Source organism: Rhamphochromis longiceps, linkage group LG19, assembly GCF_057381845.1.
Source record: "Rhamphochromis longiceps isolate RC_006_pf linkage group LG19, R_longiceps_female_GT1.1, whole genome shotgun sequence".
Taxonomy (NCBI): domain Eukaryota; kingdom Metazoa; phylum Chordata; class Actinopteri; order Cichliformes; family Cichlidae; genus Rhamphochromis; species Rhamphochromis longiceps.
The window spans coordinates 9,095,803-9,217,070 of record NC_140575.1 but is presented as its reverse complement, the minus strand read 5'-3'; the positions used below and the strand labels follow the sequence as shown (position 1 = coordinate 9,217,070).

General features: G+C 39.6%; 3 protein-coding genes and 1 long non-coding RNA gene across 6 annotated transcripts; 1 reads left to right on the top strand and 3 right to left on the bottom strand.

Annotated features, from left to right (window-relative positions):
* Nucleotides 1–2,297: 2,297 nt before the first annotated feature.
* eif2ak3 (eukaryotic translation initiation factor 2-alpha kinase 3) lies at nt 2,298–29,945 on the bottom strand. Its single transcript, XM_085390573.1, has 18 exons — nt 29,402–29,945; nt 21,097–21,226; nt 14,467–14,661; nt 14,207–14,337; nt 13,745–14,012; nt 13,443–13,608; nt 13,220–13,345; nt 12,841–12,963; nt 12,508–12,737; nt 11,022–11,134; nt 9,569–9,691; nt 8,741–8,890; nt 7,706–8,255; nt 7,411–7,584; nt 7,018–7,191; nt 6,810–6,911; nt 6,052–6,114; nt 2,298–4,959 (listed from the first exon to the last, which is right to left on the bottom strand). Exons 1-18 carry the CDS (start codon nt 29,701–29,703, stop codon nt 4,777–4,779), a joined length of 3,303 nt encoding a protein of 1,100 aa, XP_085246699.1. The 5' UTR covers nt 29,704–29,945; the 3' UTR covers nt 2,298–4,776.
* Nucleotides 29,946–31,657: 1,712 nt separating this feature from the next.
* rpia (ribose 5-phosphate isomerase A (ribose 5-phosphate epimerase)) lies at nt 31,658–39,877 on the bottom strand. Of its 2 annotated transcripts, XM_085390576.1 has the most exons (10): nt 39,780–39,877; nt 39,611–39,683; nt 38,660–38,720; nt 38,392–38,447; nt 38,215–38,274; nt 37,914–37,978; nt 37,765–37,833; nt 34,968–35,109; nt 33,589–33,688; nt 31,658–33,494 (listed from the first exon to the last, which is right to left on the bottom strand). In XM_085390576.1, the coding sequence occupies exons 1-10, from the start codon at nt 39,791–39,793 to the stop codon at nt 33,397–33,399; spliced, it is 738 nt and encodes a 245-aa protein (XP_085246702.1). In that variant the 5' UTR covers nt 39,794–39,877; the 3' UTR covers nt 31,658–33,396. The 2 variants fall into 2 exon arrangements, with proteins under 2 accessions (XP_085246702.1, XP_085246701.1); XM_085390575.1 differs by having other exon boundaries at nt 39,611–39,868.
* On the top strand, nt 38,748–41,185 carry LOC146646161 (uncharacterized). The gene is made up of 3 exons (XR_014908707.1): nt 38,748–39,277; nt 40,332–40,540; nt 40,771–41,185. It is a non-coding gene; the product is annotated as an uncharacterized LOC146646161 (long non-coding RNA).
* Nucleotides 41,186–43,297: 2,112 nt separating this feature from the next.
* Nucleotides 43,298–116,271, bottom strand: slc4a11 (solute carrier family 4 member 11). 2 transcript variants are annotated; one of them, XM_085391930.1, is made up of 20 exons: nt 116,113–116,271; nt 93,516–93,566; nt 90,631–90,747; nt 83,092–83,135; nt 78,500–78,728; nt 70,857–70,938; nt 69,246–69,369; nt 67,008–67,217; nt 64,034–64,118; nt 62,946–63,071; nt 61,151–61,264; nt 59,952–60,084; nt 58,423–58,496; nt 55,407–55,626; nt 54,874–54,980; nt 51,947–52,112; nt 50,083–50,256; nt 48,402–48,597; nt 47,105–47,274; nt 43,298–46,076 (listed from the first exon to the last, which is right to left on the bottom strand). In XM_085391930.1, exons 1-20 carry the CDS (start codon nt 116,147–116,149, stop codon nt 46,010–46,012), a joined length of 2,526 nt encoding a protein of 841 aa, XP_085248056.1. In that variant the 5' UTR covers nt 116,150–116,271; the 3' UTR covers nt 43,298–46,009. The 2 variants fall into 2 exon arrangements, with proteins under 2 accessions (XP_085248056.1, XP_085248057.1); XM_085391931.1 differs by having other exon boundaries at nt 90,631–90,742.
* Nucleotides 116,272–121,268: the final 4,997 nt, after the last annotated feature.

Genomic DNA, 121,268 nt, shown 5'->3' with positions numbered 1-121,268 from the left:
ATTCATATCGTGGGTTTATTTATTCATTTCATTTTAACCCTCTCAGGCTCAAATTAAACTTTGTGTTGCTAATGCACAACTAAGTCCTGCAGTGGTACTTCTGAGTTAAAAAAAAAAAACCTCATAAAATATGTATGTGGGGTAATCAGGTTGTTAGTTTTTAACTGTTGCAAATAGGCAAAGCCTGCCTTGAGAGGGTTAAATCAGATAATTGATAAGCCTATACAATATTGCCTCTTAAATGTTATGATTTTATAGCCATATTCTAAGCTTAAGTTAAGTTAACCTATTTGGCTATTTAGCTTAAACTTTATAATCATGCGTCACTGAATATGAGGAAAAGTGTATACCACTTTGATTGTTATAGTACTATAACTAGACTTTCCATGATGCTTTGCGCACACAACAGGACACCGTTTTTAGTTATAGCTTGTGAAACTAAGACTATTAACCTTGAATTCTAATCCGAGATGCAGAATCTCACAAATCATCTTACATGTTGTGGTAGAGAGACAAGACACTGAAGGCAGAATCCTAAACCATAAGTGAGCCTTTGTATATCTGATAAATGGTCCCAAACAAAATGCAAAAGTTTCACTTGGATTTATAATCCAAAGAAAAAGAAGTCCAAAAGAAATGTAAAGACCAGATGGGCAGAATGCCTCCTGCAAGCTCTGCTTTATGATGTAGACACACCATAATACTTCCACTTAAGCTTCTCCATTCTTTCTCTGTGTCCAAACAGCTGTACTTTTCATCTCTCATAATCTTTCTCTCGGCTGTCCTTCATGTTCTTCTGTCTATAACCTCATAGTCAATTACTGTGCAGAGTTCTAGCGATTGTGTTCTTTGAGACTACAATTCCCATCATTCACTCATGTCGTGGCAGATGTTCTGGGGTTATTTGCCATTTTTCTCTGGCTAGTATTCTTTCCAGAGTCTTTGAAATGTTCTTCTCCCTACCTCTGCCATGCTCATTCTGTACAGTGTGGCTCTCTTTGAGTTTCTTGGTGATACTTCTCTCTCCAGTTCTTGACACTTGGAAACCTTGTGATAACTTTGTATGTCCATCCCCTGCTTTCTGATCATCAACAATTCTCTTTCTGAGACTAACCTGATTTGTTTTTGGCACGGTACTTCCTCAGTGACAGCTAAAAAGCCTTGCTGAAGTTTTTATTGGAAGATAACCTCCAGTTTTAACTTGATTTTACAAGCGTTGAGGATTACAAAGCTAAAGCGCATAGTTATCCCTATCTGTAAGTGGCTGAATACATCAAGTTACGCCAAAAAGAGGCCTTCCCTTTATACACAATTTGATATAAGGGTTATCTTCAAGGTGTTCGTCCTGTATCAACACTGTATTATATGGAATGACCTGGTAAATTTTGTTTGTTTTTTTAAATCCTGTCTTGTCTGGCAGCTTTTGCAAATGTACTCGATAATGAGGTTGGGAAACCACAATAACGCCCTCCAGGGGTCAGAGGCAGACTGAACTGGATCCAGGAGGCCATCCGCAGCCCCCAAGTTTACTGAAGAGCAGATACCACACATCTTGGTGATGTTTAAATTTTGAGAACATGTGTAGCGTCACCTTATGCCATACAGAACGTTACGTCACTGGGATGGTTGGTTGGTTGTGGCTCATAGACTTACATTTGTTTATTTTAGCTAACTAGTGAGAGAATCATTAACTGAGGGGATCACTCTTGTGCTGCCCGTCTGTAACAATGAGTTTTACACTAAGAAACAGAGGATATACTGTCCACTTTCACCGTCTCTTTAGCTGTAATTGTCTCTTTGGTCAGCTGCACTGAAACGGGAAATTCCAGCTGTTCACTGTAATGTTCAGGTTTGTAAAGCACTTTATAAAAAACAAATAAAGTGTGAAGGAGCATCATGAAATATTTCAGATGTCATACAGTTTTGTCTGTCTCAGCTTTTAAGGCTATACTGAATTCATCTTTATTGCTGGCGCTTACTTTGATATAATACTCTCATCACTCTTACTCACTCTCACTTTGTAAAATGTATGAAAGCACATTATTAGATGAGCTCTGTCACGTTGTAATCTTCTATTTCAGTGCATCATATACATGTGAGAAAATATGTCAAGTAAGAGACAGCAAAATGATTTATAGGCCTGCTGCCTCAAGAAATATTCATGTTTGTGTCTGAATTTCTTAGCAGTCATCCCGACTGATGAACAGGTGATTGTTATTTAAAAACAAAAACAAAACAACAACAACCCCCCAACACACTGACCCAGAGACTCCAGACGAAGGACACAAAACTTTACAAACGGTATAGAACAGTTTATTAAATTTAGACTTTTAAGAAGTCATCATATTCCAATGCACTCCATCGAATGAAGCGCATTCGTAATAACACCAACCCCAAAAGGATTGATCACGGCATCAAAAACATAAATAAAGCAAATGAACATATTTACAATTTAACATGGGAGTTGTGCACAAGAACACGCAACTACATGTCTAGGAGGAGAGATCAGACGCCGAGGAGAAGGGTCTGACTTTTCAACGAAACCATCCGGACGCCTGGAGTGGAAGGAGGAGAAACACGATTTAACAAAGCGCGAGAGAAGACCTACACTGTAATCACATTTTCTTGGATTGACAGAAAAGAGGGAAAAGCGCAGAACCTCTGACAATACTCTATAATGCTGTTTTCAGTATTAATGGTATAAAGATGACAAGCCATCTCCTGCTGTAGGTGATTACAGTCCCCATCCTTGTCCATGAATAATCACAGTTCACTCTGGAATTAAAACAGGGGAGGAAACGTTTTCTCCGCTAGAAGAATTTGCCCTGAATCAAATGTCTGAATCAAATATGAAACATTTAGTCTACAAAAGGTGTGACGAAAGAACACCTTCTTTATACAGTCCTTAAAGCAATTTCCACCTCTGTCGTGGTAGGTTTACAGTTCGTTTTAATCATCGTCGAGAGAATTGGATTTGGACATGAATGGCTTGTCTTCAGTGAGCCGAGTGGATGGATGAGCAAACATCACTATGACTTCCTGTAACAGTCAGGATTTTACAGTAATCAAAAACCCTGAAGATAATCAAAAAACTGTGCTTTAAAAAGAAAAAGACAAGAGCCTTAAAAAAGTACAATCATTGAAAGCATGTTACAATTAGTGAGTGTGTGTAGTTACAAATGGGTCATGTGATTCAGCACTTCTAATGCACATAAAAAAAAATGTGGATCACATAACCAACATCAGGTCCAGGTCCCCCAGTACACAGTGTAGAGGGGTATCGACAGTATCGACTTATTAGCTAAATGCTATTTTTCTGCATCACAGGAGGGCTGCAGACCTCAGTATTTGTGTTTTTGTGCTTCACTGGGAACACCAGCTGGATGGGGTCGGAGCACAGTAGCACAATTCCAAAAACGTGAGGCGAGTTATCCGTCGAAGAAAAGTACACTTAACTGACTTTCAAATGGCACTCTGGTTCATGCAGATTCTCCTCCGGCAAACCCCTTCCACTTGGGTTCCCTAACGTGTGAAAACAAACACTGAGAATAATTTCAAAGAGGCAACCACCATCATCTCGTCTCTGGAGGTCACGCAGTAACATTCAGCTATCAGAGATCGTCTCCTCTTTGTTTCCTCTCTCACAGTATATCACACTATCTTACAGTAGCTTAATGAAAAAGCCATTTACAAGCAACAATATGTACAAGATTGGTCTTAGGAATTACAGAGAAAAGCATATAAACAGGGTTTTCTCTTCAGTTCTGTACAGAGAGCAAAGAGGAGGTGTTAGAAAATGATTGAGCACCTCAGAGTCATTGTGTAGAATTTACACACAAAAAAAAACTTTGTCCAATTACTGGCTTTAAGATAAACTCACATTCACCCCTTCATTTTCCTAACAGGTACATACAAAAGGACAAGAGCCACAGGCTCAGCATTCATTCAGAAGGGGCCAAAGGCCCTTTCTAAAGGCAAGTCATATCTGATGGAAAGGACTCATAAACTCTTTCTATGCAACACATCACCTTCTCGCATTAAAAAAACAAAACAAAAACAGGGGAAAAAAAAGTGGTCTCTTTTTTTTGGTCTCCCGTATCAGGCATGTTGGGTGTCAGAACACCAATTAGTGCTCGTACTAGTGACCAGTACAAATCACTAGTAGATAGGATGATCAAGCATCAAAGGCCCCTTTGGAGTGTCCTCTTGGTTTTGATACCTGAGGTGTAGTGTGAGTGAGTAAACACTGGCTGAACGTTGGGAGGAAGCAGCATGTTCTTAGCACGTGTGCCATGTCAGAGTCAGGAGAACGGCAACGCTTTAGGATAATCACAGGTAAACACTGCGAAATAAATCACAAGCCGAGTCTACTCCGAGCTGTCTGGATACAGTAAACGCTGCCCGTCAGGTAATCAGGGCTGTTTTAAAATAGCCACTGATAATTATTCGCAAGTACTAAGTACCACTCGAGCCAAGCCTGGCAGTGAACGTTACGGAACGGCTGTCGCTTTTAAAATATCCCTTCATTTGTAAGCAAGATTAAAATTGGAAGCCTAGGCAACAAAATGTAATGGCATGTGTATTTACTAAGAAACGTAGCTGTGCAGGATGTGTGCCTCACTACCGTAAAGAGAGCGCGACGCCATCCAGCACATCTGCTGTTCTTAGTGTTCAATGTGATTGTGTCCGAAGCGCAATGGGATGGCAGGGCACCGAGGGGTTTCAGTAGGGTGGCAGACCACAAGGTGGGGGTGGGGGTCACATGTTGTAAGGTTTTCAGTTAGTTGATGTCTGGCGTGAGGGGCGGCCCATCGAAGAGGCGCTGTAAGTGCGGGAGCGCTGCCTCACGGCCAATCGGCAAGGCAGCTCGAGCTCCTGGAAGAGGGGCATCCCTGTGATATCAGCCGCCTCGGGACGCTTGTTGGGGTTCGGTGACAGCATGCTGTGGACCATGGCCAGCTAAACAGGGAGGAAACAGACGGTAAAAATCTGTCAGATAACATTATCATCCATTTCTTCAACTGCTTTGCTTATAAAAACATTAGAATAATACAATACTAAATTAAATAATAAAAAAACAACAACAACTTAAATACTACGGCTCAGAACTACTACTAGCACAGTGAGATACTCAGGTAAGAAGTAATTTCCAGTGTCAGAGAATCACAGCTTATGCTCTGGGATTATGTTAATCCAATTACAAAGAAAACAGGTAAACAAGATCATAGGACCACACAAACAACAAATTACAGCCTCAGTTTGTAGTTCGGTGGTCAGTCCCATGCTTAATACAGAGCAGTAATTTAAAAAAAAATGCTCATCTGTGTATTTGATTAAATAAGTCATTCTAATTGTAATTCGAGTATTAATATAAATCAGCAAATGAGTCATGCTGCTTTTAACTTTTCAGTGTGCAAACGGATTTTCATTTATTTTATAGTCTATTTAAATCTGTGACTGACTTCATTATAAGCGCTAGCGGCAACAGAAGCTATAATCCTGCATGGATTGTGCATACAGAAGACTTTCACTTAAACACTTGTAACAACATTCCCTTGGATTCTTTCGTTGATTAATTTTGACAGCTTCCTCTGTTATGATGCAAATGTATTGCAAGCTGGATTGTTTCGAATTAATTTGCCAACATTTCTGGCACTTAATAGACACTCTGGCTGTGTTGGATTTTGCTGATGTCATCCTTTGGGGGTTGCGTCAGGAAAGGGCATCCAGCGTGAAAATCTCCCAAATCAAACATGGGGAGCGACCCGCTGTTGCGACCCCTTGTGAATAAGGAATTAGACAAAAGTAACTTTTATGTGTTTGGAAGCAAATAAGCTCAGACAACAGAATCTTTTTTAGGCTTTTGAAAATGAAGCACTGCTAAAGTTAGAGTTAGGGCTCCTAATATTATTATAGAGAGCTCAAATTATGAATTGGAGTCCTGCTGGCACCACTGATGAGAAGAAACCTCCCAATCCTGTATATCTTACATTTCTGGCTCAGATGCAGTGCATATTTACAGCCACTAGGTGGCAGCAGATAGCAACTCACCTCCTGAACATTGTTTTTGGAGAAAACCTCTGGGAAGCGCAGGACTCTCACTTCTGTCAGTGTCTGGAAGAAAGGATGTAAACACCTGTGAGCCGAGCTGTGCTAATGGCTTACCAGGTCCTTTGTTGCTGAGACAAAGACTTCATGGCTACTAAGAAACTGCCTGTGCATGCCTCACGTGAGCACTCGTGGGTAAAGCCAACACATAAACTAACGGCAACGACGAGAGAAATAACAATAATCAGCAATCGTGAATTCTTGATTTCTCAACACATAATGACATTGTAGGAGGCAGGAAGATAAACGGCCTCACAAGCTTACACACAATTGGCCAGCTGGGCTTCTTACTGAAGCCAAAATGAGATCATTTCATTTCAATCCGAATCATCCGGTCATTGAATCATTTCTTACGTTTTTCAAAAGTTCCACAACACATTTTATTCAAACCTTCATAGGCGCTGCAGCTCAGTAAGAACAAGTAAATAAGATGAACAGTAAATGTTTTTCATTATTTTTTAAGCTCAAAATTGTTTTTGGATGTTGAGATGTTTAACAGGATCCAGACAGCAAATATGCACAATTTGCAAAGGAACTCAAACCAGTTTTAGATCATGTTAAATACAAATTAATCCTACAATAATATTAATCTCTTGGTTGTTAAGGAAACCTAATTACAATGTAATTCACAACCCTTTTACAGATCCTAAAATAAAGTAATAATAAGCCAGGTTTATAAGGATATGTGTTTTCTGACTCACCCTCACTCTCTCCATCTGAGTCCTGAAAGGATACAGCAACTCAAACAGGATCAGACCCAGAGAGTATATATCCACTTTATGAGAGTAGGAGTTTCCAGAGAGCTGCAAGGACAAAAAGGAAAGCACATAATTAGTCTTGACTGCAGAAGCAGGAAACCAAGAACTAAATGTTGTTGTTTTTTTTCTTTAATGAACGGCGCTTCCTCACCTGCTCTGGGCTCATGTAGAGTTTGGTGCCGACCTGGCCCGTGTGGCGGGTGAGGAGTGGGGCAGGCGTGAGGGCGCTCGGTTCATCTTCATCTTCCTCCTGGTCCATTGCCGTCACCAGGCCGAAGTCTCCCACTTTCACTACGTCGTCCATGGTGAAGAAGATGTTGGAGGGCTGCAGGATCAGCAGTTACAGGTTACATCACGCGCACCACACAAAGAACGACGACAGCAGAGTGGTTTACAAAGCTCTACTTCACATGCTGCCCATAAAACAAACACAGTAACACACAACACTCTAATCCAGTCAAGTCTGAAGGAAAGTTTTTCTTCCTTAACTGAAGCTGCAGAATTTAGATGGTCACACACGCACAGACAATGTGTACATGTTCACCTTGAGGTCCCTGTGCATAAGCCCCTTGCTGTGCAGGAAGTCGACAGCTTCTGCAATCTGCAAGAAGATGTCCAGACACTGGTTGTGCTCCCTTTGCTCCAGCAGGCAGCGCTGAGCCATCCAGTCCTTCAGGTTCTCCTTCCGACAGAGCTGCATCTGGATGTACAGGTAGACCTGGAGACGGGGCGAGAGGATTCACCACATTACAATTTCACACTGCACTCTTAAAAACAGTGGATATATTGTTAAAAAAAAAACAAAAAAAAAAAACAAGAACCCAAAACTATTCACAAACCTTAGGTGAAGGTTGAACCCGCGGATTTGGAGGTGTTGTGGGGAGAGCCAGGGCGAGCGAGGTTGGCCGAGGAGGAGAGGAAGAGACGGGGGGGACAGATTCCTGTCGTCTGGTGTGTGACGAGGACGAACTGTTCTTCTCCGTCACCGTGCCAGGACTGGCTGGGCCAGAGGCAGAGTCCGTGTCTGCGTCGGCATCTCGATCGCAGCCCGAATCCTCGAACACAATATCAAAGGAAGAGGAAGTGCAGTCACTGGGACCGCGGGGAGGGCAGAGCTCGAACGAGTGGGGGGTGTCTGACGCGTCAGGGTCGGCCTGGCTGTCCCTCTCAGACATTAGGCTGTCGTGGCCCAGCAGCGGGGGGAAGGACAGGTTGGTGCCAAAGCCCACAATGCTGCCTGTGCTGCTGGAAAACAGCACATGATCTTTGGCTGATGCTTCATGAGCATCTCCTTGAGGGTTGAGGACAGGGGACACTGAGCTGGACACGGGTACTTTGACTGACAGAGCCTCCATGTGATCGAGGAAGCTCATTGGCCAGTCAGTGGTACTGAAAGAGAAAAAGGATTGTTGTTTCTCCCAATATTGATGCAAGACAAACAGAAGATGTGTGCCAATCATTTCAGCAGTTAAATAAGGACTCATGAACAACAGGCAGAAGGTGCTTTCAATGTAGTTCTTTCAGATTTTTGTCATGTGAGCTGTAAAAACAGCACAGTAGTAATATTACATGTGTAGTGCACGGGGACATGGTTCTAATCAATACATATCCACCAAAGCAATTAAAAGCAGCACACAGCAGACATCAAATTAAATTTTAAATACTCAATTTTAATGCGCACAAGATTTTTTTATCCCGTGGCATTTTAACATCTGTGAATCAAATTAGCCAAGTGGGATAAAGATGTGTGGTGCACCATTTGTCACAAATGTCACTAATTAATGATTCCAGAGGGGACAGCTAGATTTTCATTGGATGTCTGCACGCTGGTTCGGCCAGCTGAGCTACAAAAGGTTTAAAAACATCTGGCTCACCTTGCATCTTTCAGCAACCTCTGGTCCATTTCCTCCTGCCAGCCCTCAGGAGGGCTCTCTTGCCAGGCGTTGAAGTAGCGAATGATCCCCGGGTGCTCCAGCTTTGCTAAAGCCTTCACCTCTCGCATCACCTTCTCCCGGGCCAGCTCCCTGAACGACAGAAAAACGAAAAAATGAAAAAAAAAAAAAACCCACTGAGGTTGTAATAAGCCACAAGTCTCCACCAAAGGTTGAATAAACACAGCAGGCCTGAAAATAATTAGCCCCTTTCACACGAGGATCAAACTATAATGCCACTTTTGCTTATTTATGTAGAACCAGGCAAAGATTGTGTAAAGCAAACCCAGTGTGCATGTTCAGATAGTGTTTCAGCAATCGGGGCGGGGGGGGGGGGAAGGAGCCATGGCATGTAACACACTGTGGCAACCACGGTGCCTCTGCTGATGACTAAAAAGGTACAACAACAATGGCTCCCCATTCTTTTTAAAGTGAACAGGCAATGCAGGTGGAACAGTCCCGGCTGGAACAGACTGTGTGAGAGACTAACATCTGAGCTTTGTTGCATCAGTGAACAACAGGACTAAAAGAAAAACACACAGAGCTACTGCAGCTAAACATTTATTACCCATGCTTGTCAGCATAAATTATAGCGCACAGATAATATTTGTTCTGAAATGTCAGCTTCCTCTGCATGGGTTTCTGTGTTTAGACCAGTGGGCTGCTGCTTACATAACTCAGTTTAACAGCTTTAGAGAAAACAGAGATAAAGGAAGAGCTAATAGCCTCCAGCTAAGGAAGTCTGGCGCAGCCTAGCGAGAGATGCGCTACCTATTGGGCAAGCGGATTCTTTTGATGGCGTAGTTGCAGTCGTCCACTTTGTTGCGGGCTTCAAACACGACGCCAAACCCCCCGCGGCCGAGGCACTGCACTGGCTCAAAGTCTGTCAGGTACCTGAGGAGAGACACTTTGGTTAGCAGTGTGGAAAGACGACTCGCGGCCCTCCAAGTGCTTTAAAATTATCATCTGGATCTCTGATAATTTAAAAAAGACCAAGAAGGAGGCCTTTTAAATTATAAATCCCAATTATCAGAGAGGGAATTACAACCAGTGTGTAAGATAAGTGCTTTGTTTTTTCACTGCCTTGGCCACACTCCACTTTAAGGTCAGCAAAAATACATTTCTACAAACCAAAGAGAAACTTTAAACTTTATGACTTTCTGGCAGGTTTACTTCCCACTTAATCTCTTAAAGAGAAGACATTATTTGCAGTTGCAGAAGTTTTCAAAAGCAAGCATAGCTTGCCTTTAAACTAAAGCAACAGCTGTCACAGTGTTGCATATTACATGTATCTCACGGTTTGGCACGTCAAACAGTTCCAGCAAGGATCATTATAAAGTTCTTTTTATGCAAAATCATTGTGTTTACTGCTGCGTAAGACACAGGCGCACACCGACTCCATCCCCTCCACCCTGTCAAAACATCCCTGCTCGGTTTGCTCAGGGGGATTAAAAGGCTCTTATTAGGATGTGTGTGGGCAGCATGCGATTCAAGGTTCCTGATCCCAATCTGCCTCCTAATGATCCTGACTCATGCCCGCCGCAGCTGCTGCAACAGCCGCCGGTTTTATTTAAGGAAAGTTGTTCGGCAAAAGTGATTTGCATGGACTGCAGAAGCAGCAGCAGCTTTGAAGGAAGGGGAGGGGGTGGGGTGGGGTGTTTGTCATTTTCGGGTGGATCAAAAAGAAGAGAATGTGCAAGTGGTGACACCAAGAGGACAGAAATTTGCAGATTAAAATCAGTTTTCACTTCTGTTCCAGGAGGGTGAGGCTCACAGATGTAAACACGCAAAAACCCTCATCGATCACACTGCGGGAGGGCAGCAGCAGCCCATAAATTACAGCTCCTGATCATATTTAGAAATTCTGACAATGTCCTGACAGTGATGTAAAACGACACTCTGACCCTGAGGCAGATGCTGCTGTTGTAGGGTGCGGTCTGAGGGGACCGAGGCCATTTTCATTTGATGCCAAACAGCTGAGTTACCCAATCATGAACTACTACGATTCATATCGCCCATCTCTGCCTTGTCCTATCAAGGCAGGTTGGAAGACCACTGGTCACCATGGTAACAGAGCCGAATCTGTAGCTACACCTTGAAAAAGTGATGCTGGCATCTGACTGAACTGTACAGAGCACTCCCGGCACATTGCTAAGTGAAGTTCTCCCGAATCATTGCAAATATTTTTGACACGGGACACGTTTTGTTTAACGGTGCGCCTTACCTGGATACATATTCGCTGGAACGGGTCTCCATGGCAACCGGCTCTTTGGATTCCACAACTTCAAGGTCAAACTTGCTGTCTGTCTGGCACTGTGTCTCCGACTCTTTCCGTTGCTTTTAGGGACAGGAGGATGACAAAAACGACACGTTACAAACACGACAAACAACAAACAAACAACAAGTTTACCTTGTTTGTGGCGTATTGGGCAAGAAACACTTAAAGATTTAACAGTCGCAAGAAAAAGAAGGTGGAAATGTATACAGCTAACCCCTATAAACATGAAAACAAAAAGAAGTATCCCACATAGACACTAGACCCTGTTTCTTGCTTTCGGATGGCATGGATGGGGATCGTGAGTGAACAGCTGGGTTCAGGTGTTAAAAGTTCGACTGGGATCAAATCAGGCCTGGCAGAGAAACATTCATAGAGTAATCAATGATGTTGACTGCAAGTTTAGGAGCACTGTTCTGTTTAAAGGCGAGTTTCAAGTCAGGTACGAGGCCCCACTAAAGCAAAACTAGTTTTCTTTCTTGAAAGTATCGCTGCCCTTTGCACAGTTTAGCTTTAGTTTTCCTGTCATTTCTGCAGAAAAACAGCCGTGAAGCACATTGCTGCCACCACTGGGTTTACCTGCTGTGCTACTGTTGATGAACTGGTTCAGATTGACAGAATTGAGGTCAGTCACATTTTCAATCTTGTGTCTTTCCACCATGACAAAATCCCTGCCACTCACTGCAGCACTCCAACAATCATTAAAAAAATCCTGATTGGTGGAGTGCTGCAGTGATGATTGTCCTTCTGATTTTTCTCACATTTTCACATAGGATCACTGGAGTTCAGACAAAGTGACCTTCAATTTCTCCATGAACTCTTTTACCAAGGCTCTTCTCCCCCACTGCTTATTTTTTTATCCTTTTAAATATTCCTCTTGGGATCTTTAATCCAGCTGAAACTGCATTGCAGCATTTCCCAGATCTGTGTGATGACACAAAGCTGTCCATCAGCTCAGCAGGCTTTTCTTTCAAACTAATGACTGGCTTTTTGCATTTGTGAGCCTATTAGACAGCAAGGTATCTGACATCCAACGAAATGAATTTCCACAAGTCTACCTCAATAAACATACAGTGATTCAGAGAAATTAAAAGGGAAGATAATCTTTTTTAGATTTCATAAGGAAGTCTGAACACTTTCTGATCACACAGTAAAACTAACAGTATCCAGTTTTTGTTTGAAACTAACTTTTTAAGCAATCAAGCTATCCATCCTCCAGCCCCTGGGAACCCTGAACTAGATAAGTGGAAGAACATGGATGTTTCCTGATGAAGAAATCATTTTGTCATCCATACCAGCTCATTATTGCAACAGTAATTGTGAAAAAAATTGAGACAAAAGATCTAAAATGTTACAAACATTACACGGCAAACATAATGACCAGTAGGCACCGTCGGTGCGACATTAATGTTGCGGACTGTGTCTTGGCTCTTACCCTCACGTAGGCCACAGGAGCAGGAGGGTGGAAAAACTTGCGTACAATGTAAGTGGTGGTGGCAATGCAAAAGATGATGGTGCCCAGAATCTCCTTCCACCAGGGTAATAGCAGCACGGGATCCTTTCTTCTTCGATTCTCACCTCCTGCCCCGTTTCCATTTATGAGACTTATGGCGGTGTCACGCTTCTCTCGGTAACGCTTGCTGTAGGGGAAGTAGTAGCCATTGTCTGGAGCAAGAAGAAGCAAAAATCCTTCAGTCCACTTCAAATCATTTCAACTTTAACAGCTAGAATGTGCGTACGGAGTAACATTGCACAATTAAACTCTTACCGTATGGATACTGGAGGATGGACAAGGCTCCATTGCTGTATTCGTCGTGGGAGAACTTGTCGTTATTTAGACACTTGTCGAATTCATCAGAGCCGACCAGAGCTGGTGTCCGAGATGGAGAATCTGCATCAAGGACAAGATGAATAACTTCTTGTATCTCACAAGAAAGACTGATCAATATGGAATAAAAGGTTTTGGACGATGAAGAATGAAGGGCAAAGCTTTGGGCTACAGGGAGCATGGTGATAGATTGTGTCCACGTGACATCAAATACTTCTTGGAACATGGTGTAACTTTGTTCTTAAAGATGGGCTTTGGCCATTCTGCCCTGACTCTGCATGTAATCATGAATTTAGTCCCTTTGGTGCTGCAAACTTACGTATTAGAGGCTTCCATTTGACAGTGGGTAGTGGAATTATGTCCTTCTCTGAACCGATGGCTTTGGAGGGAAATTTTTCCGTGATTTTTACCGATGACTGAAGGTAGAGCTGCCCCTGAAACATCCCTAAAAAAAACCAACAGTCAACACGGTTATCCACAATCACTGGTTCCTAACCCTTACAGGAATAGTGAAGCGTCTGTATACATGTGTAAGAAGTTACCTAGGTAAACACTGGACTCTGCAGATTCCCGCGCTTTCTCTGGATCTTCGTCTTCCTCGTCTTCCTCTGTTTTGGACTGGCTGCTGTAGGTGGTGTCGTCGAACAGGCTGATTGGCGTAACTTTACCACCCCCCACCAGCCAAGCTGAGGCGATGGGAGTGCAGAACTACACGACACACGTGAGAATGAGTAGAAATACTTTAATGAGCTCCACAGTCAAAGTCATGAAGCACTGAACTCCATTAAAGCACTAAAACTCGCTAATAAATAAGTGACCAGAGGATTTATTTTAAGCATCTAACCTGATGTTCCCAGACCAGCTGTGCATCAGGCCCGGTGCTGAAAGCCATGACCTTCCAATCAGGAACAGACACTTTGATAACTAGGTCCAAATGCTGGTTTTGATTCTGGTGGTTCTCGGCCTGCCGTTTCTCTGTTGGCTCATCAGCGATGACCCACTGACTCTCCTTCCAGCTGTCACCATTTGCTAGTTCGCCCTCCAGGAAGTTAATTCCAGGCTGCATCTCCGGAACGAGTTTCAGCTCAAAGTTTCCGACACTAAAGTTCCACCTTGCACAAACAGCGAAGATGCATGATTTAAATAAAAATCCCTGCCTTATACGTTTCTGGTCTTTCATGTTACCCTGTGGTTTCCTTCTACTTACTACTGCTTGTTGTTCACTACTGTTAGTGACTAAATAGCCAACTTTGTTAATAAAAACAACGTCAGTAGCTGCTCTGTGAATTAGCTTTGATTGACTCACTTCTCCATCCCCGATCGAGGCCTGATGGCTCGCACAGTCTTCTGAGTCCTCTGCAGCAGGAGCACATCTTCGGTCTCCACCTCGTCCTCTTCCCAGCGACTGCAGCCCCCCGCAGAGCAGATGTACCGAAGCTGAGGAAAGCAACAGGGGGGAAATTACAAAAGTCGGTTATCCTACTGCGCCGGACTGGTTAGTATGCTAATAGATTTGACACGTGTTAACCTGTCCTATCAGGTTGTTCTTGAAATTGTTTCACAGACCTTGCCACTGTAGGCCCCCAGGCCATAGGTGGTGAGGGATTTCCCCCCGACCAGGACTGTGTCCTCTCCAATGCGATATGACGACTCCAGCAGGGACTCGACGCTGAAAGGCACTGCCTCCATGCTCTCTCTGTCCCGGTTCCACTGAAACAAGGCACCATCCAGGGAAGGTATTACCATCTTATTGCCAAACACCTGCAACAACAAAAAACAAACAAACAAAAAAACAAAACGCAGAGTCAGGTTAGTTTTGGTTTCTAGAAGAAGACCGCTCTAAATAAAATAAAAGGAACTTCTGAAAACAGAAAAGATGTGGCAATGACTTATATTGATATTTTTTAAAATAAGCATCTTAAATTCAGTCTCTAAATTGCCAGGTCAGCGTTGCTAATCAAAATTGGGACAATGTTTATATTTGTTATGAGTTTGGCAACAAAATAACTGCCTGTGAGCCCCCACAAGTGGCAGCTGTATAAAACCACAATGAGCGACAATTTATCAAAACGCCACTACCAATAAAACAAACTAAAAAAAAAAAATTCATTGGGGTTATATGTATAAATTTTGTTTGTTTGTTTTTTACAAATACTATAAAAGCTCTAGAGCTGCTGCATAAGTTACCAGCACTCCTCTAACATTGTGTTTCAATGCCACACAGACAAATCACTAAAAACAAAATGATTCATTAGGAATGTTGTTTTTTTGGCCCACGCAGTTTTCCTTTCGTACACACGGCTGTTTTAAACTAGCAGTTTTTATGTATTTCTTTATTTCTTTTTTCCCAGCTTAAAAAGACAATCCTTAAAAAACACAAAAACACTTTGCCACACAGACAGTGCTGGCCGACACACATCCACCCACACAGCAGCAGCTCCGGCCTCCACACGCTTGGACTCAATCCACAGACGTGGAACCATTATACAACTCAAAGCCGGAGTAATTAACTCAAATCTTTATAAAAGTGTGCTACCCTCAACTCTGTGTGTGTGTGTGTGTGTGTGTGTGTGTGTGTGTGTGTGTGTGTGTGTGTGTGTGTGTGTGCGCGCGCGCGCTCTATTAGGTGCTGGTTCAACAAGGATGACATCATTGCCAAAACCCTGAGCCTAATCCTGATTTAACCTCTGCAGATTTAGCTGTCAAAAGAGAGTCTTTTTCATTCGACGTCCAACTTGTGACTCACTTCTATCAACAAACTCACGAGTGACATAACAGCAGTTTTGGGTCCAATTCTTGGCCTTGTTGATGCTAAACAGGTGCTATTGAGGTTAAAACTGCAACCAATCAGTCAGTAGCCTTGCTTCGGAAATCCTATCAGACTCGAAAAAAGTCAGAGCTTTGTGGCGGATTAAGAAAAATGCCAGCGGGGAGCAACGTGTGGCAGTTTGATTTATTAGAGAGCACAGGCAGGAGAAGCGGTGATGTCATCTTTTCTTTCAGAGGGAGGGGCTGGTTTAGACACAAGATGGGGATAAATTTAGCAAGTGAAAGGAGGAAGGGTTAGCAATCTGACCATCACATCACACCACACTGGTACTACTGAGGAGCTTTACAGCCGGGGGTGGGGGGTATTCTTATAGCCGTGGATGAGTCATCCTGCTCCCGATGGTTTAATCCATCTCTCTGATCCAGCCCAGTTAGCTTCATCTCAGCTGTTCATCTTGTCAATGTCCTCTAAGTCAGAAACACGGTCCCCATATGTACTCTGAGTGACTGTCCTACAAACCACGAGCTCAGCAAATTACTGAAAGTCAATCACATTATCATTATCTCAGACTTATTGTAAAACTTTCTCCAGTGGCTTTTACTTGTAAATAACTTTTTTAAAAAGTGCTTAAGCATATTTTTTTCTGCATTATCACAGTAAATTTAGCTTTAAGGACCCAGCTGAGATGCCTAATTATTGTTTAGAAATGTAATTATTTATTTAACTAATATTTAACAGGGCTTAAAAATCATTAGATCTCAAGTGGTATAGCTTTAGAGCTCCTTCGGGGTTCCTTTATCAGGTATCACTGAGTGTGCACCTTGTGTTTCACTCACTTTATGCACCATGCTACATTTAATCATTTGTTATTATTAATCTCTGGCTGCCAGAGGTTCCTTCCTGCTAAAAGGGAGTTTTTCTTTCCCACTGTCGCCAAAGGGTTTGCTCATAGGGGCCATCTGATTGTTGGGGTTTTCAGTGTTTTCTCAGTATTAGGTGTAAGGTGTTATAGGGTCTTGGTCTAATAACCTAAAGTGCATTGAGGCAACGGTTGTTGTGATTTGGCACTATATAAATAAAATTAAACTGAACTGAATCAGGAGTTTTGTGGTGTGATTTACTTTGACAACTCTCTAATGATGAACGGCACTTAAAGCTGGCAGTTAAACGATTAAGACGAGTTGAGCTGAGTTCTTAAGGTATTTACAGCTAAGTGACTTTGCTAACAGCTCTCTTTTTATTACTGGGGTATGCTGCCTACAATGATCTGAAACTGTACATTTTAATGTATTTGTAATTTTTTTTTTTTTTTTTAAATACGCTTTCATTATTTAATTTGGAAATATTCAGATTTAGATGAACACACGATGTTGATAAGGGAAGCTTCCTACAAACCAGCTGGCAGTGTCACAAATTTTGATGTTTTTGGCAACAGACCCGCATAACATTATCAGAGATTCATGGTATTACTCACCACTCAGTCGACCTTGATATATATTTGTTAGGAAAATTTGCCAATTAAAATCTGAGCCATAAGGATTACAGAGATCTCGCTATAACTCACAATATGTTTGATTGAAATAACAGTCTGTCGCTCTACAGTTGGAATTAGATTATTCGAAAAGTAAAAAAAGCTTTAAGGATGGGAAAGTAATTTTATAATCTGTGCCAACCCGTATTTGATTATATGATCACCAAAGTATAAAGATATCAAGTGATGCTTATGAACATCCCACCTCCACAATCTGTTTTGTTCCCATGTCTTTGTCTGCTGTGTTTGCCCTGGTCTATTTTTGTGAGAGAGCTTCAGTATCTTTTATAGTCAAACTATTGGTTATTAAAATAACAAGGTCTTAGATTAAATGCATTTAATTTGTAGGATGTGATAAAATATTCAAGAGTTAACTTAAAAAAAACCCCAAAAAACTGACTTCTCAGCACAAACGTTTTCCTTCTCTTTGTGCCTCATTTACTATGAATTTTAGGAGCTTATTAATCTTTAAAGAGCTATAAGACAGACTCATTCAGGAAAAATATGCACCATTACTGAGAGACCAGAGCCATTCACTTATTTAAGATACTCATCTACTGGCTAAAAGAAACATCCAGCCTCCAGCGTGCACGCTCAAATTATAGTTATCATTTTTCTTTATATAACCACTTCTTCATGAAGGCATTCATCCAAATGTGCTTGATGATTATTTGATGTCACTGATCATACCATCATATTCCACCCCCGGGGCGTGGGGGGCAGATTAAGGGTGGGGGGGGGGAGTGTGGGGAGCCGTAATGTGCGCAATTGTTTGTGTGTGTAAGCTGCTGCCTACGCTCCGGTGAGCCTGTCAAACAGTGTCCCCTCTTACCCACCGCTAATATGCCATGTTTGGTCCACGAGGCTACTGCTCTACTTCAAGGTGGCAGACCGACCGCGCGAGAGAAACGCTAACACCGCGGGTTCAGATAAAACACACGAAGCAAAACAATCAAAACTAAATCAGAGCAGCTGGAAGGCGGCTCTGGGAGATTTATTGCGAGTATTTGTCCCCGTGTTGTAATCAATCAAATTCTCCCAATTCATTCATTCGCACTGCATGCCAGCAGAGAGAGTGTGTGTGTGTGTGTGTGTTGGAGGGAGCATGTGTCTATTATGTGATGACATCATCTCTGCTCTGAGGCATTACCTCACCTCCCTAATCACCCAACCTCTTCTTTCTTCATTCCTTTAGCCCCACCCCCACCCCCCTGTGTGAGTCACTCCACATTGGCACCGACTCTACTGTCTAATGTGCGCACACCCACACACACACACACACACACACACACACACACTTGAACCCCCCTCTAAGCTCAGGGGTAACTTTGCTTTTTGAAGTGATGGCTGCTTTTTCTGCAGACAATGCTGTTTGTGGGTCTGTCCCTCATTTTATTACTTAAAGAAAAAAAAGACACACTCTACAAGATGCAGCAGGCGACTGGTTGTTTCCGGCCCGGTGTGTGGAGGCCAGCCAATAGTATAGCATGAGACCCAACCCCCCAGCCTCTGATCACTGAGCAGAGTGGTGTCTCAGGGACCCGGCAAGCACCACCGAAATTCTTGCTTACTGCTCAGCAGGCAGGCAGGTGGGGGGGGGGGGGGGGGGAATAGAGGTTGCAGGAGCAACTGGCAATGCTTCCCACCTGCCTTTGCCCCCACCCACACCCCCTCACCCCAGGGTAAGAGAGAGAGGAATCACAGGTAAACAAGGACAGAGAGGGTAAGGCTGGATTAAAACTTAGAAAGTATATTAGAAAAAACAAACAACACCAACACACACACACACACACACACACACACACACACACACACACACACACACACACACACACACACACACAAAAACAAAACAAAAACACAAACAGCCCACACTCGACAGATCACAACAAGTGACGTCACATCGCAGCAAGTCACCGAGTTCAGAGCTGACAGGCATCTCTCCTCGTTCCGCTCCGTCAGCCAAATGAAAGCCAACAGGTGAAAAAAGAAAGCACACAAACACACACCATACTCCATCACAACAGAAGCACACTGGAAGATGACAGGAGGATGTTACATGTGTGCATGCCCATGAATTTCATGACACTTCTTATGAAGTGTCAGCATACTGTTATAGTGAGTATAACTGCTTTTAATTCTTTATATTTAGAAAAGTTTGCATTCATTTATGAGAGAACTAAAAGCCTTTGTAACTGCGCAACTCATTTAATGTTGTAAACAATACACGTTAAACCAAATTAACATCATACATCGTCAACCCAGCTGGAAAACATTCTTTACATAGTTTGCCAGTTTCTGAGTTTTATAAGTGAATAATAAACAATTTCGATTTAAAATTTAAATTTAAAAATTGATTCTCCTCAGCGTGCAGAGAACCATGCAGGACATCGAGTCATTTAAATTTAAAAGGGTTGATTCCGATGACGCTGGTGGAGAAGCTATCTTATGCATACTGTACATACTGTATGTGCATCACAGAATCTCTAGAGGTTCTCCACACTTGCAAGAATCCCAGATTTTGAAAGAAAATGGTAATGAAGCTCGATTCATTTTCCAAATCTCACAGACGGCACGTTTCAACCACATGCCCACGAGATGCTCGAGTCTAAAGGCTGCCTTTGAAATGCAACCCAGCATTATAGCAGCTGATTTCAGTGATTAGTTCCCTTCTTCTAATTGTAGCTTTACTAATCAATGAAGTCAGCAGCTGTAGTTTTAAAAGCTGGAACCAAAAAGAAAATTAAGCATGTGTCATTCAGACTTTTCAGGCTGAATGACACATGCTTGAGTATCACTTCACCCTTCATTATGAAAGGTCCTTAAATATTTGAATGAAAGTCTCCCACAGTGAGTAACTCTGAATTGCTATTTTGGGACTGCAGCTGCTTATTTTACACTTTCATTTTATACACACTGTTACACCAGTTGTATTTCCTTTATCATTTGGTGAATAAATACATATATATATCTGTGCTATACACCACATAATCAAAGAAATTTCTAGGAAACATTTACAGCAAACTGCAACGCGACCCCTAGAAAAACAGGATATCAGAAATGTTTTAAACTTAATGAACTACGTCTGGATCGCTCTGTTATTGTTACCTCAGTAATGAAGCAGTCAGAGGTCCTTACATTCAGACATGCTCTACCAGCACCAGCAGACTAACATTAAACTGATCTCAGCAGCCACCCAGACCCTTGTTAGTATCAGAGGCTTTTTCCCTGAGGCAAAACTCTCGCAGAGAGCGAGTCCACATCAAAGTGAACCATGGGCATGTTTCTAGCATGCAACACTCTGGTCTCGCTCTGGGCTCCACTTCACTTTCAGCACGTCTGTGTGGGCGGTTTAAGCTTCAGTATACATGTAGAGGCGAGGGTCTTGCTGTGCTTGTATGTGTAAACTACTACAGTCAACAAAGAGGCTAATCCTCCAGGCGAATCAGCTACTCTCAGATTTACGCGGGGGTGTGAAGCATGTCTGGTGTCTATTGCGCTGTGTGTGTGTGTGTGTACATATGAAATGTATGTAAGCAACAACAACCCTTGCTTGACTGTTTAAAGTGCAGAGAGTTCAATTACTAGTCTTGGAGTCTGCAGAGAGAGAGCCAGGAGGGACAGTGTTTGTTTTGAGGAAGAGACAGAGATGAGACTGCATCCTTAACCTCCCCCTGACATGTAGATTTTGGAAATCATCTTTTAGTAGATATTAATAACACAAACAAAGGTGTTTTAACCTGTGTAAGTGGCTTAAGTTGACCTTTGCTTATTCCTTAAGGCTGGTATTTAAATTTTAATTCCTGCAGTGGCATTTAGTCAGACTAAAGCTAAGTTTTCCTCCTATTTTCCACTGAAATGAAAAGAAAGTAGGGAAACAAAGACATGGATTTACCTCAGGTTTGCTGAGGCTGGAGGACACTAAGGAACCTGAACCGACATCTAGGTCCCACTGCTTCCTGCCCTGGTTGTGAGGATCTAAAGCAGAGATCCGTCCATCCAGGGTACTGATGATTACCAGAGACCTGTGGATAGAACATACACATACTTTGAAATACTTTCCAAATGAGGGTTCATAGAGCTATCACCGCACATCAACACAAGGGCGCCGGTATACCGCTGTTGAAAAGACTGCTTAAGGCTCGTCTGTGCACTCATGAGCACTCTGCGAGCTGATTTTAAATTTCAAAAGACATTAAAGCCGACGTTGCCCTTTAATGCAGTCCTATAAGTGTGTGTGTGTGTGTGTGTGGGGGGGGGGGGGTATTCTAACCCCTTCACAGATAAGACACTAAAGGGCAAACTGTGAAGGGGTGTCTTCTCTTTTCTAGTCTGCACTTGTTTAGGAATCAAGGTGACCTTCAACAGCAGCTAACAGCACATCTGTGCCATGACAAACCCCTTTGTTTTAGTTTTTGGGGGGTGGGGGGCATACTAACTACAGAGGATGATCACCATATGTACCACACACACTGTGACTGTGTGAAACCATGAATTTTCAGTTATGGTTTATCATATCTATCAAGTATGTCAAAGGGGCTAAAGTCTTTCACCAATAGGAGAGAAGATTTTATAAATTATTGTTATGATAGTATTGTAATCATCCCCCAGCTCTATAGCTATACCAAATTACTTTATCTAAGGTAAGAAAAATAATAATAAAAGTACTTTTATTCCCCATTGATGTGCAAACGCAGCAATATTTAATAACAACTCTGTTTTCTTTTTCCTCTCATTTTCCTAGTAACAGCCTGACTGAAACATTATTGAGACATCCCGCCCCACCCCTCCACTCGGTTCTTAGGTCTTCTGCCGCATTGCTTGTCAATCATGTCCAGAGCTCCGGTGGGGGCAACATCCCAGCTATTGATCTGTATCCGTCTCGAGGAGCTGCTGTCAACAGGGCATTTAGCTTTATTTAACTGGTGAGGGTCTGCCGTGTACACATGCAGTTTCTGAGAACCCACTGCTCTCACATCCACACAGCTGGGACCCAGGCAGCTTCCCTCTGTTGGCCACCAGAGCACACTGGGATTTCAACCATCTCCCTCAAGGGCAACTAGACAGAAGTTGCTGAGGGAAACTAGTGAATACAATATTACAATATTATGTGTTCACTTTCCCGTGTTGCGCTGTCACATCCAGTTTGGTTCATTTACATGCACAGTGACATCTATCAACTAGCTTGAGTACATTTAATAATAGCATCATCCACTGCATCTATCACTTAGACTGCTAATGATTGGCCATAATGCCTTATTGATTTCTGCTATCGAACAGTCTTCAGTCATGAAGGGGAAGGAGCATGTTGGAGGATGTTAAAGCTTTTGGACAACTTACAAATTGATTGTTTCTGAGAGTGCAAATCAATTTTAGGAAGGTTTCTCTTCTGTTACGCCGCAGTCGCTGACACATTCACGGGGAGCTGCACGCGCCGCTGTGGAGCAGCAAGACTGCAAGTCTGCATAAAAATGCAAATAAGATCACTTAACAGTAATGGGCCATGTGTCTTTCAGGCCTATCGAAGCCAAGATTATCTCCCCCAAATCTGCTCCGAGCATTATCAGCTTCGCCACTTGCGCTCAAGAGTAGCGTACTGAGAAAAACATTGTTTTTTTTCCTTTTCTTTCTTTTCTTTTCTTTTTTTAAATCCTCCAAGCCACCAATAAAAACAGAGCGCTAAAGCCCGCTCTCACTCTCTCAATTGGCTGCGAGACCCTGCCAAAAATATTTGGCTGATTGGTTGTTGCTAAGCAGTCGAGTCTCTGAGAAGGCGGAAGCTTTCGGCGGCCTTCGCTCGGCCAGACCCGCCCCCACCACCACGGAGTCATGCTGTGAATGTAGAAAGTGATGAAGAAGTCGCTCAAGTTCAACTTCAGAGATGGAAGAAGAGTAATCAGGAGATATAAGAATTTCACTCGGCGAGGGAGATCAAAGGCTTTTGTGGACTCTTTGTACTCCAGATAAAGGATAAGAATGAGTAGATTTGAGGGTGCGGGCTGGGGGAGGCACTTAATTTTACAACTTAGGTACCAGGATAGAGATGGAGAAAACGAGCTGTGGGGGAGGGAGCAGCTACGAAAATAGCAGTTAACCAAAAACTGTGACACAAAACAAATAGCCCTACTGTATCATTTAGAGCTGGAGGCAATTTATTTTCCACGTCTGAGCCCTGAGACGCTGCAGCACTGCTCATCACCAAAGGGATAACATGTAGCCTGTGGGGCTGCTGCTGCCAGCTGTGACAGACGCAGGCGGTGGAGACACTGAAGAGTATGTTTGAATGGAGACTGAGCAAAATAAAATTTAAAAAAAAAAAAGGAGAAAAAAGGGAAAGAGAGTGTTGTGAGGCTGCCAACACACTGGGGGTTGTTAGTGTCCTCGCCTGTAATGTTGTCAAAAGTGTCATAATAGTCCTGACTGCTTCTTCAATCACAGAGCGTATGGCGGAGCAGGGAGCCAATTAGCCTCACTCTCGCAAGACTCTACTCCTCAGAGACGCTCGGCCTCAGTCTGCTCACACCGGCAAAGCTGAGCTGCTGGTAAACACACTCCCATTGAAGGAAACAACCAGGATGTTTACACAGGCTGAGTCTCCAAGGATGCGAGGAACCGCCGAACCGGGCCAATCCCAGCAAGCCTGCCGTGTCCCGGCAGCCAATGGAAGCTCTGTTTTTCCCTGCTCGTTTAGCCAATGGGTGGCGAGCTCTGCGGACTTCGAGCCAATGGCGGAGCACGGATGCTTGTAACCATGCAACAGCAAAGCAGCCCGGGCTGTGGAGTTCTGCTGCCGCGCTGCTGCCGCTCAGCCGAACTCACAGCCACTGAGAGGCAGAGAAAAAAAAATATGAGAGCATGGGGAGCACGTGGTGAGAAAGTTATGGATGCAGCTCTGAGCCGGCCGCACCCAATACCAACACAGCTGCACCAGCAGGAGGAAAGGAAAAAAAATGGGTCATGTGCAATCCTTTAAACAGTGCACTGTCTGACGGGCAACGCCACAGAAAATATGACATTGTCGATTACCACGGCAATGCAAGCAGAGCTGGCCGCTTCAAAAGAGACAGCAAAGGGTGTCGCAAATGTGCTTGACATGACATCAAAATGCCACTTACCCTAAGGTGACATCTTTCATGAAAGGTCACATAACACCAGAGCTTAATCACAGATTAATGTGATCTGAAGGTTTACATAACTGTCCCTGGACCTGCTAAATAAACAAGTGATCGTGTTTGTAGGTCTTTGTCCCAGCAGGAGAAAGCCTTCAGTGGCCTCAAGTGGAAAAGCTGTGGCGAATAGTTGGCCATACATGCATGGCGAGTGCAGCACAGAGAGCACAGGGTGTGGTTTTTTAACAGAAAAAAAACAACTTCTAGTACAAGCATAAAAACACACACACACACCATTTAAAAGTGTCACTATCTCTCTCCTCCTCTTTTCTCTCCTGCAGAAGTGCGCTCTTCTCTCCAGCCTCACACGTGGTAAAATATAAACTCTATGGCGCCACGCTCCTGCCGCCCGATTGGCTGGGGCGCAGCTCCGATCCGCGGATGTGATTCGTTGTTGCTAAGCAGTGAGGAGCTGTTGAGAGTGAAAACAAGACAGCGTGGTCCTGCTAACTACCAGCCAACTCTGGAGTTTTCATCCTCCCCTCCCTCCTTTTCTCGCTCCCGTTCTCTCAGAGTATCGCACCTTTTTTTTTTTTTGCCTCTGCCCCACCCATACTGCAGTGCTGCTAGACGGGGGTCCTGCCGACTTACCGAAATAGCCACTGACCTAATAAATTCACTCATTCTGATAATCGGATTCGAACAACACTGCTGTCAAGCAGTCACACGTTCAAAAGACTGTTTACAGTTTCTACCTCTGTACATGCGAGCATCTTCTATGATCTCGGACTGTGTTCATCAAGTGCAGAGAAATTCAGGAGGTCAGACACAAAGACTCTAAAGGTCAGCATTAAAAAGCACCAGGCAGCACTTAAAAAACAAAACATGGTTACATAAGGAACGGACAATGAGGATAAAACAGGTAAAAAGATCTTATATAAGCTCGTTTAAAGCCACTGTGAGCTTGGTAAGTGGAGTTATATATTCAGACCTCTGCAGGAAAACAAGTGCCGGGTTTAAAGAAGCCAGTTTTGAGCGATCAATTACGAGCTTCTCCAGTGATGGAGTTCAATCAGCTTCATCGCGACCTGTTATTTTTGGGGACAGTAGTGTCTATTATTAAAACGCACTCAGCAGCTCCCTGGTTACACAGAGCAGACTAAAGATACAATGTGAGGAAAATGAAAAAAAATAAAAACTCTTCACTTCATCCTTTACCTAACTATAGCCAGACCCGTGCAGTCAACTCAAATTCTGAGCACCAGCCCGTCTACGACGCAATTGGCCGCCAAGTCGCCCAGCTTGGCCGATTGGCTGTTGCTAAGCAGTAGGCTGGTGGGAGCCAGCCTGCGAGCACGGCGGCCCAGAAGAGCTGTTGCAGCTACGGGGCCCTGAGGGTGGGTGGGGCGGGGAGGGGGCAGTCGGGGGAGCACGTTCAAACAGAGCTGCTGTCCTCTCACCTCCAAGTGCTCCCGAAGGTGCTGAAGGGCCCCGTGGAGCACTTGCTGGCAGAGGCTTTAAACTTGGCAGGGCAAACACACACACGGTTCGCACATATACACACACTAAAGGGTTAAATCCTATATGTACACATATACGTGCGCCGAGACAGACGTAAACACCACGTCTCCAGGGCGACGTTTACGGCACGAGGATGAAAGCGTTAAAGGTGAAGCGACAGCCGACACAACAGCAGGCTCGTCGCACGCTGAATGCCGGATCAAAGCAAACATCTACAATATTTATAGATTACAGGATAGAGAAGTGGAAGGAGGGGCTTTTATAAATGACAGAAATTGAAAAACGCTGACATCTGAGCGCTGACTGGTTTTCAAGAGTTTGCCTTTGAAGTGCTCGACTCCCAAATCTCAATCAGAAGTAGAAGAAAACAACAACAACAAAAAGAAAAGCAGGTCTTTACTCGAGATCTATTATACTTTATATAAAATGGGATCCAGATGTGAGAGTTATGATGTTCTTAACAAAGCACTAAAGTTACTGGGATGCTTGAAAAGTAGAAAGAGTAGTTAAATCCAGAGCAGTACAGGGTGCCACTTACTGCCACAGGGTCTGTTTGACTTGGAAAGTCAAGCAGGTAAAAGTCCCAAAAGGTTGCAGAATGTTTTCAAAAAGCTGACCTAATTAACGGTGGGAGATGTTCAACTTCACCGTTTCACATTCATTTTAACCAAATAAAAGTTCACTGTCGCTATTATAAATATAAGCAACACATTTCAAACAACTTCCTTTAAAAACAGGCAATTTCCACGCTTCCTGAAAATGTGTTTTCTGACATTTAAGGCGCCTCTTATTTGTTTATTTTTTTAGTTAAATTAGCCCCTTTACAAGAGAAACCTACCTAAAAATCACTCTTTTTTGTTTCTTGTGACATTTCTAAAGTTCAGCAACAACTCTGTAGGTGGACAGATGGAAATGGAGCACTCGGCAGTGTATACTCAAGGGATGACATTAAAAAGCAGCGTGTGTGTGTGAGGATAAGGGGTGTCAGAGAAGAAGCAGGGGGAGACTTAAATTCAAGGGCGAGAGACAAAGAGAATAAATGCAAAGGAGAGACTGGTGTGGTCGGGCTTGCTGCGCTGTAACCCTGGAAAAACAAAACCTTACAAACAACAACTACTAAAGTCGAGAGACCATTAGTCCACAACTTCTAAACATACTGCTCAAAAGACTTATTTATATAAGGTGACAAAAAAACAGAAAAGAAAAAAGCCGGTAGTTTGTGGCGAAAAAGCCTGGAAATATGTAAGAGAGCGAACAGAAAGCAAGTAGAGAGTGTGACACGGCAGGGAGAAAGCGAGCAGTGGAAGGGTGTGACCAGCACCAGGGTGAACGCTCAGGAGTTTTCCTGCAGCAGCTGAGGTGGCTGGCAGGGGAATATTCTGCTTCTACCTGTTAATTACGTTCATCTTGATATTGTACGGCAGATGCCAGGCAGGAGCTTTTGTGTTGCCCTCATGCCACGAGTTTACCCTGGTAAAACTGTGGCTTTGTGCAGGGTGTAAAAAAAAAAAAAAAGAGTGCGGCAGTACTCTGAAAGATTTTGGGAAATCTTTCATTTTTCCCAACCAAGTAACTACACCTCTTGACTTGAGTATGGCGGGACAGACTACACAGCATGCCGAGTTGCCCCCTGCTGTGAAAGAGCATTGTTTATATAGCACCTCGAACACCCAGGGCTAGCACGCGGTGCTTCGGGTCTTGTCAGAAAACTTTAAAGTGAGCCTGGGGTGTAAAAAAGGTTGGCAGAAAATTGGCGGCACGCTGCGTTTCAGCCGTCAAGTAGATACAATGGCAGCAAGCTCGAACATTAAGGTGATGAAACGACACCGCGCATCTTCAAAAGGTTCGACTCTAACAAGGTTTTCGATGTTATGACTCCCTCAGGAAAACAGACAGCGTATTCAGAATAATACATAGGGAATAATTTATTACAGGACCTCAGGACCTTGGATACCTAAAGCAAGAAAGCGTGCTGATATAATCCTGATTCAAGGAGCTATATTACACTCAAAAAGTGGGTGTAATGGACTTGTAAAGGTAAAAATAAGATGAAAGAACAGAAAAGGAACACACTGCGCCAAACATCTAAGGTGGGCGTCAAACCTACTGTTTACCAAGGAAGACAAAATCAATGCCCTCCCCACTGTGAGATGCAGCGAGAACTGCATCTCACTTTGGGCAGCAGCAGCAGCAGTAATCTAACAGGACTGGGTAAACATGTGGTCTGTGTCAGACTGTAAACTTTTCACTGGCGGCATCCAGGGGACTTTCTCAGCAGTGCCGCATGCCTTTTCAAGGTGTTATGTGAAAATGTAACTGCGCTAAACACGTTAGAGTTGTATTTTATGTCTGAGGTTAAAGCACTGACATGCAGCATGGTCTCAGGTGCGTCTGAGACACCGCCCCCCTCCCTCCCACAGCAGCAGCAGCAGCAGCAAGGTGTAGCAAACCTGAGCTCCTTCTGTCAAACAAACAACAGCTTGTCATTTTGCATACTTTTACATGTATCTTCTCCGGGGCCACTTTGCTACAGCTTTAAACCGCTAAGATCAACACAAACGCTTTATGCAAAGTGTCCAACTCAACGGTTAAGAGCATAATAAACAGACTGGTGCATGTAAATGTGATGCAGATTATCTGCAGACAGGAGGGGGACGTCACCAGTTACCGCTGTTATCCTGCTCTATCGTTTTATAATAAACGAATCTTGCATTTTAAATCTGCAAAGAAAGCAGCAGCTGCATCTTCACTTGGAACATAAATTCCATTCAATGTAACTTGGGGCTGCTTTCAGATCGCTTTTCGGATTAACTCAACCGGGTTTAGGACGGCAGAGCGAATGTGCTCATAGTTGCCTGTATTTCTCCGCAGAGAGAATCAAAAGTTCCAGCAACCATGGCATTTCAGCTCATAACGTGTTCCCCTTTCGCGGTTGGAAAATAACAACAGACTATAGAAAAGCCACTTTCTCCATAAACTGCAAGAAGAAGCTATTCGTCGTACACCAAACTTTCCTGTCAGTTATCTGGGGCGCGTTTTGCCCTGACATGTAACCCACATGTTAGCAACTTACCTAAAACTGCCGACACCAGATAAATACATTAAAACAGCTAGCTCTAGTTAGCGGGGCATTAGCGCATCTGCTACGGTGTGCGTCCATTATCGGACACGAAGCCAAACTCGCTCACAAACGCTTCATTTTCCTGTTCTGCGCTGTGACACTCCACTTAACCTTTCTGTCGCATTATTTTCTTGGCACCGTTTGTAAGGCTGCATATTATAACACGCAGTAAAACGAGGTTTATGAGCAAAGTGGACACAAACAACTAGTTCCCCAGCAACTTCGGAATGCGCCGCTTCGGCGGAGGAATACTAAACAAGAAGTGTCGCTTGACAAAAAAAGTAATAAGTTTAAAATGACTTTACAAATACATTGGGGGAGGGAGGCGTTACTAGTTTGTGTGTTTGTTATTTTAGGGGTCGTCTTTATTTTGTAGGCGCTAGAGTGGTGTTGCGATATAATTAATGTGTAGTTACTTACTATCAGTTGGCAGCTGTTTCTATAATTACCTCGTCTTTCTGACGCTTCCGTTACTTTCTCCATGTGATTCGTCTGCCTCTGACCCATTGTCGTCGTCCTCCACGGTAACGTCTGCTCCAATGACCGAGGTGCCTACGTTCTCCAAGCCACGCTTCATGACTCCTGCACCATCTTGCCCCGCGGTCGAACCTGAATCCCCGGTTGTGGACAGCGGCACCCTCCCGATGGTGGAGCCCTGAGCTTGCGAAGTCCCAAATCCGATAAGCGCTTTCAGCAACAAGAGGAGCACCAGGGAAATGCTCACGTTTCCAAAGTGAAACCCCCTTTCCATTTGTGAGACTGGCACATTAGTGATTAGATTTACATGCCACTGGCCTTGTAAATCTTAACATAAAAAAACTTAAGGTCCAAAAAAAACTGTAGTTAAAACAGAAATCAAAGCTGTGTCTTCTAAAACGCCCTTTTCGGAGATGTTCTTTAAGTAAACATAAACAGCCACTGGGAAACCATGTTATTGCCTTTATACTGGACTCGACTTGCCTTGGTAACGCTGAATCCCGCCTTGTTTCTACACTAGGATTGGTTAGTGGAATCGCCGAGTTTGTTAAAAATTCATGTATCCGCCTCTCGTTGGATAATTTGCTGTCAATCATCTAGACTCGCACACTAAGCAGAATACTATTGCACTACCCATCTGTCACTCAAAGAGGTGGGCTCAGGAAGTCCCAGCCTCCCAAACAGTGTACTGCATTGGCTAATCCGCTGTCTGTCACAGCCACGCAGGCGCATTGACGGCTGCCCGACGACCAGAGCAAAAGGTGACGCAAAAATGTCCTCGATGGCGAATTCCGTAGCGGAGCTGTGATTGGTCCGAGTTGACGTCCTCTAACCAAGAACACAGGTTGGTCTGACAGGCAGGGACGTTATTGGTCAGTTTGCGTCCTGGGTGACTGAATGGAACAACTAGATTCGACATTTAGGCTGTCATTCATGAATTGTTGTCAAGACAGCCAACATGAAAGCATCAACGTGGCTATAGAAGATCGGTGCAGTTCCTGGTCCTGGTCACGAGTTATCGTTCTCAGTTTCATTTACACAGAGATAACAATGACATAATGTCTATAACTCAAGTCACAGGCGAAAAGCTCAAAGCTCTCCATGACATTACAGAACATTTTTTTGTGTTATAAATATATATTACACAAGTTATTATAAACATGTCAAAGCATTTAATATACAAAAGACGAATTTAGCTATGTATTCTACATAAGGGTATTAGCGCATAATCTGTATATAGAACATTTTGTTGTGCTGGCATTAAACTACCTTAAGTACACCAAGCAGATTGAATATCTAGCGCCTCCCTGTGGTCAAAAAGGAGGGTGGTACTTTCCTGCATTCTGCACAAACTCGAGCACAGCTTGTTATATTCATTCCCGTGTGCCTAGTGACTAAACTGCTCCACCGAGGACACCATCTCCTCTTCTCTTTACTGAAGCCTGCACACCAGGAAAACACCACTCTGAGCACTTTGCTGTTCACGCTGATGACTGACACATGACCACCAACCACACTATGAAGTTTGCGGGCAATGCAACAGCAGTGGGCCTCATCAGGGATGACCACCTGGCTTACAGAGAGGTGGTGTAACAGTTGGTGTGGAGTCAACAACCTGATCCTGAACGTCGGACTTTGAACATGGTGTCACTGGTCAAGAGGGCACAACATTAGGCTGCACTTCCTGCGCAGGATGACGAGAGCCCCCCTAGTCCCACCCATCCTCACTACATTCTAGAGCGGTACCATAGAGGGCATTTTGACCAGCTGCATCTATGTGTGGAGTGGCTGCTGCAGTACCTCTGATTGGAAGACTGAAGAGAGGCGAGGATGGTGGAAGAAAACCACTGAGGCTCGCCTTCCCTCCATTTAAGACACTGCATCCAAGCGCTGCTTGTTTCGAGGCACAGACATCATCACTGCATCCTCATCCCTCTTTCATGCTCTGTTGTCCCAACCCTCGCATGTTACAGGATTTCTGCTGCTATACAATTTTATATTTCACAATATTTCACCAACTGTAATGAAATTTTGTTCCTTGTATACCTGTTGTACAGTGACTGACAAGGTCAAAGTCAAATAATGTTCAGAAATCACACATTGGTACGGATATCATCTTAATATTTTAACTATTATTCAATTTGCTATTTTGTTAATAGCTTTAAATAAAGGGAAATAAGTGTCAACAAGTATGCTCACACTAAATCACAAAAAAATAAAACAAGACATTGAGTTATAATTTTGGTCCTGTATTGACAAAGAAATTAGAACCTTTGCAGCAAAAATAATAATAATCACAGTCAACTGGTAAAGAAAAGAATGGAGAAAAATACCATGCTGGTGCAAAAATATTCCAAACACATTCCCAGATCGCTTAACCTTTCATCTCCAGGCCACTTGAATTTGATTTATGAGACTGGAATAACATTAGAACAGGATCCGAGTGTGTGCACTTCACAGTGTTTTTTTTTTTTTTTTAAACATATTTGCCAACTGACTGCATTTGCATGACTTGATCTTGAATTTCGCAGCTCTGCCCATGTCCAGAGTCTCTCAGAGTTTTACATTGAAACAAACACATTCACAAAAATAAAACCACAGTGTAAGGCATAGTAAAGTCGAAGGAACGGCTGAATTTGAAAACCATAAGAACAACATGTGATGGCTGATGCAGGCAGAGACAGTAACTTGGCCACAAAATAACATAAGGGATCATTTCTTCAAGGGACAGACTCCATGCTATAAACTGAACTACGAAGATGCAGTTTCACCAACACTGACAACGCTTTTGTCTTAAACTAAAATATTTTAAAGGCATTCAACTATGAAAATGTATTAACTTTTGCTACTTGAATCATAAAGAACATTCTATTACTTTGGTATTACAAGACACAAAATGTACTCATGGTTCTAGTGAAACTTACATAATCTACAGCACGCCAAAGTTAAATAGCATGGCTGTCTACCATCATTACCTACTTCAAGTTATGTTAGTGGGAGGCGTTCAGTGTCCAGATGACTCGTGTAAAGGATAACTAACGGTCATGCAGGTGACATACAGGCACAAAAAGAACAGAGACAGAGGAAGGAGATGTGTACGTGCATTAGTTTTGCTTTTTTCCTGGACAAACAGCGAGGCTGAGGACTTTAACCTTCAATGATTAGTCTAACTTTACAGGAGCAGTTGTGAAACCTCAGAGGAAACCACATATATTTCCCCAATCTGTCCTCATTCAGGACTGTTTTGTCATGTTAGGCTTCTTCAACAAGGAAACTTGCATTACACTCCACCTTTATATTGTGCATCTTTGTAACACATTACCAGAGGCTTCATAGCTGCACTAGATCATTTTATGCCTCTTGCTGCTTAAATTGGGATATTCATTAGTAGTTCTTGCCATCCCTCCAAAAGCAGGGAGACTAGTGCTGACTGCTTACAGGGTTTTTTTTGGTTTTGTCGGCCTAGCAGATGTTTTGACATATAATTATGATATTTATTTTATTATTATTTTATTTTTTTAAATGTGCCTTTAAAAAGGTCTTCTTTTTTTAAATCTCAAGGCACTCCTTAATCTGGCTGTGCAGCACTGCAGTGGTTCACCTTAATACTTGAGAACCACAACTCTGCAGAGACTCTGTCAAACCTGCTAACTGCAGAAGAGCCAAAATTCCCAGTGTGACCGGGAAGACAAACTGGGGACATTACAGGCTAAGAAAGAAGATGCGACGCACTTGATTTTACTCATCAGGCACTTTAAAACTCTGAAGCACCACCAGCAGGATGAGAAAACCAAGTGATCTTCAGTGAGATCCTAGTGAGATGTGTGAAAACTGCCTTGCTTTGCAGGAGGTGCAGCTCAACCCAAACAGTAGGGCACCTGGAGGAAATCAAGACTATGGCACTTGTGGGAGCGGTGAGGTCATTCGGAAAGATGAGCAGAGAGAGATTGTGTTGATGGTGGAAAACTCAGTTGACCGCAGGATCTCGAACCTGCACGCTTCCGTCCTCCATGCCAAAGTAGGCCCTTTCGGCCATCCCTACGAAGAGCCCGGTCTCTACCACACCTGTAAGCACACAGAGACAGGCTGAGCACTCTGAACACTGATGGATGGACCAATATACTTACAACAACAATGAGACACGCCCCAAGCTCCTCACCCGGGATCATCTTGATTGCAGTGTTCACTTCCTTCCAGTTCTGAGCATGCTCAAACTTCCAGTCCAGGATGAAGTTGCTATTATCAGTGACCACGGGACCCTGAAAGCCACAAATACATAACCCAGTCACTCCAGCAAAGTACGGGAACACACGCAAAGCTTGTTATCTCAGGCGCTGGAAATATAATTGTTCTCCTTAGCAGTTTACAAAACGCGAGTGTGGTCTGCCACATGTAATTACTAAGTGATCGTGCGCGATTATAAAGGAAGTTTTAATTAAATAACAGCATGTCTGATCGTCAAGGATCTGTGAGTAAACAAACTGTCCCACTCATTAGCACTCAAAACAGTTTCCAGGCTCAACAGCATAAAAAAGGAAAAACAAAAAAAGAGAAAAAAAAAGAGCAATGAAAACATTAAGAGCTGGAATAATAAACAGAGGCTCCCGTCTCTCGCTGGATGTTGTTCATTTGAAAGAACAGAGTAGGAGGCAAATCATTAAAGTCTGCAGAGTGTTAATGAGGCAGTTACGGCGCCTGTGTAGGCGGCTTTGCCCTCCGCTTTCAGTGTAAACTTTCCTCAGTTTCACACAGTTGTCACAAGCCTCTAACGAAGCCGACTCACGAGGCCACGCAGTTAGTTAATTGCACTGGATTGACACTACAGGCACTGCAGCCAATGAGCTGGTCCACAGCAGCACTAAGTCTTCCTCAAAGTTACTCAAAAACCGTTTAACTATGTGCTCCTCGCTTCACCAAGTTCAGTAAACGACTTATAGAAAAATGTAAAGTCCCGGTTATTGTTTGTGGGTTCAACTCCTTCATGTGAAGCCCAGTGTAATGCTTCACTGTCACTGATGAGGCAGTATCACCATCCATCATCACATCCTTCAATTTGGACACACTTAAAGATAAAAATACTAGTAGGTAGGATAAGTGAAATGAGATGATCAGAGGGTAAAATCACCTTTTACACTGAGGCCAGCTACACAGGCAACATCAGGCTGATATACACGGCAGCATTTTTGATTCTGTTTTATGGGAAGGGTTAAAATGTTGCTAATAAAAGTAGAAAATGGGGCTCAGTGACTGCGGTGTAGCACCTATGGAAGTCTGGTCGGGACAAACAACAGGCACAAGTCCCCAGAAGCAAACAAAGGCTATTAACCAATATGCTGCCACTGAAATGTCTCTTTTATGCACAGCCTATGGCTAAATTTAAACTTAAATTCTTTTTTAACTGTTGATTAACGCTAAAAGTTCAATGGTAAGTTTGAGAACCACTGAATGAAAATCCAGGAGGAAAACCAAAGCAAAGCTGTGAGCAATGAAACAGAGGTGCAGCTGAGATGTCACAGATGTTAGAGTCAGTCCACTTACTGCTTTGCTGACAGCCATTCTTAGGTTAGCCTCGCCTCCAAAACGCTTGGCTATTGTTCTGGAGACGGGAACATGCGCCATGGGGATAACCTCAACGGGAACTCCTTTCTTCCACTGTTGGCCCAGAGCTTTGGAGTCCTTCCTGGAGTTGTGGAGAAAGGGAACGAATCAAATCTGGACGAATGATCCTCACATAGATACAGATCAGTCTAAAACCTGTTTTTATTTTAGTAAAAGAAAATGAATACAAATATTTAATACTTAAAGTGTCTTATTTTGTACCCGATGTGGCTGTGATAGCTGATGTGGCAGCAGCGAGTGTCAGTTTACTTAGAATGAAAGGACACATTTCCATCACTGGTTCAAAGCTGTGGTAAAACTGGTGCTGTCTTGGAATTACAAGCACTCGTACACGGTAACGCTACAAACACACTTTCCTATCATATTGAACCGTCTGCCAAAACATAACGATTAATGACACCTCAACAGATCTCTGAATTCTACGATATTTTAATAAACAGTAGGATTACATGGTTCCTGAGGCCAAAGTCACCTGGATTTAAACTTGTCCAAAGATTTTTAATAGATTCAAGTTAAATTTGCAAACATGGGTTTCCACACCACTCACCTGCCTGGCAGGGTGGCCAGACCCCATCACCCTAAAAAGCCCAAGTGTGCACCTTTAATTATACCCAGATAGTCAAGATCTTCATATGAATAATTTTTCATGTCCTGTACATCCTAAAGGTCGGGTCAGGTTTATATGGTGGATGTTTGGAATCATGCACAGGTTAAGTCCAGTGCAGTTCATTTTTTCTGTTGTAACAGAGTAATTTAATCAACCCTGGTTTTAAAAAAAAGTACACTGCTGAGCAATGTTCCCTCTAATTTTTCATGTGTCTGAGCGAACACACAAACTCCCTGAGCGGTCCCTTGGACCCCTGTGAGCAACAGCAGACGTGTGCACTGTGGTCACGCCAGCATCGAATCCATCCAAGTTACACGGTTTATTAAAATAATCAAATTACAGCATTTACATTTATGTTAGACTACTTTATCCCACTTACAATGAAAATAAAAATCTTGTTCATGATCTGTGTAGTATGTTAACACTATTAGATAGATAGATATATCTATCTATATCAAACTGACTTGTATTACGAGTCTGTGGTCTGGGAGAGAGTCTGTAACTCTCTCTCTGCAAAATGCAGTATATAATGACCAATGTTGGGCAATTAATTATGTAGTTACTTCTTCAAAAAAGTAACTGAGTTTTGCAAACAAAGTTTTTGCAGCTGTTTACCTAAAAATGCAGCCAAGGCGTTTTTTAAATAAACATTTCAAACTATTTACAGAACAATCAGCTGTTCTGCATCAAATTTGATGCCACACAAATTATTTGTGCCACTCCAAAAAATAATTTCTGTCCACTAAGAGATAAAGGAGAACAACAGCCTGATACCTGCAGGCCTGACAACAGGAGCTGTATCACTGCTGTAACACCTGTAACACTCAGCAGTCGCCTCATTGTTCTGACACACACAACAAAACTAGTGACTACACTACACACTAACTACACAAGATTTGCGCTAAATGTCGGAAATCTCTCACATCTCAAAACACACCATCACTCCTAAAACTTCCCCCTTCCTAAACAACTAAATGCAATGTTGCCATGTCATTTTTTGATTGGTCGACATGGTACATTTTTCCACCAATAGGAAAAGGTGGGGTTTTTTTGCTCATAGGCTTTCGAGCGTTTTCCTTATAAAACGCAGTTTTTAACCATTTCCTCCCGCAGTAAATAGAAACAACGATAGTATTCAGGAAGAAAACCAAACATTGCAGATATATTTATCATAACTCTGGTTTTACGTGGCCGATCAACACAATTCAAAAACTGGTATAAAGTCCACACTTTTTCCCGTCAGTTGTTCCATCCGTCCTGCTCACATCTCCAATGGTTGTACACGTTGTCATTAACGTGGCTTCACTCCACATCAGCCGCTTTGCTAACTAAAACACCGGTGTCGGCACATAAGGACGCTGTCATAGCCTGTCAACGACGCTGATTAGCTGCGTATATACGAATGTGAATCGCATCATTGGCTGGACTATGGGATAAGGTGGCATCTTCTAATCCCATACGGGAGCAGCCAGTCACTTATTGACTTACACTGCAAAACAGAGTTGTTAACGTATTAATTTTAATTTCAATTAAGCGTAGATTTTTTTTTTTTCTGTGCACAACGCAGATTTTCTGTGCACAAAGAGCGTGCCAGCAGTGCGCAATTGCGCATGCGTGCAGCTTAGAGGGAACATTGCTGCTGAACTACCCGCTTTCATTTCCTTATATTTTGCTAAGAAAATGGAAACATACAACATTCAAAACAGCATGTCAACACAGCCTTAACTCTTAGGCAAGATAGGCCATGTTTAAAAGCTCAATGGTTATCACTTGGATGGTACAAACATCATCACCGATTCAGCTAAAGAAACAGGAATAAAGTGTCTAAAGATACCATTTAAAATAGATTCTTTGCCAAGTTGCCTGTTATGTGTAGAGAACTCTGATTCATCTCATAAGCAAATATATAAAATATGAATCACTAAAGTTTGACCATTTTTCCTAGTTATAGTTGTCTAATATATAAAGCTATTACAGTCTTTACATGTGCTTAGAAACAAGCAACAACTCCAGTGCACACGTGGAAATCTGTGTTCTGCTACTTCACACTACACCTCTGAATGACCACACTTTCTCTAACATCTGACATTTAGGTTCACTGATACACACCTGTAATCGGCAATTACAACAAAATGTTTAGCACAGCCGGCTACAATCTTCTCCTGAGTCAGGCAGCCACTGGTGAAGAAGAAGAAGAGGATGAATGAGAGAAAACACGACAGATGCTGCTTGCAATCAGACATCTGTACTGTACTCACCCTCCACCTTTTATCAGCGTGAGGTCTTTGTCCACTTCATCTGCTCCGTCAATTGCCACGTCCAGCTGCAAAAGCAAAGGCGGTGATTTTTTATGCAAGCAGACCACTGAGCACAGATACCGGTATATACAAAAGAAACTCCTGAACCATTCCCTAAATGTAGAAAATGCTATAGTCAGCTCTCCCAATCATGTTTTATTTATTTGGTTGGGCTTTGCCCCATTTTTATTTTTATTGATAGTAAGTAGAGATAGACAGGAAATCAGGGCTTTCAGATTGATTTCCAATGAGCTCATCATACCTCGGGGTGCCTGTCCAGATCTGACAGAGTGAGGCCATGCTGTAGAATCAGCTGACGAGCCTGTGGGACAAAAAACAAAAGAAAAGCACAGAGGAAAGAAAAACACAGTTTTAAGTAAGGGGAAGTGATGTTTCAAAGCCATATTGCTCCACACTGTTGTGAAATATGCAAACCAACCTGGAAGGAGGTGGGAACACAAACAATATTGAGTTTCTCCTGACGCACTCTCTCAGCTAGAAGAGAGAGGGATAAAACACAAGGGCCATTAGTGCTTCTATTTTATGAATTCTAATAAAGACCCAAATGGTGCTGCATTTAGGAATTTGCTTGTGTTGTTAAGACAGAAAAAAAACTGTGCTCTGTGTCACAACTGGAGCAGAGCTTCAAATCTTCCTGTAGAGCTCAAAGTTGGTGTATTATCTTCTGACGTACAGGTTTCCCTCACCTAATCTATCCACAGCGTAGACGATAGTTGACCCGCTGCCCACACCAACAACCTGATTATTCTAGAAAAACACAAATAAAGTCAAACAAATGCAGTGAGGCTAAATATCCTGAGGATGTGTGGAGAAAAACAAACAACATCAAAAGATGCATAAGGGTTTAATTGACTGCAATCATAATAACAATGATCATATCATGAATCTACTTTGTTAGGACTGCTGAGTGTTTAATTCATGTATTGGCATACTAAAAATGACTAAAACACAAGATACCAAGATTTTAGGTTTCAGCAGGTAGAAAGCTCTCTCCTGTCTCATCTAAGCCCCTCCCACTAGAAGAGCCTGGACACGTGCTTCAGACCTGCTGGTTTGGGCTCTTCTGTTCAACCCAACGTGCAGACAGCTCACTTCTCTTAAGCAGACTTGTTTGCTCTGTATTGCTCAGCAGCGTTTTGCTTCATGAGATTGACTTTCTAAACCCTGAACACAGAGGCGATCGGAGGTGCAGGAGTGTACATACAAATCGTAATTGCACAACAGTAAAAGGTTATTATGGACGCCCCTCATCATCATCATCATCGGCCCAAATGGATACCGGAGAGACTTTAATGTGACATTTGGTGAGCGGTCATGCCGTGTTAAATCAGCAGTGTACGGCTCTGTCAAATACAGCGACCGCTTAGCTAGCGGCTTACTATGTGTTGCAACATGTAACATGCACTGCTTAATGCTAAGCAAAGTTAGCTAGCTAACTCAGCTAATTCGCTTCCAAACCGTGCAAGTTAGATAACGGTAACAAATCACTAAGCTGGTCTTCTAGCTGTATATTTAGCCAACTTTACTAGCACGCTGTTATCTAAACACGCAGATAAGACTATATACTGCTGTTTCAAATCCTGTTAATAGTAAGCGACAAACTAGCAGAGAGTGAACGGTAACAGAATCTGCTGTACCTGAATGTGGTTATCCACGGCGGCGTAAGCAGCTAGCTTCTTCGCCTCCTCTGCCATGTTAGCTGCAGACTGACTGAAAAGACACACGTGCTTATAGTTATTGGGAACCGCCAGCCTCCGGGATGCTAGATACACAAATCCAGCTGCGTGTTTCTTGAAGGAGACCCACCCCTGAAGTGTCATGACCCGGCCCACAAGACACGGAGACAGACAGGTCCACCAAAGACAGCGCCGCGGACAGCTTTCCCCTCAAACAACATAGATCTGCAGTATAAGTCATAAACCCCGCCTCCTCCGTGTTAGTGGATAAAATACAAATTTCTCCTCGAACTTTTGTTTAGCAAATATTCTTTCTTTGATTATCAATATTTATCATCATTTATATTCAAGGGGTCTCCTTTCCCATAAGTTTGATTCTAATTACTACTATAATGCTTTTAAATTGGGGTGCAACGTCATCATATCAGCTTTGACTGGCAGCTGCAATCACGGTGAAACTTGTGAAAACCTCTGTATATATATGTATGTATATATATATATATATATATATATATATATATATATATATATACATGTATATTTACAGAGTTTGTTTCAAATATTCAGGTTAAAAAAACGAATCTGAATTCATGTTAATGGTCACAAAGTTATATGTGCAGCACTCTGGACAGCTTACATCCTTTAAGAGAAATAATTTGTAGCATTATTATTTGTTTTTCAGTACTCAGGCAGCAGCTTTAACATTGCTGTATGTCAGTGACCACAATGCAGGAGCAGACTGAACCAGGACTACAAACTAAAAACTGCATTTCGTTGCCCTGTACCTGTGACATGTGCAATGACAATAAAGTTGAATTCTATTCTATTCTAAACCTGCTCCATCTTCTCATCTCTGGAGATTTCCATTTACAAAGCACCAACAACTCAAAGGTAAATATTATATTGGAAAATCTGTTTATATATGTTGTTTATATAGTATGTATGGTATATAAGGCTTTGGCCTTTTTTAATAAGCAGCTCGTATGTCAGCAGAACTGTAGAACTGAAAGAATGCAAGAGTAGAACTCTGTGAGGACCAAGAAGGATCAGCTTTATTTCATATTTGAGAGATAAACTTTATATTTCAGTTTGTGATGATTCTGTTCTCTTCGTGATTACAGGAGCTCCCCTCAGACTCAGACCTCTGTACCACCCAGTGAAAGCAGACAGATATCCAACATGTTCATGTTAACTCCAGAATTAACTGATAAAAAAAAAACAGTACAAAGGTTAAAGTACCACATGTGCTGTCAGTGAAAGCTGCAGCTGTTTTATTGATAAAGTTAAAGACAAAAAGTCAAAAGGATTAATCACCCATGTAACCGTGTGTGTCACTACATATCAGCAGTTTGGTGTTTCAGAAAGCTGCTGATCTGAGACCTGCAGAGGTTCTATTTTAAACACTGAATGCACTCAGACACAGGAAGAGCACATGAGATTTTCTCTGACACAATTAAATAAAACCTGATGACTAAAAACTAGTGATCTGGAATTCTTTCACTGTGTTTTTTTTTGCCAATAGTGTGTTATTTACCACAAAATAATTCAGAGTCATTCATACCAGTGACCAGAGAGGATAATATTTTATTTAATTAATATATATATATATATATATATATATATATATATATATATATATATATATATATATATATATATATATATATATATATATATATATATATATATATATATATATATATTTATATTTATATATTTCTACAAGACTGAATATAATATCTTTATGTAAGAGTTCAGTCCAAGTATTTATAACATTAAACAAACCAAAGGTCTCTTCTGGAGTGGGCCTACAGTGGAGTTCTGAAGATTTCTCTGTAAGGGAGCTGGTGGTGAAGATCATGAGGTCCTCCTTGATCCCTGCGATGAACTTCAGTTCTTCTGATGTTTCTGAAATGATGCCTCTCTCAGTGGGTCAACAGAACATCTGGATTTCTCCAAACCTCTAGACCCAGGAAACCCAGCTTGGTCCTGATGGTCTCTCTCACCAGTTTCTCCCATGGTGGGTGTAGCTGGTAATAATTATGTGGACTCTATTATTAAATAAAAAGAACAAATTACAATACACTACTGAAACCTTCTGCTGCTGTTGTTACCAGGCTGTAGAGTGCTCTGAAGATTTAAACAGTTTTAGATCCATTACACTCACAGTCTTCTGTTAAAATCTCAAAGGACAGCATTACATTTTTGATATTAACAGTAACTCTGGGTCTCTGTGGAGTATGCAGCTGATGTCATCTGTTAAAAAATGGATAACAAAAACTAAGGAATCATTCAAAAATACAGACTTTGCGGTCACGTCCAGCGGGTGTGTGGGTGGGAGCGTGACGCAGTCGCTCCACCTCAAGTCACTCCTCCGCACTCTGGCTCCAAAAGCGCAATATGGCAGCTTCCACGAGGGGAATATTTTGGCTTCATTTTTGCACCATGGGAGAAAGTGCTGTCGCGTCGTCCATCGTTTATACAGTCAGAGCTCCGCACCATGCAGCCCAGAGCGGCAGAGCGACTTAACTGATTTAACGCGACTCTGTCCGCGTACCTTTAATAACCCCACAGAGCTGATCACCTGCACTGCCAGGTTTCTTATGACTTAAGAGATCTGCGGTCATCTGCGCAGGTGCAGTGCAACAGAGACGATGTTATACTCTAAAAATTGATATTTTTTTTCTGCCTATACATCAGTTCGAGATAAATATTTATTAAAACACGTAATTACTCATTCAGTAATTATGGTACCAATACACACAGGATCCCCTTTCAGTGAAGTTGGGAATATAAAAACAGTCCTGAAGGCGGCGCTGTAAATACATCTACTGGTTAAAGAGCGGTTGAAGCGTTTTATCCCCATGCGAGGATGAATGTCAGTAACATTGATAATAGCGCTTACACCGAGGTTTGTTTCAATGGAAGGATGATACTTAAAGCACCAACAATGCCTATTAATTCCCCACAGAGCAGGAAATTTATAGGTGAAATAACAGAACTTAAAATTTTTGGAAACGTGTTAAGATACATAAAAATCTCTCTGTAATTTATAAATATAGGAGTGGGTTTTTATTTTTATTAAAACAAGATTGTGACAAAAAAAAATAGAAACATAAGTAGAAATAGATGCATGTTTGCAGCATGGAGCTGTATTTCACACACGGTCCTACAGCTGCATTACTTGGCACAACCCAGAAGTTATTTTGAGTCGATTACCTTCTTACTTCCACAGCAGATTAGCATACTGAAAATACACTGCATTCTTTATGTAACCATGTGGCACATAATGTCTTGACCTTTTGTAATATCCTCTAAATGAACAAGGCTGCTGAGGGGAACGTTTTGTCCTGGTAGTGGCCGTAGATAAATGGTCAAGGTGGTCAATAACATTAGAAGGAACCTTTGTCTAAAGGGCACTAATATAAATATCAAACATTACGACAATCTGATCACCAATTCACAGTGAGCACAAGCACACACTTATTTACATCACTACTACTTTTTATTTGGCAAACAGCTTGAGATAATCTCTCTTTTTCAGCGTAGAGTGTGTGTGTGTGTGTGTATGTATATATATATATATATATATATATATATATATATATATATATATATATATATATATATATATATATATATATATATATATATATACATATATACATACATACATACATACATACACACACACACACACTATAGTAAACCAACACATTCTGTTTTGATAACCATTTTTTCTCATTTTACATCTTACAGCTTACAAATATAGCTGATCTTTTTGACAAAATTACAGATTCTGTTTGACACCTAAATTAGTATGCTATATAAAAATCCACACATCATACATTCATGATTAGAAAAAGTAGGCTATATGAAATCAGAAAAGAGGGGTGGTTAACCTAAACAAAACATCACAGTACGCAATTTCAAACAAATCCAATTAGGAGGAAGGGGAAGTCAAGGTTTCACAAACTGAGTAGTATCTTTCATCCCAAATCCAATATCAAGTCCTCTGAGAGAAGTTTGCTGCTATTCCAAAATGATCAGTACAGTGAGGATATCAAGGAACAACAACAGTACTGTCACATAAGAAGAAGAATCAGTAAATCTCAGTCCAAAGTTAGAAACTAATACCTTGCGTTGGATTATAATGGATAGTTAATAAAAACTAAACTTTGCATTGCAAACTGTACATATTCCTTCATACCTCACAATCTCATCCTGCTTTCACCAGTGCTGTCTTAAGGCTTAGTCCAAGGATTATGCAAATGCTTGCAGGCTTTTATGCCTTGCTATCTCAGCATGAGACATCCATCTGCTTAAATTGGACATCTTTCTCACATCTGTAAGACAAAGTTGAACAGAAGTGCGGGAGCTGCCATTTGGATATTGGGAAAGCAACAAAATCTGCCACTGTGGATGCCTCTTTGACAGGCAAATATATATATATTTTTTATTTATTTTTTCCTCTTGATGTGTAACGTAATCAAATCAGCGCAGAGCAGCGTTTGTACCATGAGGATGGACTGAAAAGGTGCTGTTGTAAAAATACAGCTGGCCTGTCATTGCTTCAGTGATGGGTCCGCCTTTGCTGATTCACCCCAGTATCACTGGTGAAGTTCTGCTTTATACACAGTATTGCTAAATATTGAGCATTGCATTCGTTTTAATGAGAAGTTACTGTTTGACTTGCTACTTTTTTTTTCTCATGTAGGATACATGTCCATTGGCATCACATTGTATTAAAAACCCAGGTGACATGCTTTAAGCAAATCAGTGCTTAGAATCTTTTTTTTCTTTTTGAGCTGTAGATAACAATATTAATCTCTCCAGACACCTGGATTATTACATGACAACATCTGCAAGCACTGATCTAATCATAACATCTAAATAGAAAACAAGACTGGGTTATTCTAAAACTCATTTTTGAACACTTGATCACAGGAAAAAAAATGCATTTTGTTCAGTCCAAAGCTCTCAGATGCTTTGTTTTGTTTTTTTTAACCTGACTTTACTACCAATGCACCAGAACTGTGACATGGAACTGGAAGGGACTTTGATATGTAAACTGTGGGAGAGTCATATGTGAGACACACTCGGAATACAACATTTGGTATCTGTGGGATGAAAAAGAGCAAAAAGAGAACAACAGGTCAGGGCAAACACACAAAATGATCATTCTCCACTTGACAAACGGTCATCATGATAAATAAATAATCCTAGATTTGAACAATAATAAGTTTTATATACTGCCATAATATATTCTAATATATTCATAATTTCATAAAGACTTTACTATATGATTTGGTTTGTGCTGTCTTTCTAAATAATTACACATAATATATACCCGTGGAATGTATTTTTTAAAATTCATCTGAGCACTTAAATTCCACCTTAAAAATTCGGTTTTCTAAGACCCGGCAGAAAGCTAGATGATGGCGCACACACGCACACACAGACGCACACGCACACACACCTTAATGAATACTAACGTTTTTGGAATGACTTAGAATCAAAACATGTAAGGACGCACGTGTCCTACATAGATAAAAGGGAGGATCACAGCTAAAAGGTGTAGGAATGTGAAGGTTTTAACACTGCACAATGATTAAGGTAAAGATTTTCTTTACAGTGGCCTAAACGCGGTATTACTTTCATGTAAGTGGTCCATGGAAAAGATTTTCAATACTTAACACAGTGTACAGATGGCAAACCTCCCTGTATGGCAGTGTAAAAACACAATGTGAGTGCAAAGTGTCAAAAATAGATAATGTTCATACTGACATTGTGCCATTACACCTTTCTAATTAATACGCAATTTCCACTGGCAGCAGTTTTATTACTTGAGCAGTATTAGTGAATACTTGAAGCAGTTGCCCACAGGTTAAAACACAGATGTACACACTGCAGTAGGATATTGTAAAGTGTTACCATAGAAAAGTAAAAGGTGTGAATGGAGAAGATGGAGGTATATGGCACTGAACAATCTGAGAGGGTCAAACAGAAGTGAAACAGGGAGTTCTGGATGGTCCCGTTTTATGTTTCATTTTTTTTCCTCCCTTTTTTTCGGTAGAATTTCCCCTTCAGAGAGATGCTGTCCGTTTAATGTTTGGAAAATATTTCCCACGACTCTCGTCCCTCTTCACATGACTTGCCACTTTTCCAGTGTTTCACCTAAAAGAATGTTCTTATCGGATACAAAAATCAAAACAGTCGATATATATTTCCTTTTTGCTTTCCATACAGTTTTGCATTGAAAAATATGTTTTTGTTAATTTTCTTTTTTTTCTTTCTTTTTTTTTTTTTGTTTAAATTCCAGATGTCTTTATGTGGATCCAGAGCTTATTCCATCTGTAGCTACATGTGTTGGGCATCCATTATGTCCAAGTATTTGGCCTCAATGATATGAGGGAGCACGTTGTTCCTAAACACAGAGCACAGATAATTCATGTCAGTTGGTGCTTGTTAGAGCAGAAAGAAAGCATAAGAAGAAAATAAACCCCAAAGCCTTTACAGTGTCTGATTTTACCAGATAAAACTGACCGCCTTCTTATCAGTGCTACCAGTGATTTCTACAGTGGCTAATTTACGAGCCCCCAAACTTTAAAAGATGCACTTTATGGTTTCAGGATATTATTATTTTATACACATTTACCTTCATGGTGATTAAGTGTCAACATTTGCACTATAAAATCAGACTGAAAAAAGAATGACTGAGAATTTTCCCCCTATATTTTTAACTCATTAATGTAACCTGATTTTTATTACAATCCAGTTGGAAAAACAAAGTTGGAGGGAACCAAAACAAACAAGTGAAAAGGGGAATATTGAATTAGCTCGCACCCAGTAACTTGAAGCACAACTTTGCTGAATATCAATGCTGTGTCGTGTCTCAAGCATATGTGTAATACTTCTTCCCCACACAAAAATGTACTAATGCAGGTCACCTCATGAAAAATGTATTTTTTCAGTGTATTTATCCACTGTGATCATCTAATAAATAATTGAAACTTTGTTTTTTAAATTCAGGTATTTCCAGTAGGCTTGTATGCTGTGCTTTAGTTCTGCATCTGATCATTATGGTAAAAGCCTCCATACAGTGTGTTTCAAAGTTTTATCAATCTGATCAATATTTGGGTATCGTTCAGTCAGACGTTGCAGTTTTTTTCCATTCCACATTATTCTGTTTTTAAACTTTAACATTTAAAGATAATCCATCATCTTGTCTACTTTATTCCCCATAATAGCACTTTTTAGAGAGATATGAAGATTTTTGAAAGAAAAAAAAAGACAGCAGAAACCAGACTTCACTGTAATTTAAAGCTTTTTTCATCTAGAGGGCAGATTTAGGTCAGACACAGCTCTTGTTATTACCCGTGTGGTGCTGAATGTCACCCTGGTTTAAAGCACCCGAGAAAACAATTTTACGGGACAAAGTGGTCACAGTCGTACCTGATTGGGATTAGGAGGATCATGACCAGAGGGAAGATCATTTTCATGTACGGTATCGGGTACATGCCAAATGTACACAGCACCAGCAGCTGCATCATCTGCAGGAAGGTGAAGTAGTGGATCTTCCTCTGGGGCACTTTGCGGATGTAGTGGGTAGGTGGGTAAGACGTCTGCAGGAGGTGAGAGGATCAAGACAGATTAAAAAACAATCTCCCCTGTGGCTCTTCTTCTTCACTGTCCTCAGGTCTCCTGCAAACTTAAAGGAATGACTAAGGGAAGTGGGCAACCCACACGCATTTAAGAAGTGCACTCTGGATTTTAAATCACAACGAACATTTAGCATTCATTCCTACAACGTACAATAACTGCATTTATAGTATCTCCTGTGTGACTGTATACCACAATAACATTGATTGTTGGTAGGACATGCAGTCCCAGTCGAGCTACAGCAAAAACTAATTTAGCTCCACCAACTGATCTGGTGTCAGGTACTAATCTTATAACAAACAAAGAGCAAATAAATTTTAAAAAATGACAGGACAAATCTGCATCTTCTAAAGCTTGGTTGGTACCTGTACAGTCAGTAAATTGGAATTATCTACAGGTGAGGACAGAAAATGTATTTATGTGAAGAAGAAAACAGACAAAGATCTGGATTTCATACGAAGCAAAAAAAAAATGTGGTCATTAAATTGAACAATGTTTATATGAGATTTTTTAAGGTTTGGTTTTACTTTTATTTAATTAATACATTTATTTTATTTTCAGTTTAATCTTTGCATGATTGTATATGTACATGAGCATAAATGCTTCTACAACACTAAGATTTACACTTATGCAGGCTTTCTACACAGCGAAACCTGTAAATTTTGAGTCATTTCCTCATATCGTCATTAGGAGGCGCCAGTGTGTGACATTACCAAGCGTAGGGAAAAATGGCAAGCCTTGCTTTACATCTTTACTGAGAGAGAAGGAAGGTTAAATCGGACACAAAGGATAAAACACTCAAGACAAACAATCAGCATTCTCTTTTAGTATTGTTATGTGTTTGATACACTATACTAGAATAAAAATGTTAATTTATCAGCTTATCTGTCTTAATTCACTAAACACTACCCACCTCGTACTGTGAATATACGAGCACAAAAATTATATTTGCAAATACCATTTCACTCGTGTCTGGTCCTCCAGCACCGGGCACACAGTCAACCGTTTGATCTGCAGAGCCCTGCTATCGACATATGGACACGGACACACACATTTATTCAACTGTTACTTCCACCACACACTTTCTGACCTGCTCCTTCAGAAGGAGAGCCATTCGGTCGCACATCTGGTTTCCGTCGATGGAGGTGAGGGCGATGTAGAGGAAGAGGCCATAGAGGACAGGTTTGGGTATCCACTGCAGCGGGAGAGGCAACAGCAACACTGATATGCCAATGAAGATGTTGGCAGCCAGAGACGTCAGACGGGTCTCCTTAACCTGGACGATACTGAGAAAACGCACACAATAACATACAAATGAATGGTTACTGGAAAGCCCCCAATTGATTCATACAATGCAACAGACAATGTATTTTCTGGGATTTTGTTATCAGTATTGCAGCATATTTTTTCATTTGAAAAATCAGGAATTTTCCAGACCCACTTCCCAGAGTTTAAGGGGCCTGAGCAGTGGGGAAAAGACATGCTATATATTTTTTTCCAATATCTCATTAACAGATCCTGTTATTTTTAAAACCACAAAAAGGATGAAGATTTCTGCTATTACTGATAACTCTCTTCTTACAGATTAAAAATATTAACCACTCTTTTTGAACAATAAAATAACAAAAATGATCAGGACTTATGAGTCGCCTGTGTGATAATAAGAACATCTCTTCATCCGCATCATGAACAAACACAAGTTTAAATTAATAAAATACAAATAAGCTTTTTGCTAGAGTATAGTTGATTTAAAAAATTTGCAGAGTTGTTTGGAAAAAGTAAGGAAAGCCCTAGGCTAATGACATCTACAAAAGCTAATTGAAGTCAGGCACCAGCAATCCTGCACTCCAATTAATGGAACATGATTGGAGGTGTCGGCTAGACTTAAAAAAAAAAACAAAAAAAAACAAAAAAAAAAAAACTGTGAGCATTTTGAATTTGCTATTTAAAAATGCATCTGCTTTGCAAAGTGAAATATGACAAAGATTACTTTTGATTTGTATAAAGCTGGAAAAGCTTTAAAGTATTTAGTATTAATCAATAAGAACCTGCACAATTATATATGTTTTCTGAAGTTGAAAATGGACCTCACCATCATTTTAAGGAAACAATCAAAGCAACGTGAGGGATTGCATCTGTGACCTTGGAATGACCTCATTTGGACTCTCAACCTGTGGAGCTGAAACCTCACATTTTTCTCGTTGTGTAATTTTTATTTATTTTACCTTGTGTTTATCTTATTCTTGAGTCTTTTTAATTTAATGTCACCTGTTCAGGACTAGTAAGCACCTCCTAATAAAGATGCAATAAAAATACTTTATGTAGTACACCTTCAAAAACACTGGAAATAACAGCTGTTCATAAACAGTCAGTGATACTAATATTCGAAATTTTCAGACATATACACACTTTCAAAATTCCTGAAATGGCACACTTTTCTCCAGCTTATATCTCTAATTAAATCTTCTGAACTTATATAAGACCGTCCCCCCTAGTCTCCATTAATCATACTCAACTACTTTCTTAATCCCGAATATATGCAAACTGTAATTTTGCACATATCTGTGTGGCCAGAATGATGAACATAATCCTCTCATCTATTAAAAACTCCCTCACCTCTTCCACCCCGAGGGAAAATCTTTAGTTACATAGTAATCACGCAATCAGGGAAGAACAGGATACAACTCAAAATTACAGTCGCCACACGCTCTGAAGACGAGCTTTAATTAAGAATCTGATTAGCACTGGAAGTGAGAGGGTGGGTAACTCACGTCTCGTAGAGGTGCCCCCCCTCAACGCGCTGCTCCACAAAAGCCAGCTGGCGCACATGGAGGGTGGAGTGGGGAAAGGCGGCATGCATCCAGGGCAACCCCAGCACTGACATTAGGATGTTAATGAGCCCAGAGAGCATTAGGTCCCAGTGATATGCAGTACCCTTCAGCAATCTGAGGAGTAACGCAACCATTACAGTCAACAGCATAATGCAGCACAAAAACAGGTTAAAGCTGCCTCTAAAACCATAAAGGGACAAATTACATACAAATGTAAAAAAGTAACAGAGTACATTTACCATAAGTTCTATAAATAGGTTTAAAGGCACGCACAAGAAAACTGCCATACACAAATTTTTAGAAGTAAGTCCACGTGACAGTAGTCTGCCTGTACACTCTACAACTACTAGTACACTTCTGCTAAAACCAAAAAGGGCATCTTTCTCCTAAGGTCAGTGATGCCCTTCGACAAACCTCGCTCACGTTTCACTAACTTTTTCCCATTAAACATAAAAGAAAAAATCCTGTACATTTTTGTGGATTCGTTCTCTTTTCTTTTTTTACAGAATGAAAAGCACAACCAATATGTCACTGATGATGACATCATAAGCCGAGCATGACATTACAGTAATGTTACACAAAAACAAGGCTGCGACCTTTTTGATGCCACCAAACTTTTTTTTTGCCCCTGTTAGTGAGGGATCACTGCAATGCATCATCTCTGAGGTGGTATGAGGGGGACTGTGTGTGTGTGTGTGTGTGTGTGTGTGTTGGTAGCCTAAAACTGTAAATATGCTGCCTGAAGGCAGACAGCAGCAGTGTTGTAAAGAAATATGAACACACTGATCACTAGTCGTGCCTCCTGCTCTATGCCCTTGCATATGACATTGGCACCGCTGCATACTGTAAATTACAGTGCATAGGAAACTTTAGGTCATCAAGCATAAATCTAAGTGAAAGAGGATTTTATTGGTGAAGAAGCCTTTAGCTTCATTTTCATTTATATCCACTCAACAACCATATATATAACTTTGTAAGTTGGGATCATGCTGAGAGCCTGTAAAGTCTTTATTCATTTTCAAAATGTTGTCATATTTTTTAAACTAACACGACTGATGGAATCAAATATCTGTGCGGGTGGGGGAAAAAAGTTCAAATGCTTCAAAAAAGATGTAAAGCAAATAAAGGAATGGACCAGATAAAATAACACAAAGAACAAAGCTGCAGCAGAAATAGCTTCAGCTGTTTGGGACTCTTTTATTAATGACATATGAAGGAAGACATGAGGTATAAACAAAGTGAATTCTGTTTACCACTCTTTTTCATCTCACAATGAGTCCCATTTTTAGATATCTTTAATTCTTTTTCTGAATTTTGAGGACTAGTGGATATCTGCCCTCTGGGGAATTCTTCCATATTTAGAGCAGACATTTAGATCCAATTAATCTCTGTCCAACAAATGTACAAGCTAATGCCAGAAATTCCATCATTATATGTTTTCATTGTAGGGCTGCTAGATGGTTGATGGCTCTAAATTGGCCCATCCAATGCAAATTTAGAAGAACTGGGTAAAAGCTCACATTGTGTTTTGGCTCCGAGGCTTCTTTAGAGCTCTCTGACTGTGACAATTTGACTTCCACCCTCCCCAACAGACTGGAAAATATCCGGTTGAAGCAAATTCCAAAGTGGAGGAGTGGATCTCTAAAAGTCTGACAGCATTCCGAATGGTCACAGGAAGAGTGCTAAGCAAATACTAGAATCAACTCAACTTTCCCCTTGGTGTTGTTAAGCTATTTTCAGTGAAGAGAGTTTTGCAATCATATCTCTTAGATGTCCAACGTCTGCTCAGCATATAAGGATTTACCTGTTTTCTGGTGCGTTCGTCAGTGAAACGACGATGTTCTGGTCGATGAAGATAAGGAGGGCCAGGAGAAAGCCGAGTCCCATGGCGCTGACAACGTTCATGGGCGACAGCCGCTCAAATGGTGCCACGTTGAAGGTGGGCCGGTTATGAACTTTAAACACTGGAACTGTTTCAAAGGAAGAAAATTAAACAAAAAAAAAAACAACCACGAGTTTAAGTTTATATTACAAAATGATGCCTTAAACCGCCATCATAACTCATATTTAACTTTAGCCTGGGACATGAGAAACATCTGCATCCAACAAGATTCTTGTATGTGTGAATATACTGAAATTCATTCTCAAGAAAAGAGCCGTGTAAAATTCATTAGCATTACTCCTATCTCATCACATTCAATCATTACAAACACGACTGTCTCTTAAACTCCTGTAATGACTCATGTTTTTTTCACACCAATAATCATAAGAGAGGCTGGATTTTTTTTTTCAAATGCTGAACATCTTTTTTGGCACACTCTCCTGTCAAAGGCGGTTGAATTAAGTGCAGTTGGTTAAATTTAGGAAGGAATGACAATACAATAATGGCTCTATTATCTTATGACTTATTGTCTCTGGAGGTAAAGCACTTATATTTAAATTCATTTGAGGGTTTGGCACTGATCTCTTTGTTTCTATGTCGACCTCTAGAGAACAGCTGCTGCCTTGGCAACAATGAATGGGGACACAAAATGATGCTAAACAATAGAGGATAAAAATTGAAAATCTCCAATGTGTTTTGGCCTGTGCCTTGATTGGGGAACATAAAAAGACAATAAAGGCGTTAAATAAGAGGGGCCTCGCAGTTAGAAAACATGTTTTGGAAATAAAAAGGTTATAAGTTTGGGAGTATCTTCAAGTAAGTTTAGGATATCTTCAAATTCCTTAAATGGAGCTCAAAAAATACCACAGTATGTCACAAAGTAAGAGATTGAGCAATCACTGTTTACACTTAGGTTGCTTCAACAATTTTATTTCATAATTGTGTAAAAATGTTAAATGTCTATTCCTGACAAACCAGATGCTCAAAAAAGCTCTCAAGAGTAAATTATTAAAATATATATTTATAGATGCATTCAAGAAACGATTTAATGTCTCAGTTATCTTCTATTAAAATGCCGTGACAGACTATAGAGATAAATAAAGTTTTCACAGGCCTTCATAGGAATTAAGAGGATAAGTAGTAGCATAGTGCTGCAAATCACATGCACTTGATTATTGATCATCCGCATGTGCGAGCTCCTCTCTAAAAGCACAAGTTTCGACAGTTTGCAGGTCTGGAGTATTCATGTGTTTGTTAACACAATGCAACAATCCTCCCATGAGTGACCGTCCCAGCAAATTCACCCCAAGGTCAGACTGCAAGACTGCAGAGATACTATTAAAAGCAAAGAGCTACACTGCAGACTCTTCAGGGCTCCATTAGCCATGTTAAATATTAAAGTTAATGACAGTACAATTAGAAAAATAATGAAACCTCTTATTTCTAAAAAGAGCATGGTAGCACAGGTTAAGAATAATGCACAGCGCCTGTTTTGGCAAAAACCACAACGTATCAGGACAAATACCTTCTACCAACTTTCTAGTATGGTGACAGAGTGCTGATGATTTGGGCTTGTTTTGCAGTCACTAGACCTGGGCAGTTTACAGTTACTGAGTCAACCATGAACTCTGTAGTGGACTGTATCCTTATGTTAAATATGAAGCTGTCTGTCTGCCGGCTAAAACTTGGCCAAACAGTCTCACTCGACAGGATGGTCATCTCAACAATACCAGCAAATCTACAACAGAAAAAGAAAAGAATCGTAGTATTTCAATGGTCCCTGACACAGCCTGACTGAAACGCTATAGTGAGACTTGAAGGGGGTTGTTGCCATTGCACATTGTACTTTTTTGATGACAAATATAGGTTGTTTTCTCAGGCTTATATTATATTATTTTGGAGTGTGTATGTGATGTGTTGGTTGTCTGTTTGTTTGTTTGTACGGACATACTGCAAATCAATTTCCCGTTAGGGACAATAAAGTTACCAAAGTAAAGTTACCAAAGAAGAGAGCTACCTACAAACCTCAATCAAGTGAAACAGCCCTAAAAAGAAGACTGAGCCAAAATTTCTCCACAACAGCGCGAGAGACTGACAAAGTCAAAGTAAACAATTACTTCAAGTTATTGCTGTTGAAGGTGGTTCTAAAAGCCAGTGAATCATGGGGTGTACTTATTTTTTCACAGAATTGCATAGAGTCCTGTGAACACTCACTTTATCACATGATTATGTAGTAATTTGAAATGGAATTTGTGTGGGCATTCAAGGTTTAAAGAGTTTTAAGAACATGAATCTCCCCTTACTAAATAGAAAAAAACATGTGCAAGGTTTAATAAATACACAATTACTGAGAAAAGAGAAAACTAATTAACCACTAACCAAGTATTAGGGACAGTTTCAAGTTTTATTTTGGGGTCTCTTTTGAATGAAGTGGACATTATATAGCTGTCGAGCTATACCGCAAGTCTTCCACTAATCACACAGACAATTGATGGTTTAGTTCTTGACTACTCGCAGTAACATCCTTGACCAAGGCAATGAACCTCTATCGCTTTGCGTGTGTGAGAATTGCAAGATACGTTTTCCTCCACCTGTGTCAATGACTTGAATTTACTGGTACAGGCCAAAGTCACAACACCTTCTCCAAAATAAAAGTGTTAGAAATAGGGTGAAAAAAAGTGCTGCACGTGGTCACATTATTCAAACATTTTTAGTTTTAAAACAGTTTTAAAGTAAGAAACACACTATATTACACTGCATAGTATTATTTATAATGAACATCTCAAATGCACTCTATAACTGCAATAAATAAATTATATTAACACTACCAAGCAATAAATGATACTGACGTTCAATGTCACTGAAAATGTAGGAGCCGATGAAGGAGAACATGAGCACTGAGATTGGCAGGGCACAGTCCGACAGCACCTCCCTCACTTTGGCATGCAGGAACGGACTTGAAGAGAGAGAGGGAGAAAGGAGAAGGGAGTGAGGAGGGAGAGACAAATAATAGAGGAATACAATTACTGTGGACAAGACAAGGACAATGGCTGCAATCCTGACACTGCTTAAGTACCTTGGTCCGCCTTTTACTTACACAATTGAATCGAGCTTTGAGGTTGATTTGATTACTGGGAGCAATCAGAAGTAGAATATTAATGCTTATTAAATCACAGGCTGGAACAGAAGCTTCGACTGAAAAGTGAGCTTTGTAAGAGCTGTCTGGAAAGTTCCTGTAAGCTCTGTCACTCCTGCAATCTTTAGAGTCAAGGCCCTACTCAGCGGTATTCATGCTAGCAGGCAGTGCTCCCATCCAAACACAATTTAAACTTCTCCAGTGATTTATGTTAAGACTGCTGCAGCACTGCAGTGCTGCACATACCTCCTTTTGAACTGGTAGAGAGTATAGCCCATCCATAATGTCCCGAGCATCAGCAGGAGGCAGAGGACAGGTCTCTCTCGACTGCACTGGATGAAGGATTCAGTAAGTGCAAACCCCGCGACCACCTCACTCCTGTTTCCCCCCAGCAGGTCTCCACCTTGAGGAAAGTCCCCTATGCTTCTGTTGGCCAGTGTTGGAGCGTGGTAGTACCTATGAAAGACTGAAATCACATTCACAGTGTTTAGCTATAAACAGTGTTGGGGAGTAACGAAATACATGTTCTGGGGTTACGTATTTAAAATACAAAATAAGTAACTGTATTCCATTACAGTTACCGCTTAAATTGGTGATAATTACAATACAATTACTTTGTTGAAATCAATGTATTACACGGCTGTCTTTTCCTGTTTCATATTTTAGGCTATGCCCTCTCTATCCCCTCTCTAATTTTTGTAATACCACGCACTGCCGGAAACCCAAACAAAAGAGGCTCTAATGCAAGCGTCCTGTTAATGTTGGTGGTGTCAGTTACACAATGGACCCGGAGCCAGCACAACAGAGCCAGCAGTGCACGGGCAGGAATGCGTTTCTTACTTGGAAATTCCAACACCACTTCACATTTAAAGAACAAAGGGATGGGCGAAATCTGACCGTGCAATGCAAACTCTGTTTATCAGCAACCATCTGGAAGTCAGTTTGTTTTTAAAAACAAACGTTAGCCTACTGCAACTACCTTGTTTTAGTTGTGGTAGCTACCTGGGTTATGTGCTACTTCAGTATCGTCAATGTACTATTGCTGTGTGATTTATTACTATTAATGAAGGCTGCATTACAATCTGGTAGCTAACAATGTTAGCTCGGTGGCGAGTAGCCTTCAGTAATAGTAACAAATCACACAGGAATAGTGCATTCATGTAGTTGTGAAAAGCATGACAATATATCAAGTAATCCAAAGTATTCAGAATACATTACTCACATTGAGTAACTTAACCGAATACGTTACAAACTACATTTTGGGCATGTATTCTGTAATCTGTATTGGAATACATTTTAAAAGTAACCTTTGCAACACTGGCTATAAAATGCATCGTTAGTGCCAACAGATTCCATGTGAACCATCAGAGATACAATGAACGGACAATAACAACAAGTATGCTGCCAAAGTCTGGTATAGTAAATCAAGCAATATCACAGATCTCAAATGAAATCCAAAACTTACAGCTGACATATTTATAATCCTTTAAAAAAATATTGATTGGATTCCTATTAAACAGGAAAATCTTGAAATCTTTCAAGAAGCCTTGTATATAACCTAACCAAAGCTACAAAAAAATGTCCATCATGCTCAGGTTGCATTGTTCATGTTGCAGTCAACACAAAAAAGGCAAAGAAACAAGTCTTTTAATAATGTTTAAATCTTTCATGAAGAGACACGTGAGAGTAACTGTCAGTACTGCTGGGGATAAAACTTTGAAAGCGAGATAAATCTCATCTGAGTTATGCCTCTACACTGAATGCCCATCAACCAGGCTGTAAAATACTCAAGGTGCTATTTTTCTTGTATGTTTGGGTGTTTGATGCCAGTGTTCTCTGTCCAACCACTAAATGAACCAGTAACCTTTGTGATAATCTAAACTAATCAAATTTAGCAGAATAGGCCGAGTCTGGATTAGGGGTGAAATGATGGGGAAACAGCACAGAATACGTTATCTACACCTGCTTTAACAAACTCTGCCTAGTTTGCTTAAATCAGTCTTTGCACCCATAAGGACTGCAGAATAAATAGCTCACCAACTGTAATGTGTGGCTAAAGGCTGGGATTTTAAGCTCAGTGGAGATGGTTTTCCTGCCATTGTGACTTAGAATGAATGCACAACTTTGTCTCTATTAATTTCATAATGAGTGCAACATAATACCTTCTAACATCACTTGAGGAATAGTGTGCGAGATGACTAGCTCCCTCCACAGGTCTTTTCATCAAACAGGGATAAAGTTACAGGCTAGGCGAGGTTGTGCAGGTGACTAGATACAGCCCCAAACTGTATTCATTTGTGTTAGTGGAAAATATTTTGGAGGAACAGTGTCAGCAAAATAGCATAGGTTAAGGTTATGGTAATGGCATATGAGCTCGGAGCGTATTTTACAAATGGCTTCTGAAAATTGAACTACTGCACTGGCAATCTACAAAACAGGAGAACACTGCATTCAAAATAAATTACATTCAGCTATCGTCATCTCATTTTTGTGAAATTAAATTGTGTAAAATATTTATGATATGGGACCATAAAAGCTGGGGTGGTATAATATAGCTGCAGATGGGGTTCAAAATCTGGACTGATTAATTTCTAAAGCCTCTCAACCTGCTGACCCACAACAGTAACAAATGACCTCGTATGGTATTTCTGTCTCCCTACTATTTTAAAAGGTAATATTTCTCAACATATGCTTGTTTATCTAAATTTACTAATTGAGATCATATTATTATATTACCCGTGGTTCACTAGTAAGTCATTTGGCAGGTGACTGTCTAACACTCTTTTGGTCTTTTGTTTTGCTGTCAGGGTATTAAATATAAGTCTTTAGCTGTTATTATGAAAGAATTCTATCTGGCCTCACCATCACAATAAACACAGTTTGTTTCTTGATAAGTATTCGATTTTAAGAGGTGCAGAGGACTGCAGAAGGAATATAGAAACACTGGAAGAAACTATTTTACAGTTTTTAATTAAAAGGACTAAATGATTAGTTGAAGAGATCTTATGACTCTCAGCTGCCCACTTAAATGATAATCTCAAAATTCACTTACACATAATAATGTGTATGTATGTGGCAGTGAAGGCCTTTATTTTCTTTATCTTTCGGGGCTTAGAAATCACATCAGACACGAGCTTGCGGCAGATTCGACAGCAGGTGTGTTGAGTTAGCCGACTACTTGATTTGATTTTCACCACAGAAAAGCAACGTGTAAACAACTCACAGAAAAAAAAGATATTTCTCGTGTGTGTCATGAACTTACTTTTGACTGTGCCTTTCACAGCATCAACCACAAAAGCAATGGAAATGAACAGGGCAATGACCTCCTCTGTTGACCTAAACACATTACACAATTAAGACCGTTGTAAGACAGTAAAAACTAATATAAATACATATAAATAAAAAGGACACCCATAATAAAAAAAACACATAAGAAGGAAATGAAAATTAATGAATTAACAAACATATTTTCAGAATAAAGTGTGCATTACTGTTTTCTTATAATTGATACTTTTTTACAGTCTTGTGTTTTTAGGGTACATGAAAGGGTTTTCTTGTATTAGCTGCATTAGTCCAATTAGAGATCATAGGTGGCGCAGCTGTGGTTACCAAGTTTCTTTGTTAACCCGGGTTTTCATAGAGAGCTCAAATAGAACGGCTGTTTGACGGCTTGTTTGAACCTCCTTCCATAGAAAATGCAGCGACTATTCAGTCAAGAGGAACACGTCACAGAGCTCGACTATGACACAAACACGCATTGTCTAAAGGCAAGACAGGAATGTCGCAAACATTGTTAATGTTATAAATTCATTAGTTAAATATTTATTTCAACACAGAACACACTATCAGCATTGTCATTTAACCTTAAGGTTCCACATTAGAGCTTATAAATACTTCAAATGGAAGCTCAGGAATACTCAGGAAGTCCATTTAAGTCTGACACTGACCAATAATGCAGAATAACCCTCCATGGAAATTACTTTAATCTCTGGCCAACATGAAGTTAATTTCACTGCCTATATAAGACACTGTGATAAATACATGTAATTCATTTTATAATCTCCATTAGCTGATATACTGGCAGTATGACACCAACTTTGCAATAAAATACAACTATAATGCATCACCAACTAAATGGATGCGGTTCCTAAGATAACACAGTAGCAGGATTTACAGGTCAGTATCATAAAACCAGCCGAACAGCAAATTGCTGCAAGTCCCATAACGAGAGTTGGCGCTGTTAGCCAAGTACCGAGTGGGAAGTGCATTACAGCTGGTAGGTGTTTGAATGCATGCTGGTCTGGCAGAATTTGAGTATAAATATATTTATTAATCAAAATTATGGACTCTTATGTATGGAAATTTCAATGCAAGATATTTCCCAATCTGTGAACCAAAACAAAACTAAAAACTGTGTTTCAAATTTACTCAAACTGTGTAACACATACTTTTTTCAAATTAACCAGAGTTGCACTGATTGCAATGTTATGCCACACATGCCTGGAGAGTAAATATAAACTACCTTTAAAATAAGTAAATGGAGCACATAGCAGTTAAAACTACTTAAAAATACTAGAATATAATAATAATAATACATTTCAAACATTGATTGTGTGCATTCTTTAAAAACATCCTGCTGTCCCATAAAGTTTTCTGTTGTTACAAGACAATTTAAAATTTTTTCTATATGACAGAAAGCAACCAAAATAAAAGGAAACTCAAAGTGATTAAAAAATTGGACTTTAAAAATTAAAATACTCCAACATATAAAATTAGGAATATGAAGGACACCTTTTGAAGAGCTTCATGAGCAGACTGACATTGAAGATTCCTCCCAGGATGAGAAAGAGGCAGTTCCACAACCCAATGCAGGCGTAGAAAGCTGGGAAATCCAGGTTGTAGTCGTCACAGATTCCTCGGATCACTGTGTTCCAGTTGCACATGTGCACATGTAAACAGACAGACAAATAAACCACATATAATAAATACACATTATGAAACTAAGTAACACAATTGCTATGCTAATTTTGTGATAGTGAGAAAAAAATGTTACAAAAGAACTTCATTACAGATTTCTCTCCCAGCAAAGACTGACTTGTACACACACAAGTACAGACACATAAACAATGACTGGAAAAAAATTAAATTCATTCAAACATGAAAGGACAAAAAGAACTGTAATAGATTTGTTAAAACCATAACAATTTTAGTTGTAATCTTGAGCAGATTTGTACGCAGATGAGTTACAGCTTTACAAACAAGCCATTGTTCTGCTCAGACAGGCTGCTGGAAATGTGCTATAATTATGCCCATGAGAATGCGCATAGCACAGTTCTAACCCATTTACTTCAAAGATCATCACACCACAAACCTAACAAACAGCCTTGGTATTAAAACTACATCTTGGCATCGGAGTTGCTGCTTTTCCTCATCATGGCCTGATACTGCAGCTTCCAGCCGTCAAGATCGTTTAAATTCCAACCAACAAAACATCGCTGTTGGGTAACAACCATGTAACAGTTTATGCGCTGTCTCTCTCTGAACTGAACCTAAAGTTTACATGTTTGTGAATGCGATGAGTGACTCTCCTGACCCGCAGGCCCCTGGAACCAATCATTACATAACCACAGTGCGCAAAAAAAAAAAAAAAAAAGTTCTGCTCCTCATTCTTGAAAAAAAAGAAACAAGTTTTTGAAGATTTGTGCTTTTTGCTTGACTGCACCAGGAACACTCATTAAGGGCACATGTGTGAGCTAACAGCTTAATTACTCTAGCGGTACCGCTTTCTGGTAAAAGCAAGAGCAGATGAGGACAAGAGTTTTTGGCTGGTGTTCGACATGGTTGGGTGCTTCTTTTTCTTGATTTTTGACGTAATCTTCTTAGTACTCCACCCACTCTCAGCCTTCCATTCAAACTGGCTGTCAGCAGAAACTGTGAAAAGATAAGTGCATCTTGATTGAGATGAGCTGAATGACAGCGGGGAAGCCTACCGCTGATGAAAATGGCGAGGGGAGCTGTGGTTAGAGGGATGACTAGAGGAGAGCCGGCAAACAACGAGTAGATGACCCCACCGATACTCTGGCCAATGATGGTCTTCCGAACATCTGGAGAGAGATGACACACAGAGAACACACAGCGTGAAGCTCTGATTAATGTGCATGAGTGACTGCTAGGGTTCCTTTGAAGCTGAAGTAAGTTACATATAAATTTTTTTAGATAAGATACGTTAACTTTGGAAATAATATGTATATTTTTTCCCTTTTCGTTTTTTTAAACAAAACAGCTAACGTGATGCCTTTTCCACCCCCACCGAGTACATAATTATGTGAATATTTTCCAAAAAAGAGGCTTCAATGTTTCACTGTTTTACTATGTGTATGGTCACCTGAAACTTGCAAGTACTTTTGAACAATCATCAGCTCACAACTATATGTCTTAAACTCAGACTTAAAACAGAAAAAAGTGAAGGTCAAACATACAAGAGAAAAATACTTAGTAAGGAAAGTGCTTACTCATATAGCACAATGAATAAAGGAGAATTACTACTAGATTTTGGCACTACTTACAGAGACCAAACGTAGCCCTTTCTGGTCTTATCCAACAGTATCGTGCAACAGTCTTGAGCCACTACTCATTTGTTTAGATTTTTCTCTCAAGGAGCTAGAAATTCTTGTGATTTAAAAAAAAAAAAAAGAAAAAAAAAGTAGTCTTACAAATTGGCACCATTGAGTCTATTCTGTATTTCCCCATATGTCTGCATGTTTCGATAAATTACTGTAAGTTTTTCCAATTTTCCTAGCCAAATATAAAGAAATAAGACTTGAACACTAATGTGTTACTATTTAGTAACTCAGTGCATTCATTAGCCATGTTATCAGCTAGAAGGTAAAGAAAGTAGCTAAATCACATTTTTCTGAGCTAAAAACGTAAAAACTGGGTATTGTGAATTTTAAACAGGTGCTAATATTTGCTTATTACTTGTCAACTATGGAAATAAGGAACTGCTTTGTTTATTTTGAAATGTCCAGTAGTGGAAAGTTATAAAATTAATTTTTTTTAAAGTGATTGGCTGTTTATGTTCTCTAAATATTTTTGTACAAAAGGAAGATTATTTTCAGTTGAATTAATTTTATTTATTTAGCGCAAATTCACAACAGTCACCTCGTGGCATTTTACATTGTTGGTTAATGCCCTAAAATACTAGACTTGCTAACCATGTCATAGGTCTGTTGTGGGTGTGTGTGTGTGGGCTGTTCATTGCTTTGTGTGTGTACTGAACTGTTTGACATTCTTTGTTAAAACTTCATTAAAATTATTTTAAAAAAAATGTGTACCGTGTTTCATAATACTGCCTCAAGGAATTGTTTATCATGTAAAAAAGTGTTTTAATGTGTGAAAATACCCCATATACATGAAATGGAGATTATCATATAGATATGATTCAAAACATTGCAGTATATTCTAATCTATGTAGTAAAATACTGTGGTCAGTGGTTTTGCACTGAAGTCTAGCAGGACAAGCACAGAGATGACAGAGACCAAAAGAAGATCATTGGCAACCTTAATTAATGCTGCTTCTGTGTTATAATGAACTCTAAATCCTGACTAAAACTCTTCTTTCTAATTTTAAACTTTTATTTTTCAACAGTTATTTTCTTAAACAATTGATAAAATAGCTGTTTTTACACCCAGCACTTGATACTGACATGGAAAAATTTGCAGGAGCTCAAGAATCCCAATCTGAGAAAAGCGTTCATGTTTCTAGATTTAAGTACATGTTCATACCGATCTCGCCACGTGTGCTCTCATCATTGAGGGAGCCGAAAGCAATGGCAGGGAGGAGGATGGCAATGTAGAGGAAGATGGCTGTGGTCATGTACTTCAGCAGGGTTTTATTACTGCCAACTATACCTGAGGGGAGACAAACACAAACACATGAGTCATATTCACCTCATAATGGAGCGGAGGAGGCTGAACACTTTAATTTCAAAACGGCAAGAACATTAGCACAGTTCATCATTCAGTGCCTCTACATCTATAAACACCCAGTTCATACAGTAAAAATATTCTACGGAGGATTACGCTACCTGCTGCCCTTTTAAAATATGAGTCATTTGTTTTGGTTTCGTGTCATCCATCATTTTGCAAGAGCAGTTACCCAAATGATGGATAACTCATTTTGGAATAAAACACTTTAATTGGGCTCTAATGTGATCACAACAATTTTGGTCCTGTGACCTTCATCAGATAATCATTCTCTGATGACGCTCACAAGACAGAAATATCTTGATTTTGTTACTGCCCAGTCAATGTGTTTGGTTGGTGTGACACGAGGAAAGACTGAAAGAAAACAGCTGAAGAGGAAATGCTCCTAGAAAACTCTTTACTCTGTCGGCTTTTCTTTACAACAGACAACCATATTGAATTACACAGATTAATCTAAAATATTTCTACACAAGCTATTCTAGCAACTAATTAACTAACATTAAAAAAAAAATACTCAACACTGAGTAAGATGTACATTTATTTGACTTGAGACACAAAAGCTCTTTCATATTTGGCAGCAGTGTGACTTGATGAGTCGATAAAACCACCAGCTGGATGCGTTTGCAATGAGAATGTATAGTATGCGACGTGTGTGAAAGTCTCGTGTCTGATGACTGAATACTGGACATATGGAAACATATGAGAGCAGTAAGGCATCCGAGATTTTATGTCATTTTAGCAGGAGATGACCCTAGACGTGACACAGATGCAGCACAGATGTAACTGAGGCAAAGGGTGACAGACAAATGAGGAGCTGCCAGAAGTACCACAGTGTGCCATAACAAGCAAGATGATTCATTTTCACTACAAGTTCAGGTCCAGCCTACCATCTGTGAAGTCAGAGGGGTAGAAAGGCAGCCTGCGGCAAAAGTCCTCATAAATTCCCCGGCCAGCTTTGAAGAAATCTTTACACTGTGAAGACAAAAGATTACTTTTTAAAAATGAGAAATAGTCTCACTGATGGAGTCCCACCTGCACCACCTTTCGTCAGGAGAATTACGTATCACACTGTAGAACAAGAGCAAAGGAATCAACGCTGTGATATAAAATGAAATAATGTTAAACAAACCAACATATGTTCCACATTATAGAAGAAAAAGCCACTCTATGGCTTGATGACGACACACTAGCGGCAGTATCTTCACGATGATGTGAGCTGGGATGTTTTCCAATGAGAACTGTACCTTTTTACAACGCAAAGTATCAGACACTTAGATGAAGATGCCTCTCATACAGACCACTTGAAGAAAGGAAGACAAAGAGTTTCCCTGCTGCAGAGTTTAAGTTCATTAGAGTTACCAGCTTTAGAAAGCAGCAACTAACAGCAACTCAGATTAGTGCCAGGAGTTCAAATAGCAGATACATCTCAGCATCAGCTGCTTAGAGGAAAACCTGCTGCACAGATGCCACTATTGAGGAAGAACAATGATAAGAATTTGGCTCAGTCAAGGAGCACAAGGAGTAGAAATCTTTTTTTTTTTTCCCATCCTAGTCCGATTACGATGTCAACTAGGTGAATCGTTGGTATCTGACATTAAAGAAAAGATGGTGGCACAGGGGTCCAACGACTAAAGGGGTCAAACGACTAAAATCGGCCAACACACAACCCCAGGGAGATAGGGGTTGTGTGGCTGTTGATTTACAGGTCCAGGCTGGTTACCTAATGGCCAGATACTGTTTCTAATGAAGAAGCAAAACTGATGGAGTGACTTTTTCTCTGTCGAATCTGGATTTGGGTGCACAGTAAGATCACTGTATCACATGTAGGTCGTTCTGCCAGTATTATTTTCCCTGTCTATAGGAGGCATCGCCCCAAAGTAGCTGAAACTAAACGGAGATGAGCATTTCAATTAAACCCATAATCTTAAATGATGTCCCTCTTGATGCATATGGCTCTGTTTTGCTTTTAGGCATTTTGCTAATTTAGTCTGCCTTATCCACAGTGACCTTGAAGAGTAATAAAAGCCAGAGGCTGTATCCAGCTCTGAAACCTCGTTTTATTTTAAACACGCATTGCAGTGGACAATGACACATTTAGATTAAAAGTTGCACATTTGATGATTCAGCTAAGACGCTGGTGATTCCACTGGGGGGGGATCTTTGAAAGATCATTTGAGTCATGACCATTAATGGCGTAGTTCTTAAAAATCATATAATCTAAAACATAGCAAGTAAAGCAGCATATTTGGATTTGGATGTACATTTAATGGGATCCCCGTGTCTCCAAAAATGACTGGGAAAGACAGAGAGACGACAGCATCAGTGACGGAGAGAAGTATAATTTTACACAAGACAGGAAGAGAATGGTTATAAAGAGCCATGTGATTTAAAAGGAGACGTGAAGTGTTTCATTTTAAAAGATGAGCTTTCAGGTTACACCAGACAGGGAGTAAATGTGTAGCCCTGATTAAGCTTATTAAGCAAATTATCCAATTACCCAGTGTTTCATTTTCTTGTTGAACATAGTATTACGCAATGAAGTGGAACGGATGATGATAGGGGGTGGCTGAGTGGGAAAAGCTCCCAGGAAAATCATTCTGGCCTCATTTGTCATCCTAAAAAGTTTGGATGGTCTATGACAGATCAAAGGTATTTATATCACATGTAAACAACTTTTTTCCTCCAAGCTGGCTAGTTTTAGCTACACATGCTTGCTCGACAATGACTGTTCATTCATTAAATCCCTATACATCATGGAATTATTTATTATTGCAAGGAACAATGTGTGTGTTTGTGTGTGTGGGGTGAGGGGGTTGCAATCACCAGATAAACAAAAGTCTCAGAGAGGAATTACCGTCCACCTGTTTGCCATTCGTTCTGATGGAGTGAGGCAACAGAAAGGAAAAACATAAAAACACAGCAGCAATTTGACCTTTTTTCTTAAAGTACTGGAAAGTGGTTTGCTGTTGCGGGTGGTCCAGTGTCAATTTTGGATGTGGAACAAGGAGAAGGCGGACTGGCTGGCTTTTTCCCTGTAATTTTCTTTCTTATTTTATCATTTTCCGTTTCCTCTTTATTCCACCTGCTCCCCCTCCCCCATCACTTTTTTCCCTTTTCACTCCATCTGTCTTTCCCCATATAGCCCTCTGTCTCTGAGTGGCACTGAGCCTTTCAAGCCCTGGGATAAACACCTAACAAAATCCTTTGCTGTATAAAAAACAAACAAAAAAAACAAGGGGAAATGTCTAGGAGCTGTGGCATGCCAGTGGCAACATTAGGAAGAGATGTCGGTCCGTGGCATTGAGCAGAGCCCCTCTGGAGGTGTGTGTGTGTGCCGGCGAGCACATGCACATGTAACTAAGGCGTGGGGAGTTCTGACAGGACTGTGAGAGATGTAAGGTCATTTACCCACTGAGGAGGCCTGGCAGGAGTTGATGCTGATTGATTAGGGGGAGAGAAAAGATTGAAGAGTCAAGCCAGTCGAGCGAGGAGGAGAGGAGGAGTGAAGGGGGAGGAGGAAATGGTGCTGAAGGTTGACGAAGGGAGAGAAAGAAAGAAATACAAAAGAAATAAAAATAATAATAATTGTACTGTATGTGCGCAGTTCTCTGTTCTATACACAATCATAAGGATGTGAGATGATCAAGAAATAAGCGAAAGGTAAGGGGGGATGAGGCAAACGGAGGAAAGGAAGAAGACCTCAAATATAACATCATCACAAGTTCTAACCAATCACAGGCACCATTTCAGGGCACCAAGCACGACTCATAATGCCTTCACATCACTTCAAAATGTGCGGAAACGTGTCTAATCACCCAGCACTGACACACACTCGCACACTCATAGATTTTCCTTGCTGACCTTGAGGGGTTTATGACTGCGAGGGTCAGTCTCCTCCTTCCCCAGAGCCGTTGGCTTCTGGTTGGCTGCCGTGAGCTGGTGCCTCTGGAACACCAACGCTTCCTTAAACTCCTCCTGTGTCTTTGTCTCCAGGAGCTTCTGCCTGAAGGAGATGTCAGAGAAGAGGGTGGCGAATGTGCGACCCAGCTCCATCGCCGTCTTGGTACTTTTCTACAAAAAAAAAAAAAAAATGCAAAGTGATACAAAATGTAAATCACGAATACCTCCTACATTTCTTTGCTGATCATCCGTTTGTTCTATACAGTTGTTTGTATACCGATCAATCACTACATGTGTAACTGCCTGTTTTAAAAAAATATATAGGTAAATAGAAAGGCAAAGGTGGGCGAGGGGTGGGTGCATACTGTCTTTAACTAGATTATTTTAAAACTGTGTTTGCGACATACCAAATATTAGAATTAATACCAGCTGCAGAGGTGTTATTGATATGTTTTTCTGTGATGCACTGCAGATATACAAAACTTCAAAATCTCTTTTACAAAGGAGAGACTTTTTCATACTAAAGAAATACTTTTTAATTGCAAAACATATTTAAGTATTTAAGGTCAATAGTTTGCCCATGCCAACTGGAAAAATGTGCTTGTAGAAATTGATGAGCACCCTGCTGCCAACATAAAACTCAGAGGGCAGCATGTCAGACAGGCAAAAAGCTAGAGGAGTTTCTTTGAGGGTAACATTACATGAAACAGTTAATGAAAACAGAACTTTTTTTTAAACAAGGGTCATGTCTTTATACCATATTCAGTCTGGTTAAAGAGAGGAAGGAAAAACAGGGGGAAACAGTTTCTAGACAGCTCTGTAAATGGTGGTTGATGGAAACGGTCCATTCTTACACATGCTAGATCACATACATTTGCCAACCAAAGGAATTTCTATCATCATTACCATCATGCCCCTTCAAAGATTTTTCTCTGAGAAGCATTCACCATCAAGGATAATTGAGGCATAATAATGCTTTATGTTTACTTGGGGCTTAGATTAATGTCTCTGAAAATACCATTAGTGGTTCTGATTGCTGCCAATAAGACTGGCGAGGAGGGTGCTGTAGGCACCACTGAAAGAAATAAACATAAATGAGGGTTCATGGGAAAAGAGATAGAAACAAGCAAATATACAGAAAACATAATGCAACAAGCTGAAGCATAACCGATAACCAGGTTTCCTCTTCCTCGACTGACCACCTACCCAGTGGTGAAAATTACATACTTGGGAGGATACCAAAGTAAAAGTGAGGAAAGCATGAAATCTCTCTTCTTCCCAGCAGGATGGGGGTTGGGAAGTCGAGGGTTTTCACCTGGTTTGGGGCAACAATCAGAGTCAACTGAAGGAGGGAGTGAAGTGTGTGTATGCGAGTCGAAAGCTGAGGATGAAGCAGTGGAGGACAGAAGGGATGAGTGGGTTGATGGGAAGGAGAAAGAGTTCATGGTTTTGATGGGAGGGAGGGACATTACAGGATATGTGTCTCTCCAGAAGCTCTTCAGAGCTGAAGAAAAACAGCAAACACAAACACAACAGTGACCCGAAAAGTTCAGCAACAGAGAGGCCCTTGAACCGATTTCAGTTCAGGAGTCAATTTGGCCATTTAGCAGTTCTGACATCATATCTGTCAGTGTTTCAGGTATTTTCAGATACATATCTAAATATATGTATATAACGCAGAAATAGACAGATTATATCTTCACAAATAACAACCATATAGACCCTAAACATCATGCGGCCTAACCAATATTTAATTTGTGGTGCTACAATTATGTAACATTATATAATAATATAATAGATTTGTGGTTTCTTCTGCTTTGCATTTTGAATTAAAATAGCAGAAAATCCTTTAAAGCCAATCTGTGCATTTTTTGTACAAAAAACAAACAAACAAACAATAAAGATAAGAATTATACTGATTTTATAATTTTATTCAAAAATGAATTTGCTTTGAATTATTTTTTTAACCTAAATGAACAGGTTGACGGGCAGCTCACAATAAGTGATTTTGCAAGAGCAGAACAATAAAACAGATTTTTAATTACCAGGAAAAATATTTTGTTAAATCACACTGGGCTACAAGTGAACATGAAATGAAATAATCAAAATGAATAAATGAAATAGGAACTAATTAACAAGTGACTAACCAGCGAAGACATAAATCTCATGTATCATTCCCTATGCCTGTGGGTTAGTTACCATTTTGAGAGGGGCCAGTATCAGGATGACATAGCGGACCTCGCAGCAGTTCTCCCCCCAGTTTTGTGGCCTCTCCAGGCGGGAGATGCACACATGACGTTTCTGGAGATGCTTCACGTTGCAGCTGGAGCACAGAGGGAAAAGAAGGAGGTTTTATAAATGTCAACACCTCACTTCACCGCCAGCGCCCTTCATTTCCATAGATTAACCTCTTTCTCGACAGCAACACTTAGACAATATTCAAATATGCCAGGTGAGCTTGCATTCACATTATAGGAATGCATGTGAACATACATACATAATATTTAAATATCACGTCATGCATATTTAAACATGGTCAGTGTAAAAAGGCTTTTTAAAGATTCATATAATTTCCATGCTCAGAAAACCACTCAGTGATGCTTCCTGGCTTATCATCCTCAAATATGGCACTCCCATGTGGTAATGTTTGATCATAATATGACGGGTATCACTCAAAACTTTGCATTTCTGTTTATTTTACTTGCCCCCTTTCCTCTAAGAAGGAAAGTATACAAACCACACCAGTGAAAACGCCACCTAGTTCCCAAGATCCCTACCTTACTAAATTTTCACCTCTCAATCCTAGTCTCAGTCGCCTGAGGTTACTTCTTCCTTCCATCCTTACGAATGTCTTTTTCACAGATCTAAATCCAAATGTCACTTGAGTCACTAGTCCCAGTAAAACACTAGCCAATTGAACAGTCTTTGTTACTGAAACTCCTGCCATCTGTTCCCCCCAAAATGAACACACTTTCAAAGTCTCTTAGATCTTTTCCTCTTGGCATCTTGATACAAAATCAGAATATGCTTTAGCATTTTTAGACCTGCAACAGAGAATGATTGGATATTAACTGCCTAATTATAACAAGCGGCACACACGTGGAAGCATCTGCATTTCTGTGTTTCGCCGTTTGTTCATTTATACTTTTTTCCCCCTGATTTGTTACTCGTTTGTATTATTGACATTTATGCACAGCTGACCCTGGATACATTTTTTAAAAAAGAGATTATATATTATTTCAGTTGTACTTGATTTGGTGATGATGTCATCCTTTCCTTTGCATTACGTTTACCACCAGGAAGCCTGTTAACATGACACGAGAAGAAAAAAATATCCACCTGCAGTGACTGAATGCTCCAGAGCGCACTTTGCGATTGTTCTCTGCTTCTTCAGCGTGGAGATGACCACCAATTTGAAAGGTAGGGAAGTAAGTGCAAGTAATTTACTAACTTGCACATTCAGTCAGATAATCGACTATAGGACAGAGCAGAGAAGGCTGTGTTGCAACACAGGTAGGGTGACTTCATTCTCTATGAAGGACACCATACCGCGGCAGCTGTATTCAGCACTTATTGTAATATGCTAAAATCAAAATCTTGTTTTCAATGTGAGTAGTAATGTATGTAACATAAAATACACCTATAATCTATAGTGATGATGAGCGTGAATGTTAAAAATAATCAATTTATAACTACATAAAAGCATAAATGAGTAATAAGAGAAAGCATCTTATAACACATTATTATAAATACAACTCTTTCTCTCGGCTCCCTCACACACATGTACATACACACATATATTTTGCTTACAGGATGCAAAGCCAGGACTGCTGGTACTGGACCCCTGTGGCGGTTGCTGTAACTCCCTGGATCGTCTCTGAAAGCAGGTGAACTGCAGACCAAAAAGTCAGAAGTCAAACAAATGATCTGAGATCAAGTGTCACATACTCGAAGCCCCCCTGAAAAGTGTTTAACTCCTGTGTGTGCGCGTCTTAGAAATCCATGTCAACCCTTAAGAGTAGCTGACTGTAACAGTGTTAAACTCTATAAAAACGCGTCACCACATTAATAGGAGTACCTACTGTTTAAGTTTACAAAATTCATGCATTTGAAAACACAAATTAGCTTAGATTTCATTTTTTTATATGGCCCAAAAGGCATCATTTAAAAGCCTAAAAACATTCAACTGAAATCTTGTGCCTTTTCTGCTGCGCCAAACCTCTCGATGTGTCGTCTACATCAGAAGTGTCTAACAAGCTCGCCTTCTGGTTTAGACAGTATCGCCAGGCTGCGCTGTGTGCACCAAGACAAGCTAATAAGGGTGTCCATCCAACCTTGGAAAACACCACGCTCATGTTCAGATTAAAAAAAAACATTTCATTATGCTGCCATGTTTACAGAGCACAAATCATTAAACATGGGCAACTGGGGGCACTGCTGAAGCCAGCTCATTGCTTCCTAATAAGAGGAATCTCCCTTCCGCTGTCTCCCGCTGAGAGTGATGAATAATAGTGTTTTGGGGGACATTCTTCAGCAGCCCCGAATATCCCAAACCCCTCTAGAAGATTCAGTATGTTTTGCTTCGCAACATCCTCTTCAACTCATTAGTACTGAGAAAATTACAGGGTGGAAATGTTTTGTATCGTAAGCAGCGGGGACGATCATTTCCATATCATTCTGATTTTCCCTGCCAGTGGTTTTTCTCTCTCTTATTCCATCTGTCTTTGTCTTTCTCTCCATCACTCTTCTTTTCTCTCCCTCTGCCTTGCCGTCTCATCAATAAAGTATCCTCCATTCATGCCAGAAAATGATGGGCGTCACCATGACAACAGTATCACAGTGCTCAAGGAGTGAGAGAGCCAGGAGGGGAGAAATGGGGTGGGGGGGGGGCAGAAAGATACACAAAAAGAGAGAGAGAGAGAACGCATGTAGATAAAGAATAAGGGGGGAAAGAAGTCTTTAGAGACAGAGAATGACAAGGATGAAAATGAAACCAGCACGTGGTGAAGAAGAGCGAGAAAGAGGTGTAGGAAAAGGAAAAACAAGGGGCAAAGAGAGAAAAAAGAAAGAAAAGAGAACAAGAGAGACGATGCATGCAGCAAGAAGGCATTAAACTCTGAAAGAAGAAAATGAAAGCGAGAAAAATAAAGCCAAGGGAATAAAAATAAGTCATACAAAAAGTAAGACTTAAACGAAATGACAAGAAGAGCTTGAGACAGAGGGAGGAAAAAGGGAAGGAGAAGTAGAGGAGATGGACTGGGATTCAATTCAATTAATAGCAGTAAGCCTGACAGCCATGTAATAATCAAAAACCATCCAATTTCTCATTGACGTCAGGGATGAGAAGAGGAGAGAGAGACAGAAAGAGAACAAAAGAAAGATTAAAAGATAAAGAAAGGGGGATGAGGATAAAAGCAAGAAGAGAGAGGTAACAGAAGAGCAAAAGACAAGAAAAAACAGAAAGAGAGGTAAATGTGTGTAGTGAGGTTATCTGTTGTCCTCTATATCGACAGACTACGTTGTCAATGTCATGCTAAAAGAAGAGAAGCTAATGGCTAAATCTGCTAGCTGCAAGCCTCAATATCACATCATCCACTTCAGTGTGTTTTGTTTTGTTAGCTGCATATGCCTTTTCCAACAGAGGCTGCTGCAGTGTAGAAGGAATGGTCATCTTTAGAGTTAAATGCAACAACAGCTAAAAGTATAAAAGCTCTATACAATTATGAGCAATGCAAGTGGTCAATGAGGTGCGTTAAAGAAGGCATTTTTATGATAAACACATTAAAATAGAAGATTGTGTAACATCTATGACTTAGTCTAGGTCATTACTGGATCAGATGATCTGCAAAAGTTTATATATTAGAATAACTACCAGCTGTGTAATGAGTGACAGCCAGTCAGAAGGTGTACACTGCACTCCCTTTGCAGAAGACTGTGACACAGAATTAAATATGACCAGAAAGGCAAGCGACGGCAGGTCACTCAGTGCAAACCAAAATGAATGGGGAGCAAAATGCGATGTCATAGTTCGTTCAGTTTGTTGATTATCTCGTAGAAGCAGAAAAAAAAAAAAAAAAAAAAAAAGATTAAGTGTAGTGCAAGGGAATAAATTGTGTCTTATGTCTCCAGCTCAGGTGATGACAGGAAGAAGAGAACAAGTATTTGTGAGTGATTGCTGACATGATCAGGACAGAGACTAATTAAGAGATGTACATTTGATACTTGTCAGTTATGTGAAGATTTCTGCACGGTTTCATCAGCTTTTGCTATGCAAACACTTCTATTTCCACACAGAAAAGAAGAAAAAAAAACCTGATTCTTACACGCAGCATATCAAATGTGACAAACTTCAATGGAAAATGAGGAAAAAATATGAGGAAGGCAAGACCGGATGGCTGGATTGGTCCCTTTGATCTTTCTGTATTCTTGGTGAATTCTTTAACTGTGTTATTCACAGTTTGGTTGGAGGGAGAAAAACAGATTGCAATTTCTGCAAATCACATGAGGATAAAGCCGTCTGTCATAAATAAGGGAGCGAGGAATCAATAAATATGCTAAACCAGTGAAAAAGATGTGATATTCATATTTTTTTCGGTTTATGTGACAGAAAATCTGCAGAGATGTGCAGGTACAAAAACGCATCGATTCATTAGTTTCCCAGTTGATGTCTGAAAACGGTACAAGATCTTTTGGCAAGGTGACTCCTTGCATTACGCTCAGAGGTGACCTCCAGAAAGCCTCCTCTGTCTACGATGCCTAAAAGATTAACTGTGGTCTTAGCCACTGGTAGACTCGCATCATACATACACAAAACCCCTCAGTCACACACACTAACACATAAAGAGAAAACGATTGGTTTCCTTCAAAGAGTGTGAATGTTGCAAAGGGCACTATGAAGGAGGTGATGAAAACATATAGGTATCCATCACAGCCAATCACAAGGCACAAATGCTATGGTCACATGGTGAGGAAGGGGCCACTAGGACTGGGTCAATAGTGAAACTTCATATTTAGAGAGATTTAAATTGCAGTGATTTCTTTGGATAGAAACAAATTAAATGTGCAGTAAAATAATTAGTTATATAATTAGCTTATTAATTTAAAAAAAATACCTGAATATAAAACCTCTGAAAAATAGGTCATTTTTTCCTAGCAAGGACATAATGTCTATTCTAAACTAAAAAATTTTAATTATTTTGATTTTATGCTTTAACCTCGTAAGACCCAAACTCTTTCATGGCATGCATTTTTAATTTCTCTTTGATATTTAGGCATATTTTTACCTGATTTTTGTACGAAGAAAAATGAGAGCCACATATGAGGATATTAGTTTAAAATTTTGATAAAACAGAGGCAGTATATTGTCCTCGTAAGTGGATATCAGGCCCTTGTAGAGCAAAATTTAGTATTTTGGTCTAGACAACCCAAAATGTGATGTCCACATATGTGGACACCAGGTCCTAGGAGGTTAAATCTCATTTAGATGTATGAATTATTCGATCACTTTACAGAACTATCAGTTTTCTTTTTACGCAGAACTGATAACTGCTGGTTGGACCCAGCGTTGACTTGAGGGGCCAATGAAGAGGCATCGATATCTTGCTGGTGTCTCTAATCATTTGATGACTCAGTGGATCGACCCAGTCCTGAGCACGGAGAGGAACACAAACGGAATACTGATGGTGATTGGTACAGGAGCAAACGACTGATTGCAGCCTCACGGCGGCTGATGCTGACATTTTCATCCAATTAGCACAGCTTACCGTCATCAAAGAAAACGAAACTTTGAGACTTGTCTGCATGGGGAGAAGGAGGAAGAAAAACCAAGAGGAGAGACAAAGAGTCAGTTCAGTCACCTTTTCTGGGCAACAGGCTAGCAGTTTTCATCAAGAAAATGACACGCATACACACACTTTCCTACCGAGCAGGCACACACATAAATATCTCTACTGAACAGAAGCTTCATTTCCTGCCCTCCTTTACCTCATACATATTAAATATCATTTTCCAGAGAAAATCTCGTCTTTGTTAGGCACAGAGAGATCCCATCTTGATTACTGTCTACAGGCTATTAACAAAAATTGGATTTTATCTCCGATAACGGTCGTGTGTTCAGCTGGTCCAAGAAGCCCAAAGACGTCACTGATGAGATCAAGATGAGAAAACTGGCATGTATGGCCACCATATATCATGATAAGTAAAGTGGTTAAATTAATGGTTTCAAATTAGTATTCTGATCTTTCCTGAAAAATGTGCCACAATGAAAACTCATGTGTCTTGCTGTGATATAATAAGGGTAAAACAAAGTCCAAAGGAAAAGATAGCAGCATTCATGGCAGTACTCTCAGGTTAAAAACACGAATCTGTGCAAAATATGTTCTTTGCAAACACACAAAAAAAAGACAAGCAGTAATAATCCCCTCCTGGTTGAACAGATGGTCAAGTATTTCTGAATTTCTGAAGAGTTTAAGTGTGACAAAACTCACAGCGTACACAGATGGAGATATACATTTAAATAAGGCACTTACAAAAAAACAAAAACAAAAGAGAGAAACCTACCCTAAGTTTTCATACTTAAAATAATAAATATGTTGCAGTCTAAATTCAACTGGCAGAAAATAAAAAATACAGCAACACAGGAGGATTATGCAAATCGAGACCAAGTAAAGAGCCAGCAAGATCGATCAAAGGTGACAGCAATTTAGGGAGAAATTATGCTACAGTCATCACAGACAGGGCACACAATCAGCAGCACACAGAGCACTGTGGCTATGAACATCACAGAGGAAGAGGGGAAAATATATTTATACATTATCATACAAAACACTGTCAGTTATTCTGTGGTAGCGGATCATCATTTTGGTCAGCATCCTAAAATCATTTAGTTCTTCAAGTACTCCTAGTTTGTCAAAAAATTATACATTACTTTTAAATTTTGGTGTACATATTAAAAGCGGAAGTAATATTATCATGCGTTGCATCATCGTCAGCGTTGTTCATTATTCCTCTGCACAATCCCGCTCTCCATCGCTGAATCCCAAGACAAAAGCAAAGCAAAAAAACAAAAAACAGCTCAAGTTGGCCTCCAAAAAGAAAAATACTCCTCTGTACAAGTAGGAGCAGGACTAATTATCTCTGTGGGCTTTCATCTTTGTCATTTCTGTAATTCTCTGTTCTTTCGGTGCCTGTTATAATCTTGCCCTGTTCTCTTTATCTCACAGCTGTACAGTATTACACTCCAAATGAGCTGGTCCGCTCGCCAGCCGTAATACCCCACTGTGGCAGAGGGAACCTTGATATGGCAGAAATTAATACCTGAAGAGATATGTCCCGTTGATAACATACTTACGTGCAATATGAATGTATTCCCCCAGGAAAAGCCTTTGTTCCTTCCCAAGAGATATTTTTTCCCCTCAGCGCTGACACGAGTGTTTCACTGGTGAATTCAGGGATTCTACCAGCAATGTGAAAATTCAAACTTTGTTTGAAATGCACCGCTGAACCACTGCCATTGTTATTAATTTATTAGGACGACCAAATCAAAGAGGTGAAATCCACAGACTACTTGGTAAACATTGTGTAATGCATACTTGAAAGACTAAACTAATTATGAACATTTCTGTATGTTCACATCCTTCTTTGAGCATATTATAGTAGCCTCTGTAAAGTTTTCGTGTAAATGTTTTCTGAATAGCTTCACTATGCTTATTATTAATGACCCCCACAGTTCAGTCTATTATTACCCTATTCTGTCTGCTGCAACTGATGCGTCCCTGCTGCGTGATGAGTTTCAGCCTATTTTTAAAATAGTATTTTGTGTCGCATAATAAAACAAAGAAATTATTGATTATTCGTTGTTTAATTCATAAATAAGTTAAAAAAGAATGTAATACTGACTGCTGCTACTCTGTTTTCACAATCAAGCATCACTTGAACAAAATGTCATCCCTTCATTTATGTATTTTTTTTCATTGATTTTAGAAGCACACAGCCCAGACTTACAGAGGAATCATTTTTGTCAAGATGACAGCCATAAAAAAAGGGAAACAAAAAGGGAAAAAACCTTCCTTAGCCTCTTTGTGGGATATTCTTGAAGAGCAAAAGTGAAAACGCAGCTGCAGTGACCACAGCTTGAGAGTCTTGGAAAGCCATTTGAAAAACTAAGTGAGTGATCGATGACAGAAGTCAATTATCACCTTGCGGATCTGTCAGAGGCGGCTCTGCAGGGTGAGCGTCACACACCGCCCACCTCTGACTATCCATCAACAACTGCAGACACCAGCCCAGCCAGACAGGAAAACACTGGACACCGAGTACATGACAGGAAGCCCTTACACTATGATTACCTCCACATGCTCTTACAGTGGTGAAATCCCACTTATATTTACTCCTATATCGGCACGGCATTAAATCGAATGTACTGAAAGAAACCATTTTCCACGATTCTTCACGACTTTAACTAGATAGAAAGCAAAGTTTCATTTGCCAAACAATTACTTTTGTGAATGTTCTGTACAGCTTGCGGCAGAAAGCAATGCTTCAACAATAGCTACATATTATTATGTAAGAGGGCGGATTTCTCTTGCTCTAATGGGCTGAAGAGATTCGCCTTAACCAAGAGGCTTTGCTACTCAGCCAAGAGGACCTGTGCTGAGGGGACTAAACTAATGTGACAGGGATCTGTAAGCTGACAAATGGGCACCAAACCTAGAAACATGGGTACATTTACAATTGCATTCATGCATTACAATATAATATTTTAGGTACAACCGTTACTGAACATAGTTTCAGGTCAAAATAGAAAAAAAAATGTTTAAATGTATGTGAGACTTAATAAAGCTGTTACTTTTTTGCTTTTGCTTCCCCAATTAATTCTGCACTTCGAAACTGTAGCCTTCCCTTTAATATTTAATTGCTTTAATATTCAGGAGGGAAAAAAAGCGAACGCCTGCTTTAAATTGCACAAAAAAGTAAAAACGATAAAGCTAAACTACCTAAAAATAAAAAGGAACATTGGTGTCTGTGTGTGCAGTATATGGTGGTGTGTTGAAGTGTAAAACATCCACTTTTCGCCACGCTGAGTGCTATTTTTGTCCACCTAAAAAAAGCTGTGGGTCAAATTGGCATCCTTGGTACAAAGATCAAAAACGTTCCTTTGGGTATTCAAAGCTCCTTGAACCATTCTCAAGTCTATCTGACAATTCTGCTGCAGAGCCTGAGGTACGGATTATTTATTTATTTAATTTTAGGTAGGCGATGACATGTGCAGACGTCAGATGTTTTTAGGTCAAGTGTCAGATGCTATGGGTCCTGGTCTGATTGTGGTTAGGCACAGATAATGCATTGTACTTCTCCATCTTGTGGTTAGCATATCTCTGTATCAACTGTATCTCAAAACAAATTAGACAACATATGACTGTGTTTACATGCATGTCGACAGAATCCTTGCTCACCGTTGACCTCCTGTGCTCCTGCATCTGTGAAAAGCATGCTCATCACCTCCTCGAAGTTGCACCCGGGCTCTAAAGCATGGCTGTCCTGGCCCACGTGGTGCAACATTCTCTTCAGAACATCGTCCAGGGACGCGGCTGTCTCATCCAGCAAGATGCTGGCCCTCGCCAGGAAGCCATCCAGGTCACGGTGTGCCCGAACCTCCTCCTCAAAATTCATCAGCTTCACATACTGTGGAAAAACAATAATTATTTCAAGTCTGAAATAGTTTTAAACGAGATCCCGTGTTGAGAATGCAAATAAGTTCAATTATAAAAGAGAAGAAAACAGTGTCAAAATGCATCTAGCCTAGTTTCTGCAGAATTGTACCCAAAGGAAAAAAACTAGATTTAGTTTTAATGTTTATATGGCAGGGTTTATTCTCTAAGGCAATTTTCAGTTTCAACTTTATTTATATAGCATCTAACCACAAATTATGTGAGTACACTTTACCAAGAAAGCTTGAAAATTGTCAAGGTAAACTGAATATCAGGGTAAACCCTGGCTATAAAACTGAGCTAAGCGTTTATATTTTTTTTTTATTTATATATATATATATATATATATATATATATATATATATATATATATATATATATATATATATATATATATATCTCTCTATCTATATATCTCTATCTCTATCTCTATATCTCTATCTCTATCTATATCTATATATCTCTATCTCTATCTATAGATATCTATCTAGATATCTATCTCTCTAGATATCTATCTCTCTAGATATCTATATCTATCTATATATCTATATCTATCTATATATCTATATCTATCTATCTATATCTCTATATATCTATATCTATCTATCTATATCTATCTATCTATCTCTATATATCTATCTCTATATCTATATATCTATATCTATATCTATATATCTATATCTATATCTATATATCTATATCTATCTATATCTATATATCTATATCTATCTATATCTATATCTATATATATATATATATATTTTTTTTTTTTTTTTATTTAATATCTTAAGATATAAAGAAATTAAATTTCTAGATATAATATCTAATGTTTATCAAATTACATTTTTGACAATCAAGAATACAATAAATAAGCCTTTAAGGTGATTTTAGTTGTTAAAAAACAAAACTGTATAACTATAAAACTGTTACAAACTGTTACTTTAAAGACAAACTGCTGAACCCCAATTTATTTTAGAATTAGATCACATTTCTTACCTATTTCAGAATGAGGGCAGATGTAAGATCTTACTGACTTTTTGGATTGCAGTCAAATATAAAAGAACCCTAATAGGTTTGAGTTTATTGCCTTAAATCCTTCTGAGCTCTTCAAAATAGCAGAACACTGCCAACAATCAAAATTTTATCAAAACTGTACTAGTGCTGTCCACGATTCAGCTCAAGGGAGACGACTGGACAAAGAAACCAACACAGCTCCATTAAGAGCCCAGACACCCACCAGTCATTGATTGTGTGATTGACAGAAATTCTGAAGATGAGTGGATTTCCTGCTGTTTCTTTTAAGCACCAAGCAGAAAGTCTCCGTGCTCTTTACAGAAAAAAAGATGTATAGGTATTTCTGCAAAGAGCTCTCTATATAAATTTGATTTTGCTTTGTTTGTGCAATCACAGAAAGCATCGGTCCTGGGGCTCTTATGCAACTCGAATGAAATGATTAAAAAAAAGTAAGAAACAAATAGAGTTCATTTTGCACTTTTTAAAAGAAATTATAAAGCGAGTCATACAGGGCAGAATGTGTGGTCCAGTAGTTCATGTGTTAATTCAAAGGTTATATTTTAAATTGCTCATGAAGGAAGTGAAAAATATCCACCTGCAAGCACAAGCATAAATGAAAATCTATTTATGGACCATTGCAAATAAAAAAGATCCATAACAAAATTCTTGGCTAGGACTTAAGGACGGGAACATGTGAAATTAATAAAAAGCAGAGGGAGAGAGCAAACAAACGGAACTGTGATACAGAATGAGGAGATTAGAGAAAAGAACCAGGCAAGCTGTTGGTAGGAATGAGGCACAACAAACCGAAATCTCTGACAGGCTCATAACAGGGAAGACTAACTCTTGACAGGTTTGGTCACCAGTTCAAACTAATGCCCTCTCGGGGTTGCTTTAAACCCTTTTACCTAATTGGCACAGAGACATTTGTTTACTGCATCACTAATGATTTACAAACCTGTAGTAATAGTAATCTTATTCCCCTAAATTTTGTAAAAATACAATTTTTCTTATACATGTAACATATGTGCCTCAACTGTGGGACTCCTGCACAAAACAATGCCGACGATAAGAGGCTACATTTGTGGTCCAAACTTTACATGCACTTATCATGGGCACGAATGACACAGTAATTTGGGGGGGATTAATAATTTCTTTCAACTGTTCTACTTCCAGGGTGGAATGCTTGTACAGCGTACATCTTTAAAAGCTTTAAAATGCAAATTTCATCCAATTTGCATGTGGTCAAAACATGCAGACTCAAATATATACATACACTCACTTAAATCTTTTAATAAGAAGTGCTGAAGGTTTTACTCCAGGTCTCACCTTCACAAGGCCAAGAACTATTAAATTCTTGTTAGGGACCATGATTCACTACAACTGGTAGTTTCTCTTTGCAAACATAAAAAGGATTTGTTTGACAGCAGCCTGGAAATAGAACAGTTCAAAGAAATCATTAAAAGTCACAAATTACCATGACACTGATGCCCATGATGAGTACACATACTCTATGTGCCACAACTGCATCCTGCTACTACTACATTCACTGTGTGGTTCTCATCAGCCCATAATTTTAACAGAAATCCATCAACTTATCAAAACTGATTGGTGAAGGGAACTGGTGAAGATTATCATTCTCCGCTTTGAAATTTGTGTCTAAGCATTCATGTGAATAATATTAAGATGTACCACCATTGTTCAGATTGTTCAGAACAAACCCACCAACCCATGGCAGCAGCACTGTACAGCAGCTATGGTCCTCCCCAGCATGACAGCATGACAAAGCACAACGTCCCACCACAAAACTACTCAAGGGTGGCTTGAGGACGTCAAAAACGTGCTCCGAGTATTGACCTGGTCGATGTAACAACAGATCCCTGCTATGAAAATATGGACTAACAAGACTGCTGCCAACTTTTAACTGGGGACAAACAAAATTAATCAGGTAATTCTTTTAATCAAAACATAAAATTAAGGTTTTTGGGTTTGAGTCCTTTACAAAGAGGGCTCATGATGCCACATGAATGAAAACGTCTGGCTTTAATCCAGTGCAAAAATAAAGTTTGCTGGAATTCGAAAAGAATGACGCACAAATAGATGAATGGTAAAAACAAAGGTCCTCAGGCTAGCCATCACATCTACAGGATCATCAAGCACAATAAAACCATTACAGATGTTTCATTTAGACCCTCTATAGCTGGAGAGCAATTCTTAATATCCCGAGCTGCCTCGGCAAATAATAATTGCAATTTCCTTCCTGCAAGATCCATATGTGCATTATTCAGTTATTTTATGTTTGAAATGATTGCAATAATTCATAATTGCATAATTTACTTTAGCCCATCACAACATGTAGCTATTGTACAGGTATAACACTGCGACTCTCTAAGCAAAACCCCAAAACTAACCCGTAACAAAATGAGTGAGCCAGCAGTAAAGATGCATGAAAAGATTAACACTAGCAGTTTTACAGAAAATATTCAATATAGCAGAGCTATTCATTTATCAAGCACATCTTACACAGATTGGATTGTTTTTACAAATCTTGGTGTACTTCGAGTGTGCTCAGTGGAACTGTGGGCTGTTAAAACACATAGGAAAATAAGCGCAGCACGTTTTGGTTCCATATAGAATGAGACTCAATATTAAACCAATCAGGAAAAGCTGTTTATTCTTTAATTTACTGCCCAAACTTACTTTAATATAAAATCATCTCTGTACCTTTATGCACAGCCAGCAGTGGGTAAGCAGGTATTTCAAATGCCTTCTTCAGTTGTTCCTCATTCAGTTTGACAACTGAGATTTTGGTCCTGTGTATATTCATAGAGGTCTACATACACTAGGCTTAAAATTTTAGATCATATTTGTTTTTCTTTCTTGATAAAAGCACTGGGTGCATTATATGTTGCTGACCCGTACTGCTAAATTACTGAGCCCTTAACTGGAAAAAGAACTGGAAGTTCTGTTGCTTCAGAACAAGAACTTTCTCAGTTTGAATCTTCTGGTCATTTTGGGGCCTTTCTGTGCAGGGCTTGCATGCTCTCCTCGTCTCTGCAAGTATTTTCTCTGGATGCTTCAGCTTCCTCTCTCAGTCCAAAGACATGTAGATTAAATCAACTGGTGAATTTAACATAGGTGTGGATGTAAGCATGACAGATTGACTCTCTACGTTAGACGTGTGATCGGCTGGTGACTTGCTCCGGGTTTAATCTGCCTCTGACGCTATACTCTGCAGCCCTGACAGATGGTTAAAAAGGTCAAATAGATATAATAAATAAACAGTAATATCAGAATTCTAGTTGATAAACATCCATCCTTACCCTTCTTGATGTATTGAGTAACACACAACCAGAATCGTCAGTTTCTGAGAAAGAAATAAAAAGCGATATAATTAGACACTCAAAGTGTACATCAATAAAGACTTGACATGTGTTTATATTAAACAGATTTATCCACAATAAGGGTGAACACATATATATCTGCTCAAAGGGCTTGAACCCATAAGTGCACTCTGCAATTGATCATCACAAATGAAAAATGAAAACGCAAACTGCTTTAAAAGATTAGAGCCAACATTATGTAGTTCTAGCAAATTATTTTACTTTATATACTTAACCTCCTAAGACCTGAACTCTTACATGGCATGCATTTTTAATTTCTCTTTGATATTTGGGCTGATTGGGGTCCGATGAATGTAAAAACAAAGAATTACCAGATTTTTTTTTTACCTTATTTTTGTTTTTAAGAAAAATAAGAGCCACATATGAGGATATTTGTTTAAAATTTTGATAGAACAGTAGCAGTATAATGTCTTTGTAAGAGGATATCAGGCCCATGTAGAGCAAAGTTGAGTATTTTAGTCTAAATAACCCAAAATGTGATGTCCACATATGTGGACGCCAGGTCCTAGGAGGTTAAAAAAAAAAAAAAACTAAGAAATTACAGAACTGACAGCAAAGGTGAAACAGAAGATGAGACATTGAGTGATGAAGAATTACAGAACATGAAAGCAGACTTTGTTTTGAACCATTTCGTGTTCAGTGTCTTAAACTCCTGGGCCACTAAATATCAACATTTCCTTCGTTTGAATAGACTATGTTAAAGTTTTAACACCAATATGGTCATTATAATGTTCTGTATTTTCAGGACAGGCATTAATTCTGAAATCACAAGTAACAGCCACTCGAAGAAAAACAGCCTGAGACCCCTTTTTTCTAAAAGTGATGAAAATGTCAAGAGGCATGTCTTTAAATGCTCTCATTGAATAAGGATTGAAAATTCTCTTCTGATAAGGCTTTAATATGCGCATGTGGAGCTAAGGCAAGAGCTCAGATAAAGTACAAAGGTTTGGATTTTCCCAGTGTTGGGAAGAGGGGAAAAACCTTTTATGTTAGAAAACAATATAGGGACAAACGGAGGGAATGTGGTTTTCAACACACTCCCGTCCCTTAACTAGCAGACTGTCAGTACCCTGCTGACTCTCATAAAACAGTCCGCCACCACAGATACATAACACGGTTATCGCCGTTTACTGTGGGGACAACATTATTAGGTTACCATGGGCTTTCCTCCTCTGCTCCACGTGATACATACTGTCGACTCGGTCTGGAAATCAATCAGTGCTTTAACTCCTCCCTCCAGCAACAAAGAAGCAAGAACACCCCCCCGACACACACGCGCGCACATACACTTTGACAAGCCAATAAGCCTTAGGAAAGTGCCAGGATATTATAAATAATCCTGCGACGAGTGAACGCGTTTGAGTGTGAGTCTGCAGAAAAGGGTGAGGGGCTTTGATCGAAACACCAAACACCTTGCCACAAAAACCCTGCAGGCAGTGTAGGAAAAAAAAGAGCCCCAACCCCTGCCTTTCTGTCTCTGATGAGACTATAGCAGGGGGCACGTGTCATGTGCAGTGGATTTGGTTCATCAAAGCCGCACAATCAAAAAGCACACGGCCAGGCTGATCTGTTCCCTTAGGGGAGAGGAAGCTCCGGCTCTAATTGCTGTCAGGCTGTAGCTGTAAGGAGATATTCAAATATTCATATTAAGATTACCTCGTCCCCGATGATCACCTCCTTCTAATGGACTCTGTATGTCTCAATATAGCTTAAAGTAATTCAGAAGAATTTCATTTTCTTTGGATTAGGTAAAAGAAGTGTTAAAATGTGTCCTTTATTTGAGCAATGTGCCACTATGACTGAGGATACCAGATTAACAACCTTGTACTTAGGCTAAGGTTGGGGATCTCCCATACTCTGCCTTAAACATCCAGTGTTTTTGCACCAGATGAAACTATAAACCTAAAAAGGATTCATGGATTACATCTGCATCTGGCAGATTTTACCCACAGGTCAACAATCTTACAGATTAAAATGAAAAATATTCATTATTTAACTTCTTGAGTTTTGAACAAGAACACTTGGCATCAAACTGGAAATTAGTATCAGATGTTACTCTTAGTTGAGTGTCTAAAAATGTATTTATCGCAGAGTTTCCTTTAAGAAACCTCATGGAAGCAGTGACAGTCAATAAAGAGGTGGAAAACAAGTGGGACAATAAGGTTTGATTATAGTGTAAAGGTACAACAGTATTTTTAGCTGTTGGCTTCAAAAGGCATTCAACAGTCCCTTTCAAAAGCAATTATAATCCTTCAAACAAATATGACCAGTACCTATTTAAGAGGCTTTGTTGCGGGTATTTATATTTAATACCTGAAAAAAAACTGAAAAATAATATAAACCTAAAACGACGCCTTAAACATTAACCTAAGAAAACTAATGTTCTTGCATGTATGTCATTACTGTTAATACCACATGAGTCAGCGTCTCAGGCAGGTTTTACTCTTTCTGTTTATCACACACCCCAAAGGTTTTTTTCTTAGGGTTTTTTTTCATGAAAATGTCCAATTCCTACCCAGGTCTTAAAAGAAGTTGCACTATTACTTCTGTATAAAAGTATTAACTATAAAAAGATTAGACTGACTACCTTAAGACAGTCTATACCCAAGTTAGAAAACATAGCATTACCTCTGGACTCTTTTTGCAGATATCTCATCCATAAATAGTCAAATCTTTATAGTAAAAAGAAAAGAGGGGGGAAAAAAAAGTATTTTTGTCAATCCCCTCTCCACACTCATCATACATTCATGAAACTAACTTCGCTCCAGGTTATCAAGGTCAAGTCAGGACCTTGGTAAAAACCAAAATGTCTTTTCCAGCGTCAAAGACTGCTGTCCTTCCTCGTGACTTTTCCACATCAGCATTCAGCCAAATTGATTGAAGTGAAATGGAACTGAGCCCAGCGCTGGCTGAAAAATGTATAATCAAGATATCAATTGTATTTATGGAGGGAATTTGACAGCTTTATGACAAAGAGAGAAGAATGGATGAGATCATGTCAAAGTGATATAATAACAGAAGGAGACAAACAAACAAGTCTGTATTACTGTGATACAACAGTACTGGTAACCTCTTCATTTTCATATCTTTAATATTCCCTTCAATAACCACCATCAGTCACCTTTTTTGATGTTGCTACAGCCACGTTGAGACAGTGAGCCTTCTTCAGATACTTTCAGTGACAGTGTATACTGACAGACTGGGCAGATAACTAACACCACTAACACTCTATTCTCACTGGGGGGCTGTAGCTATATGCTAAAGTCACAATAATGGCACAGCAGATCTATAATAGGTTTTTCTTGTTTATTGTTCCAGTTTAGCGTGCCAGCATTTCCTAATTAGCAATAAGTCACAACTTACAGATGATGAAACCAAGGTACTGGACATATTTATAATGTGGGCTTGACACAAAGCCACAGGATCACCCGAATTCTTAAACCAACTTGAATCTACTGACAGATTGACGAGTCCCTCTTTGGTTTACTCTCCCTGAGGCACTGCTCAGTAAAGAATCACTTTTTGTACAAGAAAAAAAAAGACTAACTTTTGAAAACACCCACCTATTTTCAAAAACTCAGACACTCAAACTTCTAAATCTATTTATTTGTTTTAGCTAAACTTCGTTTAAACCTTACTCTACTTTTTCAATGAAAAGGGAGTCTGTGGAATTTGGCCCCTTATCTTACATTAGAGATAATGGAGCGGATCATTCAGTTTGTAGTACAAGGAGGAATAATAGTACCTCAGAACCGACAGAAAGTGCACTCTCTTTTTACCATATCAGGACATTCATTACCAGGAATCAGTATTAGAAACAACAGCACACAATGTCAGCTGTTGTTTGGGTTTTTTTGTTTCGTTTTGCAAAAACTATGAATTGAAGAAAATGAAACAACTTGTAGAACCACCTTTAACAGCAATAACTTGAAGTAATGGTTTTCTGTGTGACTATCGGTCTCTGCAAAGTCATGAAGCAAGTTTAACCCACCCTTCCTGCTTCAGTTTTTTGAAGTTTGCAGACATTATTATTTATACACAGATCTCTGCACACCCGTTCTGTTGTAGATTTGGTGCTGTGCTTGGGTCACTGTCCCGCTGATTGACCCAATTTGGTCAACCTTTAGCTCTGCAATGCTTTGGTATACAGAGTTCTTCTTGGTGGACTCAAGGTGCTCAGGCCCTGTGGCTGCAAAACAAACCCAAACCCCATCCACCAGATGCTTGTAGATAACTTCAGTGTTTGCAGTTTCACTGAGCGTTGTCTGACCTTGGAGTGGGTTTGCTTGGACATCCAGTTCTGGGAAGATCAGCAGCTGTCTTGAATGTTTTTCATTTGAGAACATTTGTTTTAGTTGGTGATATCTTTCTTTCTTGGTTTTGTATAAATGCACATTTGAATACTCCAGAAGTGCAAACTGCCAAAACGTCTTTATAGAGGCGGTCACTGCTGCTGCTGATTAATTCGAGTGCCATCAAATATCAGCACCTGGCTCACTACACATTTTCTGTATTTTGGCTTAATTTTTGCTAAATAAATAATGACACAGTGTAATATGTCACGTTTTGTTATTCATTTGACGTTTTATTTATGTAATTTTAAGAAACGGGTTATTTGTCTTATGTCTTGGTATGTAAAACCTCAGAACTGATAAAGGGTTTTACTGATAAAGGCCACGTTTGTCAGTAATATTCTGAAACCAGGCATGAATCAAGAAAGGGGAAATAAAAATGAAAATAGAAACCCCTCCTCCTGCAGCTCTTGCTCTTTTGAGATTAAGCACAGCACATGCCTGTGCCCGTGCTTAATACACCTAAAAATAAGAGGACTTTTTCATTGTTGACCTTTGGCCTCACATGGAATTTAAACCCCACTCTCCAAGATCAAGATCCTCTGCTTAATTCATTGTGCTGCCACATCCAACTTTCTTTCTGACTTTCATGCTCATTATACTGCTTTCTGCTGCTCATCTCATCTGGTCTAAAGACTGATTGGTAGGAAGGTAGAAACGGTCTAGTTAAATATATATAAAAACATAATGGTGAATATGGTGGAGTTACACACAATTGAATGCTGTCCTAGAAAACGGGCTGGAAAGATACATTTGAAACAAACATTTTCTCATGAATTAATTAAACAGACAGATGTTTTTAAAATTAGATTAAGATAGGAGCTGCTGTCTCTTGGTATGACGTAATCACTGAGTTATTTGCTTTTCCAAACCACTGCTTATTCAGGCAGACAGGATGTGATTAAAAGTCTTAGTCTTAGATTAATTTGACATGGTGGACATATTCCACAGTGGTCTGTGATAATTTGTGACACAAATTAAAAGCAAAAATAAGATGCAAACAACTAATGATACTGGGATCAAATGTATGTGACAGCTACACTTGTGAGGCTGGGGGCAGCCAGGAACGAAAACAAAACACTCTAATCAGCATTCAGCTGTGCTGTCAATGAGTAATGCACTGAAAATCTGTGAGCAGGAACTGCTGTGCATGACAAACATTCTGCACCTGCAGGTGAGAATTTTGACAGCAGCGAGATTTCAACATATTACAGCTGTATAGAGAGAGAGGAATATTACACAAATCACTGGAGCTCAGGATGTGAACATACTCACTGAGATTAAGGATGAACAGGAAGACAATTACATAACTTGAGATTATATCAATTCATCCTACCCTTCCATAGACTTACCTATACTTAACTGTAGCATCTACCCCCTTGCAATAATTCTTGGATGTTTGGGAAGGCTGTCAGCAGTTTTATAATTTACTGAAGACACTGGATATAAAGTAAATTTTTTTCAATCAATTCCATAAATGCTTCCTGTTTTGTTCATCCTGATAGTTCATTAGTCTGGAACTGACTGTCACACTGGCGTATAGACAGATACAAAACCGATAATTGAGGTGAGTAAAAATGAGGCATTTTATGCTTTTATTTTAGGCCCGACATAAGTACAAGCTGTTCAACGTGAAGAAGAGCATTATCACAGCCGTTTTGTTTTTCTAACTTGTCCCCAGCTTGCACCACTACAGCCCTCTTGTCAGATGCCTTAAGTGTTACTATGTATGGAGACCCAGCCTAAGTGGCATGGTCACCTGTCACATTCAAAGCAAATGGGCATCTCTGTCTTTCCTCCTCTCCCTATGGTGCACCTGGGACTGTTACCATGGCAACAATAACCTGGGTTGACCCACCGGGATTGTGGTGATGGGGTCAAAATCATCTGCACCTGCAGCTGAGTAGCCGTCCATCAAGTCAACACCATCATGCCACCGGTCTGTGGAAGGGCAGCGCCCACCAGAACTCCACAGAAATTATTGAAATGTTTCTCACGCGGCTTTATTCAACAGGTTTTCTTTTTCTTCCTTCCTATATGATGCTGTATTGATTATGATTATGCTGACTGGAAGACAGTGGTCTCCTTTAAAAAAAACCCACCTATCCAAGTTTATTTATTTCATGTAAACTTCAACTTTCATGTAAATGTTTAGCTTAAAAGATGAAAAAAATGTTCCTTGTCATAAAATGCTAATAGATAACATGTATTATATATGTATGTACTCTGTATCTGACAGTTTATGGATGTAATTCCTTATGCATGTAGCATTTTCAAGCCCTAGGCAAAGTTTGACAGCACCAGATTCAGAATGAGTTTGATGCTGGTGACTGTATAAACAACATTAGTCAGTGAGACAAGATGTTAACCCTTATGAAGCTTAATTGTCTCTCATTTTCTACCTGTATGTCCACCTGTATCCATATCAACTTACTAACAACTTCAACAACATATTGGCATTCACATAGATTCATGTGTCCGGCCAGTTTAGCACGTGTCATGATTGCGATAAGACTCACTTTAGCTGCTGTTAGTTGTGCCACTATGTTTTTAGAAGGTGGTCTCCGACTCTGTTTTTTTGCTATCTGGTGCTGGTAAAAGGGCACACAGCTTTTTTTCTAAAACATGATGCTTGTTGCAGCTGGTAATGATGTTGATGTGAGTGACAAAGAAACCAAAAGTAAACTAATGGCTGCAAAACTAAAAGAGAAAGCTCAGCTGAACACGAGCAGAAACTATTGCAGGGGACTGCAGATTATCCTGGGATTTGCCTGTGGGTTCAGTATATTCGAATCTTATATGTACAGTATTGTTTAAACCTAACAAAAGTGTTAAATTAATATTTGATGAGGTTTAAGTTAATCTTTAGCATTTTCTTTCTAACAGTTTGTTTTACAGATTAAACAACAGATCAAGCTTTCAGCTTTTCTATAAAACCAAAGAATTATTTTTATTTATGGAGTCTATTGCCTTTAATTTCCAACTCACTTAAAAATCCTTATCAGTGGCTTCATCAAGTTTATTTTTCTTCCTCCTTGTCCAGACTGCATACTCTAACCCCTGCTGCCCTCTCACTTTCTTTCCCTCTCTCTCTCTCTGTACTGACCTGGCCCAGGGCTGATCTGGTTGTCATAGAGGTGGATGTCATCTCCGCAGGCGATCGGCGAATCTTGTCCCTCCTCTCGGCCCTCGCTGCCCTCCTCCTGCTCCACCTCCCGCTGCTCTGGGGACACAACAGCACAGGGTCACCTCCTGGACTTCACCGGCTACCAGGCAGGGTAGCAAACTGACTTTAATTATTGTTGTTATCCTCAGCCAAAGTCACAAAATCCAACAGTCAAATTTATTTTAGTGCTTTGTAGATGTTTATGGCACACTTTCAAAATGAGGAATAAATAAAAGAATGTGAAAGGAATAAATAAAATTTCTGAGTGAAGTTTTTCACAAAATAAATCTAGTCCAAAAATCACTCAAAAAAGGTAAAGCTTTAGACAGTGACAGGAAATTATTACAGCAATTATGCTTCTCTGTGAAAACTCATCTGACAGTCAGTGAACCATCCAGACTGTAATAAACATCTGCTGCTTAAAACAAAAACCCTGAAAATTATAAGAAAATATTGCTCAAGTGTCACCTGAAGTATGACTAGAGAGCTTCTTTCTTCCAGACAGTCTCTTTCATTGTCAGATGATATGGTTGAGAATGACAGTGTGTTCAAGTGAAAAACAGGAAAAAAAAGTTATGTCTAGATATTATTAGACATAACTAGTCGTATACATGTCAGTGTTTTAAGGTGTAATATACACCTTAAAACACTGACATGTATACATACTATCAGTCTAAATACCAAATACTTCTCCTTCCTCTACATCTTTTAAAATAGGCAAACTATGGACCTAAAATTTGTGTCGGTGTACATTAAGAGATGAATCTAACCATTTTCGGATGGACAATGTCCAAAATATCCAGACTTAGTCAAACAAAACCAGTGTACAGGATGTGCCCTTTAAGGTGCAAAAGCTGAAATTTGTTTTTTCAGCTTACGATTCCTCTCCTGTTCATATGAATACATAAGAGTAGTGTTTTAATGTCAATGGAAGCAGCAACAACTACTAAAAGGTGCTTTCAATTAGTGTAACGCACAAATAGCTGCAAGCAGCGGTCCTTTATGCCTAAAAACCTAAAAATGCCACAAATTGTCGAAGAATATTAAGAAAATTAAGCTGTTAGACAAGTGAGACATGACGAGTCTTTTATGAATCAGCAGGTAAACGCTGTTTTTCGCAGGGTTTTGGTGTGTAACGGTCAGGACTTTGCATGTTGGAAAGCATCACAGGACTGAGCCTGGAGCTTGTTTGGATGACTCATTCCTTTCCCTCTTCCCGAGACAGCGGCCCCCTTAAATCCAAAGCTCCAGTAACTGGTGGGCTCCCAAATATCATCCAGCGATCGGCTTGATGCGACAAGAACAATATCTCACTTGCTCTTTATCTGCTGACCTTATACGTGAGGAGCCCCAAATTTCAGTTCATTCAGTTTGTCTTGCATCAGGATCAACCCTCAGCATTTGACATTATTTGAACTTCACTGTGTAGTTGCCTTCCCTGCATCCCTCTGTGCCTCAGACTTACCAGCTGGGCTCTGACTTTCAAATCACCTTGGAGGAGAGAAGCAACTGCTAAACTGCAAGCACTAAATTAGAGGGTTAAAAAAAAGGAATGGCATTAATTTTAGGGAAATGTATTAAAACTTATTTATAAACTAATGCATGAAAAATATTCCAATCTCTCCATGTAGCAATCATGTAATTTATCTTTATATAACATATAACTAGAACTCCAAGTATGCAAAACGTCACAATTAGAGCTTCTTGTATTAAAAATAAATAAACTATGATTGAAATAAACGAATCACTGCTTCCTAAATGTAAAGCTATGCTGCCCTGCAGAACTTTGATCGGTGAATACAACATCTAGAAAGAACAAGAGCTAAGGGACGAGGAATGTTGAAAACGTTAAACGATTGATGTGCATCCTTCAAACTGTGTGCAGGGTTTTGCTGCTGCCTTTGAGACGCCGTGGGACATAAAGAAACAACAATCACACGGTAGCATGTTCGGATCATTAAAAGAAAGTTTGGAACTTTCTTGCTTCGTGTTTGGAGAAAAAAAAAGATACATAACTGCCATGTTTGGTGAATAACACCACTGTGTCTCAGTAACCTGTTCACTTCTAACACCACAGCAAAGAACTAAATGACACAGATAGCATATGCACAGCAGAGCTGCTTCTGCAGCACAAGACACACTTCAAATATTGTTTACTGTGCGACTGTGATTCACCCTTTAATTGCAAAGTTCACAACAAGAGCACTGACGTTCCAAAACAACCTTTGCTAATGAACCACTAAAGATAACAGTGGTTTGTAATGCCTACTTGCCAACAGTATTGTAATTACATTAATATCTGATAAAAGGTCGCATAATAAAGACATTTATGTTGAGCTGCGGCAGGGGGTCTTCTGTGAATGTGCCGAATGAGACTGTGTGTTGCAGGAGGGGAATAATTGGCTGGGGGAGACGGGGAGATCCAATGCAAGTGTATTCTGTCTTGACTGCCTGTGCTGCACATACTAATTGGGAGCTTCTCCTTGGCTTGAAGGTAATGAAACTGCCGTTATCATAACACAAAGTTTGTTGTTTATATCCAAATGGAGGAGAGTGTGTAAGCTGGGAGAGGTTTGGGTTGTTTTTTTGTTTTTAATTTTACGTGTGCTGCAGCTCCAATCTTTAAATCACATCTTTCACTCTAAATATACCTTACACAATACACATTACTGGTAGGAAGATGTTCAAAGACGTCGATGACAGCGGCTATATTCAATTTGAGGATTAGGCTTTTAGGTTCCATGCTTTTCTTTCCATTTTTAATACACAGTGGAAGAGGAACAAATGTTGAAAATTTTGTCCTTGTGCTGGTGGTTCACACTCACCCATTTCTTGAAAGAAGTATCCATTCTTGGACATCCCAGAGGGAGGCGCCTCTGTGAGAGCAAAACAGAGAAAGACTGTAATTACTGAGCTGAATCTAGGCAACGGTAACAGGCCCGGCAGGGAGCAATTACTCGTTATTATTTTTACACAGCAATTGCTGGTATGAGAAATGTTATGAATACAAATACGCATCATTTTCAGACCTCTTTGTCATTCAGGGTTATTATACATGGAAAAGATCTATGCATTTAAAGGTAAAACACAAAGTAATCCACGGATTATTTGCTTACAAGCAAAAGTATTTGTTCTGTAATGGCCGCTAGAAGATGTAACAATGACTTCTTATAACACACTGCATGCGCACACGTAAATAACCCAGGAAGGCCTAAAATATGTTTGTCCTTGACATGAACTTTATCCTAACGAGTGCGGTCTATTTATTGTAAAGATGATCCAGCCAGTCATCAAATATTTATTTTTTAATTAAACTATAGCTCTGCAGTATTCACAGTTTAAAAAAAAACAAAAAAACAAACCACATTTAGCTCTTAATGAGCCCATCTATTCATTCTCTCGATAAAAAAAAAAGCCCTGTCCATCTAGGTCAGCTGTCTCCTGAAAGTCTATCCCTTGCATTTGGTACTTTATTAATCATTAAGTGCCAAACCAATGTCCTATTATTTTGCATCTTGCTTTCAAGAAACAGCAGGTACTAATACATTCATGGTACCCACAGGATGAAAAATACAGCAGCGTTACATTAAATGAAATTCCACGCATCACTAGAAAATATTTTAGAGTTGCAATTTTGATCTTGACATATTTTGTTGATGGTTATACGTACGGATTGTTATAAAGCACACTCTGTGTACATTTACATTTTAATTCAGTCTGAGCACATATACCAGGCTGAAAGCTGCATAAGAAAAAATACGCTGCTAGACGCCAGAAATAAAATACGCTGTACAAAAGTGAATGAGGGAAACACTTTTGTTTGCCTACTGCAAGGAGAGCCATGAATGCAAATGTGGTACAGATGAAACAAATATTACCATTTGGGTATGGGTGTGGGAACCGAGGAATACAAATAACAAAAATTTGTAAAACTTATTTTAGGTATTGTACAGACTTGAGAAGGTTTAAAAATGCTTATTTTGACCATGAGGAATGGTGTATATTGTCAAAACTGATCATCGAGGGGAAATGCTAGAAGATGAGCTGTGAAATGTGTGGCAAGAGTTGCAGTTGCAGACTTTTTGTTGCTCTGTCACAGAGTTGTCAGACAAAAATGTCATTTAAAAAAAAAAAAAAAATTCCAACCCCAAAAAACTCAACCCCTGTATAACACATCAGTTTCATTATTTTCCCATTACTTAATTGCCTCATCAGCACAAACATGTGTATCTCTGTTTCTTGTGTACATAGATCAACTTGCAATGAGACCTTGTAATATAAGATTTTGATAGCAAAATTTTCCACTCAGTGCAGGACAATGATCAGACTAAAAGTGAGCATAAATTGGATGACCATGTAGTTCAACCAGAAGGCAAAGAGTTCCCCTAAGGAAGAAACATTATCAGTAAAACGCAAGGGCTTCCTTCATTACATCTAAAACATGTTAACAGGCAGTGATTATGAGCAGTGCACATCCTTTCATCAGCAAAGGTCTTGACTTTTCTAATACATTCAGCGATAATCCACATTGAGTTTCGCTTCCAGGCCAGCACTCATTTTGCATTGGTGGTGTGCAGCATTTTTTAAAATGGTGGATATCTCATTTTGGAATTAAACTTAATCTGGTGAAGAGCTCCACTACAAATGCACTGAGGGAATTTAGAGTACAACATTTCAGAGTGTTTGTCACGCGGCCCTGTGGATGTGTGCAGCATGCGGATTGCGCAGAAAAAAAGAGATATGGAGCAGGGATACTTTGAAGGTTATTGAGACATTGTGAAGGAAGAGAGGTGGCCCTGCCATGCTACCAGACTTCAGTGAGGCTCTTATTGAGCATTAAGCAAACATGTTTACATACTCATCCCATAACCACAGATCAACGGCACGTCGCGCGGGTAGTTTTCTGATTTGACTACTAAAAATCACAGCATCCTGGACAAAGGGACACACACTGGGAAAGAAATTGCACAAATACTCACAGATGTGCACAAGCACATACACAACCACTTTCACACAGACAAAAAAAAAAAAAATCATTATACAAGAACCGAGTGCCTCTTTTAACATGGCGACTGTCATAGAAGAGGGAAGTAAAGACTTACAACAGCTTTCTCTTCTGGAAAGGATTCTTTGATGTGACAACATCTAGCATACAAATACAGCATGCAACTTTAATTACACAAAATGCTCTTTCACTCTTGGGATAGGACACACAAAGCAAAACAATTTCAGAGTTAAAAGACCCAGGGATTCATTTATCCTCAAAACAATCAACCTTTTTTTAATCCATACAGGTTCCTGCCTCAGTCTGCCACACATGCATACATTCAATCTTCTTAAGATTTCACCTCCTGCACTTTGACTGATATGGTTAATGCTGTGTTGATTTTTTTTTTTTTTTCATGATTTCAAATAGTTTCTAAACCAACCGTTACCTGTTGAAAACATACAAAAGACCACTGATACATTTTTATACCTTTAAAGTGCAGTGAAGCTACAGTACTGTGCAAAAGGTTTTAGGCAGATGAGAAAAAATGCTGTAAACACAGAATGCTTTCAAAAATGGGAGTGTTAATCCTTTATTTACAATCAACAAAATGTAGCAAATGAACAAAAGAGAAATGGAATGAATAAAATCAATATTCAGTGTGACCACCCTTTGCCTTCTTCTAGGTACACTTGCACACAAGTTTTGAAGGAACTCTGTTTCCGGGTTGTTCCAAACATCTTGGGGAATCAACCACAGATCGTCTGCGAATGTAGGCTTCCTCAGATCCTTCTGTCTCTTCATTAATCCCAGACACACTCGATGATGTGTGGGGGCCATACCATCACTTCTAGTACTTCTTGTTCTTCTAGTACTTCTGAAGATAGTTCTTAATGACTTTGGCTGTATGTTTGGGGTCGTTGTCCTGCTGCAGGATATATTTGGGGCCAATAAACAATCATTTATATTTCTGGAAGCATTCTTTGTTTACAGCATTTTTTCCACACATGCCTAAAACCTTTGCACAGTACTGTAAATGGTTGGAAATCATGGCTCAAGTTGACCAGATAAAGCTTTGAATCTCAATTATTTCATTTAAAGCATGTGTCTAACTATCTTGCTTCACCTACTAAGAAATAGTCACCAACACAGTATATCTGACAGATTAACTAGTGGGTCTGTATTTTCAATAGTCATGCTGGTATTGGCATTCATAAAGGCAGATAAATGAAAATTTAAAAGGTAAATAAGACGCCGGAGAATCACCCTTCAGCCAAGTTATGAGTGTCGAAACTGCATAATTTATCCACCCGAAGGCACTCTGCAACTTCCCTGTTGGCAAAATATGTGCAGAAACACAACAATGAGCTGATCTAAGCAAAGCGTAAAAGCAAGTAAGCAATTACACAGAACGAATGTTAAGGAAATCTTATTATATTCTGTATGTCTGAAAGAAAGAATATCAGCTGTATACATTGGTCACTAGCACATACACCCTCTTAAATCTACCTTGTCCTTTTTTATGTTTAGCTTTTCTAATAATCGTTATTTGCTTTTCAAGTGTTGGCAGGCATATAGATTCTTGTTTACATGCGGACAGAGCCACAGCGATAGCTACCCAGTATTTGTGTTATGCTAAGCTACTCTTGCACTTCTATACTGCTTCAAAATTTATGCCATGCAGCTGGTTGTATGATAAATGTACACATACATAAAATGTCTTTTTAAGAAGATATTTACACATTTCCCATAACTTTTCATAACTAAAAAATACAAAAAATAAATAGCTCCCTGTACTTCCTTAGAAAACCTGCATGATTAAAACCTATCGGTTACTAATGTAAGATATTTTTGTGATTTCTTATGATAACTGTCACTGCACAAGAAAAAAAAAGAAAAGAAAAATCGGTTGTGACAAGTCTGCTTATCGGAACATTTTTGGTTGTGTTTCATTCTGATGCATAAAAGAAGTCAGCAGAAGCAAGTTTGTAAAACTAAACACCCTAGTGGTATTTATTCTCCAGGCTTTCTTTCTAACACTTTATCCTCAAGCATTAGGGGGGAAAAAAATCAGTTCTGTCATCTGAGTTTTTTGTGCTAAAGAAAAAAATGTATGTGGCATAATTCACCAACATCCTGCTACTGAACTATCCTCTGCTTCTCCAGGGTATGTGTTGGATTGTTATGGCAGTCATGCAAACATTATTTTTCTCATCTTTGTACCCAACACACACATATGCATCATCCCCATGCAGCCCGTTTATCTGCAGCTATTACATCAAACATATCTTGAATAGCAGACGACGAACATGGATGCACTGAAATATGTAGCTTTTATATTTTTGCATAGCCAGCTTTATTTCAGCTTAACTGTGACATCTGTTATTTTTTCTACTGTTTAGTCATTTTACATGTGCAGCAAAATAAACCCTGTAAACACAGACATGCTCACCGCTTAGCAGCCTGAGGTGGTGCTAGTATTCCTGCGTCATAATCTGCATAATCATTTTTCTTTTACTCGTCTTCGCACATGCGTCTCTCTCCTAGCTATAATGAAGATAATGATGATGATAATGTAACTATCATTATGGCTTCATTAACCTTCTTTTAGCCATAAAACAACAAGCCTTTTTATATAAACGTGACGTTAGTCTCATAACTGAGTAAGTACAAGTCATAGGTGTCAAATAAAAATGGGAAAATTCATCCGATATCACTGTATCTCTAATTTATGCACAATGACATCAGTGTACTAAAGACCAGCTACAGCAATGTATAATACCTAGAGGTTAAAAGGGTGAAAGATATACATCCTACTTGGAAGCTTAGTGTTTCTCATGGTTTCACTTGGCATTCAGTCCTAGATTTGTTTCTCGCATTTTTTGTGTTTCCCCCCCCCCCCCCCCCCCAACTTTGTACAAATGGAACCCCGACTTACGAAATTAATTCGTTCCCGACTTCCTTTCGTAAGTCAAAAATTTTCATATGTTGAAGCACCCATTGGGCCTTTTGAGTGAACGATAGGCTATAGGCTAATTGCTAACTAACGACGTAACAACAATACGTCGTTCAAGTGGAACAGCGAAGCGCAAGTACGAACGCCAAGGGGGTTGTTTATATTTTTATGCAGTGTCTGGCTTCACTCCAATAATATGATCAATAGCAGAAAACCCTGTAATATATTATAGTTGAAATTAGTAGCACTAAGGCCATCTATAACAAAAACGATTCATGAAATGCATATCAGCACAGACAGATGTTTAGAAAATTATTGAACAAAGCCAAATCTTTTTTTTCTGTATCCTGGAGGGTTGCTCTGTTGATTGCTCTTTTATTTATGTGTCACATCATGCCAGCCTCCTGTGGATGCTGTGCTTCTCTGAACTGTGTCTTACTCTGAGTGTTGTGATCAGGAGCAGCATCATGAAGATTCATGTGCTCTGCTTGTATTGAGCTGTTTGGCACTGACAGATGCAGGAAGAGATTTAGAAGGATTGGAGGGAATGCACGTTATCCATGTTGCTGGCTTTGCTAGATCAATGAAAATACACCAAGAAGATTTCTCTGTTGTGAGACACTAAACTTCCCTTCATGATCAAATAGAGGGCTTTGTATCCAAATATAACCCTGTTTCCCCAGACAGCTGAAATCTTGTGTAAAATGTAAAGAAAAATGAAACCTCAGTAATAAGAAAATAATTTAAACACTTTCATGTTTGACTATTTTCAGTTAAAGACAACTAAAGCTGAGAAATAAGATGACAGATATGTGATCAATTTGAATATGACACCAGAAAAATGTTTAAATCTTTACAGAACACATGTCCCAAAATGTATTTTGTAACGTATTCTGTTATGTTACTCAATGAGAGTAATGTATTCTGAATACTTTGGATTACTTAATACATTATTAAGCTTTTTACAATTATATGAATGTACTATTGCTGTGTGATTCTTTACTATTACTGAAGAATACTCGCCATACCAACACCAACTAGATTTTTAAATCTTAATATAAAATGAGTAACAGTAGGGTGGACATTAGGTAAGGCTGCACTTTTTGCAGCGATCTTGTATAGAAAACTATTCCGCACATATATAAAACAGGTCCGCGGCTCCGAACCGCAGTAAAGGGGCCTCTGGCTAATACGTCGGGTTCTGTGTCGGGCTCGTAGCGGAAAAATAGCTTTACTTTGCTAGCGGCAGGCATTTAGTCTCTTAATGCGTGTTTTGTTCCAGCGTGGAATTATCAAAAATAGAGAGGGCATAGCCTAACATACGAAACAGGAAAAGGCCGCCGTGTAATCCCTGCATTTCAACAAAGTAACTGTATACTAAATACCACCTTTTTAAACAGTAACTGTGACAGAATACAGTTACTCATATTTTGTATTTTAAATACGTAACGCCGGCACATGTATTCCGTTACTCCCCAACACTGTCTATGCATTGTAGTAGTGCTTTACCTTGCATGCATGGATGCACCAACAAATTTGTTTTTAAATGTCTCTCCGAGCCCATGCAGTGATTACATACAGAAGTGTTTTAGTACTGTCTGAGGCCCTAAAGATCATGGATATTCAATACTGTTTTCAGACTCTTATTTAGAGGAAGTTATCTGAATTCCTGCACTCTTAATAATATTATGTAAAGCAGATGACAAAATTATTTCTTTGCAATTTTAAATTGTTGCATATTTCTCCAGCACCCACTCAGCTTTACTTCTGAAAAACAGAAAGAATGATGTCTCTTTTCTATGTGAATTTTTAAAATAGGGAATTATTCAGTTAGACATAGGGGTAAAATGATTTGCACAGCCTTTTTTGTTGATTTATATTTTTATGCAGTGTCTGGCTTCGGTATATCTAACTCTAATATGATCAATGGCAGAAAACCCTGCAATATATTATAGTTGAAATTAGTAGCACTAAGGCCATCTACAACTAATCTATAAATTTGAATTATTTGTTATCATGAGCTAAAGACACACATGTGCTGTCAGATGCAACTGATTTAGAGCCAGTGGTCCTTTAGGGACAGGTTTATTAGTCGTCATAAAGGTTATTTTATTGTCAAAGAACATGAAAGTGATATATTTAATTTGTGTCAACTCAGACCGATAAGTAAAGGTCACTGAAAAAAAAGATGAAAAGATGCAGCAGGTTCATTCACTGCCCGATTCCATGTATGACTTCCTCATTTTGCACTTTCATAAACAACATTAGTTTCATAATCATGAAATGTCTAACGTGTGATGTCTTAAAAATAAAAATGCTAAATATATTTAGGGATATTTTAGAGACTGAGGCTGATCTGAAACCTAAACAGGCTCAATTCCCCCCCCCCCCCCTCCCAAACTGGTGGCGGCAGATGGCTGGTTGTGCCAGAGGTTTCTTCCTGTCAAAAAGGAGTAGTCCTTCCCACTGCCACTAAGTGGTTGCTCATAGGGGGTGGCCTGATTGTTGGGGACTTTACCCTGAAGTATAAAACACAGGTTGTTGTGATGTGGTGCAAAATGAATGAAACTAAACTGAACTGTATACCACTACAGAACAACAATACATAGTAAATTATTATATGTACACAACTTCTTACTATAATGATCATAGTTTATGTACATATGCACCCCGTCTCCTCCTTAAAAGGTGAGCCAACCTAAAAGAAACTTCGTCACACAAAGATTTATTATTTTCATTTAATCTTTTCTCTGCAAATGCAACGTTATGCTCTCCATTTCCGGGTCTTACGTGTCTCACATATGTTTGTTTAACAAATTCTGTATCCACGTAGAATTTTGTTCCCATCATCACTAAATACAGAATAAAGACTTTAAAAAAAGCAACACAGGCCTGGCTAGTATTATACAGGCACGAAGAAAAAAATGGAGGTGTCTGTATGTGTATTTGGTGGTTTGTAGTTCTATGGTACTGAGTGCCAGTCACTGACAAAATATAAGCTCTAGAACAACAATTATAGCAGATGCGTCTTAACTTTGAGTTTTGTAGATCAAATGTTGATATTAACATGAAAATATTCCTTCTTTCCAAAAATTACATTACTTATGAAAATGAATAATAAAACTACTCTATATGATGAGAAGGTATGTCAAGATAAAATTAAGCATGTAGCTGGTGAAAAAGTGCTGTTTGTTTTGTAGTTGAGAGTGAAAAGAGTAAAGACAGTTTCATTTCACCAAAAAGGTAGAGAGTATAACAAGACACCAAAGACCTTCCTAGAAAATACCACAGCAGATACAAACAGCAAGAACTGTTCTGAACAAGTGTAGATTTGTGAGGACAATGTAGAAAAACATGTCTAACTGATAACCTTGATAAGTCTGAAACAAATGCGTCGGTGCTCAGCACACTAAGATCAGTTAACAAACAAGGCATTCGTGGGTTACTTAATACATCCCACTCCTGACCGAGAAGCAAAACAAGGGTCGGCGGTGATATATCAGAAGAAATTCTGAAATGCTTGCTGGGTGATAGGAGACAGTTTTGCAGAGTGACAAAACAAAACAGGAACTGTTTGGCCACATGGATCACTGGTTTGTCTAGCATAAGAATAGCCTGGAGCAGCCTTCTTAGGCTGCAGATTTCGATCCCAAAGAACATCTTTGGTGGGATTTAAGGAGAGCATTTGCAGCACGGAAGCCATCAACTTCAATAAGATGGAAGCTTTTGGAAGGGAACAAAAGGCAAAGACTTCACAAGAGAGACGTCTGAAGCTTGTCTTACCAAAAAACGCTCATTAGAGGTCAATCAAGGTCTATGGAGGTAAAAAGGAGCTTCAGGAGTGCTGAGGTTGGGAGCTGAATACTAGTGCATGGGGCGTTTTTATTTATTTTTTTTAACTTAAACTCAAAATGTCAGCTTATGTTATTAAAATTGCTGTTGCATGAATACATATTACGTCTCCATTTACTGAGACTTCATGCATATTTGTCTATACACATCAACATGATACATATTAAGGTGAGAGGATTTGAATACTATTGCCTCTCTGCATAGTGTATATAGAGATCCGGAACATAACATGAATGCATGTTTTTGTTTTGCAAGTTTATCTTTTCATCAAAGCATCAAAACTGTTACCAGAACACAAAAATGCACAGAAACAGACCTAATTTCCACAAGCCCAAACTGCTGTTTTAAATACTATTTTCAGTATGGCCACATTTATAATTAGTGTTAGTGTGCATTAAATATATACAAACAGTGCTTAAACAGAAGTGACTTTCAAAACCACTCTCACAGGAAGAGAAACATTAAAAAAAAAAATAAAAAAAAATGCCTGATAACATTCTTCAGAAATCAGGAAGCTGTCGACTTGCAAGCAGGAAGTCAGATCTGGTTAGCACAGTATCACACATACGCCTCATCACTTTCATTGATCTGCTGCATGTGCATTTGTTTGTGTATGCGAGTGTCTTGTTTAGAGTCAGTGCTTTCATCATTGCCCAGCATACACATGAGGGAAATATCTGTCAGTCAGCTGAGTTTACATGTCACAAACCCACAAGCAAGGCAACATCTGCTCTGCTTGACACTCGATATAACGTCTTATATGTCAAATGACAAGCTCTCTCTCTCTGATAAACCAAGACCTTGGACTGATACTAGCTATCTAAAAAAAAAAAAAAAAAAAAAAAAAAGGGTAGAAAAAAAAGGGTAGAAAAAAAAGATGGCAGGCAGCTGCTTGTTGCCTTTGCGATTGTGGGTTAGCATCAGATTGAGGACGACTGACAAAGTAACAGCTGTCTGACAGAGACAGACAGAGGGGGTTTCAGCAGGGAAATTTTTTTTTACTTGCGATCCTCTTATGATTTTTATCACCAGAACAACAAATATCCCTGTGGGTTTTAAATCAAAACACCAGCCGACCTTTACTACTTCTTTGAATTCTCTTTTTTGATCTGGTTTTTAAAGAGAAAAAAGTGAAAGGAACGTAACTTCCCACCATTCTTTCCAGGACAAAAAATTTCTTAAGGTAAATTCACGAGATGACTTTATAATTTCCATGTTCTAAGATGAACCCCTGTGGCTATATGCATGTGCACACAGTTAGTAAGATCTACCACTTCTCTTATCAAGTCACAGAGCACCATTGCAGCTGAAAACTGCGGGAAACCCAGCTCTTCCCTACCAGGCATGACAAACTCACAGAGAGAACAAAGCTTGTTTCAGTAAACAAAGCCTACTGAGAATTCTCCAAGAAGAGCTGCCAATGCTCTTTGCTCAAAAAACAATTGGGCAAGAAAAATATTGCAACTATATGCTATAGGTTTACAATTTCCTGGGTGGTTGGTGTGCAAACCAAAGCAAAAGAAGAAGAAAAAAACCCTGAGGGAACAGGTTTGTGTAATTTCTTTTCTTTTTTTTCCCTTTAACCCGAGTCACAAGTGCCATCCTACTGAAGTATGACACAATCTAAAAGAGGCTAAAGCAGGATGAATATATTGTTAGTAAGAAAAGTATCAGCAGGTGAAGTCGGGTGGAGCTTAAATAATGCCCATTACCATTAATCCCCTTTTAAAAGAAGCACCAGCAGCAGGACAAATACTAATATGAAGCAATCCCCAAAGCTTGAAAAGTTGAATTAACATTTCATGAGAGATAAGTTCAAGTCTGCAATTTTACATAACATCATTACCGCTTCACATTTACTTTGTTCCATTTATACTCACTCAATTCATGCCCCAACTGTTTTAGTTCACTCATATTTCATTATATTTACATGTGCACAATAGTGACATACTGAGGGGGCAACAGGCTGGCTACTCAATGTCAGAAATACATTATTTCTCTAGCAGGGAGAAGGTAGGCAGTGCACCACTAAAAGGAAGGAGATACAAACACATCTTAAGATGCCTCCATATGTTGGCTACAGGTATTTAATCAACTGCAAGGGACTGATGCATTCTCCGCACAGTTGTGCATGACTTTATAGGTAAGGATCACTCGTTATTCTAATCTGGTACAGATGCAGCCTTTATTTCTGTCTTGATGTCTTGAAGCATTTTGAATTCACAAGAGGAAGTCAACTTATACGACCCTTTATGTGTCTATAAACTGAGGCAACCCTTTTGTCCATATAAACTGAGCTAACATTCCTCTACATGTAGGTTGATATATTGTACAGCTGTGTGCTGCAGGTACATGCAAAACAAATGCCAGAACCCCCAGGAGGGACAACCCTGGAATTTACAGGAGAGGTGAGGCTGAAAGTCTTAAGTGAAGAGGGCAAGAGATTAAAAGGAGCTCCTGCTGCGTTAATATGGGAATCTACGAGGTCTGGGCCAGCACAGGAGAGGAGGCCGGGCCTTTTGTTGGCTAATTGTGCCCACAGGCTCTTCTGGCAACCGTCCACTGGATCTGTGGTCGCTGAGAGAGCCCAGGCAGAGAGGGAATTCCTCCCGACGCTCTGCTCCGGGCAAACAAGCTTGATCATATACACATTTTAAACAACATGCCAACATTTAGCCTCTCTGTTTTTAAATTTTGCAACAAATTAAATAAAACTTAAGCCAGCAGACTTTTTACACACACACATTGTAAATGATAATTTCCTGTATATGCTGGCATTTTGCTTTCCAAGAGAAGTGGTGGCATGCAGGTAAGAAAGCACAATGATGCATTTTGTATTTTTAAACCATACTGGAAGCATAAACTTTGATGCATCTCTTTATTTCATTAAGGTGAAGTTCATTTTCAATATGAGACTTTTATTTTAGTAACACAGGGAACAGTTTCATGACATTCTTTGAAATTTCACTTATGAACTTTCTCAATCTACTCTTCTACAACTCCCATATGTTTCTTATATAGACTATAGATGACCCCATTGAAACAAAGGGCTGAAAGCAGTCAGTCAACTTTGCATATGGCAGAGCCTAAGAGTACAGCACTAGTGTGCTCATTCAAACACCATCATTCTATTTCAAATGGTGGTCTTTGACAGCAAACTGCAGTTTCAGTGGCTATATTAGAAATGCGAGAAGCCACCGCAGCATTCTACAAGGAGTATAAGCGGCTGCAGTAAACACAGAGCCATTTAAGACAACTACAAGGCATAGAGAAGATTCAAACCAAATGTCATTTGTGTGACGTAATATGTGAAGAAACATGATTTGGCTTGATAATTAAACTCATCGCAACTTTACAAGGTCACAGTCAAGTTCAATCCCAGCTCCATCAGGACAGGTCCTCTCTGGTCTCTCACCAGATTCACACACTCACACTGTGAGTGCAATATTCCACTCAGCTGTCAGCTTCACTCGTCAACAAAAGCCTTCATGCAGTTTTCCCACGCAGGAGCCACAAACCGAGTCAATAAAATCTTTCCAGAGGGAACGCATTTACTGTATATGTAAGGTTGCAATTTTCAATGAATTTTCAAAATCTGAATATTTATCCCGGTGGGGGATAAATAGTTGGAGCTTCTACAGTTTAAGGTTTTCTGTGTTATATTAAATGTATTACCAGTAATACAACACAAAAAAAATGTAAGGATCTAAGTCAATCTTTAGACTGAATGTCACCACATATATATTATGGAGGAGATTTCATAATTACGTGTTTACCAGTACTGATTCAGCAAGCTTCTACTGCACAGCTGTCCAGGTGGTATCCTGGATAAATCACATTATTTGATGTTTTTGTCCAATGGACCTTGAAATACAATGAGTTACATCAGAAGAAAAAAAATCTATTTTTTCTTTTGGTTTCCTTGAAAGAGATTGGTAGAAATCTCGTTATTCAAACTGAAGGATATAATGGTCTTCATGTTTCCATCAAGCTCTCTCTGTTGTGTTTCACCAAGTCATGCTGCTCTAAATAAATAAATAAATAAATAAATAGATTCAAAGGCATTTCAGTTGCTACACTGACAAGTGATCGAGAAAAAAAAAAAAAAAATCACAACTATCACATTTAAGTTTGAAGACTTCTTTCTGTATCTTCTTGCAGCTTTAGATCCAGATTTCTTCACATCAAGTTATACTTTTCTAAATAGCTGCAGACAGCTGTGTCCTCAGGCTCTTGTCTGACGTTGATGATGTCACAACAGACCCTTGACTGCGAGGCTCGCTACGGCCAAGTTGTCTGGCAAGCAGGTGGACTGTGGCTGTGTTGATGCTGGACAGCAGTGTGCGTGGGTGCACTCAGCCATATGCTCTTGATGTGTGTGTGTGTCTTTATATGTATCTGTTTCAGCACCTTTTCACATTAATAAATTAACATCTATAAATTGTCTTTTTGCTTTGGGGAATCTACAGGTGTTTTCATTTTGTGTATGTGTGTGTATAAGTGACTCGCCTTGAGTACCATTTGTTCACATGTAAATTTAGCAAAAGAATATGTTGAAAGCAGAGTTACTTCAGGCTGATTTGCAGCAAAACAAAATGTTCAAGAAACATTTCCTGTGTTTAGAAATAAAGAAAATAACCTGACGAAGCTAGCAACAACAAAATACAATTTTGCAAATGAAAACTCAATTAAATTTATTTTGAATAATTAGTAGTAGTAATTGAGTTTATATACACACACACACACACACACACACACACACACACACACACACACACGAATTGAATATTTAACTCTTGGTGTAAGGTCTGTGGACCGAAAAGCTGTGTAGTAATCCTCTGGTCTTTTCACCAGAGAGGGATTGATGGTTACAGTGAGCTGGCTGGTGTGGGTTCACGTACTCTGCGGCGTGGCAGAACAAGACATCGTGACTGAGGTTAGGCACAGGAAGAATCTACAGTCTAAACCTCTCCACCATTTCATCATTATTTCACCTCGTTTCCTCTTTCTGTCCATCCACCATTTGTTGCTACATCTCATTTTCCATTTTCACATCTTTCTCTCTTCCTTTTCTTTCTTCTCTGCATTTTCACCTGATTTCCTGGTATAGGATTAAGCTCAGGTGCTGAAGCACAGACACCCTGTGTGTGTTTATAGAAAGCCAGGCAGTGAATGAGTAAGTTAGTGACTGAGGATGTAATTCCAATATATAAACAAACACACACACACACACCAGCCAACCACTCGCTACAGAAATTGGCTGCCTCGATTTTCATAGAAGGGGGGAATGAGAAAAAAAAAAAAAAAAAGAAAAAAAAAAAAAAGGCCAGTGCTCGGGGATTCCTGCTAATTGCTTGCACATTCCCTTCTTCCTCTGGCTCGATTAAAGCCAGGCCACCATCTCCCTTTCAAGTCTGCTGTTCTCCACACAGCCATGTAGGCTGCTCAAGCCTGCCCACTATCCGACAGCATATCTCATTGCCTTTCATTTGTGGTGTTCCCCCACGGAACTACTCTGACAGTTTCAGACTTAATCAACGTGAAGCAGCAAAAGAGAAAAAAAGTCCATTACATTATATATGCAACATGCTTTCAGTTTACTTGCATCAAGTCTCTTCATGTTTACACAGTATTGTGTGAAATATTATTATATTTAGGATTTTTTACCTACAATTAACATACACTTAGCATTTTAGTGGGTAAAGTGTAAAATTGAATGGCTGTTTTAATTAAATAAGCCTTTAAAGCTGTCCGTTCACCCCCCCGGTGAGAATCAAACCACTAACCTGAGCAGTGTCAGTGGCCTGCCCTGCTCTGCTCACTAGCTGTCTCTTTGCTTAGCTCAATTGCATCCTGCAACACATTGACAGAATTTAAATTATGCAACCTTGGATCTGCATTGTTCTCCTCAATATTTTTTATGCCATTACTCACTTCTAGCCATCTCGTTTAATCCTCCATCTGACACTCACTGTAGATTGGGTTTGTGTAGTCCTCTGTACGTTTTATTTCTTTAGCTTTCTTCATTGCAATGCTGTGAGACCTTTTGCTCCTCTCATTTACTTGTTATGCTTCTATACGTCTCTGAACAGGTGCTTGCCATTAAGTAACTGTCCAAGTTTACTTACAGTTTAGGCAGATCCAGCTTTCTAGATACTATATGTGCAAAAATAACGACGCAATTTTGGTGCTGCAGCACCCGGCCTTTATGACTTATACGGTTGCATGCGGCAAGGACAAAAAGGACATTAGACACAGGGTGAAGGAAGTGTGCAAAAGAATTCCAAGTGTAATCTCTGCATTTAACAGCTGTATGCAAACAGCAGCATGGCACAACTAACCTCAGCATGAACAGGAAGGAGGAAACTATCTGCAGTACTCATCGTGACGCAACCTATTTCTGCAGTTCTCTATACATCCTGTCTCAGCTGTGTGGGTCATACATGACAGGACATGCGCTTGTGTGTGTGCACATGTATGGGTATCATTCAAATTATAATACAGTGAAAATAAACATTCAATCTAGCTTCCATGCAAGCCTACAATACAGCTTTGCGTATATAATGCTACTTTTTAGCATGCTGATGTTTTTGCTCACTCACATCAAAAGGGAAGGTTTACAATCAATGTTCAGGAATTCATCAACATGGGTATCTTTAGTAATTATTCCAAGATGTCTTTGTTGGAGAAGGGGTGTACATATCAAGAGGAGGGGAGGTGCAGTATAGCAGCATTTCTACAAGTTGATTCAGTTTTGTTTGCTGGTTTTAAATTAAATTCACTGCAAAGGAGAAAATACCCTGCACAGTACAAGCTGTTCTGTGCTGCGGAGCCTGTGCCGTCTTGGTTGAATATACAAAAGTGATAATAAATGGGAACTGAAATAAATGCCTCGGCCGTGCTCAGTACTGCTTCCTGTGTTTATAACCTGAAAATATCTCTGCATATGCAGAATGTGCAGGCAGCGGTACCAGAAGGGTTTGTTCCCGAAGTCATACTGTTATTACTCATACTATTATTAGTTGTAACAGTATGAGTAGTGTTAACTAATCATGTTTGACTACATGCAGGGAAATGAAAAATGAAAAAAGCTTTGGCCAGAATGTTGTTGCATTTTGCTAGCGTGTATCTGCATTCTTGCCCGACTCTAAACAAAGACCAGCACTTGGGACAAGAGGTCTTGGCCTGGATATCGATTATCTGTTAGTCTGAAAACTGCTAGATTGTCTGTGTTATGACATGTGGACTAATCCTCTGTTTTCCGTGTATGTGTGTACAGTCTGAAGACTGTCAGCACCAACACCAAAGATGGGAGGAGACTGCCAGTTCTGTTTTTTCTATTTTCGAAATTTAAAAAAAAAAGAAACGGCTCTATACAAATATGTGGGAGATGATGGCAGCTGACAACTGGCTCCGAGTTAAAAGCATCTATTGTGTTTTGAATGAGATTAAGTCATGCCCTCTGTGTTAAAAGTGGATCAAATCTGCACTAAAGAGCTGTTAATATCATCTTTGACTTTCACTCTCTGAAAGCCACTTATACATCATCATGAATCCAAACATACAATCTGCTACTAAAAACAAAGAATACTTGAGTAGAGAAACAAGGGCTTTACATCCATTTTTGAGAATAAAATGAGACTTCCCCATAATTGCCAACGCCTGCGAGACTTCCCGCCTTTATAATCAGGGTTAAAAATATCTCCAAATGGTATAAGTAGATTCAGCTTCACTTGATATGCAGCACACTAGTATTTACACCCATTTTTATCTGAACATTGAAAAAACTCTTTAGAGATCTTTTTCATACCTCCACATCTGGGCTGCTATAAAGCAGTGAGGACGTGAAATTAAAAGATCTGCAATCGTAACATGAAAAATACCATGTTGGGACTACAGGGCTTTTTTTGTACAGTGCTAATGAAGCTAATAGACACAGCTGCCTAAATAGCTTGTAAATACCACATTAAGGTCCTCCCTAATGTGGAATTTACAAGCTAGCAGACTAGATTTAGTTCATGTAGCATGTTGTGCCTACTATTAAAAAAAACATAACGAAATTCAAAGCTTCAAAGTATCAGTCAAAAATCTCAATTTGACTCAGATTCTTTATATGTGATATATTTATTTATATATATTTGAAAAATTATAGTAAATGATCATATCTTATCATATCTGACTGCTTATATTTTGATTTGTGGAGGTGAGGGCTGGACTAATAGACTAGATTTTGTTAACAAGCATAGTAAGGTTGCTTTATTCACTACTGTTTGGCTCGACGCTTTTAAGATATACACGAGTACTTGAGTGTTTTATTTATCCTTTTCAGGTCTCGTAATCCAATTTAGTGAACTGATGTTTGGCTAACGACATCACTAAAGTGAGTAATTTAATTTAGATGTTAAAAGGAATGCAACAGAGCTTGTGTTAAAGTATCAATGTGTTCTGCTCCTTAGACCTTAAGTCCACATTTGAAAATATACGTCCTATAACTTAGCTTAGTCCTGACCTTAAAGGACAAAATTCAAAGAAGGCTGTCAGAGGGTTTTGCAACATACAGTAGGGCTGCACGATTTTGCATAAAATGAGAATTACGATTTTTTGGCTTAGAATTGAGATCACGATTCTCTCACGATTTTCTTTTCCAGTATAAATATTTATTGCGCTTATTAACTGCACATCAACTTCGTAACAGTTGAGACTGAACATAAAAACAATAAATAAACATTAAAAACAACAAATGTCTCACGTTTTGTTGTCGCCGCTAAATGTTGTACTGCTTGAAATTCCGTCTCCACCGTTGCTCGACACTGCGTGTATAGAGCAGGTAGTGCAACAATAGAAAAATAGTTGCGGGACGGCACTGTGTAGCGTTTGTCTAGGGTGTTGATCATTTTCCTAAATCCATCGTTTTGCACAGTGTTGATGGGAGCCATATCTTTGGTCAGGTCATAAGTGATAGCCTCCGTAATTTCTTTGTGCCTGCGGGAGTTCGACGGGTATAGGGAAGCGCTGTATAAGGTTCCCGTTATTGATGTTTGGGTGGTTGACCGGGACGGATTTTCTCCTGTCACTTTCTCGTCATCCCTGACGTGCTCTCCGTTGTTTTTTCCCTGCTAATGTTAGCATCACACGGCACAGCTTCTGTATCACGTGGTATAAAGCTCCGCCCTTGTCATTTGTTGAGCAGGAAGAGTGAGCGCTTGTTTTCATGCAGAGTACGTCCCGGATCAAAATGCGGTACAATCGTCGTTGTCTTTTTTTTTTTTTTTTTTTTTTTTTAAATCGTTGTCATTTGGAAATGAGATCGCACATAAGTATGAATCGAGATCGCGATTTTCTAACGATTAATCGTGCAGCTCTAACATATAGTATAGCAAAATTAATTAAAAGAAAAGAAAAAACAACAACAAAAGAAGAATTTGGTCGGTTGCTGTTAAACACTTCCACAAAGGCAAGTCAAGGTAAAATTACATCATCAGTGTTGCCTCACTGTTAAAAAATTATTGCAAGCTAGACCATTGGTCTTGTTGGTGGATACCACTAAATTCTTTTTTGTTTCTTTCTTTTTTGCCTTTTTTAAACCACAAGATCTAGTTTAAATGGGTATTTAGTATTTAATTTAATACCCATTATGCTGTAGAAAATGTAATGGCCAAGAGGTGTGAGGTGCACCTGATTAATTTGAAAACGCAGTAAGGTGCTAGGCCACACCTGGTACCACATCTCATTTTGTAATGTTGGCCTGAAAATAGCAAGTTTTGTTAAAAAATAAAGAATAAAAAAAATAAAAATCTCACAAAAGCCACACAGATTAAAATTGCAAGAAAATATAAAATCTGCAATACGGATTTTAAAGTCATTCATTTTTCCCTGATTGTTTCCCAACTGCAAAAATATCCATTATAGCATTTTCTAATCTCAATCTAAGTATAGTAAATGTCAGCAGTTAAGTTCTCTTAGCTTTCTTAATACTACTTTTAATGGCAAACAGAGTTTTTTTTTAGCTTTCTATTTTCCAGTTATATATTATTTCCATTTCATTTTGATTTTTGTTTTTAATATTTAGCTTTTATTAGTCTTTGAAATTACAAAGATTGTAAGGTAATTTGTCAAGGACAAAGATTAAGAAATGACAATCGATATTAGAATACAACACCTGAAGACAGCTGACCAACAGTGATGTATATATTTTAGTATAAATAAAAAAATATCATCTTCTTCCCCCAAAAATGCACACCTACCCATTGTACAATTCTGCAAACGTGCCTGCATATTTTATGGAATTTAACATGCATGTAAAAGGAGTGCATATACGTGTGTGTGTGTGTGTGTGTGTGTGTGTGTGTGTGTGTGTGTGTGTGTGTGTGTGTGTGTGTGTAAACTAACAAATGTATGTAGATGCATGTAGATAAGATGAATTGTGTATATAATTATGTGGAGTGCGTGAACATTATCTGACATAACTGGTATGTGAGTGTACTTTAGTGTGTGCAAATACACAGAGCGTGCGTGAATTTTCAAACGATGCCTATGTGTGACAGTGCTGCATGTGTGGCTGTCTTGTCGTGTCTTGCAAGGACGTGTTTTTGTGACATTTCAGTGCTTGTGCGTATTAGTATTTGTATGTGTGGTACTGTATAATAATTTGTATGTGTGTGTCAATGTGTGTTTCTCCTCTGCCCAGATGGCTGTGCTCAGAGGCTGGAGCTTCTGAGATCTGTTGCCAGCGGTGAATACTGATCAGAGATCACTGTCACATCTACAGCACAAACACGCACGCATGCACACAGGAACACGTCATCCATCTTCTTCCCCACACACCTCCACTTCCACATGGTCGAACTACTAATTCACACATCCACTGTGTGTCCTCCATGCTGATATCTTCTGGCACTGCAGGTCACGGATGCAACACTGATTATCTGACTCTGTCCCACCTGAAGATCGACACGCTACCAGCATGACTCGAGGTTGAGTTTTAAGTCACGGTTATTTGTGTTAAAATGAACTGTTTAAAAACACAGCAGACATGAGCATTTCCCTGTGAAGGCTGGACTTACAGGTCTTAATAATTTGTTTTGCAAATCAACTGCAATGTTTTTATTCATTCATAACAAGTCACATATTAATGATGTACTTAATTTATCCTAATGCAAATATGCTGAGCTTCTGTTCTAAATTACGCCAACATATTTTAAGCTTGCGCTGGCTGAAATGATGCTTGTAATTTACTAATAAAAACATTTATTTCGTATTCCAAAAGTCACATAAGAAACAAAGAGGATGATTTTGAATGGAACTTGCATACTGCATGCGTATTGCTTTTGCTTGAAGAGTAGCATGTTGGGTTGTCTCAACCACTGTATTGGTCATGGACCAAATTATTAACTGAAAAAAGTCTACAGAATACCTTTTAATAAAAATACTTTTTGTTTAAATCAAAGTATTCCTGCACAAATTTAAAAAAAAAAAAACAACTATAATACATTTCAATTTATATCACCATCATATCCGTCATCATTGCACCATTCTGCATGCTGTTAGACTGCACTCCTACAAGCTGCAGGAATTTGCTAGCGTGTGATGAACAGGGAACAAAAACCAGTGAGGTTAAACTATGCCTCAGTATTGAAACCCACTGCAATATCTCCACACTGTGCAATTAGATTTGGACGTTCTGTGGTAATTTACTACTCCATAAAGTAAAAATTAATTTCTGAACTCTTTTATATAACCGTTTTTTTTTTTGTTTTTTTTCTTTCAACTGTCAGCAGTTTGCCACTGATAATGACACAATTTGGGTGCTTACCCCAAACTACGCAGCAATAGAGCTTTGTTAATGCTCACATAAGACAAAAGCAATATAAAGGTCTGCAGTCAGCTTCAGACGAACATTATTTTGGACTCCATGTTCCTGTTAAGTATGCTGAGTTTTGCTGCATGGAACAGCTTGCTCTGCTTTATTCAAAAATACAGAGGGCAGTAAAGTGAGTGTTGAAAGCAAGAAAGAAAAATCCTCTGGAAAGGTAATTGTCGAGTCACCAGTGGAGCTAAATATCTGCTGTCAGATTTCTGAACATGTACCTTTTTGACAGCATTTTTGATTCCTGACAGAGATCAATAATGCTACCAAATTTTTTATAAATGTACAGTTATGTTTAGAGAGGTTTTGTTTTATTAAAATCTGCTGTTAAAGCCAAGGTTACATTACACAACACACAAACACAAAAGTAATTTCCGATAAGCCATTACTATAGCAGACTTTCTCCTATTAATACCCGCAATTTTTAAAAACCTCTCCCTCTCCCTAGTAAGAAATCTTTTGAATACCTTTATGTTCACACCACCAAATTGTTCTGCTGTAAGAATCAAATCTGCCCTCTCTGCCTGTAATCAGCTAATGCAAATTATTTTTTAGAGGACAAGCCACAGCAGTGTCCATCACACCCCAGCACATACTCAGGGATGTAGTTAGTGTGCAAAAAGCATGTTCACTCGTGTACGCACAAACACATATGTAGACACAAAACACATCTGAACTGTGAAAAAACACAAAAATGAGCACGCCCCCCCCCCCCCCAAAAAAAAACAAAAAACAAACAAAAACAACACAGCTATATAAATGCATTCTTACAAAATACTGTAGACTACAAACAAAAACACACTGATATACACGCTAACACACAGATTCCCACACTTGTATTATCCTCAAAACATCCTATTCTCTCTCTCTCTAACACACACACACACACACACACACACACACACACACACACAGCATCCTGCTCCGTCTTCCCAGACAAAATGAAAGTGAAGCGGCAGCCGCATCACACCTCCAAATGGGCTATGGACTCTCAGAGGACTTTCAGTGAGGAGAGAACTCGCTGCTCTCCTGTGGCTGTCACCAACACTAATCTGTCATTCTTTATCTCACACACATAAACACACGTTTCAAGAGGCAAAAAAGAGAAAGAAAAACACATGCAGGCACTACACATGGATCCATGCACACACGCACACATGAATGCAAATGCACACAGTCTTACATTCATGAGCCGCACCAGTGCAACACTGAGAAAGTGCATTGTGATCCCAGGTTTCCTCTGCATGCCTTCTGTACATGCTCGACAGGTACACTGGCTTTCTATGGGTGGGTTTGCAATGCGATTGTTTCTCAAGGTTCAGTTCCTTAACTGATAATATACGACACAGGAACCTCTTGTGCCGCATACCAGACATAAACAAGTACAAGACAGAAAACCCCCCACAAATGCATACCAATACAAAAAGGCAAAAAAACAAAAAAAAAAAAAACAACATCTGCGATCTGTCTTCCAAAACCCCTCCTCCCCTCAGAAGAAAATAAAAAATTAGATTTCTGTCACAAGTGGAACATTGCCACATTCCTAAGTACACAGAAAGGGCAAACACGAAAACAAGTATGTACAGTAGAGCACATGCACAAAAACATCTGCCATCCCTCAGAGCAGAGGTGGAAGTGGGCTGCACATGTTTTGCACAAGGGGTTCTCAGGTTTCACTAGGTAGGGAACCCCAAGGTTCTCCCAGTGAACGATGTGTCGTGCACAGCTGAGAAGCAGCTTTCGGAGCTTTGATCCACTTACCCGAAGGCACAAAATGAAGAACTTTGTTGGTCTCCATAGCTGAGCAAGTGGTGGCGAATGCACACTTCCTCTCTCCAACCGCCCCCCCTCCCCCCAAGTCAACCCATCATGGTTGTGTTATCCTGTGCTGATGAGTGTGAGATCACCTCTGCTCCCTTGCTCTGCTCTGTTTCTGACTGCCTCTCAGACACATGCAGTGACTCAGCCCCACTCTGCCTGCCTACTCACTCACTTGTCTGGGTCCTAGTGCCTTCTCCTTTACTGCTTTACACCAGGCCCACCAGTCAGCGGCGTATGGCAGGGCATCATGCTGCAAGGCAAACCCAACATCAGGACACACCTCCTCAGCACGGTTCTCTTAACAATAACACGCAACAAGCCATCTTGTCAGCCATTTGTCCCTACACTTTCACAGAGCTTAAAATTCCCAAACTAGTTTCATAATGAATGTGAGATATTGCTTCACACTGACGTATGCATGTTCACTCACAGTGGCTGGTGTTATTAAACCAACAGTGGAACAGTGATGCAACAAAACCATCATGCATTTTTGCTGTGTGATCATTTTGATAAGCCAGTATTAAAGCTTGCTGCTATATTTGATTTCCTCAGTTTTCACTAACAATAAAGTATATTAAAATCAACTATAGCTATACAGACACTAGTATCTATGGGGAATGACTGTATTTGCCCAGCAGAACACACATTTATAAATCTCTCTTTCAACATGCTAAAACCGCTTTTTGCCAGTTTCAGTTTTTCTTCCAAGACATAATTAAAAGCATATAGAAACAACAACAATACAATTTAACTTTTCCCCCCAAATGCGAAATATTATTTTCATAATAAATTAAGTACAACTGTAATTACAGGATCTTCTCTTACTAAAACACCTGAAAATAAAGTGCTCTGCTACTGGAAAGAGGTACAAATAAATGAAAAATAAATCAAAATGATTTGCATTTCCAATACTTTTAGACCATGTCTTTAACCTCTCAGTCTTTTTTATAAGATTATAGTTTTATGATCTGGTAAAATATTCTGTTCTGTTGTTGATATTTTTTATTTTGTGATTGGTCACATAGTGTTTAACGCATTAGCTGATGCTAGTGTAAGTAAAGCCAGGTAAGGAAAAGGTATCCTGGTCATTCTGAACCTGACTGCCGCAACTAAAAAAAACAAAACAAAAACAAAAACAAACAAACAACATATGTAAAGACAGCCTTTTAAAGGTCAAGCTGAGTTCTAACTAATAATTTGTATATATTTTCCATGTTTTGAAACAAAATACTATTCAGACATCATATTTATATATCTTCTATTTGTGTTTTCATTTACTAATATCAGCTTGCAAAGCTGAATGCATATTACGATTTTTAACATATCTGATCACATGCAAATGTACTGAGGTAGTTACAAAAATAATGAAAATACATTAAAAAAAAAATCACCATACAGATTTGCAAATGATTCTCTTTATTTGTTTAAACTGTATCCCTTAAAGTTTTTACTTCATTAATAGTTGGGCTTTATGAAAGAAATGGATGCATGTCATGCCCATCTCTCTCTTTGCATGTTTTCAATAAGTAGCTGCACTGTGTTTTAGCATTTTCTTCTATAGTTGACAATCTCAGTTGCTACCCTGATCACATTTGACTCACAATTAATTTTGCCTTGGTATGAAAGAAACATGATGGCACAGATGTGACGATGTTGGGAGTCAGAAGAAGAAAGCAATTGTGATAAAACAACTGAAGAACAAAAACTAGGTGCTTGTGGCTAGATAAAAAGACAGAGCCTGGGACCAGATTTGTGTTCACACCTCTTCATTCAGCAGCCGTCATCTTTGTCCAGAAAACAAGCTCCTGCTAAGAGTATGTGACCTTTCAGATCCCTGTTCAGCTGTAAATACTATAATGCAAAAACTAAAAATATGCAAATTTAATCAAGTTTTTTTATTTAAAGAACACAAACTGAAGACGTGCTTGCACATTTGGGTTCAATTTAAAAGGCAATCAACCAAGCTCATTCCTTTCTTTTTATGAGTTGTTTTCACTCATGAGATTGTCCTCACAAGTTGCATACAGCTGATCTTGCAAGATAAAATCCTACGACTTACAAAAAAACCCAACCAAACAAAAAAAACTAAACATACATTGATTTCGATGAGGCTGCTGCCTCGGTTAAGTACAGCCTCCAAGAGACAGGACAACTTCTTGCTCATAGGACTCAAGCTAAAGTCACAGTGAAACAAATAAGGGCTATCGATAATCACATGGACCCACATAGCAAAATTGGTATGGCCCGGATCTGGCCCACACAATGTGCTTACACATGGCCTACATACTGCAAAGAATGACGGCCCTTTGGTGGCCCAGATCTGGTTTGCTAGATGTGGCCCACACATGGGCGAGCACAAGGCCAGTTGCAGGCACTGGTGGTCCTGTGCTGGCCCATGTGTGGATTACCTCTGCTAAACCTACCTTAATCAAACCATGTATTAACAACATGTGGCAGAACATGCAAAAGTTTTATAGTATTACAACATGGCATTTAGGTCTTCTAACTAAAATAGGAACATAAATAGTACCATCATTGTCAGACCTGGCACACATCTGGTTGACATACACCCTGCCTTGACACCAGTCAGTCCGAAGTGCCAGCTTGATGCCACATCCAGGGAAGACCTGTTTTCTGTGGGCCTGGGCCTCATACACCAAACCATAATCAGGCCAGATATGGCATACCATTGCATAAACAGTGGCGTCATTGCCAGACATGGCGCACATCTGGTTGACATACACTCTGCCATGACACGAGTCAGTCCGAAGTGCCAGCTTGATGCCAGATCCGGGCCAGACCTGTTTTCTATGGACCTGGGCCACATGAACCAAACCACAATCGAGCCAGATGTGGCATGCCATCACATAAACAGTGCCACCTATGCCAGGCCTGGCCCATATCTGGTACATGTCTTATCATGCCAGAAGTCAGCCAGCAGTGCCGACTTGATACCAGATCCGGGCCAGACCTCCTTACTATGTGGGGTGTCACATGGAATACAGCAGGTTAAAAACGATTGACTTCATTGGATGTCATCGTTCACATATCCACCCTAATTGAGGTAAACTGTTTAGTTGTGCTAATCTCACATGTGTTGATTTTTAAGCTTACACTATTGCTTTTTCACTATATACAAATGTATGGCAGGTAACATAATGAATGCACATAACATGAAACAGAAAAAGAAACATTTTTAAATAATTTAATGAGCAAATGAACTGAATTGAAAGTCTTGTTCAAAGTCTCTTTTCATCCCTGTGAACTTATCATTGTAACAAATGTAACAATGCTTATTAAAACTAGGATTTTTAATAAGGAAAAAAATAGGTACAAGGAAAAAAACATTTAACTTCATTTTAATTTTATTAATCTGACAGAAACTACTGAATAATAATAATAAAAAATAAGAATTCTTACCGTGATGTAAATGTTCTTTGAAAGGTCATTCATTTGCATAAGTCTGCAAGTACAACATCCCTATGTGTGGTATGGCCAATGGGTCTGTTTTGCATAAGAACTGTTACACACAGTTAGGGCAAATGCATCACTTTGTGAGCCAGAGCCCTTTCTCCCCAGAGGATAATTCGTGTTCTCACCAAACCCGTGTAGCACAGGTGTAAAGACATGTGTATTCTACTTAAACATCAATGTGCACAGCTACCTTACATGCCTATTTTTTGGTTATCAGTAAGAGTATATAAATGAAAGCCTACAGTACATAAAAATAAGCTGGTAGTGTTTGGTACTTACAGCACCATGAAGACTTTATTCCTGCTTTATCAGTTTTTTACCATTTTGTTACACTTGCATGTTTCCAATGAAACAAATTTTAATATCAGACAAAGATAACCTGAGTAAATCCAAAATACCATTTTTAAATGGTTTCATTTATTAATGGAGGGGAAAAAAGCTATCCAAACTTACATGACCCAATGTGCCAGCATGAACCGCAATAAAGTATTTGTGATGATTGGCAATGAGTCTTTCACATCAATAGGGAGGAATTTTGGCCCATTTTCCTTTGCAGAATTGTTTTATTTTAGCCACTTTGGAAGGTTTCAGCATGAACAGCCTTTTTGTGGTCATGCCAAATCACCCCAACATGATTTAAGTCCGGACTTTAACAAGGCCGCTCCAAAACCATTTCAAAACATTCATTTTGTATTTTGAGCCAATCAAATGTGGACTTGCTGGTGTGTTTTGGATCATTGTCCTGCTGCATAACACAGCTTGCGCTTGTGCTTCATGGTACAAACCGATGGCCGGACATTCTCCTTCAGGATTTTGTGGTAGAGAGCAGAATTCATGGTTGTATCAATTACAGTAAGTTGTCCAGGTGCTGAACCAGCAGAGTAAGTCCAGACTATCCCACTACTACCACTATATTTGACTGCTGATATGATGTGGTTGGTTTTAAGACAGACATAACAGGACTCAAACCTTCCAAAATTTCAACTTTTGTCTGGTCAATCCTGGGAATATTTTCCCAAAAGTGTTGGGGGATCATCAAGATGTTTATTTTGGCAACTGCGAGACGAGCCTTTGTATTTGTGTTAAAATCAGCACTGATTTTTGCCCTGGAACTCACCCAAAGATACCAAATATGCATAGTCTCCTTCTTATTGTTGTATCATGAACATTGACCATACCTAAGACAAGTGAGGCCTGCAGGACTTTAGATGTTGTGGCGTCTTTTGTAACATCCTGGATCTTTCGTTGTTGCGCTCTTGGAGTATGGCATTAAGTGTTGCTTTTTGAAATCCTTTACCTATTATCTATGAATTTTCTCCACAGGTTCAATTTGAGTGATTTCTTGATTAAATGGGTCTGGAAGTAATCAGGCCTTTGTGTGGCTAGTGAACTCTGCTTAAAAAAAAAAAGAAGAAAAAAGCTAATCATAGTTAATTCATGATTTAACAACAAGGGGGATTACCTTTTTTTTTAGCATAAGGCCAGGTAGGTTTGTATAGCCGTTTTTCCCTTAATAATTGAAAAGCATTCGATAACTGCGTCTTGTATTTACTTGGGTTAAATTGGTCTTATGTATTCGATGTATTCGCTGATCTGAACCACTGAAGTGTGCCTAAAATGGG

Excerpts from the sequence above, each read along its gene's own strand:
- eif2ak3 (XM_085390573.1), bottom strand. The coding sequence starts at position 29,703 with ATGGAAAGGGGGTTTCACTTTGGAAACGTGAGCATTTCCCTGGTGCTC. Across the intron at positions 11,135-12,507 it reads CTCCTGTGGCCTACGTGAGG|CAACGGAAAGAGTCGGAGAC; the intron begins GTAAGAGCCAAG and ends TGTCCCTAAAAG. Across the intron at positions 8,891-9,568 it reads AGAATCCGCTTGCCCAATAG|GGAGCTGGCCCGGGAGAAGG; the intron begins GTAGCGCATCTC and ends TCTGTCGTTCAG.
- rpia (XM_085390575.1), bottom strand. The coding sequence starts at position 39,793 with ATGACACTTCAGGGGTGGGTCTCCTTCAAGAAACACGCAGCTGGATTT. Across the intron at positions 37,834-37,913 it reads ACGCTGATAAAAGGTGGAGG|TGGCTGCCTGACTCAGGAGA; the intron begins GTGAGTACAGTA and ends CTTCTTCACCAG. Across the intron at positions 33,689-34,967 it reads GAATGGCTGTCAGCAAAGCA|GGTCCCGTGGTCACTGATAA; the intron begins GTAAGTGGACTG and ends TGTGGCTTTCAG.
- slc4a11 (XM_085391930.1), bottom strand. The coding sequence starts at position 116,149 with ATGGAGACCAACAAAGTTCTTCATTTTGTGCCTTCGG. Across the intron at positions 55,627-58,422 it reads TGTGAAAGGCACAGTCAAAA|TCTTTCATAGGTACTACCAC; the intron begins GTAAGTTCATGA and ends ATGTGATTTCAG. Across the intron at positions 46,077-47,104 it reads ATCCTCCTAATCCCAATCAG|GAACAACGTGCTCCCTCATA; the intron begins GTACGACTGTGA and ends CTCTGTGTTTAG.